Here is a 144,179-nt window from a genome sequence, read left to right as displayed (position 1 = left end):
GGTGTCCACCAGGCAGCCTACGAGGAATAGGCAGGGAGTGCAGGAATCTCCCAAGTCAGTGGCTCTTGCTAACTGGCTTTCAGTTTTGAATATCGGGGAGAGTGATGACTCCTTGGAGGAATCCAGTGAGAATTAAATCCCCAGCACCATGGGAGATCTGACAGCCACATATGGTTAAAGGAAGATTAGAAATGCAGTATTCATAGGGCACTTGATACTGAAAACCATAGACATGTGTTTCTGTAACTGTAAACATGATTTGTGAATTGGATGTTGCCAGTCTGGTGACAGTGAGGGAAGAGATCGTTCAGGTTCAAACGAGGCATATTCCTTTGAAGGGTAAGGTAAAGCATCCAAAGCTAATATGCCCTGGATGAAAAAGAAGAGAAAAGTTAAAATGTAACAAAAAGAGAAGGCTTATTACAAATGTCAGAAGCTAGATTCAATTAATAAGCAGGGAGATTCAGGAAAGTACAGGTTCAAATTGAAGGAGTTATTCTGGGAGGCAGAGATGGGTTATGAGAAAGATTAGCAGACAACTTTAAATTGATCCCTCAACATTTTATAAACATACTTGGCTGAATTTTCAAAGCAGTCTCGGGAACCTGATGCCCAGATGATTTCCAGGACCCAACCCTGCGCCTTAGGATGATACGAAGATTGTCACTTGTTGAGAAAAGTCATTGCACCATCATTACAAATACTGCACTGACTTTCAATGAAGTCAAACTAGAAATCAACATCAGGACTAATAGGCAGTTCTTCAACAGTAGAAGACAAACAGGTAAAACAAAGGTGCTGAAAACCCTTGAACATGAACACTTATTTGCTGATTACTGTGCTCTTATGGCTCACACTAGAATGATATGCAGTGATACTGGGCTTGTACGGAGAACATGTGCTATGAGAGTAAGGGCCCCACAGGCAAGACCCCTGATCAAATACTTCTTGATCTTCTTGTACTTCTTGTACTTCTTTCAATGTGGTGTACTGTATTCGCTGCTCACAATGTGGTCTCCTCTGCACTGGGGAGACCAAACGCAGACTGGGTGGCCACTTTGCCGAACACCCCTGCTTAGTCTGAAAGCATAACCCGGAGCTTCCGTTTACTGGCCATTTCAACACTTCCTCCCTGCCCTCATGCTCTCACATCTCTGTCCTGGGATTGCTGCAGGATTCCAACGAACATCACCGCAAGCTCGAGGAACAGCTTCTCATTTACCGATTAGGCATGCTACAGCCTGTCGGACTAAACACTGAGTTCAATAATTTCAGAGCATGACGGACGCCTCTTCTATTTTTATTTTTAGTTATTTTTTCTTTTTTCTTTATTGTCTTTTTAGCTTGCCTGCACACTGTTTTTGTTTTCATATTAGTGCTTTGCGCGAGCCTGCTTTGTTTTCTGTCCATTAACACCCTCTCTGTACTGACGCTTTGTCTTTCACCTCACCATTAACATACCGTTTGCCTTTGCTCCATGACCTTCTGGTCAGTTATTCTCTGTGGCCTTGTCCTATCAACACCTCTTTTGTTATCTCTTGCCCCACCCCCGCTTTACTTGCATAAACCTTTTACATTTCTAATATCTGCCAGTTCTGATGAAGGGTTACTGACCTGAAACATTATCTCTGCTTCTCTCTCCACAGATGCTGCCAGACCTGCTGAGTATTTCCAGCATTTCTTGTGTGTGTCCCTGATCCAGGGCATTGTTGAACAAGAAGCTCAACAGAAACCCAAGCAGTTATGATGTTCATCTGTTTCCTCTTCCGATGGGAAATGTCACAGCACCTGCCTGGGGCCTCCCCATTGTTCCTAACTGGCCTATTTTTGCCACTAAGAACCCAGTACCTTGCAACCACTGCCCATTTGAAATGTTTACAGCCTGATGGATGTTCCACAGCATTGCTGCACAGGTGTCACTGTATCGCACTGGGTACAGTACTGGTGGGGACAGTCTGTCACTGTATAACACTGGGTACAATATTGGTGGGGAGAGTGGGAGACAAAAGGTGCAGGGACACACAAAGTGGAGGTAGACACAGAGAAGGTGGAAGATACAGAGAGATGGGGAAACACATAAATGGGAAACACAGAGAGGGGGAGACATGGTGGGGGAGAGATAAAGCAAGGGCGGAGACACAGAGTTTGGGGGAGACACAGAGAAGGTGGGGAGACAGAGACGGGGGAGGGCAAAAGAAAGCAAGATCACTCCTGACAGATGAACATCTAGTCAGAATACTCCGCTTCGCTACATCAAGTTTGCGGGCAGACATTGTGCAAGAAAAAGCAATGTCAGATATCTCATTAAATCAGTGTTCAACATAGTGAAGAGAAAGTAAGGTAATAAATTAGTCTTCTTATTTAAAGCTTGCCCACGAAAATGCACATTTTTTGTTGTTTTGAATAATAGTAAGAAATCATTATCATGCCCCCATCTTTCTGAAATTTACTCACTGGCCCCCTATTTAGGACAAAAATTGTGATGTGACCCCTCATGTGAATTGGACACACCTCGTATTGAGGAGGTGTGAATGGGAAAATGTGGAATGATCACAATTAGATGCCATCCAAACACACAAAAAAAATGGGAGCAGGCATTATGACCCATCTCCTTCCAGAAATCAGTCTAATGAAGCTCATTCCACCATGTCTAAGGCAGTATTTCCCTCCTTCGATACTGAGACCAAAACCTATAGACAATACACAAAGCCCTTCCACTTGCAGCAAGACTTCCTTACTCTTGCCCTCCAACTCTTTGCAATAAAGGCTGCCATGTTATTTGCCTTCCTAATTGATTGCTGCATTAGCATGCTAACTATCTGTGTTTCATATACAAAGTCACAAAATACACTCTGAAACCCCACCAACATTTCATAGTTTCTCACCATTTAAAAATATTGTCTGGATTTTCGATACAGAGGTTGGTCAGATTTTGGGTCAGAAAGCTGCCTCCATTGGGAAACTGATTCAGGTTTAGATTTTTAAATGCGTGAGCCCTTATTTGGTATGGTGACAGGTTTCCTGTTCACTTAGAGCCAGTGGGGCCTGGATTGGAGTTGGCTCAGATGAAGTGTGAGACTCATGTAGAGACTCCACTACAGCCATCACTGAGGCTGCTGGTTGTCCTGAGGGAGGCACCTGCCTTCCATTGCACCACAGGGAAATGAGGTGTCACAGGGGAGCTGGAGGTGTGAGACTACAGACCCTCACTTCATCGATGTCCACCTGGATCTAATGCTGGAGACCTTGAGGGAGAGGAAAGAAGTTATCCTCTGGAGGGTGGCAGGAGCAGGCCACATCATTGGGCAGTCGGGGCTCTGTTCAGTGTTGTCACTTGCTGTCCCCTCTTCCTCCTTTTTTCTTACCTCCTACACCTCCCCCAATGAGCTGTCTTCTTCTTGGGCCTCACTGTCCTCAAGGTCCACACCTCTTTGAAGAGCCATGTTATGGAGAGTGCAGCAGACCACCATAATGAAAGAGACCCTTGCAGGAGGGTATTGGAGACCACAACCTGACAGGTCCAGGTACTGGAATCGCTACTTCGGAAACCCGATGGCCTTCCCAATAGTTGTCCTGCTGAGCAGGTGGCTTTGGCTGACTCGCCTCTGTGCCTCTGTCTGGGACTCCAGTGGAGGGGGCAGTAGCCATCGTTTCATGTGATTTCCATTGTCCCCTAGAATCCATCCACGCGTGTTGGGGAATGGTGTGAAGATCTGAGGCAGCGTGGAGTGGCAAGGATGAAGGAGTCATGGCAACCTGAAGAAAAGGAAGATCTTGTGGTCACAGACCAGTTTGATGTTGCGGGAGTGGAAGCCCTTCCTGTAGATGGATCTCACTGGCCATTGGCTGGGTGACTTTATGATCACATGGGGGCAATTCATTAATCCCCTGCAAGTGGGGGAATGCAGCAATGAAGGCAAAACCCAATGCCCTCTGTGCCTGTGCAGGCCCATCAGTGTTGAAGTGGTTGGAGTCCCTGCCCTCCTGAAAATATCATTTGTGACCTGCCTGATGGCGTGATGAGCTGCCAACTGCAAGAAGCCATCTAGGTCCACAGCTGATCCCTGGAGTGACCCAACTGAATAGAATTTCAGGGCAATGGAGAGCTTAACGGCAACTGTTAAGGTCCTGCCATGGGGACCATGAGGCCTCAGGTCATTATGGATCAGAGCACACAGCACGAGTCCATATGCCTGGATAGGTGCAGCCTTGCACAGCAATGGTGCTCTGTCGTTTGCAGGTAGCTGACTCTTGGACAGTAGAATTGATATCTCGGTATCATCTTCTTCCCGTTGCAGCCACCCACTGTGCTTATCTGGCCTTCTGCTGTCCAGAAAATGTCATCTGCTGAAGCTCATCCTGGCTGCTCTGTCTTTTGTCAGAGTAGCCTGTTCCCATAAGAACTCTCTCAGCTGGGCTTTGTACGTTCACCAGGCCTTCCGCTGCTAGCTTCATCTGCCCTGTGATGCTAGGGGGTTCACATCCCTCTCCTGATTCCTACCACTCTCCACTGAGAAAAGCAAGTCTTCCAGCTCTAGCAATGGCTACTCTGTGGCACATTTGGAGCAGCTGAGCTTTATTTTGTGCCTCTGCATCACGATAATCAGCCCTTCCCATGGTCCTTATGGCCTTTTGCATTGTTCACATCTTTGACACCCTGCCATGCTCCAGACATGGTGTTCTCCCACTGCCCTTCCTTTGAAAATCATTAACTGTTCCTTAAAAGCTGGTTAATAAGCTCCTCAATGAGGTGTATAAATGGCAGAGTGTAGGGTTGCAATCCCTCCCTTCCAGTGTCTCTTTAAAACTAGCCACGCATTCTGGAGGCAGTGGGACCCAGTGCCGATCTCCGGGAACACGGTCTTCAAATTGCACGCACCTACTAACACTCCCAATGGGCTTTGAAAATCGAGCCCATTGTTTTTCTATTCTTCTTCCCAAGGTGAATAAACACACACTTCTCCACATTAATACTCCATCTACCAACTTCTTGCCCAATCAGTTACCCTGTCTGTATCCCTTTGCACACTCACTTTCCCACCTGGCTTTATCATCAGCTTTGATACATTACACTCTCTCCCTTTATTTAAGCCATGAATATAGATTGTAAATGGCTGAGGTCCAAGCACTGATCCTTGCAGCACTCCACCAGTAACATCCTGAAAATGACTCATTTACTTCTACTCTCTGTTTGCTGCCCTTTAATGAATCCTCTATTAATGTTTGTTTGTTACCCTCAGCTCTCAGAGCCCATATCTTGTGTAACTGCCTTTCGTGTGGCACCTTATTGAATGCGTTGTGAAAACTCAATGTTCAACATCCACTGGGTCCTCTTTATCTACCCTGCGGGTACGTCATCAAAAATCTCGAACAAATGACTTCCCTTTCATTAAGCCACGTTGACTCGGCGTAATCATATGATGATTTTCTAAATGTCCTAGTTCAGTTCAGTTTAGAGATACAGCACTGAAACAGGCCCTTCAGCCCACCGAGTCTGTGCCGACCATCAACCACCCATTTATACTAATCCTACACTAATTTCATATTCCTACCACATCCCCACCTGTCCCTATATTTCCCTACCACCTATCTAAACTAGAGGCCATTTATAATGGCCAATTTACGTATCAACCTGCAAGTCTTTGGCATGTGGGAGGAAACCGGAGCACCCAGAGGAAACCCACACAGACACAGGGAGAACTTGCAAACTCCACACAGGCAGTACCCAGAATTGAACCCAGGTCGCTGGAGCTGTGAGGCTGCGGTGCTAACCACTGCGCCACTGTTCCCACTTCCTTAAGAATGGACGCCAAAGTTTTCCCAAGGCCGATATCAGACTCTCCTGCAATTCCCTGTTTTCTCTTTCCTTTCTTGAATCACAGTGTTCCATTTTCCACCTTTCAATCCACTGTAACCATTCTAGAATCTGGGGTATTCTGTAAGATCGAAATCTATGCATCCACTATCTCTGCAGCTTTTACAAATCAAGGATGCAGGCCATATGTTCCAGGGAATTTCTTGGCTTTAAGTTCCATAAATTCACTGTTAAATTCTCTGTAGTTTAATGCATTTTGCAGGGTCATTTAAAAAATATTCAGACCTTAAAATGTAAAGAAATCAAAAAAATTGTATAATATAATAGCTGACTTAAATACTTTTACACAGAAAGAAAAATAAAGAAGCTATTTAGTATCCCATGGGTACAGAGATGTGGAGTGCAGCCGATCTGAAGACCTGAGGTTTTTGGTGTGTCAGTGTATCTGTGGGTTTGGAAGGTGTGGGAGAGTGGATATCCAATTTATTTTTCAAAAAACAATGGATAGCAAGAGAAACAAAACAGCTCAGGATCCTGGCCAACCGCATACTCGATATACAAGGCGAATGGCTATCAGCTCATCCAATGATTCAGCAAGTTTCAGCTCAGTTTTTACTGCCGAGTCATCAGACTCTGGCAGATACTGAGTATCTTTGGAGGCTGACCTTGTTTATCAGCTTTGAAGTGATGAACATACAATTTATAATTTTACACCGTCATGCACATTGCACGTATGCAAGTCTGCTACTGCATGATCAGAGCAAATTCAATTATCGATCATGTTCACATTGTGTCAGCTTGGCCCAACTTAAGCACCATGTTTCATCACTTACAAACAACTTTTAACTGCAGACTTTAGTTCAATACTTCAAGTAATTTACTGTGCAAGTTCATTACATGCACAACAAATGCCCAACAGATGTTTGAAGCCAGAGTAAATAATCATTCACTGTCTCACTATTACAGACAACTATTGCGTAGAATCCTCAATATTGTCATCATCCTCTTTCAATTTCTCAATGATCATCTTTGAGCTGAGCTGTTTCACAATCTCATTTGGGAATTACACTTTATTCTTCCCCTTGCAAAAATATATTTTGAATGAAATGGCAGAAATATGAATGTATATTGTCCAAAGTGGGGCAGTTACCAAGACCTCAATATGTAATAACAGACTGTCAGGTTTATTCAACAAAAATGGTTCATTTCTACTTTTTCGCCACAGTAGAGTGAGTAATCCCATTTCCTCAGACATCCTGATTTTCCACTGATACTTCACCGGGCTTTGCACTGAATAAATCAAATAAAATTCATATTGATATTTTATGAAAGTAATGAAAGCTTGAAACTAATTTGATCGTAATAAAATGTGATGATTTTAAATTTTATTTTGAGTTTTTACAGGGAAGTAATTAATTATTCATAAAGTATAAGATTGGCAAGTGTGTAGTTTTAAGCAGAAGAGTGAGTACCTCTGACTGGGGGATAATGCATCCTCAATGGTTGGTGCCCAATCTTTGGTCCTCTCTGCTTATCCGAATCTCAGCAATGGCTCTAAGTAGACACTTGCGGCTGGCAGCATTCACACCCTGGGAAACTGCACCATCTTGTAAACTAAACTAGGTGATAAAGAGACACTGATCTCCGGCATGCATGAGGACTGCTCTGATGAATTAGGCAGACTGGACAGATATACTAACCTGTCTGGCGAAGATGCAAAGTAGATAATCCATGTCTATGGAAAACGGGCAGGAATGTGGAATTGAGGCGAGATGAGATCAGCCATGATCATACTGAATGGCAGAACAGGCTCGAGGGGCTGAATTGCCTACTCCTGCTCCTAGTTCTTAGGTTCCCTTGTGGAAAGCTCAGGTCTTTGGTATGGGTGCATCAGATACTTCCGCCTATCCACTAAAGCCCTCCTTATTTCCAGATGTCTTGACATTGTCTTGCAACAGATTCAGATGTGAGGAAGAAGCGTGAGAGGAGCTGAGTGTGCAAATTCTCTTCACTCAAATAGATCTCTTGGATCAGAGCCATTCATCTCATATTTGTGTTCACTTTCTACAAGCCCTGTGGTGATGGGTGAGGAACAAAACAGCAGGTGAGGTTAACACTGGTAGCTGCAGTTGAAGACCAGTACACGGGTGGTTCAGGACACAGGGATGTTCCTCACTGTGCTAGCAAAAGTGAACTGGCAAAATAGGTTAAGGGATAGGTCAATAGAAATGCAGTGACGGATATTTAAGAGGATATTTCAGAATACACAGAATAGACACATTCCAATGAAAAAGAAAAATTCCAAGGGACGAGCCACCATTCGTGGTTAACTAAAAAAGTTAAACATGGAGTCAAACTTAAAGAAAAAGCATATAATTATGCAATGATGACCGGTAGGTCAGAAAATTGGACAGAATATAAAAAGCAGAAAAGAACAACTAAAAGATTAATAAGGAGGGAAAATTTAGAATATGAGAGAAAGCCGGGGAGAAATATGAAGACAGATAGTAGGAATTTCTATGGATATTTAACAAAGAAAAGTTTACAAAATGAGCGTTGGTCCTACAGAAAGTGAGTCTGGGGAATTAATAACAGAAAATAAGGAGATGGCAGATGAATTGACCAGGTATTTTGTATTGATCTTCACTGTAGAGGATACAAGTAACATCCCAGAAATAGCTGCAAATCAGGAAATAGAAAGAAGGGAGGAACATAAATTACAATCACCAGGGAAGTGGTACTGAACAAATTGTTGGAGCTGCGGGCTGACAAGTTCCCAGGTCCTGATGGACTTCATCCTTGGGTCTTCAAGGAAGTGGCTAGTGAGATAGTTGATGTGTTGGCTTTGATTTTCCAAAATTCCCTAGACTGGGGAAGGTTTCATTAGATCGGAAAATAACCACTGTAGCTCCTTTATTCAAAAAGATAGGGAGACAGAAATCAGGAAACTACAGGCCAGTTAGCTTAACATCCGTCTTAGAGAAAATGTTAGAGCAGGGCATATAGAAAAGTTAAAGGTAATCAGGCAGTATCAACATGGTTTTGTGAAAGGGAAATCATGTTTAACCAATTTATTGGAGCTCTTTGAAGAAGTAACATGTGCTGTGGATAAAGGGGAACTGGTAGATTTCCAAAAAGCATTTGTTAGGTGCCACATCAAAGGTTATTACGGAAAATAAAAGCTTACGGTGTTGGGGTAACATTTTGGCATGGAGATTGGCTAGCTAACATAAAACAGAGAGTAGGCATAAATGGATTATTTTCTGGTTGGCAAGATGTAATGAATGGTGTGCCACAGGGATCAGTGCCTCAACATTTTACAATTTATAAAAATGACTTGGATGAAGGGAGTGAAGGTATGGTTGTTAAATTTGCTGATAACACAAAGATAAGTCGGAAAGTAAGTTGTGAAGAGGACATAAGGGGGCTGCAAAGGGTTATAGATAGGTCAAGTGAGTGGGCAAAGATCTGGCAAATGGAGTATGATGTGGGAAGCATAACTGTGTACAATTCTGGTCGCCACACAATAGGAAGGATGTGATTGCACTGGAGAGGGTGCAGAGGAGATTCACCAGGATGTTATAAAAACAAGAAATGCTGGGACCACTCAGCAGGTCTGGCAGCAGCTGTGAAAAGAGAAGCAGAGGTAACGTTTTGGGTCAGTGACCCTTATTCGGAACTGGATGTTGTCTGGGCTGAAGCATTTCAGCTATGAAGAGAGACTGGACAGGCTAGGGTTTCTTTCCTTAGAGCACAGAAGACTGAGGGGGGAACCTGATTGAGGTAAACAAAATTATGAGGGGCATAGATAGGTTAAATAGGAAGAAACCTTTTCCCTTAGTGGAGGTGTCAATAACTAGGGGACATAGATTTAAGGTAAGTGGCAGGAGGTTTAGAGGTGATTTGAGGAAAGATTTTTTCACCCAGAGGGTGGTTGGAATCTGGAACACACTGCCTGAAGAGGTGGTAGAGGCAGGAACTCTCACAACATTTAAGAACTATTGAGATTAGCACTTGAAATGTCATAGCGCACAAGGCTATGGGCCAAATGCTGGAAAATGGGATTAGAATCGATAGCTGCTTGAAGGCCAACATGGATATGATGGGCTGAAGGGCCTGTTTTTGTGCTGTATAACTCTATGACTCTAAAATGTGAAATTGTCCATTTTGGCAGCAAGAATAAAAAAGAAGCATATTATCTCAATAGTGAGAGATTGCAGAGCTCTGAGATGCAGAGGGATCTGGGTGTCCTAGTGCATGAATTGCAAAAGGTAAGTATGCAGATACAGCAATGGATTAGGATAGCTAATAGAATGCTATCGTTAATTGTGAAGGGAATTGAATACTAACGTAGGGAGGTTATGCAACACTTATACAGGGAGTACTGTGTACCATATTGGTCTCCTTATTTTAGAAAGGATGTAAATGCATTGGAAGCAGTTCAGAGAAAGTTTATGTGACTAATACCTGGAATGGGCAGGTTGTGTCATGAGTAAAGGTTGAACAGGCTTGGCTTGTATCCGCTGGAGTTTAGAAGATTAAGAGGTGACTTGCTTGAACCATATAGGATTCTCAGGGCTCTTGACAGGGTGGATGTGGAAAGGATGTTTCCTCTTGTAGGAGAATCTAGAATTCGGGAGTCACTGTTTAAAAATAAGGGCTGCCCATTTAAGACAGAGATGAGGAGAACATTTTTCTCTCAGTGGGTCTCCTCCTCAAAAGGCAGTGGAAGCAGAGTTTTTGAATATTTGTAAGGCAGAGATGGATGGATTCTTGATAAGCAACAGGATGAAAGGTTATTGAGGGTGTGTTGGAATGTGGAATTGTGGTTCCAATCAGATCATCCATGATCTTAGTTAATGGTGGAACAGGCTCAAGGGACCGAGTGGCCTACTCCTGCTCCAAATTCATATGTTTGTATGTTCGTTTGTTTGTATGTAGCACCCATAAGTGGGAGCAATATGCTCAAGATAAGAAAAAACATCTATCTTACTATGTGACCCATCACATTGTTAATGTTGAATGTAAATGCCAGCTGAGCAAGCTTTACTTGAAAAGCCAAGATTCCCAACCTGGTGCATCTGGGATCCACTGCTCAATCTTCACCCTTAATCACTCCTTCCATTTAAATCTGCCAAGCCACATTCATAGCCATTCTCTCATTCCTGTCATCTCACATGGTCTCTCTACTGCCATTGTGTCCATCACACATAAGACCATCTCTGATCATTTATTTGTATCCCACCCCACTCACAGCTTCCTTCCCCCCACAACCCCCATATTCTTCTGTGTCTTCCCCTGGAAAAGACTCTCCCCTAAGCCTTTTACAACAGCACTTTCAAATTCCCAACTGTCTTTGGTAACTCTATCTTCTCATTTTTCTTGACATGTCTACAGCTTTGACACGGTTGAGCTCACCAACCTCCTCCAATGCATCACGTTTCTACAGCTAATCATCTGCTCAATTGTACTCTCACCTCAACATTTGATGCCCTTGTCCCCATTTAAACTATTCTCTTTCACACTGGCCCTCACTGTTCCCCCAGTACTGCCCTCATATCTGCTCCCTTAAGTTCAAGGGGATCAGATTTGAATATTTATGATGGATAACTGGTTTATCCATTCATTGCCAGAGCTGGCTGGACGACATCCAATACTATCTGGTCCTGCTTTTTCGCATTAAAACTGTGTTCTACTCTAGGATCATCCGAGAATGTAAACTTATCCCTAGGTTAAGAGTAGGCTTCTCTACTCCACTACAAACTGCTTTCTTAAAGTTTGCAAGTTCTCCCTGTGTCTGCATGGGTTGCCTCCGGGTCCTCCGGTTTCCTCCCACAGCCAAAAGACTTGCAGGTTGATAGGTGAATTGGCCATTATAAATTGCCACTAGTATAGGTAGGTGGTAGGGGAATATAGGGACAGGTGAGGATGTGGTAGGAATATGGGATTTGTGTAGGATTAGTATAAATGGGTGGTTAATGGTCGGCACAGACTCGGTGGGCCGAAGGGCCTGTTTCAGTGCTGTATCTCTAAATCTAAATCTAAATTCTAAAGCCTCTCCCCTGTTCTCTCCATTCTCATCTCCAGCAACAATTGTGAGAAGCCCATGGACTTCTTTGTCACTAAGATTGATTTCATCCATTCAGCTGCCTCTGCCACTCTTTCCCTTTCCATATGCACCAAGCCAAACTTCCCTTGAGGATCTCCTCTGCCCTAAATCAGAACTTGCATCTTTCTTTAGTTTTCTTCCTATCTCTGCTCATGTCCTGTCCAAGCTCACCTTGTCAATGAGAGCCACCTCCTCCTCCCATCCATACAAATGATATGCTGGCCTTTATTGCAAGGGAATTGGAATACAGGAATGAAGAAGTCTTGCTACAATTGTACAGGGTTTTGATGAGACCATAACTGGAGCACTGTGTGCAGTTTTGGCCTCCACATTTCAGAAAGGATATACTTGCATTGGAGGCGGTACAGTGAAGGCTCACTAGATTGATCCCTGGGATGCGGGTGTTGTCCTATGATGTGAGGCTATGTAAACTGGGCCTGTATTCTCAGGAGTTTAGAAGAATGAGAGGTGATCTCATTGAAACATATAAGATTCTAAATGGGCTGGATAGGCTAGACACTGAGAGGTTATTTCTGCTGGTTGGAGAATCTAAAACACAGGGACATGGTCTCCAGACAAGGGGCCAATCATTTAGGACTGAAATGAGGAGAAATTACTTCACTCAAATGGTTTTGAATCTTTGAAAATCTCTATCCCAGCGGGTTGCGGATGTTTCGTTGTTTAAGGCTGGGTTAGACAGATTTTTGGTCTCAGGGAGTCAAGGCATATGGGGAGTGGGCAGGCAAGCAGAGTTGAATCCTAAGATCAGCCATGATCATTTGGAATGTTGAGCAGGCTCGATGGGCCATATTGCCTACTCCTGCTCCTATTTCTTGTCTTCTCATGTTCCCTTTTTCCTATTCCCATCAATGTGTTGAGCAACCTACTTGGCTTCCGGCCTATAATGTTAGCTCCCATTGCTAACAGCTCCCTCTCCTCAGGTATTGACCATGTCATCTTTCAATCAGCCATCATCAACCCCTCCTCAAAATAACTACCCTTAACGCCTTTGCTCTTGCAAATTAACACCAAATTTTCAAACTCCTTTTCTCTCCAAAGACCATGAATGTATTGTTCACTCCAAAATCCTTGCCCACTTTTCCCAAATCTACATTTTTTTTTTTATTCATTCACGGGATGTGGGCGTCGCTGGCCAGGCCAGCAGTTATTGAGGCAGCATATTTGAATCCATCCTATCAGGTTTCAGTTCATGATACAGCCTCACAAGTGACGGCTTATGTGACAGTAGCCATGGTAAACTATCACCCCTCATCCTTCTTTACCTGCCACTGCCTTTGACACGGTTGACCATACCATCCTCCTCCAATGCCACTCCTCTGACATTCAGCTGGGTGGGATTGGCCTTGCCTGTTTCCATTCTTACCTATCCAGTCATAGACAGAGAACCATCTGTAATGAAGCCTCTTCCTATTCCTGCACAGTTGCCTACAAAGTTCACCAAGGTTAGAGTCATAGAGTCATAGATTCCTAGATACTGAAAGTCATTACCACATAGATTGAGGCCATTTGGCCCATTGGATCTATGCCGGTTCTCTGTACAGCAATCCAACACTGTCCCACTCTATCCTTGTCGCCCTGCAAGTTTATTTTCCTCAACTGCCCATCCAATTTCCTTTTCAAATCATTCATCGTCTCCATTTCCACACCTTCATTGGCAGCAAGTTCAAGGTCATTATCACTTGCTGCTTAAAAATGTCTTCCTCAAATCCCCCTGCATCTCTTGCCTAAACCCTTAAATCTATGTCCCTGGTCCTTGTACCATTAGCTAATAGGAACAGCTTTTCTTTGTCTACCTTATCTAAACCTGTCATAATCTTGTACAGCTCTATTAAAAGTACCCTCAATCTCTTTTAATCAAAGGAGAACAACTGCAGCTTCTCCAATCTAATCTTTTAGCTAAAGGCACTCATTCTGGTAAATCTCCTCTGCATCCTCTCAAGGGTCCTCACATCCTTCCTAAAGTGCAGTGACCAGAACTGGATGCAATGCTCTAGTTGTGGCCTAACCAGAGTTTTATACAGGTTCAGCATAACTTCCTTGTTTTTGTACTCAATACCTCTATTTATGAAGTCCAAGATCCCATATCCTTTCCCAACTGTTCTCTCAATACTAAAATAAAAACAAGAAATGCTGGAAATACTCAGCAGGTCTGGCAGCATCGTTGGAGCGAGAAGCAGAGTTAACGTTTCAGGTCAGTGACACTTCATCAGAACTGGAAAATGTTAGAAATGCAATAGGTTTTCAGCAAATAAAGCGGGGGTGGGGTAAGAGATAAAAAAAGAGGTGTTGATAGGACAAGGTCACAGAGATAGGACAAGGTCACAGAGAATAACTGACCAGAAGGTCATGGAGCAAAGGTAAACAGTATGTTAATGGTATGCTGAAAGACAAAGCAAAGCATTCATGCAGAGAGGATGTTAACTGACAGGAAAATGAACAGCCTGGCCCAAAGCAAAAACATGAAAAAAATAGTGGGCAGGCACATAGTTAGAGTCATACAGTCATATGAAGGATCGGCTGCTCTTCAAGGGCGGGACATCTGGCAACAGGGTCCTTAATAATGTGGGAGTCCAATTAAGTGCACGGTTGTCACTAGATTCGGCGTGCCTTCCAGAGAAGAGGTGAAACGAGGATCTTGGCTTCGCTTTTTCCAGACGTTGAGATCCCTGCTGCCAGAATAAAATCCTGGCAAAAATTTGGTAACTGGGGTCTGGGGGTGCGGAGCCAGTCAGGTAGGAGCCAGTGAGGGGGAGATGGGATCACTGAGGGCAGGTGGCGGTGTTGCTGCGGGGGTGGCCATTGCGGCCAGGGACCCCTCCATGGGCCAAAAGTTCCCATAATGAGGGGCTGCACTTGGAGCCTGCTGGGAGACCGCCAGAGTTTATCTGGCTATCTCTCCATGCGACAGAAGCCCCCAAGTACAGAGAAAATGCTGGTAGAGGTGGGAAGAGGCCCTTAATTGGCTACTTAAGTGGCTTAATTGAGCTTTGGGTGGGCAGGGTGTCTGCCACCTTCCCCACAGCTGGCAAAATGGCCTAGCAGTGGGAAGATGAAGGCTAGACCACCCGTGGCCTTCCCACACTATTTGGCAGACTTCCCGCCATAATACCCATTCCCAATGGGCCAGTAAAATTCAGTCCATCGTTTGTGAACCCCACCACAAACTCTGTTCTCTAGCCATCAACTCCATCCATCCCCAGCAACTATCTGAAGCCAATTCACAACCTCGGAGCCCTATTTCAAACTGAGCTGAGCTTCGGATCCCATATCATCTGCATCACTAAGATCACTTACTTCTACCTATGTAACATCGCCCATCTCCACCGCTGCCTCAAATCATTTGCTGCTTATCCATTCCTTTGCCTCCTTTAGACTTAACTAATCTAATGCTCCCCTGGCCAGTCTCCCACCTAGTCCCCTCTGTAAACTTGAGCTCATCCAAACCACTGCTGCCCATGTCCTAACTTGCACCAAGTCCTGTTCAGCCACTGCCCTGTGCTTGCTGACCCACATTGATTTCTTGCCCAGCAACACATTGATTTTCAAACTCTCATGTTGGTTTTAACATCCCTGTGGGGCTTTGCCCCTCCCTTAATCTCTAACCTCCTTTAGCACTACCATCCTCCGGGATCTCTGCCTTTCTTTGATTTGGGCTTCTTCCACATCCCAATTTTACTTGTTCCACCATTGGTGGCTTTTAAACGTGCCATGGTCCTAGGCTCTGAAATTCTCCCCTAAAACTTTTCTTCACTTTACCTCTGCATCATCCTGCTACCTCTTTGATCAAGTGTTTGTGCATCTGTCCAAATATCTCCTTATGTGACACAATGTCAATTATTTTTTGCTCACAACCCACTGAAGCATCTTGGGACATTTTACTACCTTAAAGACACTATATAAATGCAAATTGCTGTTGTAGTTATTATTACTTATCCTGAGCAAAAATAGGTCTTATCTGTTAGCAAAGAACTCATTGTAATAGCTGCTACTAGGATTGTCGATTCAATATCGATGAGCGAATGATGATGAGATTGACAGATGGCAGTGGTGGGAAAGACATGTCAGTGGGCTCTGTGTAGAGTGGACTTGATCAATTGAATGGCTTTTTCTTGTCTGTCACTTGCTTTGCTCATTTTATACTCTAAATCCTTCAGAAAGCAGGGAGTTTTCATGTGAAGACATTTGGAAATGGACTTTAAATGTTGATTTATAACATTTGTGAACCTGTTAACAGTGTAGATCTTTCTAAATCGAACTATAATTTTATGAATATATTTGATATGATCTCTTAAGTGTTACATTCACTTAAGAATTCAGTCGAATAAAACCATAATTCAAATTTTGTTTTCAAAACACATAGCTTTTAAAAACATTTTATTTTGATTTGGATGCATCTTTATTTACAAATAGATTTTCAAGGAAATATGATTGGTCAAATTTTCATGGAATTTGCCCTGAAACAATGATGGAAATATGGTGTGATGCTGATTTTCAGTGCAGAAGATTGAAGAAACTCAAGTCCATATGGCCTATGCTCATTTTTGTGCTCCGACTGAGTTTCCTCGATCTTTTACGCCAGAGTCATCCAACATACGGCCCACAGGCCAAAATCCAGCCCGCCAAAGATTTCAATCCAGCCTGCCAATCCTGTGTGACTGACAGTGGGGTACTCTTGGCTTGGCTTTGATTGACGGTGGAATCTCTGGGACTGCCCAATAGCTATTGGATGAGGGGCGTGGCTTGACTTTGATTGATGGTAAGATCTCTGGGACTGGCCAATAGCTATTGGACGAGATGCGTGCCTTGGCTTTGATTGACAGCTCTCCTATTAAAGTGTATGCCAGGTGGGGAGGAGAGGTGGGACCTGCATCTGACGGATGGCAGACACCTGTCTGTGATTGGTCACTGTCTGTGACTGACAGCAGGCTGCCCGGACTGGGTGATTGCTGATTGGCAGTGTGCGGCACCAGTGCGCTGGAATTGGCTGCCTCTGCTGTTTTAGGGTGGTTCAGGTAGTGAGAGAGAAATAGGAATGTCTGCTGCAGAGGAGAGGGAGAGGGAGAGGGAGAGGGAGGCCGTGGGTCAGCACACAGCCAGAGGCGTGGATGGAGCAGCGCTGAAAGAGTAAACAGAGAGAGAGTAACAGGCAGCTCGTTAAACCAGCACCAGCCCAAAGAACAGAGACAGAGAGAGAGCGTGGGGGTGGGGGGTGATATACACAGAAAAGGGGAGACAGAGGGTAGAGAGGAGGGGGCAGAGAATTGGGTGAGAAGGAAAGAGAGGGGTGACTTGGGGGGAGGAGGGGAGTGAAGGACACAGAGGGCGGACAGAGGGTGACAGAGGGAGACCGAGGGTGAGCGGGGGGTGGTGAGAGAGAGAGGGTAACAAGTAGAGGGGGGGGAGAGAGAGGGACACCGAGGGGGAGGGAGAGGGTAACAGGGGGAGACCGAGGGCAAGTGGGGGAGAGAAGGAAACGCGGCAATAGAGAATGGGGAGAGAGAGGAAAACGGGGTAAGAGAGGGACACAGAAATGTGGTTTGTGCTGCTATTTAAAGTTGCTGAAGACAACAGGGAGTGCTGTGGCACATGGTGAAGGCCTTGGATCTGACCTAAGGGCTCTGCTCGGAACAGCTGCTCCCAGACATGCCTGTTGTAGTTTCTATTTCTCTTGGCCTGCAGAAGAATAGGACAGCAAGAAATGCTGGGCGGCACAGTGGCGCAGTGGTTAGCACCAAAGCCTCACAGCTCCAGCGACCCGGGTTCAATTCTGGGTACTGCCTGTGTAGAGTTTGCAAGTTTTCCCTGTGTCTGTGTGGGTTTTCTCCGGGTGCTCCGGTTTCCTCCCACAAGCCAAAAGACTTGCAGGTTGATAGGTAAATTGGCCATTATAAATTGCCCCTAGTATAGGTAGGTGGTAGGGGAATATAGGGACAGGTGAGGATGTGATAGAAATATGGGATTAGTGTAGGATTAGTATAAATGGGTGGTTAATGGTCCGCACAGACTCGGTGGGCCGAAGGGCCTGTTTCAGTGTTGTATCTCTAAATCAAAAATCAAATCACTCAACAGGTCTGGCAGCATCTGTACAAAGAGAAGCAGAGTTAACGTTTCGGGTCAGTGACCCTTCTTTGGAACTATTATTCGGAACTACTATTTTTTTATTACAGATTTCCAGCATCCGCAGTATTTTGCTTTTATTATTATGCAATGTCTGCGCTTGACTAAACTCTGCCAACTGAAGCAGGTGCAGCCTCACAGCAGGGGCAAGGATGGCATTGCCAATGGCTATGAAAATGACCCTGGTCATAAATTGTTAGCCCTTAATATATAGTTAGTGGATCTCCTGGGACATCACATATATGGAATAAAACCAAGTGCAGCATTCAGGACAAGTTAGTTTAGAAGGCAAGAAATTATTGGACCAAGAGAGAGTGAGGAAGAAGGCAGGTTGGAAATGAAGTGGAAAATAATGGAAGGTGGGGAGAATAGAGTATGGCAAGACGGATTCACAAAATGAATAGGTACACAGGACATGAATGGGTTTGGATGGCACTGAGCTAGTGTTGATTTTCATGTCAATGTGAGGCTGGGGTGGGAGGGTGGATTTGGAGGTAATGTTTTGTACTGAGCCAGAGTTCTTTTACTTAGTAGGTTGGGGAGAGGGAGATAGGAAACTGAGCCAAAGAAGAAGATATTAGGCTGGATGACTAAAAGCTTAAGGACAGTCTAAAGAAAGGATAGCGAGATGGAGAGATGGTAGGTTTCGGGAGGGAACCTCGATGGCTCAAGGTATGGCTGCCATTGGTAGGGAGAAGGGAGTCGGGAATGCTGAAGAGGATCAAAAACAACCCTTTGTAATCCAAAAGTATGAAGAGATGTAGTCCTGCCCCCCAATCCTCTTCCATTGAGATAGGAAAATGAACACCACTCCACAGAGATGGAAATGTTCCCTGGCCAAGTGCAGTCTGTCCATGCATCACTCTAACTGTGCAAAAACTGGGTCTCGGGCTCAATGAAAATAAAATCAGTCCTGACCCAGAGCCAACAATTCTTTCCCAGCCTCTTACTACACCCTCTCCTCACCTCCCCTCTGCTTCCTTTTCCCCTTTTCCAGTCTTCCTCCCGATATATGCCCCTGACTTGGTTGGTATGTCATCTTTCTTCTTCTCAAACTTACTATCAAACTTTATCATATTATCATCACTGTTTGCGAGAAGTTCCCTTATTGCCAGACTGTTAATGTATTCTGCCTTGTCACTCATTTCTAAGTCGAGTCTGACTTTTTGGCTTGTCAGTTCTACAACATATTGACCAAGAATTTGTTGGGGAAGTTATGGTGAGCTTGACGCGTATGCTGTTATTAATATGAAAATCATCCAGCTATTTGTGCTGTTGAGGAGATACCCTGTGAGTTGGGGGTGTCTGCAAATTGCTGAATGACTTGCACTGTTCCTCCAGTAGCCTTGTAAAAATGGCAGCTCACCATCAACTTCCCCATGTGTATCAAGAAATTGATGCATTTGCACAATAAGGACTGAATTTTGTAAGCTCCCAGTGGCGGCCCTAGAAGCGGATAAATCGCCACATGTCATGTGTGTGTGGCCGGCTGACCATGAAAACATAATGGAGTTGCAGGGGCATATGCAATTACACAATGAGGGTTGTTCCAAGCCGCTGATTGCGGTATCCGATGACTCCAATGTAGGTGCTGGCACCATTTTTAATGCATTGCCAGCCCTACTTGTATTGCGGCCTTTCTGTAAGGCAGTGAAACTGGAGTGCTGCTGGGCCCCTTTGATTATAGATTGAACTGCTGGACCACCACCCCACCCCCCCCCACCCCCCGCAATGCTCATGTCACTACTGGTTCCTCGGACTGCACCGGGACTGCTGACCTTTGGAACAGAGCCTGATCCAGCTGGGACTATGTCTGAGGTGCCTTGTGTTTGGACAATCCCTCCCCAGAGATTCTTCTCCAGGCTGCAAGGGAAAGATGGGAGGTCGTCTTTCCAAAGGATGGCAAGAAGAGATCCTCCCGCCTAGCCAAACGAGCCTGGACGGACATGGCAGCCATGGGGTTACCCCAGAAATGGATCCAGTGTCGCAAGAGGGTCAATAATCTCCTTTGGTCTGGCAAGGTGAGTCTTCCATACTTCTCTCCTGTTTGGGGCTCGCATGTGGCTATGCGGGAGGCAGGGTGACATGAGGAGGGACTGACCACAAAGGTGGTGGCATGGGGGACCAGCATCACCACATTCTGACAGATAACTGGCTGCTTCTCGCCAATTGGCCATTTTTTTTCACAGATCAGTTCCATTACATTTCCTGAGAGTTGACGTGGGGAGAAGCCACGTAGGAAATCCCATCGGGGGATGAGGGGCTGCCAGTAGCGTAACTTCTGTTGCTCATCCTGCAAAGAGCAACTATGTCCCTCTTTCCACTTGCAGGACAAATGGGCCCAGAACACAAGGGAGACCTCGAGGACTGATGTGTGTTCCCTGATGTCGGCTGAGGAGGAGACTCTGGAGCTAGCTAGAGCCAAGTGCGGCCATTCAATCTCGGATGGTGAGACTGGCATGTCCACACAAGAGAGTGAAAATTCTGTTCATGTGTCCTCCACCACACTTCTGGAGATCTACACAACCTAACCCACAAATGCGTGTGTTCTGTCTTGCAGGTCGTCTGACGCCAGAGGCAAGCGCAGTCACTGCAACATGGCACCTGCCGTCGACCCCTGAGGAGGAAACGGAGCAGTCAGAGGATCATGTCCTTCTCCACCAGCACACGTACCTTCACCTTGGTGGATTTGCACTCGTGATTAGGTTCAGGGTAACAAGCTGGTGACAGCACCACACATGCACCTGAGCAGCTGATGAAGGCTTGGCCAGCCAAGGCCGCTGACAGTCGGAGGATTGTGGGTGGCCACACCCATGTTGAGCCCCAGACTGATGATGGGTCTATGGTATAAACAGAACAGGGCATCCTGGAGTTTCAGGGAGAGGGAAGGGAACATCTGGCGGACCCTCCAGAGGCAATGCATGGCCATGAGCGGACGTTGGAGGGGTCCATCCATGCCATGAGTGGTGTCATGTCTCAGGTGTGTAAGCACATGACTTCCTCAATCAAGAGGTTGGCAACCCTCATGGAGAACCAGGTCCTGCAGATCTGCACACCATAGCCTTGGCCATGAGCTTAATGCAGCTGTGGCAAGGCAAGAGAAGTACAGGGCGCCTGGAGTCTTCTTCACCTCTCTGGTCATCAGGGACATTCAAATTGGTCTTGAAAGAGAGTTGGAGAGGCTGACCTTCACATCTGGGGGCTCCCATTAGGGCACTCTGACCGTGGACAGTGGATCCTCAGCCCCTTCGCCAGTGAGTCCAGCTCCAGTGGCCACAATGACTGAGAAGAGTCCCGCACCCCTACAGTATCCCCTCAGCCAGCCGGGAACCACCAGGTCTCAGGCAGCCAGAGGATGGCTGCCAAAGTCATCCGAGGCCAAGGGGCAGCCTGATCAGCAGACTGCCTCCAGCTCAGCCTCTGGCGCAGGGGTCACACTACTGTATCTTGTTTACACTGTAGATCAGAATTGCCTGTTGGCAATTTAGCTGAACTAGGACAATTACCAATTTTAGAGCTTCCACCAAAAGGATTAAAATTTCGGTCATCCAGTTTGTCCCACTCAATGTTGTACTCCATCTTTGGGATGAAATCATCATCTGGATCAGTCTTCTCATTCAGACTTACAGTTTCCTTTGTCTGCTTTTCCAATTGGTTGCATACTATTTTCTCTGTAGTTACACCTGGCTTTTTAAGCCACAACTGACCTCCAGGTCTTTTCCCCAACTTTTTCGGTGGGGGCTTCTTACTTTCAATATTACCATTGTTGAAATCAATCTCCAACCTCACTGGTTGCACTATGTCAACCTCTTTCATGTTCTGAGATGATTGATCCTGTCCAAGTGGCGGTGTATTCTGTAGTTTTGACCCTCCCATTTGGAATGGGTTGACAGAGTCAATATTGTCAAAATTGGAATCAAGAGAGTCTTTTGGGGGAAGTTGTGAAGTGTGGATTTTTATCTGACTTGTGCAAGGATCAATCTTCTCAAGTCGGTCTTCCTCACAGTTGTATGATGTCACACAAACAAATAAAGAATTGTACCTACACTTGGGAATTCAAACGTGCATTACATTTGCCCTTTATATTGTTTTCTGAAGTTGGTGATATAGAGTTCACATTCATTGTTGTAAAATGCCCATTCTTTCATGCCTGAATTAGGAGATGCTGCAATTAGTTTTGCTCCCTCAATGGGCTGCCAGTGTAGGCACAGGCCATGCTTGGTAAGTGTCTCAGATGTGCCAGAGTGTGTGATGCAGAGGGGTTCTAGGCACGGAATCGAGATAGAAAGGAGGCGAGAGGCAGAATAGAGTGAGGTGAGTCTTTATTGAGCTTTGAAAGGCCCTCGTTCTGGAAGGAAGAGGGTATGCATGAGATTATCTCTTGCCTCCCTTGCACATCTCTCAATGGCCCTGGTCTCTGCTGCAAGGAAATCAACATCCAGTGCTGCCGGCTCATTAGCCTCCTCCACATCCTCCTCATTGGATGATCAAGTCTCCTTCATGCAAGGCCCTCTGCAGTGCTGGATTGTGCAGAGCACAGCAGGCCACCATGATATGTGAGACCCTCAATGGGGCATCGTGCAGGACTCAACCAGATTGATCCAGGTACTGTAAACTCATCTTCAGCAGCTCAATGGCCTGCGTGATGGTCGCTTGGGTAGAACTGTGGCAATTGTTATACCTCTACTCAGTAGCCATGTCTTCAATGGATAGCTCTTGTCCCCGAGATTCCATCCCTGAAGGTGAGCAGGGGGCTGCAAAGGCTGTGGCATGTGGGACTGTCAAAGTATGTAGGCGTCGTGGCTGCTACCTGGGAAGTGGGCAAATGCCTGCAGGAAACACTTTAGGTGGTTGCAGACCATTTAACCTTGATTGAATGGAAGCCCTTTCTGTGATGAATGTGGCTGGCTGGTCCGTCAGAGCCTTGATGGCCACATTCCAGCAGTCAATGACACCTTACATAGAAACAGAAAATAGGAGCAGGAGTAGGCCATTAGGCCCTTCCAATCTGCTCCCCCATTCATTATGATCAAGGCTGATCATCCAACTCAGTAGCCTGTTCCCGCTTTCCCCCCATATCCTTTGATCCCTTTCACTCCAAGAGCTATATCTAACCCCTTCTTGAAAACATACAATGTTTTGGCCTCAACTGCTTTCTGTGGTAGCGAATTCCACAGGCTCACCACTCTCTGGGCGAAGAAAGTTCTCTTCATCTTAGTACTGAAAGGTTTACCCCGTATCCTTAGACTATGACCCCCGGTTCTGGATTCCTCCATCGGGAACATCCTTCCTGCATCTACCCTGTCAAGTCCTGTTAGAATTTTATAGGTTTCTATGAGATCCCCCCTCACTCTTCTGAACTCCAGCGAATATAATCTTAACCGACTCAATCTCTCCTCATATGTCAGTCCCATCATCCTAGGAATCAGTCTGGTAAACCTTCGCTGCACTCCCTCTATAACAAGAACATCCTTCCTCAGATAAGGAGACCAAAACTACACACAATATTCCAGGTGTGGCCTCACCAAGGCCCTGTATAATTGCAGCAGGACATCCCTGCTTCTGCACTCGAATCCTCTCGCTATGAAGGGCGACATACCATTTGCCTTTTTTACCGCCTGTTGCACCTGCATGCTTACCTTCAGCGACTGGTGTACGAGAACACCCGAACACCCAGGTCTCACTGCATATTCCCCTCTCTCAGTTTATAGCCATTCAGATAATAATCTGCCTTCCTGTTTTTGCTACCAAAGTGGATAACGTCACATTTATCCACAAAATACTGCATCTGCCATGCATTAGCCCACTCACTCAACGTGTCCAAATCACACTGAAGCCTGAATTTGGAGATGTTACATTTAGTTCCCTCATCTAAATCATTAATGTATATTGTGAATAACTGGGGTCCTAGCACCGATGCCTGCGGTACCCCACTAGTCACTGCCTGCCATTCGGAAAAAGACCCATTTATCTCTACTCTTTGTTTCCTGTCCATCAACCAATTTTCTATCCATCGCAATACACTACCCCCAATCCCACGCGCTTTAATTTTACACGCTAATCTCTTATATGGGATTTTGTTGAAAGCCTTCTGAAAGTCCAAATAAACCACATCCACTGGCTCCCCCTCATCAACTTTACTAGTTACATCCTCGAAGAATTCTAGTAGATTTATGAAGCATGATTTCCCTTTCGTAAATCCATGCTGACTCTGCCCGATTCTACCACTGTTCTCTAAGCGCTCGGCTATAAAATCTTTGATAATGGACTCCAGAATATTCCCCACTACCGATGTCAGTCTGACTGGTCTATAATTCCCTGCTTTCTCTCTACCTCCCTTTTTAAATAGTGGGGTTACATTAGCTACCCTCCAATCTATAGGAACTATTCCAGAGTCTATAGAATCTTGGAAGATGACCGCCAATGCATCCACTATTTCTGGAGCCACTTCCTTAAGTACTCTGGGATGCATACCATCAGGCCCTGGAAATTTATCCGCCTTCAATCCCATCAATTTCCCCAACGCCATTTCTCTACTAATACTGATTTTCTTCAGTTCCTCCCTCACTAAGCCCAGTGTTCCCCAACAGTTCTGGTATGATATTTGTGTCCTCCTTTGTGAAGACAGAACCATAGTATGCATTTAGTTGGTCAACCATTTCTTTATTCCCCATAATAAATTCCCCTGTTTCTGACTGTAAGGGACCTACATTTGTCTTCAACAATCTTTTTCTCTTCACATACTTATAGAAACCTTTACAGTCAGTTTTGATGTTCCTCGCTAGTTTGCTCTCGTACTCTATTTTCCCTTTCTCAATCAATCCCTTGGTCCTCCTTTGCTGAATTCTAAACTGCTCCCAATCCTCAGGTCTGTTGTTTTTCCTGGCAAATTTATATGCCTCTTCCTTGGATCTAATGCTATCTCTAATTTCCCTTGTAAGCCATGGTTTGGCTACGTTTCCCGTTTTACTTTTGCGCCAGACAGGCGTAAACAATTGTTGCAGTTCATCCATGTGCTCTTTAAATGTTTGCCATTGCCTTTCCACCGTCATCCCTTTAAGTAACGTTTCCCAATCCATCGTGGCCAACTTGCACCTCAGACATTCGTAGTTTCATTTACTAAGATTCAGGACCCTAGCATATACTCCCCCTCGGACATCAGTTCCGGTCCTGCCCAGGTGTAACCCGTCCCGTTTGTACTGGTTCCACCTCCCCCAGAACCGGTCCCAATGTCCCAGGAATCTAAAACCTTCCCCCTCACACCATCTCTTCAGCCACATATTCATCCAATATATCCTTCTATTTCTACTCTGACTAGCATGCGGCACTGGTAGTAATCCTGAGATCACTACCTTTGAGGTCCTGCTTTTCAACTTACTTCCTAGCTCCCTATATGCTGCTTTTAGGACCTTATCCTTTGTTTTACCTTTGTCGTTTGTACCAATGTGTACCATGACCACTGGCTGTTCACCCTCCCCCTTCAGAATGTCCCGTAACAGCTCTGAGACACCCTTGACCCTAGCAGCAGGGAGGCAACATACCATCCTGGAGTCTCTTTTGCAGCCACAGAAGCACCTATCTATTCCCCTTACAATTAAAACCCCTATAACTATTGCATTCTCACACTTTTTACTCCTCCCTGTGCAGCAGAGCCAACCATGGTGCAATGAATTGGGCTGTTGCTGCTTTCCGCTGAGAGGCCATTCCCCCCACCCGTATCCAAAGCAGTATACCTGTTTTGCAGGGGAATAGCCACAGGAGATTCCTGCACTGCCTGCCTCGTCCTCTTGCTCTGCCTGGTTGTCACCCATTCCTCTCCTGCCTGTGGAGTCTGAGACTATGGTGTGACCACCTCTCTATACGTGCTATCCATGATACTTTCCGCCTCGTGGATGCTCCACAGTGTCCCCACCTGCAGCTCCAGCTCCGAAACCCAGGCTTCCAGGAGCTGCAGCTGGATATATTTCCTGCACACATGCTGGTCCAGGGCACTGGAAATGTTCCCGGCTTCCAACATGGAAAACGAGGAGCACACCATAGCTTTGAGCTCTCCTTCCATGACATAACCCTTTAAATTAAATTAAACCTTCTAGAAGATCTTAATGTCTAATAATATCAGTTATTCTAGGGCCCTTTATCCCTGGTCCTCATTACTGCAGAATTCCCTAAAAAAAACACTACATACTATATTTGAAATAAACTTTAAACTTTTCTTACCTGAGATACTTACTCAGCTATTTAGAGTATTCTCTCACAGCAGTGACTCACCAACCAATCACCTTGCAGCTCTCCTGTGACATCACTGTTGTTTTTTTTTTGAAACTCTGGTGCCTTGGAAGAGGTCCGACTGCTCTCCACTCCTGAAGTTAAGTGAAGCACCTGAGCCTCGTGCTGAATTTATCTGCTCCCGGTTCTGGTTGTTTCCACACAGGTCCGACTGCTCTCCACTCCTGAAGTTAAGTGAAGCACCTGAGCCTCGCGCTGAATTTATCTGCTCCCGGTTCTGGTTGTTTCCACACAGGTCCGACTGCTCTCCACTCCTGAAGTTAAGTGAAGCACCTGAGCCTCGCGCTGAATTTATCTGCTCCCGGTTCTGGTTGTTTCCACACAGGTCCGACTGCTCTCCACTCCTGAAGTTAAGTGAAGCAGCTGAGCCTCGCGCTGAATTTATCTGCTCCTGGTTCTGGTTGTTTCCACACAGGTCCGACTGCTCTTGCTCCTGAAGGTAGGTGGGCACATGGGCAAATCCAGCAATGGCCCCGATCCTGATGGCCCTCTCCTCCTGACAGTCTTGGTCTGTCCGGTAGCGCACATAGTCGCCAGCCATCTTGAACAGGGCATTGGTCTTGATGCAGCAGTGGGCTGCTGTCTGGGAGACCCCACTCAAGTCACGGATGAATCCTTGGAAAGAGTCAGAGGCATAGACGTTGGGTGCCACAGTGATCTTCAGGGTCATGGCCATTGGGTGTCTACTGAAGCCCATGGGTGACAGCTCGTCCTGCAGCATGGCTCGTATGTTAATGACAGCCTCCCTGGAGAGCTGCAGTCTGCACTGAAACTGCCGCTTGTACATATGGAGGTCGCTGAGTCGAATCTGGTTCACTCTCTGGTACAGGTAGGCCCTTCATGGCGTGGCTGGCTGCTGCCACTCTCCTATTGGTGCTTTACAGGCAGGCGAAGCTACATCCTTGCCCTTCCTCCCTCTGAGCTGCTGCTTGCCGGCACAGGGGTCAACAAAGTCGGGTGAATGAGACCCATGCCAGCTGATCAGTAGCCCTCCAGACAGCTGTCCCTGCAGAGTCCAACTTGCCTTGGCAGCTTTCACTTTGCTACTCCCCTCAGAATATGCAGTAATGCCCCTCAGTGCCCACCCCTGAAGAGAGCTCAACATCCAAGATATAGACCACTGGGCACTTGCACTTGAGATACAACCTAATGGGGCAGAGAGCCTGATACTATACCCACCCACCACTGACAAAATCTGGGACTAATGTCACGACGTCAGGTTTCCAGGCAAGTGCGTCCATCCTGATTCCTTCTTCACACCCTACCTCCTGTAAGGACTCCATTCCATTCTCCCAGTTTCTCCGTCTCCGACGCATCTGCTCTGATGATGCGACCTTCCATGACGGTGCTTCTGATATGACCTCCTTTTTCCTCAACCGAGGATTTCCCCCCACTGTGGTTGACAGGGCCCTCAACCGTGTCCGACCCATTCCCCGCACCTCTACCCTCACCCCTTCCCCTCCCTCCCAGAACCGTGACAGGGTTCCCCTTGTCCTCACTTTTCATCCCACCAGCCTCCATATCCAAAGGATCATCCTCCGCCATTTTCGCCACCTCCAGCGTGATGCCGCTACCAGTCGCATCTTCCCCTCCCTTCCCCTATCAACATTCCGAAGGGATCGTTCCCTCCGCGACACCCTGGTCCACTCCTCCATTACCCCCACCACCTCGTCCCCGTCCCAGGGCACCTTCCCTTGCAATCGCAGGAGGTGTAATACCTGCCCATTTACCTCCTCTCTCCTCACTATCCCAGGCCCCAAACACTCCTTTCAGGTGAAGCAGCGATTTACTTTTACTTCTTTCAATGTAGTATACTGTATTCGCTGCTCACAGTGTGGTCTCCTCTACATTGGGGAGACCAAGCGCAGACTGGGTGACCGCTTTGCGGAACATCTCCGCTCAGTCCGCAAGCAGGACCCTGAGCTTCCGGTTGCTTGCCATTTCAACACTCCCCCCTGCTCACATGCTCACAGCTCTGTCCTGGGATTGCTGCAGTGTTCCAGTGAACATCAACGCAAGCTCGAGGAACAGCATCTCATCTACCGATTAGGCACACTACAGCCTGCCGGACTGAACATTGAGTTCAATAATTTCAGAGCATGACAGCCCCCCACTTTACTTTCATTTTTAGTCATTTTTAGTTATTTTTTCTTCCTTTTTTTTTACATTCCTTTTTACATTTTTTACAATCTTTTTTTGCATTTATTTCATTTCATCTTAGTTTGTTCAGTTTGCTTACCCACTGTTTTTTTCAGGTTGTTTTTCTTCAGGTTTGCACTTGCTGCTGTTCAATATTCAGTATATTCACACCTAATCTGTACTAATGCTTTGTCTTTCAACACACCATTAACATATTGTTTGCCTTTTCTCCGTGACCTTTTGGTCAGCTATGTGGCCTGGTCCAATCTGCACCTTCTCCTTTGTTATCTCTTGCCCAACCCCCACCTCACTTGTTTAGAATCTGTGACTTTTCTAATATTTGTCAGTTCCGAAGAAGGGTCACTGACCCGAAACATTAACTCTGCTTCTCTTTCCACAGATGCTGCCAGACCTGCTGAGTGAATCCAGCATATCTTGTTTTTGTTCCATCCTGATTGTTCAGCCCTCTCACACCTCCACTCCCACTCCTGCTGGCCACATAAAACTCAGCCCAAAATATGCATTAAAATTGCTGCAGACTCTCTTATTGACAGAATTTATCTTTCAAAAGCTCTCAGCCAAGAGGGGAACAATTGAAACAGTGGGTCACATATCTGCTGATAGCAAAAGCAAAATACTGCAGATGCTGGAAATCTGAAATAAAACAAGAAATGCTGGAAATACTCAGCAGGTCTGGCAGCATCTGTGGAGAGAGAAGCAGAGTTTTTATTTTTTTATTTATTAGAGATACAGCACTGAAACAGGCCCTTCGGCCCACCGAGTCTGTGCCGACCATCAAACAACCATTTATACTAATCCTATACTAATTCCATATTCCTACCACATCCCTACCTGTCCCTATATTTCCCTACCACCTACCTATACTAGGGGCAATTGCTAATGGCCAATTTACCTATCAACCTGCAAGTCTTTGGCATGTGGGAGGAAACCGGAGCACCCGGAGGAAACCCACGCAGACACAGGGAGAACTTGCAAACTCCACACAGGCAGTACCCAGAATTGAACCCAGGTCGCTGGAGCTGTGAGGCTGCGGTGCTAACCACTGCGCCACTGTGCCGCCCAAACGTTAACGTTTCAGGTCAGTGGCCCTTCAGCAGAACTGGCAGAGGCTAGAAATGTAAAAGGTTTTAAGCAAATAAAGCGGGGGTGGGGCAAGAGATAACAAAAGAGAAGGTGGTGATAGGACAAGGTCATCGAGAATAATCAACCAGAAGGTCATGGAGCAAAAGCAAACAGTATGCTAATGGTGTGCTGAAAGAAAAAGCGTTAGTGCAGAGAGGGTGTTCATTGACAGAAAATTGAATGGCCTGGCCCCAAGCACAAACATGAAAAAAACAGTGGGTAGGCATAGTAGAAACAAACTAAACAAACTAAAATAAAATAAAGTCATAAAAAAGAAAATATAACTAAAATAAAAATAAAAAGTGGGACCGTTATGCTCTGAAATTATTGAACTCAATGTTCAGTCCAGCACTCTGTAGTGTGCCTAATCGGTAAATGAGATGCTTTTCCTCGAGCTTGCTTTGATGTTCACTGGAACACTGAAGCAATCCCAGGACAGAGATGTGAGCATGAGAGCAGGGGGAAGTGTTGAATTGGCCAGTAAACGGAAGTTCGGGGTCATGCTTTCGGACTGAGCTGAGGTGTTCCGCAAAGTGGTCACCCAGTCTGTTTTTGGTCTCCCCAATGTAGAGGGGACCACATTGTGAGCAGCAAATACAGTATACTGCATTGAAAGAAGTACAAGTAAATCGCTGCTTCACCTGAAAGGAGTGTTTGGGGCCTTGTATAGTGAGAAGAGAGGAGGTAAATGGGCAGGTATAACAGCTCCTGCGATTGCAGGGGAAGATGCTGTGGGAAGGGGACGAGGTGGTGCGGGTAATGGAGGAGTGGACCAGGGTGTTGCGGAGAGAATGGTAGTAAATTGTCCTGAGAGATTTTTTAACTTGTAAATTTAAAATATTATTGTTCTTAAACATAACCTGTCTGTCTCTTTTTTCTCTCCCTCTTAATCAAATCTTTTTTCCCCTCTCTTTATTTCTCGTTCTCTATCTGATTTGAATCTAATTCGCCAGGTCTCCTTTCCAGCGTTCTTCTTTTTCTATATCCTGAAATCTTAATGGTTACGGAGATAAACTGCTGGTCCCGTCATTTTCCAAAGTCCCAGATTCCCCGTTGACCTCATTATCAACTCATAATTCCAGCAATTTTTTTGTCAATCTTTTTTGAGCTGAAGTCTAACTAACAGGACACACTGTAAGATGCCCATTCCAGCAAATTCTGGGTCAATTTTTCAGAACACTGCCCTACTTAAAAGTCTAGAAATTTATTACCATTACAACTTGAGCTGTTTTGCATCTCCCAATCTATGTGAAAATTAAAATCTCCCATTATAGCCACTTTACCTTTACTACTTGTTTCTCTGATTTCCAGATTTATGTGTCCTGCTGCTACATCATTGTTGTCAGGAGTATGTAGATAATGTTATGGGTTTACCGATCATAGCATTTTTAAAATGGTTGATTTTTCATTGTGGAAGATTCCACCAGGAATGCTATTGAAAGAATAAATTGCTTTTGCTTTGAATATAATTAGTGAAAGCAAATAAACACTACAGTATTTATACCAAATTGCTATATTGATGTTGATATTTAGTTGGTTGAATATATTTCTAAATTAGTCCTTAAATCCTATCTAAAAATAAATTACTTATTACGCCAAGGTCTACAGAGTTGATCAAATGAAGGGCTGAAGTGTGTAATTTGTACCTCAACCATTCTAATCCTTAATTCATTCAATTCTTTCTTCCATTATTCATGTTGCATATGCTTTGAATTATATTTCCCATATTCAAAATTAGTTTTGTCTTTGGTCACTGAAAATATTATGGACAGTCAACTTTCCAGGCAAGGCAAATTTGCATTTCACAATAATTCTAGGGCCTGGGTGGCACATTCAGACTGCACTGCTGCATTCATTTGATAACCTACAGCCCCAGTCTATCTCTTGTTGATCCGATATCTTGCTGTTCACTCACATCCTGAAATATGAAGAAGTAAAGGCAGTTTTGCTGTAGCTGCTGGACAAGAGAAAGGAATGTAACTGGAATTTGTGAAAGATTATGAAGGGGAAAAAAATGTGTAAGTTATTGGCTAGTCATAGAGAGATACAGCACTGAAACAGGCCCTTTGGCCACTGAGACTGTGCTGACCATCAACCACCCATTTATACTAATCCTACATTAATCCCATATTTCTTACCACATCCCCTCCTACATTAATCCCACATCCCCATCATTCTCCTACCACCTACCTACACTAGGGGCAATTTACAATGGCCAATTTACCTATCAACCTGCAAGTCTTTGGTGGTGGGAGGAAACCGGAGCACCTGATGGAAACGCACACAGTCACAGGGAGAACTTGCAAACTCCACACAGGCAGTGTCCAGAACCGAACCTGGGTTGCTGGAGCTGTGAGGCTGCAGTGCTAACCACTGTGCCACTGTGCCACCCCTGTCCAACCATCTTCAGCTGCTTCATCAATGACCTCCCCTCCATCATAAGGAGAGAAGTGTGGATGTTCACTGATGATTGTACGCTGTTCAGTACCATTCGCAACTCCTCAGATAATGAAGCAGTCTGTGTCCATATGCAGCAAGACCTGGACAACGTTCAGGCTTGGACTGATAACTGGCAAATAATCTTCATTCCACACAAGTGCCAGGCAATGACGATCTCCAATAAAAGCAAATCTAACCATCTCCCCTTGACATTCAACAGCATTACCATTGCTGAACCCCCATCAACAACATCCCGGGGGTTACCATTGACCAGAATCTGCACTGCAGCCACCACATAAATACTGTGGCCATAAGAACGGTCAGAGACTGGGAATTTTGTGGTGAGTAACTCACCTCCTGATTCCCCAATGCCTAGCCACCAGCTACAAGTCAGGAGTCTGATGGAATACTCTCCACTTACCTGGATGAGTGCAGCTCCAACAACACTCAAGCAGCCCGATACCATCAATAAAGCATCCCGCTTGATTGACAGCCCATCCACCACCTTCAACATTCACTCCCTCCACCACCAACACACAGCAGCAGTGTGTACCATCAACAAGATGCAGTGCAGCAACTCACCAAGTCTTCTTCAACAGGGCAGCACAGTGGCGCAGTGGTTAGCACCGCAGCCTCACAGCTCCAGCAACCTGGGTTCAATTCTGGGTACTGCCTGTGTGGAGTTTGCAAGTTCTCCCTGTGTCTGTGTGGGTTTTCTCCGGGTGATCCGGTTTCCTCCCACAGCCAAAAGACTTGCAGGTTGGTAGGTAAATTGGCCGTTATAAATTGCCCCTAGTATAGGTAGGTGGTAGGGAAATATAGGGACAGGTGGGGATGTGGTAGGAATATGGGATTAGTGTAGGATTAGTATAAATGGGTGGTTGATGGTCGGCATAGACTCGGTGGGCCGAAGGGCCTGTTTCAGTGCTGTATCTCTAAACTAAACTAAACAGTACCTTCCAAGCGTGTGCTACCTAGAAGGACAAAGACAGCAGACTCATGGGAACACCACCACCTGAAAGTTCCCCTCCAGGTCACATGCCATTCCTTCATTGTCGCTGGATCAAAATCCTGGAAGTCCCATCCCAACAGCACTGGGTGTACCCGCACCAGATGGACTGCAGCAGTTCAAGAAGGTGGCTCATTGCCACTTCCTCAAGGAGAATTAGGGATGGACAAGAAATGCTGGCCTTGCCATGAAAGAATTAAAAACAAAGCTAATTTTCCAGTTTAAATTTTGGCTTCATCATACAAAAGTGACAGGCAAGGAAAGACCAGCTGTTCCGTCTAAAATATCCCTACTCTTGCAGTTTAAATTTGTGTCCCCTGATCCCCTCCAATCTGTCACACTGGAATCATCTTTTGTAAAAACACAAAGTGCTGGAAATGCTCAGCAGGTCAGACAGTATCGGTGGAGAGAGAAACAGAGCGAACTGGTCAGGTTTTCAATTGCCACTGAGAACGGGGACAGCAGCGAGAGCAATGAGAAGATCTGGAATGTGATCCAATTTATAAACTTCAGCCGGCAGGGAAGGAACGGGTCAGGCGCTCGTATCCAATTACCTGCCTGTTTAACTCATTAAAGAGCTCATTAACAAGCTTGTCAGTTTCAGGGAGCTATTTTTAAATGCTGGGAACAGGCGGAAACACGGCAGGGTAGTGAGGACGTGAACATTGTGGAGGGAGATGAGGGAATGGAAATGACTGTTTAATTTTAAGCAGAGGCAGCAAAGGAAGCTTAGCTGCCTCAGATGTGTCTCACTGAGGATGTTGTTGCAGATGTAGGGGTTAAATATCACATTGGAGATTGACATGAAACTGGATAGAGACAGAGCATGCTGGTAACTCTGTGGCAGCTTGGCTTGGCACGGAAAGGCCTGGTGAATGTTCAAGGCCCAGTTGTGGGAGTTCAGATGGGAACAGGAGACTTTGACATTGGACAGAGCAGCCAGGATGAACTGTGCTATATGTATCCTCCTGGACAGCAGGAGTTCAGAGGAGCATAGCGAGCAGCAACGGGAGGAAGACACTAAGTAAGACATCAGGTTCACAGCCCACGAGTCAACTACTGCAAATGGCAAAACAACAGTGTCATAGGAGGCTGTGCCTCTCCAGGCAGTTGGTCTTGGTCCTGCATGTTCTGGCCCACCATGACCTGAGGCCTGACAACCAATATGGCAGTCCCCTATATGCAGCCAACAGGGTCTGCATTTCCCTAAACGTCTACATAACTGGGTCGTTCCAGGGATCAGCTGTGGTCCTAGGTGGCATCTCGCAGTCGGCATCTCATTAGACCATCAGGCAGGTCACCAATGCCACTTCAGGAGGGCAAAGACGATACCCATCTTGCCATAGATGTGTCTGCACTGGCACAGAGGGAATTGGGTTTTGACAGCATCAATGGACTCCTTCAGGTGCAGGGCATCATCGATTATACCCATGTGGCCATCAAAACACCCAGCGACCGACCAGTGTGATCCAACAACAGGAAGGGCTTCTACACCCTCAAAGTCCAAACGGTATGTGACCACAACAAGAAGTTCCTCCATGTGTGTGCTCCCTTTCCTGGCAGCTGCCATGACTCCTTCATCCTCCACTGGTCCAGGATGCCTCAGGTCTTCACTCCATCCCCCAAAGTACGTGGATGGATCCAAGGGGACAAGGGATATCCTCTGAAGAGATGGCAATGCACCCCTCTACAGGAGCCCCAGACCGAGGCACGGAGATGATAAAACCAATGCCACTTGCTCAACAGGTGAACCATTGAGCAGGCCATTGGGTGTGTGAAGTTGAAATGCTGGTGCTTGATTGGTTGGGTGGTGCCCTCCAATATCCTCCTGCAAGGGTCTCTGTCATTGTGGTGATAGAACGACATAGAACATAGAACAGTACAGCACAGTACAGGCCCTTCAGCCCACAATGTTGTGCCGAACCTTTAACCTATTCTAAGATCAAACTAACTACCTACCCTTCATTCTACTATCATCCATGTACCTATCCAAGAGTCGCTTAAATGCCCCTAATGTATCTGCTTCTACTACCACCGCTGGCAGCGCATTCCACGCACCCACCACTCTCTGTGTAAAGAACCTACCTCTGACATCTCCCCGAAACCTTCCTCCAATCACCTTAAAATTATGCCCCCTGGTGATAGCCCTTTCCACCCTGGGAAAAAGTCTCTGACTATCCACTCTATCTATGCCTCTCATCATCTTGTACCCCTCTATCAAGTCACCTCTCATCCTTCTTAGCTCCAATGAGAAAAGCCCTAGCTCCCTCAATCTTTCTTCATAGGACATGCCCTCCAGTCCAGGCAGCATCCTGGTAAATCTCCTCTGCACCCTCTCTAAAGCTTCCACATCCTTCCTATAATGAGGCGACCAGAACTGAACACAATATTCCAAGTGTGGTCGAACCAGGGCCTTATAGAGCTGCAGCATAACCTCGCGGCTCTTAAACTCAATCCCCCTGTTAATGAAAGCCAACACACCATACGCCTTCTTAACAACCTGCTGCACTCTCCATAACATGGCCCTCCAGAGAGGTGCAGACCTTGAGGACTGTGAAATTGTGGAAGGAGACAGCTCATCAGGGGAGAAACAAGAGGTAAGAGAGGAGGAGGAAGAGGAGGTGGAGGGGATAACACTGCACAGAGAAGTGCCCTGCTGCACAACGAGGTGGTCTCCTCATGTCAAGCTCTGGGAAGATAACCTCCCTCCACTCCCTCACAGCCTCCAGCATTAGATCCAGCTCAGCATCAATGAAGCGAGGATCGTCCCAGCCCTTAGTGCCAAGCCTCCAGCTCCCCTGTGACATCTCACTTCTCTCTGGTGCCGTGGAAAGCAGACCCCCAGGAAACCCAGCAGCCTCAGCAATGACTGCCGTGAAAGTCTACTTGAACTCCAGCCTTGATCTGACCCATTGCCATTTTCAATCCCACTGGCTCTGAGCAGACAGGAAACCCGTCTCCATACCAACTAAGGCTTTTCCACTTGAAAATTACAATCTGAATCAGCTTCTCAGAGATGGCAGGTTTCAGACCAAAAACCAAACCAGGCTTCCCACCTCCATTTTGAAAATCCAGACCAAACTTTCAGGTTATTGATCTTTCATCAGAATTGACAAAGGTTAGAAATGTAATAGGTTTTAAGAAAACAGAGGCAGGGAAAGTGGGAAGAGGCCAAAGGACATGTGAAAGAGTGCACGGCAGGAGAGTTTAAATAACAAAGGGGATGATGCGGCAATGCAAAAGAAAATGGTAATGGGATGTGAAAAAAAACAAAACATGGATCTGGAGGAGGTGTAAATAGCAGCAACAGAATCGTTACCAGAAGCTGGTGTTCGTAAAAATGGGAAGACTGATTATGATCAGAAATTGTTGAACTCAATGTTGAGTTCAGAAGGCTATAAGGTACCTAATTGACAGATGAGGTGCTGTTCCTCAAACTTCCATTAAACACCATTAGAACAGTGTAGGAGGCCAAAGACAGAAAGGTCAGAGTGGGAGTGGGAGTGGGACAGAGAATTAAAATGGCAGGTGACTGGAAGGTCATGATAATGCTTGTGGACTGAATGGAGATATTTATCAAAGTGGTCAACCAATCTGTGTTTGGGCTCCTCGATGTAGAGGAGACTGCATCATGAGTAAATTGAAAGAGGTTCAAGTAAATCACTATTCCACTTGGAACAACTGTTTAGGGCCCTAAACTGTGGGAAGGGAGGAAGTAAAAGTGCAGGTGAAACATTTGTCCCACCTGTGCAGAAAGGTGCTGGGGGGAAGTGGAGTGGAGGATTTGTTGGAGGTGATTGAGGAGCAGATCAGGGTGTTGTGGAGGGAACAGTCCCTTAAGAATGCTAAAAAGAGAGGAGAGGGGAAGATGTGTTTGGGAGTGGCATCATGCTGGAAATGGTGGAGGATGACACATTGTATATGGAATTGCTGGGGTCAAAGGTGAGGACATTCTGGCAGAGATTGGAAGGGGTGAAAGCAGAATAGCAGGAAATGGGAAGGATATGGTCAAGGGCCCATGGTGGAGGAGAATCCTCAGTTGCAGGAAAAGGGATTCATCCTGAAACATTGGTATGTAAAGTGTCATTGTCAGAACAGATGTGACGGAGGCAGAGAATCTAGAAGAATGGAATAGACTCCGTAGTGGAAGCCTAAGGGAGAGGATGGGGGATGAAGTGTTATTGAAGTAGCTGTGGGAACCAATGGGTTTATAGTAGATATTGGTTGACATCCGAACCCCAGAAATGGAGATAGAGAAATTGAGGAAGGGAAGAGTGGGAGGTGAACCATGCAAAGGGCTGGTAATTGGAAACAAACTTAATGACATTTTCCAGTTAGTAACGAGAGCAGGAAACAACCCTGCCACGGTCATCGATATACCTATACTGCCTACCTGCCAACCTTGTTACAAAGGTTGTTGTTTTTGTAATGACACTTGGAATTCTGTGTGTTTAAAAAAAAACTGGAAAAGGATTTTTCAGTGGACATTGGCACTTGCAAAGAGTTGCAATTTTTGGATGTTTTGAAAGGAAGCTGAACTTAAGCACAAGGACGGCACAGTGGCGCAGTAGTTAGCACCGCAGCCTCACAGCTCCAGTAACCTGGGTTTGGTTCTGGGTACTGCCTGTGCGGAGTTTGCAAGTTCTCCCTGTGATCACGTGGGTTTCCGCTGGGTGCTCTAGTTTCCTCCCACTGCCAAAGACTTGCAGGTTGATAGGTAAATTGGCCATTGTAAATTGTCCCCAGTGTAGATAGGTGGTAGGAGAATGGTGGGGAATGTGGGATTAATGAAGGAGGGGATGTGGTAGGGAATATGGGATTAATGTAGGATTAGTATAAATGGGTGGTTGATGGTCAGCACAGACTCAGTGGGCCAAAAGGCCTGTTTCAGTGCTGTATCTCTCTATGACAGGAAAACTGGTAATTTCAAGGAAACCAGCAACGGGTTTGTCCTCCTCAGAGCTTTTTTGAATGACAAGGGAGAATCAAGGGATGCCAGTATCACACAGCGGTGACTGCTGGGTGGTTTGGTCCTCCTGTACCATACATTGCCATAGTGGATCTGCTGGAAAGGAGCATAGAAGCCACAAATGGATGAGCATTAACCCTTTGGATTAAAGAGACAGAGAATGGGGGTTGAAGATTACATCACTGCGATGCTTCACAGGGACACCAGAGTGACAGTGTAGAAGTTCAATCAATGAACTGACACTGGCACGATGCCAAGGCGACAGTTCCTGAAACAACAGAGTTTGGAAGATCATGACTGGAGCATCTACAATTTCCTTCATCTACTTTTCTTAATACCTTGGAGTGAAAACCATCAAGCCCTGGAAAATTGTCTATCGTTACTCTCAATTATTTTCTCCATTTTTTAGTAAGTGTAGTAAGTTCCTTCCCATGATTCATTATTGGCCCAGATTTTGCTGTGAGTGGCGAAGGAATGATTTTCGCTATTCAGCACATGTCACATTTCCCATTGACATTGAACAGGTTTGTCAGCAGAGCTGCTTGAGAGTGAAGGAGTCATTGCTGAGGAATCTGATCATTATGTAAATGCATCAGGTGGCAGGACTGTATCTCCAACACAGAAGTCCTTGAAGCGGCCAACATCCCCAGCTTGTACACACTACTGAGTCAGCGGCGCTTGAGATGGCTTGGCCATGTGAGCCGCATGGAAGATGGCAGGATCCCCAAAGACACATTGTGCAGCGAGCTCGCCACTGATATCAGACCCACCGGCCGTCCACGTATCCACTTTAAAGACGTCTGCAAACGCGACATGAAATCCTGTGACATTGATCACAAGTCATGGGAGTCAGTTGCTAGCGTTCGCCAGAGCTGGCGGGCAGCCATAAAGACAGGGCTAAAATGTGGCAAGTCGAACAGACTTAGTAGTTGGCAGGAAAAAAGACAGAGGCGCAAAGGGAGAGCCAACTGTGCAACAGCCCCGACAAACAAATTTCTCTGCAGCACCTGTGGAAGAGCCTGTCACTCTAGAATTGGCCTTTATAGCCACTCCAGGCGCTGCTTCACAAACCACTGACCACCTCCAGGCGCTTACCCATTGCCTCTCGAGATAAGGAGGCCCAAAAGAATATCACCTTGTACGTTTCACCCAGCTGGAGGTTTAAAGAGGATGTTTGAAATACATTGGTAGACTTTTTGTGACACTTTGTTAAAGCTTCAATTATCATCTATCAACACTTATTCCAGTAATTATCTGAGGACATCGCCTAAGAAGAGTGAGTGCTGTGCTACTATACCCGGTTGAACACCTTATAGGAGTTACCAGGCAATAGGGAGTGCTTGGTTATCAGCATTTTGTTAGGGGTTTCCCTTGGTCTGCAGGAGGAATGGGAGGAGGTTAGAAGGTCAGGCAGAGCAGCACCAGCTGCTGCAGGAGGAAATGGAAAGAGGGTGAAGTGGACTCATTCCCCACTGCGGGTTCAGGACATCAATCCTCCACTAGACCACTTCCACCAGGACATTCAATGCCACATCCAACAACCTGTGTTCCCTTTTACTTGGTGCTGTCCTGAAACAGTGAGTTAATCAGCTCACTCCAAACCCTCAGTGGCAGTGGGTGAGTGGAGACGACACATACTGCTCCATGAAAATTGGGTCCAATCAGCGTTTGAGTGCTCGACCTGCAGGTGTCTGGTTTAGCACCTCCAGGCAAGTTCAAATTATAAAATTCAGCAAAATAGCCGAAGAAGGGTCACTGACCCGAAACGTTAACTCTGCTTCTCTTTCCACAGATGCTGCCAGACCTGCTGAGTGATTCCAGCATTTCTTGTTTTTGTTTCAGATTTCCAGCATCCGCAGTATTTTGCTTTTATTATTATGTTGTATAAAATTCAGCAGTTGGGCCCAAAATTGCACACGAATGCTAAACTTTCAAACAAGCAAGGCTTAGTAGCACTGCACCTATTTAGTGCCCATTTTCAACCATCCACCAAAATAATCCTAACATTTTCTCTGATACAATAACTAACTCTTCTTTCTTTCACACTAAACCCTGTCATCAGGTTTCATGGAGGCACCCAAGATCGCGTCATTGGCACCAGCTAGACCTCATTGTCACAAGGCGAGCCGTCTTAAACAGTGTTCAAATCACACGCAGCTTCCACAGTGCGGACTGCGACACCGACTACTCCCTGGTGTGCAGCAAGGTTAGACTCAGACCAAAGAAGTTGCATCATTCCAAGCAGAAGGGCCACCCACGCATCAACACGAGCAGAATTTCTCATCCACAGCTGTTACAAAAATTTCTAAATTCACTTGTAACAGCCCTTCAAAACACTCCCACAGGGGATGCTGAGACCAAGTGGGCCCACATCAGATTCGCCATCTATGAGTCAGCTTTGACCACCTACGGCAAAAGTGCGAAGAGAAATGCAGACTGGTTTCAATCTCATAATGAAGAGCTGGAACCTGTCATAGCCGCTAAGCGCATTGCACTGTTGAACTACAAGAAAGCCCCCAGCGAGTTAACATCCACAGCACTTAAAGCAGCCAGAAGCACTGCACAAAGAACAGCCAGGCACTGCGCAAATGACTACTGGCAACACCTATGCAGTCATATTCAGCTGGCCTCAGACACTGGAAACATTCGAGGAATGTATGATGGCATGAAGAGAGCTCTTGGGCGAACCATCAAGAAGATCGCCCCCCTCAAATCTAAATCAGGGGACATAATCACTGACCAACACAAACAAATGGACCGCTGGGTTGAGCACTACCTCGAACTGTACTCCAGGGAGAATGTTGTCACTGAGACTGCCCTCAATGCAGCCCAGCCTCTACCAGTCATGGATGAGCTGGACATACAGCCAACCAAATCGGAACTCAGTGATGCCATTGATTCTCTCGCCAGCGGAAAAGCCCCTGGGAAAGACAGCATTACCCCTGAAATAATCAAGAGTGCCAAGCCTGCTATACTCTCAGCAATACATGAACTGCTATGCCTGTGCTGGGATGAGTGAGCAGTACCCAGGACATGCGCGATGCCAATATCATCACCCTCTATAAAAACAAAGGTGACCGCGGTGACTGCAACAACTACCGTGGAATCTCCCTGCTCAGCATAGTGGGGAAAGTCTTTGCTCGAGTCGCTCTGAACAGGCTCCAGAAGCTGGCCGAGTGCGTCTACCCTGAGGCACAGTGTGGCTTTCGTGCAGAGAGATCGACCGTTGACATGCTGTTCTCCCTTCGTCAGATACAGGAGAAATGCCATGAACAACAGATGCCCCTCTACATTGCTTTCATTGATCTCACCAAAGCCTTTGACCTCGTCAGCAGACGTGGTCTTTTCAGACTACTAGAAAAGATTGGATGCCCACCAAAGCTACTAAGTATCATCACCTCATTCCATGACAATATGAAAGGCACAATTCAACATGGTGGCTCCTCATCAGAGCCCTTTCCTATCCTGAGTGGCGTGAAACAGGGCTGTGTTCTCGCACCCACACTTTTTGGGATTTTCTTCTCCCTGCTGCTTTCACATGCGTTCAAGTCCTCTGAAGAAGGAATTTTCCTCCACACAAGATCAGGGGGCAGGTTGTTCAACCTTGCCTGTCTAAGAGCGAAGTCCAAAGTACAGAAAGTCCTCATCAGGGAACTCCTCTTTGCTGACGATGCTGCTTTAACATCTCACACTGAAGAGTGCCTGCAGAGTCTCATCGACAGGTTTGCGGCTGCCTGCAATGAATTTGGCCTAACCATCAGCCTCAAGAAAACGAACATCATGGGGCAGGACGTCAGAAATGCTCCATCCATCAATAATGGCGACCACGCTCTGGAAGTGGTTCAAGAGTTCACCTACCTAGGCTCAACTATCACCAGTAACCTGTCTCTAGATGCAGAATTAAACAAGCGCATGGGAAAGGCTTCCACTGCTATGTCCAGACTGGCCAAGAGAGTGTGGGAAAATGGCGCACTGACACGGAACACAAAAGTCCGAGTGTATCAGGCCTGTGTCCTCAGTACCTTGTTCTATGGCAGCGAGGCCTGGACAACGTATGTCAGCCAAGAGCGACATCTCAATTCATTCCATCTTTGCTGCCTCCGGAGAATACTTGGCATCAGGTGGCAGGACCGTATCTCCAACACAGAAGTCCTCGAGGCGGCCAACATCCCCAGCTTGTACACACTACTGAGTCAGCGGCAATTGAGATGGCTTGGCCATGTGAGCCGCATGGAAGATGGCAGGATCCCAAAAGACACATTGTACAGCGAGCTCACCACTGGTATCAGACCCACCGGCCGTCCATGTCTCCGCTTTAAAGACGTCTGCAAACGCGACATGAAATCCTGTGACATTAGAATTAGAATTAGAATTAGAACATTACAGCGCAGTACAGGCCCTTCGGCCCTCAATGTTGCGCCGACCTGTGAAGCCATTTGACCTACACTATTCCATTTTCATCCATATGTCTATCCAATGACCACTTAAATGCCCTTAAAGTTGGCGAGTCTACGATTGTTGCAGGCAGGGCGTTCCACGCCCCTACTCCTCTCTGAGTAAAGAAACTACCTCTAACATCTGTCCTATATCTATCACCCCTCAACTTAAAGCTATGTCCCCTCGTGTTTGCCATCACCATCCGAGGAAAAAGACTCTCACTATCCACCCTATCTAACCCACATTGATCACAAGTCGTGAGAGTCAGTTGCCAGCGTTCGCCAGAGCTGGCGGGCAGCCAGAAAGACAGGGCTAAAATGTGGCGAGTCGAACAGACTTAGTAGTTGGCAGGAAAAAAGACAGAGGCGCAAGGGGAGAGCCAACTGTGCAACAGCCCCGACAAACAAATTTCTCTGCAGAACCTGTGGAAGAGCCTGTCACTCTAGAATTGGCCTTTATAGCCACTCCAGGCGCTGCGCCACACACCACTGACCACCTCCAGGCGCGTATCCATTGTCTCTCAAGATAAGGAGGCCAAAGAAGAATAACTAACTCTTGTAGTGCATTCCACAGCCTCACAATCCTATGTGTAAAAATAATTCTCCTGCTCTCTTTCCTGGATTTCTTGTATTTAATCTTTTGTTTAATGTTTTCTTCTTCTCGACCCCAGAATCACTGGTAACAGTTTCTTTCGATCACTTCTGTTCTATTACATCATAATTTAAACACCTCTATCAAATCAGCCCTTAAACTTCTCTGTTTGAATGAAAACAGCCCAATTTTTCCAACCATTTCTTTGTATTTGTAATTCTTGCTCCCAGGTATTGCATCATCCGAATGATTCTGCCTCAATATCCTTCCTATAGTATAGAGTCCACAGGTATACACAGTATACCAACTGTCATCTTCCTAAGGCTCGATGCCAACTCACCATTATATCTCAACTTTTATATTCTATAACCTGCCATGAAAAAAGAGAATGGAAAACTGAGTTTAAAGTTTTTATGCTGCTTTAAATGTCTTATGAAACTTAGTGCCCAAACCATGCTGCTCTTTTGCATCACCCAGCTTCTCTCCTGTCAAAGTACGCATATTGGGCTGGATTTTAATCAACCCTCAACGTCGAGATTCGTGGCGGGAGGGCGGTGTGGGGGGTGGGGTGCCTGAAGACGGCCCTGGATGAGGACTGCCACGGACCTTGACACTGGCAGAACCCAGCACTATCCTCCCGGCGGCGGGGGGACACCGTGGTGGCCCTCTCTCCACTTGACGACAGGACCACAAACGCCACATGCAAATGTATAAAATTAACAGATTTGCATGGACCTATCCTTAATCTTGATGTCCCGCTGCGATCTTCATCCGGCTGCCGGCAATTCCGTGCCTTCGGATCCCCGTCTAAGGAAATGAGGCACTGCACTGGTGGCAAGGGGGGGAGGAGATAAGTTAATCAGTTTGGGAAGTGGGGGGCGATGGGGTCAAATAAACATCACGAGTGTAGGGGATGGTGGGAAGGGTTGTACTTTAAACGTCATGCAGTTTGTGGGGGGAAGGTCAGTTGTTACAGGTAACTCTTTTGTGAGGGGCAGGACAATTCTTAATATAACTGTTATTGGGGGGTGGGAGAGGAGCAAATGAAAGGTATTTATTTAATTTTATTCAATCTGTCTTCAAATATTTAAATATGCCAGTAGGGCTGACAGCCCTTTAAAAATGGCATCCGTGCCTACGCACAGGCAGCTGATGCCATTACTGGGGTTGGAAAGCACCCCCCACCCACCCCCCCATGTGACTGGGGGGGTCAGCCTGCCCCAGCTATTTAAATGAGCCACCGTGTTTGAGATTGCGGCGGCTCTGCTCGCTGCCAAGATTGGCGGCAGGCTCACAGACTCCAGCCCATTACTTTTTCTTTTAAACCATATGTCCCACCTCACACTTACACATATTGGGCTGAAGCTTCCGTGCCCACCGCTGAGGTCAGCGGGGGAGGGGTGTACAAATCGGTGGCCTGCAAACGTGGAGAAGCGGCAATCTTTGACCCCACTGCCCCCCTCGCACTGATAAACATACCTTCTCCCCCTTCTCCACCAGTATGGCATCTCGTTTCCCTGGACAGGGATCCGAAGGCGAGGGGTGCCAGCCAACGGGCCAAAGATTGCAGCGGGGCATCAGGTGTTGGCATAAGTATTCACTCATTTTAATTTATTTAAATATTCAAATGGAGGTCCCATCGTCGACTGGTGGGGCGGCCGCTACAAGGTCTCACCTCCGCAATATCGGGCCGGGCGCTCCTTGCGCGGGTTGCCTGGCGGCCCTCTCATTGAATCAGAGAATCATAGAAAGTTTAAGGCACAGAAAGAGGCCACATGGCCCATCATGTCTGTGCCAGCCAAAAATGATCCACCTATTCTAATCCCACCTTCCAGTATTTGGTCTGTATCTCTGCAGATTATGTCTCTTGAGGTGCATATTCATACTCCTTTTGAATGAGTTGAGGGTTTCTGCCTCAACTACCCTTTCAGGCACCCTTCCAGACCCTCACCACCCTCTGGATGAAAAAACTTTTCCTCATCTCCCCTCTAATATTTCTACCAATCACTTTAAAACTATGACCCCTCATCACTGACCTCTCTGCAAAGGTAGACAGGCCCTTCACCGCCATTCTATCCAGGCCACTCAACATTTTGTACATTTCAATCAGCCGTCTCTGTTTCAAGGAGAACAATCCCAGCCTATCCAATATTTCCTCATAGCTGCATTTTTCCAGTCCTGGCAACATCCTCTCTATCCTCTCTCATGCAATTACATCCTTTCTATAATGAGGTGACCAGAACTGCACACAGTACTCAAGCTGTGGCCTAACCAATGAGTTATACAGTTCCAGGATAACCTCCCTGCTCTTTTATTCTATACCTCGGAAAATAAAGGAAAGGATTCCATATGCCTTCTTAACCACCTTATTGACCTGTCCTGCTACCTTCAGGGATCTGTGGACATTCACTCCAATGTCTCTATTTCCTCCACACTTCTCAGTATTTTCCCATTAGTCATCTATTCCTTTGTCTTGTTTGACCCTCCCCGCCCCAAAATGCATCACCTCACACTTCTCCAGATTGAATTCCATTTGCCACTTTTCTGTCCATCTGACCAGACCATCAATATCTTCCTGCAGCCTACAGCTATCCTCCTCACTATCTACCACATGGCCAATCTTTGAGTCAGAGGTTTGCAAAATTCTTGATCATGCCCCCTACATTTACGTCCAAATTGTTAATACAAAAAGCAGGGGACCCAGTACTGAGCTCTGCGGAACGCCACCGGAAACAGCTCTCCAGTCGTGAAAACACATGTCAACAATTACCCTTTGTTTCCTGCCACTGAGCCAATTTGGTATCCATTTTGCTGCATTTCCCTGGATCCCATGGGATTTTATTTTTTTTAACCAGTCTGCCATGTGGGACCTTGTCAAAAGCCTTGTTAAAATCCACGTAGACCACATCAACTGCACTACCCTCATCTATCTTCCTTGTCACTTCTTCAAAAAAATTTGATCAAGTTGGTCAAGCAAGATCTTCCCTTAACAAATCCATGCTGACTATTCTTGATTAACCTATGCCTTTCTAAGTGACAGTTTATTCTGGCTCTCAGAATAGATTCCAATAATTTGTCCACTACTAAGGTTGGACTGACTGGCCTGTAATTATTCAGTCTATCCCCCGCTCCCTTTTTAAACAGAGCTACAACGTTAGCAGTTTTCTAATCCTCTGACACTACACCTGCATCCAGTGAGGACTCTCTTGCTTTCCTGTCTTGCTTCTTTCATCCGGCCCTGGTAATTTATCAACTTTCAAGGATGCTAATTCCATTAATACTTCCTCTCTCCCTATGTTTATCACATCCAATACTTCACACTCCGCCTTAACTACAATATTTGCATTGTCCACCACTTTTGTGAAGGCAGACGCAAAACATTCATTTAGAACCATACCAACGGTTACCTTTTTGGACTTTTATGGCCCCTACTCTTTCCTTAGTTATCCTCTTACTCTTAATGTAATGATAAAACATCTTTGGGTTCACCTTGATTTTGCTTGCCACTGTTCTTTCATGTCCTCTCTTTGCTTTCCTAATTTCCTTTTTGATTTCACCACTCCACTTTCTATACTCCTCTCGGCTTTCTGTAACATTGAGTTCTTGGCGTCGGACATAAGCTTTCCTTTTCTGCCTTATCTTCCCCTGTAAGCTCCTTGACATCCATGGGGCTCCAGATTTGGTTGTCTCACTCTTTTTCTTTGTGGGAACATGTTTTCTCTGAACCCCTAGAATCTCCCCTTTGAATACCTCCCACTGCTCTGACGCCGATTTACCTTCAAGTAGCTGTTTCCAGTCCACTTTCGCTAAATCACTCCTCAGTTTTGCAAAATTGGCCTTGCCCCACTGAGAACTCCTGTTCTATCTCTGCCCTTTTCCATAATTATGTTAAAACTGACTGAATCATGATCACTACCACCAAAATTCTTTCCTACTGCCACCCCTTCCACTTGCCCAGCTTCATTTCCTCAAACTAAGTCTAAAACTGTGCCTTGTCTTGTTGGACTTGCTACATATTGGGCAAAACGGTTCTCCTGAACACATCTCTAGAATTCTGCTCCCTCAATTCATTTCACACCAAAACTATCCTAGTTAATATTGGGACAGTTAAAATTCCCTACTATTACTGCCCTATTCTCAGAGATTTGCCTACATATCTGCTCTTCTAGCTCCCTCTGACTGGGGGTCCATAGTACACTCCCAGAAGTGTGATTGCTCCTTTTTTGTTCCTTAGCTCAATCCATATAGCCTCATTTGATGAACCTTCCAACATATCATCCCTCCTCACAGCTGTAATTGTTTCCTTGACCAAAATTGCCACTCCCCCTCCTTTCTTATCCCCCTCCCCATTGCATCTGAAAACCCTGTAACCAGGAACATTGAGCTGCTATTCCTGTCCCTCCTTAAGCCATGTTTCTGAAATAGCTATGATATCATACTGCCACGTGTCTATCTGTGCCCTCAGCTCATCTGCTTTATTTGCTATACTCCTTGCCTTGAAATACATACCCTTGAGCACTGCAAACTCTTTTTTTTAATTTTCTAACCTTTGTTTCCTCTGTCTTCCACACTCATCCATTAATTTTCTGCCTTCCATTTTCATTTCTGATTTTGACCTAACTGAGTCTACCCTCAGTTCCCCATCCCCCTGCCTCTCCCAGAGGCACATTCAGGCGCACCCCTCCCCCCACTCCCGCCACAGTCCCCGATGCCTGGGGGTGAGCAAAATCAAGCCCATTGAATTCCATCTGCCATTTTGTTGCTTATTCCATCATTTTACCAATGTCCACCTGCAGCTTCCTTTGGTCATCAGAATTATTTGCTCTGCCTTCTATTTTAGTATCATCTGCACATTTGGACATTACTCCCTTGAGCCCTGTATCCAAATTATTGATACATGCAATGAACAGAGGTTGTCCCAGAGCAGAACCCTGTAGGATTCTAGTATCTACTTCAAACTACTCGAGAAACTGCTATTCCACTGCATTTCCCTCATCAACCAGACCTGTTATCTCCTCAAAGCTCTACCTGGTTACTTAAACATGTTCTTTCTTTCTGATATCCATGTTAGCTGCTTCTAATTCTTTCCCCTTCATCACGATATTTAATAATATCATCTTTAAATGGTTCCAACATTTCAAATGTTAAACTAACTGGCCTGCCATTACCCAGGCTTGTTTTGTTCTCCTTTTAAAAATGAATATTGCACTGAACAGTCACCAAACATCCACTCTCAGACCCTGAAATAATCTGGGGCTCTGCAATTTCATTGCCTATTTCCCTCAGCATCCTTAGATATATCTCATCATGTCTGGCGTGTTGTCCTCTTTTTGAAAAACTAACTTGTCTAATACTTTTCATCTAGTGATTACCTACGTTTGGTATGATTGAGAGGATAGATTGTGAGAAGCAATTATATAAATTGGGCATGTACTCACTGGAAAAACAAAGATTGAGTGGTGATATAACTGCTGATTTTAGGACTCTACAGGGACGATAGCAGAGAGGTCAATAACCGGGGGCATAAATTCAAAGTAATTGGTAGAAGAATTAGAGGGGAGTTCAGGAGTTTTTTGTTTATTCAGAAAGTGGTGAGGGTCTGGAACTCACTGCCTGAAAGGGTGGTAGAGGCAGAAACCCTCATTGCATTTAAAAAGTACTTGGATCTGCACTTGAGCTGTTATAACCTACACGGCTGCAGACCAAGAGCTGGAAGCTGGAATTAGACTGGATAGCACTTCTTAGGTCACCATAGATATGATGGGCCAAATGGCCTCTTTTTGTGCCACAAATCTTTCTATGTTTCCATATTAGATAATCTGGACTATGACAATCTATTTCAGCTTTTGCAGAAACAGAAGACAAGGCCTAAACTTGAAGGGGAGTCAATTCAAAACAAACGTGCAGAAATTATTTCAGTCAGTCTTTGGAACTCTCTTCCTCAAAAGGCAATGGAAGCAGAGTCTTTAGATATTTTCAAGGCAGAGATAAATAGATTCTTGACAGGTAAGGGGGTGGAAGGTTACCAGGGGTCGGCAGGAATGTGGAGTTGAGGTTACAATCAGATCAGCCATGATCTTCTTGAAAGGCGGAGCAAGCACAAGGGATTGAGTGGCCTACTCCTGCTCACAATTCATATGTTCGAATATAGAGTGAGTATCAATTGATGGAAGAGGCTTCCTAGGGTGATGGTGAAAACAGTATTGATTCAGTCAAATGTAAAATTAGACAGATTTCTTTCAGAAAATAATATTTTAGGACACAGTATGTGAGTAATTTAAGATGTAACGTGGTAATTGTAGCATGTTTGAGAGCAAAAAGGTGATTTTCGACTTTTGGTTCCCAAAGCTTTCCATCACTGGGGTTTTCCTCTCCTCATGTCTGGGTGCATTGTGGACTAATTGGTAGAGATTGATTGCTGTAGTTCATCAATAACTCCATTATTATTGTATCATGCAACTTCCGGGATGGTAGAAGGCAAACTAGAATGACCTTAGTCTTTTCTCATCAAGGAATTCCTATGTTCTCATTTCACTTGTAACCAATTCAGGATTTACCTCCTCCCAAATATCCTTCCATTTTGTTAACACTAATGAGGAATTGTTAAGCATCCCAGCTAATTTCCAATTATCCTCTGGTAACTCAGTCTCGTCTCCTCTCAAGGATCCCACTCAATATGTAATAATTCTCTTCTTAGTGATCATTTATAGAATATTTTAATATTCGGTAATATATTAAGATACTTTCTTCATAATTAGTTAGAGATAAAGCATTACACATAATGTTAACATCAAACCATTCAATGCTGTATTGTCAGGTGAGAGTGACCCTCCTTGACATCAAGGCAGCATTTGACCAAGTATGGAATCAAGGAGCCTGAGCAAAACCAAGATCATGGGAATCAGGGGGAAAAATTTCTGCTGATTGGAGTCATACCTAGCGCAAAGGAAGATGGTTGTGGTTGTTGGAGGTCAATCATCTGAGCTCCAGGACATCACTGCAGGAGTTTCTCAGGGTAGTGTCCTGGGCCCAACCATCTTCAGCTGCTTCATCAATGACCTTCCTTCATTCCTAAGGTCAGAAGTGGGGATATTCGCTGAAGATTGCACAATGTTCAGCACCATTCGTGACTCCTCAAATACTGAAGCAGTCTGTGTAGAAATGCAGCAAGACCTGGACAATATCCAGGCTTGGGCTGATAAGTGGCAAGTAACATTTGTGCCACACAAGTGACAGGCATTGACCATCTCCAACAAGAGAGAATGTAACCATCTCCTCTTGACATTCAATGGCATTACCATTGCTGAATCCCCCTCTATCAACATCCTAGGGGCTACCATTGACCAGGAACTGAACTGGAGTAGCCATATAAATACCGTGGCTACAAGAGCAGGTCAGAGGCAAGGAATCCTGTGGTGAGTAACTCACCTCCTGACTCCCCAAAGCCTGTCCACCATCTACAAAGCACAGTCAGGAGTTTGATGGAATGCTCTCCACTTGCCTGGATGGGTGCAAACTCCAACAACACTCAAGAAGCTCAACACCATCCAAGACAAAACAGCCCGCTTGATTGGCACCTCAGCCACAAGCATTCACTCTGTCCATCACCGACGCACAGTATGTACCATCTACAAGATGCACTGCAGCAACGCACCAAGGCTCCTTAGACAGCACCTTCCAAACCAATGACCTTTCCCAACTAGAAGGACAAGGGCAGCAAATGCCTGGAAACATCACCACCTGCAAGTTCCCCTCCAAGTCACACACCACCCTGACTTGGAACTATATCGCCGTTCCTTCACTGTTGCTGGATCAAAATCCTGGAACTTCCTTCCTCACAGCATTGTGGGTGTACCTCTCTCCCATGGACTGTAGTGGTTTAAGAAGGCAGCTCACCACCACCTTGTCAAGTGCAAGTGTGGATGGGCAATGAATGCTGGCCTAGCCAGCGATGCCCGCATCCTATGAATGAATAAAAAAAATGAAACTCCCCTCGATAATTTAGTATCTTCTAATATTGTGACTGAACCCTATCCAGAAAGAGAGGATGCATCAACTGGAGTAAAAGAGACAAAATGTGGCATTTAATATTCGGTGTCAATGGACATTAAAATTAAACACAGCAAGCAAAATTTATATTTTCGGCCAGAGTAATGATATATATATGTGTAGAATTCTGTGGTCTGTTGTGTTTTAATCAATAAGTGACATTTGCCACCAAATAGTCATGTTTCTGACAAGTAACCCTTTCGCAAGGAGGTACCCCTAAAAGAATTGGCTCAGGACAAAGTGAAAATGCAAGCAGGTAAAGAATATTCTTCTATTTTGTCAGTCAGTAAAAGCCAATATGTCCAGTGGTGCTCACCACTCTGTGCTTCTGAGAGCAAACAAAACGTTTCATATTCTCTGATTTCAAATCAAAATGATCAATATGTTTTACAATACATAAATTAGCCAGTTATAAAGTATTTATTAACAAGATAATCTAAAGCATTGCAACAGTGTTTCAAATAAAATGTGCAGAAGGTGGAGTTTGGCAACATTTCTCAAAGAGGATATCTTTGCTGACAGTTGTAAGTGAAACAGATGATTGGCTTTTAACTCGCGGTTGCCTGTTATCATTGTATTTGCATTAAATCCAATAGATTTTGAATAGAGACCAGCAACCAATCGGACAAATGAGGACAGAAGGGCGGGACTAGGAGAAATGTAATAAAAACAGGTGAAAAGCAACCAGAGACATCTCGAGTGTGTTGACAAGACTGAGAGTGACAAGAGCCGCAACCATGCCAACCTCTGAATACTCAGCAGCTGAAAAAGCCGAGCTGGCCGCTCTCTCCACGGTGCTGGGGCAGAATGCAGAAGCTTTCGGTGCGGAAGCTTTGGCCAGGTAATTTAATTCGGTTTATAATCTCTGCAAAGTACTTTTTGCAAGAATCTGAGATGATAAATATTTGATTTCATTGTCCTGGAATCTTGAGACAACTAAAATGCAATGAAATTCTCTACACAGAAACAAATACTTGCTAAAGCTGCGATTGGTGGTCTCAGAATAAACAAATGTAATCCTTCATGAGATTCTAATGTGTCCGTATGTTAGCTCATCAATTAATATCTAGTTACTTTGTATTTCAGAGTAAACTTTAAATATTGAAATCTGAATAATGACTTTGGGTTGGGTAGGTATTGGTACTTTAAAAGATGGAATCATGATTTTTTATTTTGTGTTCCTAAAGGATGTTTGCAGTTTATGCTGCAACCAAGTCTTACTTCAAGGACTACAAAGACTTCAGTGCTGCCGCTCCAAGTATCAAAATCCATGGTGACAAGGTAGTTACAGCTCTGGCACATGCGTGTGACCACTTGGACAACCTGCAGGAACACCTGTTGAAACTTGCCAAGTTCCATGGTTTACAACTTAAGGTGGATCCTGCCAACTTTCCGGTAAGTAACTGGTTCATAACTTCTTCCTCCTCTCCATTTCACCAAACTTTGAGCTGATGATCAGAACAGTAAGTGGACATTTAGATTGATTTATTTGAAATGACATTAAATGTCAGTCAGAAAATGTTTGCCTTTAACAGGGAATATTTTGGTCTTGTACACAATTTGAGGCGGTAGTAAAAGTTCAAAAAGTTCGTCATTCATTTCGCGTTTAAAATGTATTGAGAACATCTTCCGAGAAATATTCCGTCGGAAAAACACAAAGGGACCGCGCACTTCCAAAAGAAAATTCACTGGCGGACCCCAAAAATATTGGAGGGAACGTTGTTTCCGATTAATATTTCTATTGTTTTTTTTACAGTATCTTTCCTACTGCCTCGAGGTAGTCCTGGCCGTCCACCTGACAGAATTCTCTCCTGAAACCCATTGTGCACTTGACAAATTCCTGACCAATGTTTGCCAAGAACTCAGCTCTCGATACCGTTAAAATGCAGCCAAAAACTTGCGGTGGAAAGCAGCGGATTCTCATCCTTCAAACCTCCGTGTGTACTTTCCCTCAAACTGCCTGGCAACAAATCCTTATTCTTAGAAACACAATTGTTTTTGCTGTAGCTCGCATTGTTTAATCCAGTTTCTATATTTCATCATTGATTCATTTTACTTTTCTCATTGTTAAAATGCACCAATCGAAATTATTACTGAGGAAAAATAAACTTTTGCTTTCATGAATGTTACATGGTTTGTTGTGGCTGACTTACATAAACACACTTCATTTAATAAAAACGGGCAAACATGTAGAAATCACCATACATTCAAAAATTACCCAGCATTAAGAAAAGGGAATACAGTAGCACACCCATCTAATTACACTTTTATACAATAAATGGGAAGCACAAACTGACACATAAAGACATTTTAGCAATTATAAAGCCCTCTTTTGTTGTGCATGTTGTGCATCACAAGCCATGTGAAGAGAAAAAGATTAGTCAAGACAAATCTGGGTCCCTTACAGTCAGGAATGGGGGAATTTATAACAGGGAACAAAGAAATGGCAGACCAATTAAATACGTACCTTGGTGATGTCTCCACAAAGGAAGACACAAATATCATACAAGAAATGCTGGGGAACGTAGTGTCTCGTGAGAAGCAGGAACTGTATGAAATCAGTATTAGTAGGGAAATAGTGTCAGGGAAATTGATGGAATTGAAGGCTGATAAATACCCACGGTCTGATAATCTACATCCCAGAGAAGTTAAGGATGTGGCCCAAGAAATAGTAGATGGTTATTTTTCAAAATTCTATAGACTCTGGAACAGTTCCAACGATTGGAGGATAGCTAATGTAACCACACCATTTAAAAAAGGTGGTGGAGAGAAAACTGGGAATTATAGGCTGGTTAACCTGACATCAGTGGGGAAAATGCTGGAGTCCATTATAAAAGATGTTATAGCAGAGCACTTGGAAAACAGTGACAGGATCGGACAAGGTCAACATGGATTTACAAAAGGAAAATCATGCTTGACAAAACTACTGGAGTTTTTTGAGGATGTAACTGGTAGAATAGATAAGGAAGAACCAGTGGATGTGGTGTATTTGGACATTCAGAAGTTTTTCAATAAGGTCCCATATACGGGATTGGCATGCAGAATTAAAGCACATGGGATTGGGGGTACTGACTTGGATAGGAAACAAAGAGTAGGAATGAATGGGTCTTTTTCCACGTGGCAGGCAGTGACTAGTGGGGTACCACAGGGATCAATTCTTGGACCCCAACTATTCACAATATATATTAATGATATAGATGAGGGAATTAAATATAATATATCCAAGTTTGCAGACAACTCAAAGCTGGATGGGAGTGTAAACTGTGAGGAGGATGCAGAGAAGCTCCAGTATGATTTGGACAGGTTGAGTGAGAGGGCAAATACATGGCAGATGCAGTATAATGTGGATAAATGTGAGGTTATCCACTTTGGTGGCAAAAACAAGAAGGCAAATTATTATCTGAACGGGGATAGATTGGGAAAGGGGGAGGTGCAGCGAGACCTGTGTGTCCTTGTGCACCAGTCACTGAAAGTGAACAGGCAGTTAAGAAGGCAAATGGTATGTTGGCCTTCATAGTGAGAGGATTCGAGTACAGGAGCAAGGATGTCTTGCTGCAATTATACAGGGCCTTGGTGAGACCACACCTTGAGTATTGTGTGGAGTTTTGATCTCCTTATCTGAGGAAGGATGTTCTTGCTATAGAGGGAGTACAGCAAAGGATCACCAGACTGATTCCTGGGATGGCAGGACTGACGTACAAAGAGAGATTGGGTCAATTAGGCTTGTATTTGCTAGAGTTTAGAAGAATGAGAGGAGATCTCATAGAAACCTACAAAATTCTAACAGGAATGGACAGACTAGATGTAGGAAGGATGTTCCTGATGGTGGGGGAGTCCAGGACCAGGGGTCAGTCTAAGGATAAGGGGTAAGCCATTTGGGACTGATATGAGGAGAGATTTCTTCACCCAGAGCGTGGTGAACCTGTGGAATTCTCTCCCACAGAAAGCAGTTGAGGCCAAAACATTAAATATATTCAAGAGCTATATATAGTTCTTCTGGCTAAAGGGATCAAGGGATATGGGGAGAAAGCAGGAACGGCGTATTTAATTTGGATGATCAGCCATGATTGTATTGAATGGCGGAGCAGGCTCGAAGGGCCGAATGGCCTACTCCTGCTCCTATTTTTCTACGTTTCTATCAGGACAACTAAAGGTGGGTGTTTGTGAACAGTGAGATTATCCTGGATGACCACATGTGTGGAAAATCTCTATGTTTTGAGACACGCAGTCTCAGACACATTGAGCTGAAATGGGGATTAGAGACAATTCAACAAATACAGCAGTTGGTGGGAATATCTGGATAATTTATTCCAAAACAAAGTCACACCATATAGAGATACATGAAGAAGTCTATATAACTGGCACTCAGAAGGGTCGGGGGTATTGAAAAGGCAAAGGAGGAAGTGCAGAAACTGGTCTTGCCCAATAGGTACAAAATACTTGCCATCTGTAGGGATACAAAGAAGGCTGGGGGAAGACGACCAAAAGACTAACCGATGCAGCATGGAGAAGGAGGAAGTCCAGGGACGAAACAGCAGAGTAGAAAGGTTTTAATTATAGGGAATTCAGGTGAGGGCAGTGGAGGTTATCCTGTCAATTCACAATTGAGATTCCAGGAGCATGTGTTGTCCACCTTGTTCCAAGGAATACTAAGAATGTACTAAAAAGGAACTTTGAACGGAATGGGGAAGAATTAGTTTTTGTGATCTATGCTGGAAGCAACAAGACAGGAAAGAACATGGAGGCAATATAATGGAAGTGTGAAGAGTAAGGCACCAATTAAAAAGTGAAACATCCAGGGTGGTAATCTCTAGAATACTACCTGATCCAAGTACTATTTGGCATCACGATAAACAGACCAGGAAAATAAATGTGTAGCTCAAGGATTTATGTGGAAAGAAGTGTTGCAAGAAAATTCCATCTTTTCCCATGGTACCTGCTTCCACCACACTATCAGGCAGGCCCTTCCAGATCCTAACCACTCACTGTGTAAAAATGCATTTCCTCATGTTGTCATTGGTTCATTCACTAATCACATTAAGTCTAGGCCCTCTGGCTCTCAACCCTTCGCCATTGGGGACAATTTCTTTTTATCTACTTTGTCTAGAACTCTCATGTTTTTGGTCACCTCTGTCAAATCTCTGTCAACCTTCTCTGGTCTGATTAGATTAGATTAGCGATACAGCACTGAAACAGGCCCTTCGGCCCACCAAGTCTGTGCCGACCATCAACCACCCATTTATACTAATCCTATACTAATCCTACACTAATCCCATATTCCTACCAAACATCCCCACCTGTCCCTATATTTCCCTACCACCTACCTATACTAGTGACAATTTATAATGGCCAATTTACCTACCAACCTGCAAGTCTTTTGGCTTGTGGGAGGAAACCGGAGCACCCGGAGAAAACCCACGCAGACACAGGGAGAACTTGCAAACTCCACACAGGCAGTACCCAGAATCGAACCCGGGTCCCTGCTCCTGTGAGGCTGCAGTGCTAACCACTGCGCCACCGTGCCGCCCTGGTCTATGAAGAACAGCCCCAGGTTCTCTAATCGATCCCTGTAACTGAAAACCCTCATCCCAGGAACCATCCTATTCAATCATTTCTGCACCCTCTCAAAGGCCTTCACTTCTTTCCTAAAGTGCAGTGTCCAGAGTTGGCCACATTACTCCATTTGTGGACGAACCAGTGTTTTCTAAAGATTCATCATAACTTCTTTCCTTTTGTAACCTATGCTTCTATTTATAAACCCAGGACCCTGTATGCCTTTTTAACTACTTTCTCAACCTGACCTGCCACCTTCAATGATTTGTGCACATATACCGCCAGGTCCCTCTGCTCCTGCACCAGCTTTAGAATTGTACCCTTTAATTTATATTGCCTCTCCTCATTCTTACTACCAAAATGTATCACTTCACACTTCTCTGCATTAAATTTCATCTGCCACATGTCCACCCATTCCACCAGCCTGTCTATATCCTCTTGAAGTCTATCACTTTCCTCCTCACAGTTCATGCCACTTCCACACTTAGTGCCATCTGCAATATTTGAAATTGTGCTCTGTGTCCCCAAGTCCAAGTAATTGGTATATATCACGCAAAGCATTGGTCCTAGCAGTACTGTCCCCTGGGGAACCCCAAAGTATACCTTCCTCCAGTCCCGAAATTACTATTCACCATTACTCTCTGCTTCCTGCCTCTTAGCCAACTTTGTATCCATGCTGCCACTGTCCCTTTTATTCCATGGGCTTTAACTTTGCCGACAAGTCTATGGTGTGACACTTTATCAAATGCCTTTTGAAAGTCTATATACACCATTGCATCCACATTATCCTTATGAACCCTCCCTGCTACCTCATCAAAAAAATCAAGCAATTGAATTAAACATGATTTACTTTTAACAAATTTGTGCTGGCTTTCTTTAATTCATCCACACTTGTCCAAGTGACTGTTAATTTTGTCCAGAGTTATTGTTTCCAAAAGCTTTCCCACCACCAAGGTCAAACTGACCGACCTGCAGTCGCTGGGTTCAACCTTACACTTTATTTTATAACAAAGTTTAACATTTGCCATTCTCCTGTCTTCTGGCACTACCCCTGTGTCTAAGGAGGATTGGAAGATTGTGGCCTGTGCCTCCACAATTTTCGTCCTTACTTCCCTCGGTAACCTTGGACGCATCCATCTCATCCTGTTGACTTATCAACATTAAGTACAGCCAGCCTTTCTTTATCAATTTTCAGCTCAATCCAGTGTCACAACTACCTTCTTTTTCACTGTGACTTTTGGCAGCATCTTCTTCCTTTATAAAGACATTCATTTAGTACATCAGCTATGCCCCATGCCTCCATGCATAGATCCCCTTTTTGGTCCTTATTTGGCCCCACCTCTCCTCCGCCTGCCCATCTACTATTTACATGCCTATGGAAGACTTTTGAAGTCCCTTTTATGTTATTTCCTAGTCCATTTTTATGCCCTCTCTTTGTTACACTTGTTCCTTTTGAACTTTATAGATTCAGCCTGGTACTCCCTTACATTATCAACCAGACATATGTAATACAAAGCCTTTTTCTGCTTCACCTTACTCTATCTTTTTCTTTATCAAGGAACTCTGGCTTTGTTTGCCCTACCTTCCTCCTTATCGGATTGTACTTGGCCTGTACTGTTGGTATTATTGCCTTTAAGAGAAATATCCCTTTAAGATCTTGGTATGCTAATGAACCAAGTACCAGGATGCAGTCATGTGACTCAGAGCCAGAGTCACTGTGCAACTGTAACACCCAGAGTAAGGTTCTGTAATTAGTTAGCTCTGTACTATGTAATAGTTTAGCTGTAATAAACCTGTTTTGAGATCTTCAGCAAAACTGTACTCCATGCATGTCATTTATGTTGCACCAGACAACATAAAAGAACTCATTATATAGTGGCAGCTGTGAAAAAAAAAGTCTAAGTTGAGGACCAAGAGTAAAACAGCTCTGAAAATTACTTTTCCTACAGCCAGAAGAGAGAAAGTTCAAGAAAAATTCTGGCTCAAACAGTAAAAAAAAACTTACCTCAAGTTGTAGAAGACAGAGCTCAGAACGACAGGCTGCAAGTAAATCGAGTGAGTCATTGTTCCGATGGGCAAGGGATACTGCTTTACAAAAAAGCTTTGAAGTCCTTCAAAAGATCGATTTTCTTCAAAAGCTCCATGTTAAAAAAAAGGGAAGACCCGACTCCCCTCCCAGGCTGATCGGGCTCGGCACCATTACAGGAGGCATCCGTTAGAAAATATGCAGGAAAACTCTGGTCTCTGCAGAACCTCTTCCTTAGAAAATACCAGGAAAACGTGGTCTCTGCAGAACCCACGGCCAAAGTTTTCAAAAAAACATTAAACTACTGACAAGTGTGAATGAGAGCTTTCATTTAAGAAGCCAGGCAAAAAAACTATTAAATTGTCCAGTGAACAGCTGCGTAAACAGAGAGATTTAAGTGGTATAAAAAAAGCTCTTAAAAAAAGCACTTGAACTGCCTATTGAACAGCTGTGTAAACAGAACAGGCTTAAGTGCTGGAAGCAAGATAAACATATAGCCCAAGCAAACACCTACTTCTGTCAATCAAATCAGCTAGCCTAAATAACACAGTTTCTTTAAGAAGGATCAGTGCAGAGTCACAGAACCAAGTCTTAAAGCAAAAGAACAGCACGAATAAGGATACCAAATTTCCCAACATGAACTGGAAGGCCTTGGATAGCCTATCTGAGTTCCAACTGCTCAAACAAAGAATAAGTTTATGCTTTACAGACTAAGTGATTGCAGAACCAGAAAAAAAGGCTGTCAAAATACTAATAGCAATAGGAAATGAGGGATTACACAGAATCAATACTTCAGGCTTATCTAAAGAGGACCAGAAAGATCCTGCAAAGAAAGGGGGCTGGATTTTACCTTAGGCAGATGGGAATTTGCCACCAATATAAAAGTCGGTGGTGAACCCGCATCTGCCTAGCCCGGGGATCCGTTCTGCATTTTACGGGTCCCAGGGCTTTAATTGTCCCAACACGGGAACTCCACCCACTTGAGGGAGGAGGTCCCACCTCAGCGAGCTGCCGGCCAATCAGCGGGCCAGCAGTTCTTAGTCCCAGCAGTGCCACCTGGAGTATTGGCCACTGCTGGGAATGCAGCCCAGCCCTGGAGAAGAGGTAAGTTGGACTTGCCTCACCAGGGGGATTGGTCCTTCCCTGGTGAGGCTGAGTGGTCATTTGGGGGTTGGGGGGCATCTTGGGGCCCGGGGTGGGTTGGGAAGTGGGGGCAGCCCTCAATTGGGCACCCTGCCATGACCCCACCTGCCCCCCCCCCCACCGCCCTGGGGCATGGAAAGGCCAGCAGATATCGCTGGGCAGCCTTTCACGACCCCGGCATGCTCACTTGCCACGGGTAAAATACCCATGGCAGTAGGTGAGGGCCCTTAAGTGGCCGTTAAGTGGCGCCTTAAGGGTCTTTATTGGCCTTGGGCGGGCAGGCCGCTTCCCCACTGCCCGACCGCCGTAAAGTTCACTGGAGGCGGGTCCGGGGCGGGTTGGCCTCTTGGTGCCTCCCTCTCAATTTTATGCTGCTCCCACGTCACCATCCAATCCACTGGAGCGGCGTAAAATTCAACCCATGGAAAGTGCTAGATGATCAACTTCGATTAAGATTAAATTTTAAAATTCGCCACCTGGAATTGACGTCCTACAGGCAACTGCCACAGGAATCAATCGGCCAGTCTGCCAGTAGATGCCTTAGCAAGGGCAATGAATGCAATTTCTCAGAAACTGAGATGTCAGTGCGACTAATAGAACTGGTGATTATATCAACACCCATTGAAGCATTCCAGAAAGACAGCTTAGGAGAAAGAAAGGTCAGAGAATTGATGCACGACTGGAAAATGGCAGGAAATACAAAGTCATTGTATCTGGACAGCAGCATTTGAAAGAACTTGGGGCAGCCAAAAGTATTGACACGATAACCAGGTTGAAAAGAGCAAGCAAGTGGTACGGTAAGTGTGGTTTGTCCCACTCACCGAGAAGCTGTCCTGCATTTCAAGACCTGTGCAAGGTGTGCATGCAAAAGGACCCCGGGCCCGCCTATGTTGTAAATCTGGCTCCAAAGACACAGCCAAAAGTCAGGGTAGAACACAAGCAAACAGAAAACAAGGCAACAGCAGCAGGGAAAGTACCAGAACCCTGCGTAAACGCAGGCCGATATGCAAAGTCATCAGTCAAACAGACCTGAGACAAGAATCAGAGAGAAACAATTCTCAGTCAAAAGATGAACGGGTGTTTCACATTGTGAACCTGACACATCATGTTGATGAAATCAAACAGCTGGAAGCTTTTGCTACTATTAACATCACGTGCCCAAAGAAAGCTGACAAACACACACTCAGGGTTAAGATTGACATCTGCGCTAGTGCAAATACCTTAACAGTCTGAATCCTCAAATATATGCACTAGAGTCATTAGAAATTAATGATACAACCAAGAACTGCCACGTTATCAGCATACAACGGGTCATCATCCCTTGTAAGGACACACTAACAATGAAATGTAGCAATGGCAAGTTGGCATGGAAACCACAAAAATTCTACCTACTAAACAGGAGCGGACCAGCAATGGCAGGAATACCAGCGTGCAAGTACCTCAACATTGTGACTATCCACAAGGTCACCAAGGTACCCATTAGAGCAGAAAATGCCAAGGGTAGCTGCATTGGTTCAGTCCACGAACTACAACGAATGTACCCGGACATGTTCGATGCCATGGGAAATTACAAAGGTGATGCCATACTGCACCTCAGAGGGGATGCAATTCCATCAATCGACCCTCCCAGAAAGTGCAGCATACAAGAAAAGCTTAAGCGCGAGTTGGATGACATGGAACGCAATGGCATCATCTATCATATGCACCATCATACAGATTGGTGCAGCTCAATCATGTGCAAACTGAAGAAGGATGGAGCAATCAGGGTGTGTCTAGATCCGAAGCATCCAAACCTCTCCCTAAAAAGATGCCTCCAAGATTCCGACATTACAGGAATTGAATCCCAAGTTCACAGGAGTCAAATTGTTCTCTGTTACGACCGACATGGGAGCAATGCAGTGTCAATTCAGTCCCATCACTCCACAGGTCGTAGTATACTGTTAAAGTTTTTGCACCCAACTGGAAAACAGCCAAATAAAACACTCTAGTAACCCTCAGAATAAAACAGACTAAACGTTTCGGTATCTTTAGACAATAACAAATTAACTATTTATTAAAACCACATCTTAAACATTATTATGTTAAACCTGAGTCTAAAGAGCTTATAACTTCTTATTTTAACCTAACTGCGCCATTCACACACACATACACTCAAAAATCAACGATTAACTGGTTTTAAAAAATTATGTTTTAAAAATTAACTGTTTCTTAAGGGTTACGTACCTGATGGGTGAGGTATCCTAGTGTAAAATCAATTAGATGCCACTCGAAGTCTCCACACAGCTTTGATGAAACAGTCCTTCAATAGATAGACATTCAAAACACTTCGGCTGCAGCAGGCGTCAAACAGTTCTTTGAGTATAGCAATAAATCCACATGGATTTTAAAACCGACAGTCTCTCAGTCAAAACTTTATTACAAATTCCAGAAAACATAATCAGTTAAGAGAGTTTCAATCTTGAAGTAAAGACTTCTTGGATTGGAAGTAAAGAAAATGAATTTTGCTACCTCCAGCAATACAAATGGTCTCTTTGTTGGAGAAAATCCAGATTATGCCCAATTGTTGAACAAATTCTCCGGACTCAGACGTTGAGAATCAAACACTTTATTGCATGATATCATGGGGTGGCCCACCTTTCCTAAAGGCGGTCCAGTGCTACTCCAAAGCGCTACAGATCGCCGTGGACTTATATAGTATAAAAGAGGCAGAGCTAACAGTTTCACAATTAGATAAGCACCCATAAGATGGTCACAAGACTGCCTACGTGACGGTGCACCATGTAGAGTCCGTTATGTGTAAAGCGTTAGTTTCAACAATAACAAACTATAATTCCTTATTTCAATGCCCACTCCAGACATCAATCTGGCCGTAACGTCTGATTGTGGTTAGCTGCTCTGTCTACATTTTATGACAGTTGATTGTGGTTAGAATAGCTACAAGCTGTGTCCTGTTTTTCTGCTTCTACAAAGTTAAGTAATAATTAGCAAAGAACAGCAAAATTCTCCAACACTCTTCAAAGATTTTTCTTTCCTCCTTAGTCAATTAACACAGCCTGTAGCTCATTGTAGAATTTCTGTTGAGAGAAATAGACAGCTCTTTTCTTCAGTAAGCATGTTTTGCTGGCATCTCGCTAGTTCAAAACTGGTTTTAACTGTTTTTTCCATACAGTTAAATTGAAACATTACACCATGTGACCTCTCACTCTTGCTGTTGCCTAGGTAATAGGTGCAGCTATGCCACTTAGTTTTTAAAGGCACACTGTTGTTAAACAGAGTCTTAAAGTCACACTGTTTTAATTGAGAAGAAAATAAATATAGTTCCGTGACAATGCTAAACATTGATATTGGTCAGTACACCTAACTAAAGAATCTCAAGATAATAAAAACAAGAAATGCTGGAAATACTCAGCAGGTCTGGCAGCATGTGAAGAGAGAAGCAGAGTTAACGTTTCAGGTCAGTGACCCTTCTTCAGAACTGGCAAATATTCGAAATGTAAAAGGTTATAAGCAAGTAAAGCGAGGGTGGAGCAAGAGATAACGCAGGAGAAGGTTTTTTAGTTTAGAGATACAGCACTGAAACAGGCCCTTTGGCCCACTGAGTCTGTGCCGACCATCAACTACCCATTTATACTAATCCTACACTAATTCCATATTCCTACCACCTCTCCACCTGTCCCTATATTTCCCTACCACCTACCTATACTAGGGGCAATTTATAATGGCCAATTAACCTATCAACCAGCAAGTCTTTGGCATGTGGGAGGAAACTGGAGCACCTGGAGGAAACTCACGCAGACACAGGGAGAACCTGCAAACTCCACACAGGCAGTACCCAGAATTGAACCCGGGTCGCTGGAGCTGTGAGGCTGTGGTGCTAACCACTGTGCCACTGTGCCGCCCCAATGTAGATAGGACAAGGTTCCAGAATAGCTGACCAGAAGCAAAGTCAAACAATATGTTAATGGTGTGTTGAAAGATAAAGCATTAGTACAGATAGGGTGTTAATGGACTGAAATTGAACAGCCGCAAGTACAAACATGAAAGAAAAAACAGTGGGTAAGCAAACTGAACAAACTATAATGAAATAAAATAAAATAAACACAAAAAAAGGAAAAAATAACTAAAAATAAAAGTAAAATGGGGGGCCCGTCACGCTCTGAAATTATTGAACTCAATGTTCAGTCCGGCAGGCTGTAGTGTGCCTAATTGGTAAATGAGATTCTGCTCCTCGAGCTTGCATTGATGTTCACTGCAACACTGCAGCAATCCCAGGACAGAGATGTGAGTATCTCAAAGAATCTCAAGAAGTCACCATCTTCAGAACACCATTTGGAAGATATAGTTTCCAGAGACTACCTTTCAGCTTATCTGTCAATCAAGGTCTGCTTCAGCAACATCTGGACAGAATTATAGAAAACGTGCCTGGCTGCATATGCATTGCTGATGACATTGCGATAATGGGAAAAACCAAAGACGAATGTGAACGAAATCTCCATTCACTGATGGCAATAGTTCATCGCGAAGGGCTCAATTTAACAGCAAGAAGTGCCAGGTGAATGTAAGTCTGATCAATTTCTTTGGTTGCATCTATTCCAGTTGCAGAATCTATCTTGATCCAGGCAAATTTGAAGATGTAAGGCATACTCCACCAGACCTCCAAAGATGTCTTGGATTTTTCAACTTTGGCATCATGCATTCCAAATTTTTCTGATAAAGCATCATCTCTGAGACAGCTCTTAAAAAAAGACCATTTGTATGGCAGGAGGACCATCAGCATATGTTTGAGTCTCTTAAACAAGCATTGTCAGTAGAAACCTGGACCCTACAGTATTATGATCCAAGGAAGAAGACAATCCTGGGAGTTGACACCTCACAGAAAGGGCTAGGAACATGCATCCTGCAGGATGGCAAACCAATTGCATTTGGGTCCAAATGTTTATCCGCAGCACAATCCAATTATTCAAACATAGAGCGTGAAACACTTGCTCTGGTGTTTGAGATCATAAAATTTCACACCTACCTGCTCGGTAAGCAGTTCACTGTGGAAACTGACCACTAACCACTGGAGATCATCTGGCGCAAACCATTGGCAAGTACACCACCTCGACTACAGCCGCTCATGGTGAAAGAACAAAGGTATGACTTCGACATCGGCTACAAACCAGTTACCAAAACGGTCGCCTCGGATACGCTGAGCAGATTGCCAAACCCGAGCAAGAATGAAGAAGTCCCACTGGATCTACAAGTAGACAGCATGGACATTGAGGTGGAAGATGTGCTCATAATCAATTTATTGCATTTTGGTCAGCACAAATGTGACCAACTAAAATCAGAAACCACCAATGACCCACAACTGAAGGCATTGTGGAGAGTCATCATGGAAGGCTGGCCTGACACAGTCAAACAGGTGCTAGAAACTCTCAGATGCTTTTGGTCTTACAGATATGAACTCGATATCTCGAGAGGTGTCACCTTCAAAGGAAAACAAGTAATTGTGCCCAAAGCTCTCCGACAGGACATCTTGTCAAACTTCACCAAAGCCGTATGGGCATAGAGCGAACGAGACGACTGGTACGAGACACTGTTTATGCGCCAGGGATAAATAGCGACATTGAAAGGATGGTGAGGATGTGCAAGGCATGCCAGAGCCACCAGCCACAACAATGTAAAGAACATCTACACCCACACAAGATTCCATCAGTCCCTTGGTCCAAAATTGCCACTGACCTCTTTGCTGTTCATGGAGAAGACTTTAGTCACTGATTATTTCTCCAAATTTCCAATTATCAGACAGGTAAAAGGTTCAGGCTCGGTTGTTGCAGACACATTGAGTGCTATTTTCAGTCTATTTGGTAGACCTGAAGAAATCATTTCTGACAATGGGCCACAGTATAGAACCATAGAAAGATTACAGTACAGAAGGAGGCCATTCAGCCCATTGTGTCCGTGCCGGCCGAGAAGAAAAAACATAGAAACTAGCCGCCCAATCTAGTCCCACCTTCCAGCACTTGGTCCATAGCCTTGCAGCACTTCAGGTGCATGTCCAGGTACCTTTTAAAAGAATTGAGGGTTTCTGCCTTCACCACTGTTCCTGGCAGTGAATTCCAGACACCCACCACCCTCTGGATGAAAAGGTTTTTCCTCATGTCCCCTCTAATCCTTCTACCAATCACCTTAAATCTGTGCCCCCTGGTAATTGACCTCTCCACTAAGGGAAACAGGTCCTTCCTGTCTACTCTATTTAGGCCCCTCATAATTTTGTACACTTCAGTTAAGTCACCCCTCAGCCTCCTCTGTTCTAAGGAAAACAACCCTAGCCTGTCCAAATTTTCTTCATAGCTGCAACTTTCAAGCCCTGACAACATTCTTGTAAACATGTTTTCTGTAAATCTAATCAGTCTGAAGCTTCCCCAATTGAATTATGGTGAAGATAGTTCATCCTTTTTCTGATCACTCAGATTGGATATTTTCTTCAGCAACAGCACATGTTCTTCAAATTCCTCTATGGATCTAACTCCACAATTGTGCTTAGTTTGCCAATTCCAGAACAGCAGATGTTGCATCCTGAGGAGCACCTCAAACTGCAGCATTCGTCAGACACTGGAGATCTGATTCAGCATTTTCTTTTTTTTTTGAGGGCGAGAAAAGCAATTTTTTTAAAAATACAGACAAACCTTTCAGGGATATGTGTGCCAAAAGGCGCGTAAACCATGTGACGTCATCACCCATTACCCTAGGTCTAATGGTCTTGCCGAGTGAATGGTCCGCACAGTTAAATCATTTATCCTGAAGTATAGGCAATGAGACACAATTTTTGTATTGCCATGCTACACCTCAGAGCTACACCTATGGTCATGTTTGGCAGACAAGTGCTAATGATTCTGCCAAGTCATCATCAGTCCAAATTCTCCGAGATGCAGGAAACACTTCTTGAAAAACAGAGGAGAATGAAGATAATGCATGACCAACATGCAGGGCGGAACTACCTTAGCTACATGTAGGATAAAAAGTCATACACCCCACAATGAAAACATGGCTACCCGCAGAGGTATCCAAAATTTTTAGTAAGCCCAGATCCCACAAGATTACAACACCTTGCGGAGGAGTGTTGAGAAGCAATTGTCACCAACTAAGAGAAGTGTGCAATACTCCAATTGCACACAGCAGGCCTGAAAGAACACATTCCAATGATGAGGGTGTGACGGAACAACAGGACAACAACCAACACGTTGACAACACGTCTGCAAACCAAAAACAGCCATGGATGACATCTCCAGAAGATTATACCATAACTAGATCTGGAAGAGTTATTAAATCACTGAAACAATATATGGACTCTTAAGCCTCTATATTTGCAAATTGTGCAATCTATATACATTTGTAAGTAATTTTGATGTTATCTAATTTTGTGTATATTTACTTTCAGCATATGAGACTTATCTTTGGAAAGAAAGGAGGTGTTGTATGATTGCCTTTAAGAGCAATGTTCTTTTCAGATCTTAGTATGCTAATGAACCAAGTACCAGAATGCAATCATGTGACTCAGAGTCACTCTGCAACAGTAACATCCAGAGTAAGGTTCTGTAAATAGTTTGCTGTGTACTGTATAATAGTTTAGCGGTAATAAATCTGTTTGGGATCTTCGGCATAAGAAGAACTCATTACATGTATCCGAACCATCTCCTCTTTAAAGTCAGCCCATTGTCCCATTGCAGTTTTGCTTGCCAATCTTTGATCCCGGGCCAGATCCATTCTCAGACTTGCAAAAATTGGCTCTCCTCCAATTGAGTACTTTTCGACTAGATTACTCCTCATCCGTTTCCATTGCCAATCTGAACCTTATGATACTATGATCACTGTTCCATGAATGTTCTCCTACTGACACACCTCATTCCCCAGAACCAGATCCAGCAATGTCTCCAATTGGCATTGGGCCAGAAACATAGTTATCAAAAAAATTCTCAAAACACAATTCAGAAACTCTTCCCCCTCTGTCCTTTACACTATTACTATCCTGCTTTATGTGAGGATAATTGAAGTCCTCCATTATTACAATATTTCTTGCACCTCTATATTCCTTCCCATTAGTTAGTGATCGATAGAATACACCCAGTAGCATAATAGTACCTCTATTGTTTCTTAACTTTAACCAAACAGATTCTGTCCTTGACTCCTCCCTGACATCCTCTCTATCCAGCACTGCAATATTCTCCGTAATCAATATTACAATCACATCATCCTTCCCTCTCCTTTCCTTCCTTATCTTTCATCTTGTATCCAGGAAAATCTAGTTCCTACCCTTTTTGGAGCTAGATCTCAGTTACTCCATTATCACCACAACATCTGGCTGAATTTTACTAGCCCTCTGGCGCGGGGACCATCATGGGGAGGCCCAGAAAATTCTTCCGGGAAAGGCCCACCATGACCCCTAATGCTGATAAGGCCCGGCCGCATTTTACCGGCGGTGGCGAGGCCTCAGTGTGGCCTTCATTTCAATATGTTAATAAAGGTGAATACATGCAAATGAATTTACCTGGTCCCGATGGCCGTCCCATGCCGATATTCTGGCCACTGGCTGGAACTCCCATGCCTTTGGATGTGAACATGGAAGTGGGCTGAGCAGTGAAAACTGATTCAATTGGCTGAAGGGATGGTGGGAAGGAGTTGAAGAGCAAAGAGTGCAAAGTTTGGGGTTGAAAGGCTAGGACCGGCAAAAATGTTTTTTCAGGGTGACAGGGAAATAAATACATTGTTTTATCAATGTGGGGTTGGAAGAGGGGCTTTGATGTGTAAAGAACTGATTTTATTGAAATAAAAGGTGATGATGGCTTTAGAAATGCAAATAATCTTTCAGGGCTTGAAGCCCTTTAAAAATGATGCCAGCGCCTCTGTGGTGGTGCCCGATGCCGTTGCCAGGGAAGGAGCGGCTTCCCCTTTTACGTTATCGGGTGCGGCCGCTCTGCCCCCTCCAGTTAAAGGAGCCGCAGCATGAAATATCGCTGGGGTTCAGCGATGGCGGATCTGCACTAGCAGACCACCAACTTCAAAGCCTGTCGTCGCAATTTGTGGCGAGCTCATAAAATTCAGGCCATCATATTACCATGTGGCTATTTGAGCCTGCAACTTGCCAACCTTATTTGCCATGCTTCATGTGTTTACAAGCATGCATTGCTTAGACCTCCTTTTGTTCTGTCTTAGTCTGATGCCATATAATACTGTAGTATTACTTACTCTGGTATCTATCTATCCCAGTCCTTTGTGTGCCTTGTTTCACCTTTCTAATGCTTTGCCATGCCCCGATTCTAGAATCTTTCTGGGTCCCACATTCTGCTTCTGCTTGTGTTCTGTGGTGATGGTTTGTTAGGCCATTTCAAAGTGTATAAAAAGCCAATCATATATTGTGGGCCTGAAGTCATATGTTGGTCTGACTGAGTAGAGGTGGTAGGTTCCTTCCTTTAATGGCATTAGTGAACTATTTGAATTTTTGCAAAAGTTCAGCCACTACCATGGTACTGGTCTCCATATCGCCTGGAATTTTTTTTATTCATTCATGGGATGTGGGCGTCACTGGCCAGGCCAGCATTTATTGCCTATCCCTAATTGCCCTTGAGAAGGTGGTGGTGAGCTGCCTTCTTGAACCGCTGCAGTCCATGTGGGGTAGGTAGATCTACAGTGCTATTAGGAAGGGAGTTCCAGGATTTTGACCCAGCGACAGTGAAGGAACAGCGACATAGTTCCAAGTCAGGATGGTGTGTGACTTGGAGGGGAACTTGCAGGTGGTGGTGTTCCCATGCATTTGCTGCCCTTGTTCTTCTAGTTGGTAGAGGTCGCGGGTTTGGAAGTTGCTGTCTAAGAAGCCTTTGTGCGTTGCTGTAAAGCATCTTGTGGATGGTACACACTGCTGCCACTGTGCGTCGGTGGTGGAGGGATGAATGTTTATAGATGGGGTGCCAATCAAACGGGCTGCTTTGTCCTGGATGGTGTCGAGCTTCTTGAGTGTTGTTGGAGCTGCACCCATCCAGGCAAGTGGAGAGTATTCCATCACACTCCTGACTTGCACCTTGCAGATGGTAGACAGGCTTTGGGGAGTCAGGAGGTGAGTTCCTCACTGCAGGATTCCTAGCCTCTGACCTGTTCTTGTGGTCATGATAATTATATGGCTACTCCAGTTCAGTTTCTGTCAATGGTAACCCCCAGGATGTTGATAGTGGGGGACTTTTCACATAACTCTGGCAGAAGGGTGAGGTTGGCCATTATTTCATGAGGAAATTCCTGCATAACTGATTTACATCAGTTTTACATTGAAGTATTAAATATTGCTATGCAAATTTCTTCACTTTCCACTTCCGAGATGCATCTGCTGTAGCTTTCTACTGCTCATCTACATAGTTCCAGCATCCCATGCAAATGATATTCATACGAGTTTCTTGAATTTACACAAATAATGGGCTGATGTAGATTTAAGTTTAGATATTTGGTTGTAGCATGTCCATAGATACCTGATATCAGTGTTAGTGAGATTTTTAAGAGTTTGAAATAATTTATGCATTTTTCTTGCTGAGGTCTGTATTATACTTAGCCACATTTTGGCAGTCTCAGTGGACCTGAAATTTTTCCAACCTCCATTCCCTCCTGTGCCCCCTCTATATGTTCAGCAGGACAAAGCTACTGGAATTACCTTCCCCCTAATCCTAGATCTGTTCTGTATAATGATAGAAGAGGAAAAAGAGCAACAGAGGCAAAAAGCTTTGATAATGAGGTGGCACCGCTAAATATCCTGGGAGAGTAAAATCAACAGTACACAATATCTATCAAAAGCAAAACCACATCTGGTAGATGCCAAAGGCTAGATGCAGGAAGGATGTTCCCGATGGTGGGGGAGTCCAGAATCAGGGGTCATAGTCTAAGGATATGGGGTAAACCTTTCAGGACTGAGATGAGAAATTTCTTCACCCAGAGAGTGGTGAGCCTGTGGAATTCGCAACAACAGAAAGCAGTTGAGACCAAAACTTTGTATGTTTTCAAGAAGGAGTTCGATACAGCTCTTGGGTTTAAAGGGATCAAGGGGTATGGGGCGAAAATGGGAACAGGTTACTGAGTTGGATGATCAGCCATGATCATAATGAATGGCAGAGCAGGCTCGAAGGGCCAAATGGCCTACTCCTGCTCCTATTTTCTATGTTTCTATGTTTCTATGGTAGGGATGGTAATTTCAAGGGTAATTCTCAATAATTTGGATTTTAACAATTTTTTTGTCATTATTGTTGATGCTTCCAAAATTGGCACCATGGTGAAAACATGGAAATTATCTTTGTTACTGGCAATAGCAATGGAACCACCTGTAGAAATAAAAACAAAAACTTCTGGAAATACTAAGCAGGTCTGGCAGCATCTATGGAGAGAGAAGCAGAGTTAACATTTCAGGTCTGTGAGTTTTCATCAAAACTGGCAAAGGCTAGACAAGAATTAGGTTTTAAGCAAGTGAAGGGGAGGGGGGTGGCGGAGACAACAAAGGGGAAGGTGTTTGATCGGGCAGAGGGCAGGAGAGATTAAATATCAAAGCTGTCCTGGAACAAAGCATTAGTCCAGAGAGAGTGTTAATCACAGAATAATGAGCAGTTCTGACTACATAAAAAGCAGGCACATAGTTAAAAAATAAAATATTAAAAAAAGGCCAGTCATGCTCTGAAGTTATTGAACTCAATGTTCAGTCCGCAAGGCTGGAGAGTGCCTAATTGAAAGATCAGGTGCTGCTCCTCGAGCTTGCGTTGATGTTCACTGGAACACTGGAACAGGCTAAAGACGGAATTGTTGGCATGAGAGCAGGGAGGAGTGTTGAAATGGCAAGCAGCGAAAGCTCAGGGTCATTCTTTCGGACTGAGCAGAGGTATTCCGCATAGCGATCACCCAATCTGTGTTTGGGCTCCCCAATGTAGAGGAGACCACACTGTGAGCAGCGAATACAGTATACTAAATTGAAAGAAGTACAAGTAAATCGCTGCTTCACCTGAAAGAGTATTTGGGGCCTTGAATATTGAGGAGAGAGGAGGCAAAATGGCAGGTATTACACCTCCTGCGATTAGATGGGAGGGTGCTGTGAGAAGGGGACGAGGTGTCGGGGATAATCGAGGAGTGGACCAGGGTGTTGTGGAGGGAACGGTCCCTTTGGAATGCTGACAGAGAAAAGGGGAGGGGAGGGGAAGATGCATTTGGTGGTGGCATCACGTTGGAGGTGACAGAAATGGCAGAGGATGATTCCACCTATGGAAATGATGTTCACAACCAGAAATCAGCTCTTCTCCAGGAGACCTGATGCTAAAATGAGGATGTTGACTGGACAGAGTAGAGGTCAACCTCAGATTTAATTGAGATTCACACTGCTTTTCCCTCATTATGCAAGTTTTGGTGGTTGCTGCCAGGCCACATAGTAATACTAACACCACTGCTGGGAGTTCCGAGTGCTCTGTTTCACACTCCACAAATGCAGGTTTACTGAGTTTACAAAACAATGTCCACTATCAAGCAATGCAGCCACATCAGCCCATTAAGTATGGGGAGGCAGGGAGAGAGCTGGGGAGCTCATTAGCAGTTGGGAAATTCCAGGGTGTGGAAGTCCTGTTGAATGTGGGATTGACTGGCCGGCACCTGGGCAGGAAATCCAGTGGTAGAAGGTTGCAGCCGGGGATTACTGGGGACAGTACCCAGCAATCAGGAAAGATTACAGGACAGAAGGTTTTTATGAGGGAATGAGGGGTGGTCAGATGAGCAAATGGGAGTGAGAGAGGGAGGGAATGTTTTGTCAGCTAGAAGAGAGGGTGTCAAACAAGCAAGCAGCTGGGAGGCAAAGGTCAAAAGGCAGAAGGGAGGGTGTAGTTGAAGGCAAAGAGGAGGGCAAGGTTGCAGGACAGATGTTGGTGAGCAGAGGTGGCAGCCAGCCAATCAGGACAGAGCTAAAGATCTTGGGGCAGAAAGCTTGGGATCATGGGTTTGTGGTTTTTTTGTTCAATGCCAATAAACAATTAACACTATATCATCATGAAAATGCCTGAAGCTGAATTGCGTGGAGTAATTGCATATGGAAATTAAATTTCAATTATAGAAATATAAACATCGATTAACCAATATTTTTTGTCTAATGTCAGTTATAGTGTGTATGCAAAGAAAATACTATCAAAAATAAACTAAATCAGCAGGGGAATGGGAACCTAAATTGTAGTTCCAGTGTACAGGCTGTTGAGAGTAGTGAGGTAGGGGATAAGGTTACAGGGACGCAAGAGGGCACTGGCAAGCAAGAACTTGGTTTAAAGTGTGTCTACTTCAACGCCAGGAGCATCCGGAATAAGGTGGGTGAGCTTGCAGCACGGGTTGGTACCTGGGATCCTGATGTTGTGGCCATTTCGGAGACATGGGTAGAGCAGGGGCAGGAATGGATGTTGCAGGTTCTGGGATTTAGATGTTTCAGTAAGAACAGAGAAGAGGGTAAAAGAGGGGGGGGTGTGGCATTGTTAATCAAGGAAAGTATTACAGCGGCAGAAAGGACGTTTGAGGACTCGTCTACTGAGGTAGTATGGGCCGAGGTTAGAAACAGGAGAGGAGAGGTCACCCTGTTGGGAGTTTTCTATAGACCTCCGAATAGTTCCAGAGATGTAGAGGAAAGGATAGCGAAGATGATTCTCGACAGGAGCGAGAGTAACAGGGTAGTTGTTATGGGGGACTTTAACTTTCCAAATATTGACTGGAAATACTATAGTTCGAGTACTTTAGATGGGTCTGTTTTTGTCCAGTGTGTGCAGGAGGGTTTTCTGACACAGTATGTTGACAGGCCAACCAGGGGCGATGCCACATTGGATTTGGTACTGGGAAATGAACCCGGCCAGGTGTTCAATTTAGATGTCGGTGAGCAATTTGGCGATAGTGATCACAATTCGGTGAGGTTTACCTTAGCGATGGGCAGGGACAGGTATATACCGCAGGGCAAGAATTATAACTGGGGGAAAGGAAATTATGACGCGATTAGGCAAGATTTAGGATGCGTAGGATGGGGAAGGAAACTGCAGGGGATGGGCACAATCGAAATGTGGAGCTTATTCAAGGAGCAGCTAATGCGTGTCCTTGATAAGTATGAGCGAGGGAGCCGTGGTTTACTAAAGAAGTTGAAGGGCTTGTCAAGAGGAAGAAGGCGGCTTATGTTAGGATGAGACGTGAAGGCTCAGTCAGGGCACTTGAGAGTTACAAGCTAGCCAGGAAGGATCTAAAGGGAGGGCTAAGAAGAGCAAGGAGAGGACACGAGAAGTCATTGGCGGATAGGATCAAAGAAAACCCTAAGGCTTTCTATAGGTATATCAGGAATAAAAGAATGACTAGAGTTAGATTAGGGCCAATCAAGGATAGTAGTGGGAAGTTGTGTGTGGAATCAGAGAAGATAGGGGAAGCGTTAAATTAATATTTTTCGTCAGTATTTCCAGTAGAGAAAGAAAATGTTGTCGAGGAGATTACTGAGATACAGCCTACTAGGCTAGATGGGATTGAGATTCACAAGGAGGAGGAGTTAGCAATGTTGGAAAGTGTGAAAATAGATAAGTCCCCTGGGCCAGATGGGATTTATCCTAGGATTCTCTGGGAAGCCAGGGAGGAGATTGCAGAGCCGTTGTTGTTGATCTTTATGTCGTCATTGTCGACAGGAGTAGTGCCGGAAGACTGGAGGATAGCAAATGTTGTCCCCTTGTTCAAGAAGGGGAGTAGAGACAGCCCTGGTAATTATAGACCTGTGAGCCTTACTTCAGTTGTGGGTAAAATGTTGGAAAAGGTTATAAGAGATAGGATTTATAATCATCTTGAAAAGAATAAGTTCATTTGCGATAGTCAGCACGGTTTTGTGAAAGGTAGGTCGTGCCTCACAAACCTTATTGAGTTTTTCGAGAAGGTGACCAAACAGGTAGATGAGGGTAAAGCCGTGGATGTGGTGTATATGGATTTCAGTAAGGCGTTTGATAAGGTTCCCCACGGTCGGCTATTGCAGAAAATACGGAAGTATGGGGTAGAAGGTGATTTAGAGCTTTGGATCAGAAATTGGCTAGCTGAAAGAAGACAGAGGGTGGTGGTTGATGGCAAATGTTCATCCTGGAGTTTAGTTACTAGTGGTGTACCGCAAGGTTCTGTTTTGGGGCCACTGCTGTTTGTCATTTTTATAAATGACCTGGATGAGTGTGTAGAAGGGTGGGTTAGTAAATTTGCGGATGACACGAAGGTCGGTGGAGTTGTGGATAGTGTCGAAGGGTGTTGTAGGGTACAGAGGGACATAGATAGGCTGCAGTGCTGGGCTGAGAGATGGCAAATGGAGTTAAATGCGGAGAAGTGTGAGGTGATTCACTTTGGAAGGAGTAACAGCAATGCAGAGTACTGGGCTAATGGGAAGATTCTTGGTAGTGTAGATGAGCAGAGAGATCTTGGTGTCCAGGTACATAAATCCCTGAAAGTTGCTACCCAGGTTAATAGGGCTGTTAAGAAGGCATATGGTGTGTTAGCTTTTATTAGTAGGGGGATCGAGTTTCGGAGCCACGAGGTCATGCTGCAGCTGTACAAAACTCTGGTGAGGCCGCACCTTGAATATTGCGTGCAGTTCTGGTCACCGCATTATAGGAAGGATGTGGAAGCTTTGGAAAGGGTGCAGAGGAGATTTACTAGGATGTTGCCTGGTATGGAGGGAAGGTCTTACGAGGAAAGGCTGAGGGACTTGGGGTTGTTTTCGTCAGAGAGAAGGAGGAGGAGAGGTGACTTAATAGAGACATACAAGATAATCAGAGGGTTAGATAGGGTGGATAGTGAGAGTCTATTTACTCAGATGATGATGGCAAACACGAGGGGACATAGCTTTAAGTTGAGGGGTGAAAGATATCGGACAGATGTCAGAGGTAGTTTCTTTACGCAGAGAGTAGTAGGGGTGTGGAACGCCCTGCCTGCAACAGTAGTCGACTCGCCAACTTTAAGGGCATTTAAGTGTCATTGGATAGACATATGGATGAAAATGGAATAGTGTAGGTCAGATGGTTTCACAGGTCGGCGCAACATCGAGGGCCGAAGGGCCTGTACTGCGCTGTAATGTTCTAATTCTAATTCTAATAATCCACACAAAAATTGAAAAAGAAAATGTATTTGAGCTTCAACCTAAATATTTGTATTCAGAATTAAAGAATATTAAACATGAGAGATAAAGTAAGTCGTAGACAATCCTAAAATTCTAAATTATTCAGATATTCCAGTCGTTTGGGTACAAATGTTTATCAGCATAATTCTAGATCTTTGAGTTAGAATGGCATTCACGTTATATTTCTGAATGCATTGGCATTTTGTTTGAACAATAGAATTGCCTAACTTTCCGTCATTTGGCAAATATATGCTATTTAGTGAAAAACTTAAACAACAACAAGGAATTGTAAGAATTAGAGTTAACTTCAATTAACCAGGAAAAGATTTCAGCAGTTTGGAACTGAAAGTGTTAAAATATTATTCAGCAAAATATACAACTATTCTTTGAGAAGGGCAGATAGAATGTTTAACATGTGTTTATCTTAACGCTCAAACACAGAAGAGTACCACCCAGTGATAGAGAAGTGGGTCCCACCTACCAATCATTCAGTCTATTATATTGGGATTTTGCTTTGGGATGTGCCCCATTCCAGACTATATAAATCAGACAGAAACTGCAGATTAACACAGTTTTCTTGTACAAGAAGCAGCAGTGAGATCGAAACCGGCAAAATGGTGCATTGGTCTAAAGATGAGACAGATGAAATCACCAGCACATGGAAGAGTATCGACAGATATTTACTTGGTGCCAAAGCCCTTGCAAGGTTAGTGTAAATGCATTCTTATTTTAAATATGATTCATGCTTTATATTTCCAAGCAAGATTGCTATGAATGATGTTTATTTTTCAATGGTTCACTAAACATTGTTACAGGTTCACGGAATTAATATTAAAGTTTTTACTAAAGTTCCAGTCAAACTCATGTAAAGCTTAACTTTTTACTTGGTTCAAATTGATTCAATGATTAGTTTTGCGATTTAAATTCAATCTAGAACTTGGCATAAAGTTGAATTATTTTGCTTTCTCCCTCCAGGATGTTCAAAGTCTATCCCTGGACTACGAGATACTTTCAAAAGCTGACAGAATTTACAGCGAGTAGCCACGGTGTTCGAGAACACGCAAAGAAAGTGATGGATGCTCTGGATTGTGCTGTCTTGCACTTGGATGATGTCAAGTCCCATTTTACGGATCTCAGCAAGAAGCACGCTGATCAGTTACATGTGGATGTTCACAGCTTCCGTGTAGGAAACTAATATTTTTAAATATTTGTTCCATTTTCACTAAAGTTATATTGTAAATGCCACCTAATCCCAGAGTTAGAGCATGACATGACAGCCAAATAAAGTAAATTGAGACTCCCCGAAAAAGGGAAAATGTTGCCATGGGGGATATCTAGTTTCCACTGAAATAGGGAGTCTCACTCCACTTTTGCTGCAAAGTCATGTGGGACTATAACTCTGGAATTGGAGTACACAGGTTTGGAAAACTTGTATGCTTCAACTGGTGCCAACTTGTCAAGGGCACCCTCTATTGCCTTGTACAATGGCTTTCTCAGGATCACAAGCTGATCTTAAAAAATACTTCTTTTCACTGTTACACGAATGCAGAGATGTTTCTTGTAATGATAACTTTTCCATAGAATATTTTCTGACCTAAATCATTGGGTGCTTTAAGTTTAAAATTTATCCCATTGGGGCAAGCTTTGTTTCAAATTGTATAATGGGAGTTTTCTTCTTTTGTTTTTATAGCTGCTGGCAAAATGCTTTGTCATCGAACTGGCCATAGTCCGGAAGGAGAAGTTCCCACCTCAAATACAAGCAATTTGGGAGAAATATTTTGCTGTGGTGGTCGATGCTATATCCAGGCAATACCATTAAATCTACAACTACATCAAACTTTCATCCTCGAACAAGAGTTGCAATCCATGAAAATATGCATTATCAACATCTGTACAAATCTGTGCTCATCTTAAGAAATTGTTTAAAAAGTTCAAATCATGCTGAAATAAAACTGGTGCATTCTTGAAAACAATGCTCCTTTTGCATGCTAATTCCTACTCAAATTTCTGAAACTATCTCTATGTATTCCTTCAGTTGCTTTGAGCTACAATAAAAGAATCAATATTAATCTTATAATTGTCATATGTGAATGCTTCATTTAACTTTAGATAAGGGTCATAGAGAGATACAGCACCAAAACAGACCCTTCAGCTCACTGAGTCTGTGCTGACCATCAACCACCCATTTATACTAATCCTATATTAATCCCATTTTTCCCTCTTATAGCCCCACAATTCTCTGACTGACACTTAGGACAATATTTACAATGGCCAATTTACCTATCAACACACAAATCTTCAGTATGTGGGAGAAAACCCATATGCAGTGCCTAGAACTGAACCCTGGTTACTAGAGTTGTGAAGCTATAGTGCTAGCCACTGCACCACTGTACTGCCCCTAAGTATTAAATAAAAGTGAGAGAACCCAGTGAGATAAAAATTCAGACTTTAAAGGATTAATTTCACAATCAGTCTTGAGGTCTCCACCAGTAATTTATCAAATAAAACTATCAAGTTTAATCAACACTCTGTTAATTGATTTTCATTTTGAATATCGGGGAGATTGATGGCTCTTTCAAGGAATCCAGTAAGAATCAAACCCCTGGCACTGTGGAAGATCTGGCTGCACACTGGATGAAAGAAAGAGTAGAAATGCAGTATTCATCGGGAATTCAATAGTGAGGGACATAGACAGATGTTTCTGTAACTGAAAGTTTGATTCCCGAATGGTATGTTGCCTTCCTGGTACCAGGATAAAGGATATCACCGAGCAGGTACAGGGCATTCTGCGAGAGGAAGGGGAACAGCCAGAAGTTGTGGTGCATGTTGGAACTAATGACATTGGTAGAAAAAGGGTTTAAGTCTTTCAGGCAGAGTTTCAGGAGCGAGGAGAAAAATTATTAAACAGGACCTGAAAGGAGGTAATCTCAGGATTACTCCCTGTGTCACATGTTACTGAGTATAGAAACAGGAAGATAGTGCAGGTCAATGTGTGGCTAGAGCAGTTTAGGAAGAGGGAGGGTTTCAGATTTATGGAGCATTGGGACTGGTTCTGGGAGAAGGGACATCTGTACAAGATGGGCGGGTTACACCTGAACAGAGCCGGGACCAATGTTCTTGCTGAGAGGTTAACTAGTGCTGTTGGGGAGGGTTTAAACTCATCTGACAGGGAGAGGAGCAGAAATGAGATAGAGGACAGAGAGATATAAACAGCAGTAAAATTAGACATATCCCAAAAATTGCAAGTAAGAAAGGCTTGCATTTATATAGCGCCTTGCACAACTTCAGGATGTCCCAAACTGCTTTACAACCAATTACGTATTTTTGTATTGTAGTCACTTGTAATTTAGGAAATGCAACATATAAGTTGCACACAGCAAGCTTTTACAACAGCAATGTGATAATGACCAGAGAATCTGTTTTTGTGATGTTGATTAAGGGATAAATATTAGCCACAACACCAGGAATAAATCTCCTAATATTTGCAGTAGTGCTATGGATCTTTTTCATCCATCTCAGAGGACAGACAGGGCCTCGGTTTAATATCTCCTCCAGAAGACAGCACCTCTGACAGTGCGCACTCCCTCATTGCTGCACTGGAGTGGCAGCTTAGAGTTTTGTGCTCCAGCCTCTGGAATGAGACTTAAACCCACAACTTTCCGACTCTAAGGCAAGTGTGTTACCAACTGAGCCATGGCTGTAACAGAAGGGATCAGACTGAGAAAATAGCAAAAATGGCAATGGAATATCAAATTGTATGCATGTCAATATCTGTAGTGTAACTAACTAAGTTGGTGAGCTGCAGGCACAAATTGCTACATAGCATTGTGACGTGGTTGCATTAACAGAGAAATGGCTCAAACAAGGCCAGGAATCGGTTCTTAATATTCCTCGTTACCAAGTAGTTGTGATACAGCAATAGGTTGTGGTATACGTCAGTACCAACAACATGGAGATGGCAGTTATTGAGGTCCTATGGTCAGTCTTTCAGCAGCTGGGGAGGAAGTTACAAAGTAGGATCATGAAGGTAGTAATCTCTGGATTACTCCCAGCATCAGATGCTAGCAAGTGTTCTACTCCAGTAAGCCAGTTGATGAAGGAAGATATTGGAGCCAATCTTTACTCAGTTTTACATTTATTTACAGAATGAAATATAATAAGCATATACCTCCTAACTCCACCATTGACTGTTTCAGTGAGTGTCTCTTTGTATGCGTTCAAGCAAACGCCCAATTAATGCCCTCCACCTGCATATAATTAAACACAATTGATCTACAATTAACAGATTCTGTTCTCCCTTTAAATAAAAATTAGAATCAATATGCACAATGAAAATTTCAAATCAAATTAAATCATAAAGCTCACTGCGAGACACCCTCCTTTAGGACTCCAACAATTTTTTTGTGCTTGCATTTCTTTTCATAAAACAATCAGCTGACTTGCATCCACCCATTTAACTTTAGAGATTTCCTTTCTCTCCAGTATTTGCTTCAAGCCAGCAAGTATAAGCTATAATCTTTTCTTATTATTTCTTTTCATAGAGTGTGCCTTATCCCATAATGAACAATTATCGACAGAACATTCACTAGGCATATTATCTTCAGTCCCCACTTTGTACAGAATCTCACTTACAGTATTTGACAAATAGAATTCCATATCCACTGTCTCCACAAGGGCCAGAATTTCAGCAGCCAAAGTACTTTTAACAACACTTTTTATTTTCTTAGCTTCCCAAACTATAGGACAACATTTCCCATTTTCCCCCATTAGAAATATTATGAAACCAGCTGTATTTAAATACCCATCAAGAAGATTAGCATGTGATGGATCACTAAAAATGACCAGATTCATGTTCTTTGGGTCACCTAAGGATGGGACTTTAGGTACACATTTATCCAGATTGATTTTTTTAATGTGTTGTTTGCCTTTAAAATATTCTTTACTTTAGGGTGTCTCATCATACTGCTTAATTCCATTACATCAAAACTGGCATCTGGCCTAATTTGAGTGCTCAACCACTTCAACTGACCAATCAAGCTTTGCAATTTCTCTGTTCTTCCTTAGATAGAACATATTGGCTGAATTTTTTCACCCACCTCCAGCAGCAGGCTGGGAGGTATGAAAGAGGGCATAAAATTGAGTGGGATAGTGGGGGGGGGGTGCTGTGCCGTTGCCTACCCATTCTCGTTAATATCTTATCGGTGGCGGTGGAAGTGGCAGGTGACTTGCCCGCCTTTAGGCCAACTAATGCCCTTAAGTGACCAATTAATGGACACTTAAGGTCCTCTTCCTGCCGCCGTTGTTATTTTACCAGCAGCGGGCAGATGGTCACTTTGGCACCTAAGGAAGCTGCCCAGTAATACCTGGTCCTCTTCCCTATGGAGGTACCCCAGCAGCATGGGCCAGCCCTAATGGAAGACACATCACACCCTATAGTTCAGCCACCCCCACCCTCGTCAGGGTCTGGATGATTGTCCCCAGCGAGGCCCAACCCCAGTTGCGTGTGCCAAGGCTGGTGTCCATCATGGCTCTTCCCACTGTGTGCAGTCCCAGGAGTGGCCACTGCTCCCAGTGGTACTGCTGGGACAGAAGAGTTGCCGGCCTTTTGATTGGCCAGCAGCTCTTGGAGGCGGGTCATCCTGCCTCAGAAGGGCGGAAACCACAACCTCAGGCAATAAATTAACTGAGCCACACAAATTGTGGTTGTGGCTTCCAGGGCAGACGGACGCAGGCACACCCCAAGTTTTCCAGCCATTGGGCGGGGCCACCGCCTCCACGCACAATTCCGTCCCATCTTTCTGTGAAAACCTAGTCTGACTAACTGGGATGAGAATAACACTCTCTAAATAGGATTGTTAATTTAAAGTTATTCTAGATCTACTGTACTTAATATCGAAAACCCCCATGATGAATATGAAGACCCCCATCTGTCCAGAATGAGGCATATTAATTTTGTCACATGAACATTAATTTTAAACTGTTGCTGGACTGGAGAGATGACTTGTTTAAAGAGATCAGAAGTAGCTGGAAAAAATTTGCATTCTCAGAGACAGTCGGCTAGGAAAAGACAATGGGAATTGCTCACTGATTCAATTAACAGAAATTGGTCTGGGCAATGGTTCTACGTCTTGTTTGTAAGAGATAGCATGATAGCCCCCCACTGAGAGATTTGAAATCTACAAACGCAGGAGTTTGTTAAAATGGTGAGTCGCATGACTAATCTGCTGGCCAGGTCTGGTTTTGAACTGCTTACAGGACTGCTTGGGTCGGATGGCAGATTGCAATTGAACTTGGAAGAAGAGAGCCTCTCTCTCTCTCTCTCTCTCTCTCACTAATCTCCGAATCCACTGAAATCACTTAAACCTCAAGAGAGAAAAGACTCCTATATCAAAATAAGTTTTAACTCATGCACTGGGCCCCAAAGAAATGGCAAAACTTAAAGGCAACCAAAGACTCTACATCAAACTCAAAGGACCGTAAATAAAACCCAGCTATTGGCTCAAATTTTCCCGCTTTATTTTTTCTACTTTTTTTGTCTCTATCTGCGTGTGTATTTATCGCGTATGCATGCTAGCATGGTCGCATCACATATTCATAGTCATTAACTGAATTAGAGTTTAAGATTAATAAACATCTACCTTTCTTGTTTACATCCAAGAAAACCTATCTGATTGATTTATTTGCCTTACAATTGGAAAACAGTGAACAAGGATTCACTGAAGGGGAGCTAAAAACACGACGGTTTTTAAATTAAACCCTTACAGTTAAACCAGGCAAAAGCTGAGAGGGAACCCCTAGACTCCTTTTTCACCTGGTCACAACAATATTGATAAACCCCACAAGCCTGACTCTCAACATTAAACTCTACTCTAATTTTAATAACACATTTCTCAAATTCTACAGTACCACCCCATAAAAATCATCAACATGCATCATGAAGATGCCTGAATTTTTTCCTGTGTGATACCAACAAAACATTGTGGGATCTGCTTTCAGTGAACACATTTGACTTTCAGCAAAACAGAGCTCACTGAAAAATACCACACTATGGGAAGCATCATTCATGTTTGGATGCATTTGTTTCGTTTCCATAATTTTCCCTCTGCATCTGCTGCTTCATTGAACAGATTCAGAAACATTTCTGTTTGAAAAGTATCACCCTACAGAAACACGGTTTTATGTTGATTGATTTACACTCCCATGAATATGTGACATAAAGAGCTAAAAAGAATTTTAATATTGTCTTTCCAGGTGTGAAGCAGTCCTTTCTAACATCTGTATAACTCAGTCACTTTCCAAAGCCCATAGTAACATGCCTTGCTGTAGCCTTATAAGACCCATTTGCAAGGATTATTTCACTACAAATTCATCTTTGTGACAAAGCCGGTTGACCCTTATCTTGCCCAACAGAATAAACTTCAAATTCTCTCCAACTGTGTAATTCCCTTTTTTAAAAATTGTTCCTGGGATATGGACATTGCTGGATAGGCAAGCATTTATTGCCCATCCCTAATTCCCCTTGAGAAGGTTATGGTAAGCCGGCTTCTTGTACTGCTGCAGTCCATGTGGTGTTAGGGTGGGAGTTCCAGGACTTTGAACCAGTGACAGTGAAGGAATGGCACTATAGCGCCAGGTCAGAATGGTGAGTGACTTGGAGGGGACCTTCAGGTGGTGGTGTGCTCATGCATCTGGTGCCCTTGTCTTTCTAGGTGGTAGAGATTGGGGGATTGGAAGATTCTGTCAAAGGAGGCTTGGTGAGTTGCTGCAGTGCACCTTGTGGATGCCACTGCTGCCACTGTACGTTGGTTGTGGAGAGAGTGAATGTTTAAGGTGGTAGATGGGTTGCCCATCAAGTGGGCTGCTTTGTCCTGGATGGTGTCGAGCTTCCTAAGTGTTATTGGAGCTGCACTCATCCAGGCAAGTGGAGAGTATTTCATGTCATTCCTGACTTGTGCCTTGTAAATGGGGACAGGCTTTGGAGAGTCAGGAGGTGAGTTACTTGCTGCAGAATTCCCAGCCTCTGACCTGCGCTTGTAGCCACAGTATTTATATAGCTGCTCCAGTTAAGTTTCTGATTAATGATAATCCCCAAGGATAGTGAGGGATTCAGTGATGGTAATGCTGTTGAATGTCAAGGAAAGATGATTAGATTCTCTGTTGTTGGGTATGGTCATTGACTGGCACTTGTGTGGTGAAAATGTTACTGCCACTTTCAGCCCAAGCCTGGATGTTTTTTAGGTCTTTCTGTTTGCAGGCACAGTCAGCTTCAGTATCTGAGCAGTTGCGAATGGTACTGAACACTGCAATCATCAGCAAACATCCCCACTTTTGACTGTCAATGACACCTTCCATCACTTTGCTGACGATTGAGAGTAGACTGAGAGTAATTGGCCGTATTGGATTAATCCTGCTTTTTGTTTTGCCTGTCTTATCAGTTTATCCTCAAATTTATTGGCATTTTTGTTCAGATACTGTTCTGTAGCCTTGATTTTACTGTGTAATCCATTCAAGCTATGGCCTCTGCTTGCATTTTTCTGTCTGTCAGGATTAGTACTGCGAACTATTGGAGGGCATTTCTCCAGTACGTAATTGTTTTCTGAGATGAGAGTCACTTCCGCATCCTTGCGCTTGGCTGTTCCAACACACTTCTAGCTGGTCTCCCACACTGTACCCTCTGTAAACTTGAGGTCATCCAAAACTCCGCTGCCTGTGTCTTAACTCACACAAAATACTGTTCAGCTATCATCCCTGAGCTCACTAACTTACATTGGCTCCCAGTCAAACAATGCCTTGATTTTAAAATTCTCAACATTGTTTCCAACTCCCTCCATGGCCTCTGAGATATCTGGACTCTTCTACTTCCAGCCACTTGATGCATCCCCAATTTTAATCACTCCAGGCTCCAATCTCTGAAATACCCTCCCTACATCTTCCCGTCTCTCTACCTCGCTTTCCTCCTTTAAGAAACTTCTTTAAACCTATTACTTTGATCAAGTCTTTGGTCATCTGACCTAATATCTCCTTATGTGGCTCAGTGTCATTCTCTGTTTTATAATGCAGCTGTGACATGCCTGGGGATATTTTATTGGGTAGAGGTGCTAAATAAATATAAGTTGTTGTTGTTATTGCACTGTACATTCTTGCTGTCCACTCTTTCACTCCATTGTGCCAGTCCATGGATCTCACTTCTTGGCCATCATCCTGAACATTCAACCAATATTCAAACTTGCCAGTAGCTTTTCCTGCACGTCCCACAATTGTCACATCCCTCCATTCACTAAGCCCCTCTGCAATATATGTCACCCACTCTGGACAATTGGCCTTTGGATGTGATAGCTCTGCCTTGTGGATCACAGTCACTCTCATTGCCACTATCCAGCCCTTGATCTATCATATTCTGTACCTCAGGACCATCAGCACAAAACACATGAGTATTTGAGGTACAAGCTGTGTCACTTACTTCTATCAGCTGCTCACACTCTGAGGTTTTGTAAATTATTCAGATTAATCATGACGAATAAATCTGAACAGTTTGATTGCCATGTTTGACAATTACTGTCTTACTATCATGACCTACTACCTTACCAGGGTCTTTTGATTTCCTATGACCCTCTGTTTTATAATATGCCAAATCTCATGAATTAAATTCTGCCTCAGCTGGTCTTAGATGCAGGATGGATCAAATTGCAGTATCTTCTACAGCAGACTCAGTGCCCTCTGAATTTTCTCTGAGACCTCAACCTTGATGAAAGCCTGTCAGCCTGCATATAAAGCATTCAAATGTGCAGAAAAAATGGATCAAATTGCAGTACCTTGTACAGCAGGATGGGTATTCCACAGTACAGAAGGCAATTTGGGATTTTGCCCATGGATTAATTGGTAAGGACTATATGCTCCAACCATCTGGAGTGATTTATTTGCATGAACTTCTCATGCCAGAGCAATTGTCAACTTTCAGTCTAGTTGATCAGCTAAAATTTTATGCAACATTTCATCGATCAACACATGATTCCTTTCCAACAGGGCATCTGTCCCCTGCCTTCCCTGCCAGCCGCTGTGACTCTCCATGCGCCACCCACCCCCACCCCCGCCTCCGATATCTAGGTGGGGGGAGATGTGACCCATAAAATCCCAGCCTTCCATTTCATTATTCCAGTAGTCATATGGTTTGAACTCAAAAGACATCGGAGGGTAATCAGACACCAACAATATACACTTGCTTTCTACCATTTCCCACAATGGGTTTTGGAATTGTAGTTTTCAGTCTGATTTCTTTTCATTAGGCAATCATCCTCTGCTACAATGCTCTATTCCCTAAAGCCAGTTGGTGGAGGATAGAACTGGAGTCAATTTTTAGACACTTTTATTTTTATTTACAGAGCTACACATGACAAGCATACATCTCCTAACCCAACAATCACAGTCTCAGTCTGTCTATGTACAGGGATTCAAGTGAATTACCAGTTAATGCTCACACCACCTGCATACAAGTAAACACAATAAATATACAATTAACAGGCAGTCAGTCCAGAGCATAGGGGTCCCAGATTCTGCCTTTGTGCCTCCTCCTCTTCCTCTCTCTGCAGCTTCTGCTCCATTTTGACATCGTGTTGTAGATCCAGAGGTACTACAATTGCAGATCTATACCTATTGCAGCCTCTAGGAAGACAAATCACCAAATCCACTCCCTTCCCTGTCAGAATGCAGCAACATTCCCTGTCAAAAATAAACTAATTCAGCAGGGGAATGGGAACCTAAATTGTAGTGCCAGTGTACAGGATGTTGAGAGTAGTGAGGTCAGGGATATGGTTACAAGGACGCAAGAGGGCACTGGCAAGCAAGAACCTGGTTTAAAGTGTGTCTATTTCAACGCCAGGAGCATCCGGAATAAGGTGGGTGAGCTTGCAGCATGGGTTGGTACATGGGATCTCGATGTAGTGGCCATTTCGGAGACATGGGTAGAGCAGGGGCAGGAATGGATGTTGCAGATTCCGGGATTTAGATGTTTCAGTAAGAACAGAGAAGATGGTAAAAGAGGGGAGGGTGTGGCATTGTTAATCAAGGAGAGTATTACAGCGACAGAAAGGACGTTTGAGGACTCGTCTACTGAGGTAGTATGGGCCGAGGTTAGAAACAGGAGAGGTGAGGTTACCCTGTTGAGAGTCTTTTATAGACCTCCGAATAGTTCCAGAGATGAAGAGGAAAGGATAGCGAAGATGATTCTCGACAGGGGCGAGAGTAACAGGGTAGTTGTTATGGGGGACTTTAACTTTCCAAATATTGACTGGAAATACTATAGTTCGAGTACTTTAGATGGGTCAGTTTTTGTCCAGTGTGTGCAGGAGGGTTTTCTGACACAGTATGTAGACAGGCCAACCAGGGGCGATGCCACATTGGATTTGGTACTGGGAAATGAACCCGGCCAGGTGTTAGATTTAGATGTAGGTGAGCACTTTGGTGATAGTGATCACAATTCGGTTAGGTTTACCTTAGCGATGGGCAGGGACAGGTATATACCGCAGGGCAAGAATTATAACTGGGGGAAAGGAAATTATGATGCAATTAGGCAAGATTTAGGATGCGTAGGATGGGGAAGGAAACTGCAGGGGATGGGAACAATCGAAATGTGGAGCTTATTCAAGGAGCAGCTACTGTGTGTCCTTGATAAGTATGTACCTGTGAGGCAGGGAGGAAGTTGTCGTGCGAGGGAGCCGTGGTTTACTAAAGAAGTTGAAGCGCTTGTCAAGAGGAAGAAGAATGCTTATGTTAGGATGAGACGTGAAGGCTCAGTTAGGGCGCTTGAGAGCTACAAGCTAGCCAGGAAGGATCTAAAGGGAGAGCTAAGAAGAGCAAGGAGAGGACACAAGAAGTCATTGGTGGATCGGATCAGGGAAAACCCTAAGGCTTTCTATAGGTATATCAGGAATAAAAGAATGACTAGAGTTAGATTAGGGCCAATCAAGGATAGTAGTGGGAAGTTGTGTGTGGAATCAGAGGAGATAGGGGAAGTGTTAAATGAATATTTTGCGTCAGTATTTACAGTAGAGAAAGAAAATGTTGTTGAGAATACTGAGATTCAGACTACGAGGCTAGATGGGATTGAGGTTCACAAGGAGGAGGTGTTAGCAATTTTGGAAAGTGTGAAAATAGATAAGTCCCCTGGGCCAGATGGGATTTATCCTAGGATTCTCTGGGAAGCTAGGGAGGAGATTGCAGAGCCTTTGTCCTTGATCTTTATGTCGTCATTGTCGACAGGAATAGTGCCGGAAGACTGGAGGATAGCAAATGTTGTCCCCTTGTTCAAGAAGGGGAGTAGAGACAGCCCTGGTTTTTATAGACCTGTGAGCCTTACTTCGGTTGTGGGGAAAATGTTGGAAAAGGTTACAAGAGACAGGATTTATAATCATCTTGAAAAGAATAAGTTCATTAGAGATAGTCAGCACGGTTTTATGACGGGTAGGTCGTGCCTCACAAACCTTATTGAGTTTTTCGAGAAGGTGACCAAACAGGTGGATGAGGGTAAAGCCGTGGATGTGGTGTATATCGATTTCAGTAAGGCGTTTGATAAGGTTCCCCACGGTAGGCTATTGCAGAAAATACGGAAGTATGGGGTTGAAGGTGATTTAGAGCTTTGGATCAGAAATTGGCTAGCTGAAAGAAGACAGAGGGTGGTGGTTGATGGCAAATGTTCATCCTGGAGTTTAGTTACTAGTGGTGTACCGCAAGGATCTGTTTTGGGGCCACTGCTGTTTGTCATTTTTATAAATGACCTGGAAGAGGGTGTAGAAGGGTGGGTTAGTAAATTTGCAGATGACACTAAGGTCGGTGGAGTTGTGGATAGTGCCGAAGGATGTTGTAGGGTACAGAGGGACATAGATAGGCTGCAGAGCTGGGCTGAGAGATGGCAAATGGAGTTTAATGCGGAAAAGTGTGAGGTGATTCACTTTGGAAGGAGTAACAGGAATGCAGAGTACTGGGCTAATGGGAAGATTCTTGGTAGTGTAGATGAACAGAGAGATCTTGGTGTCCAGGTACATAAATCCCTGAAGGTTGCTAACCAGGTTAATAGGGCTGTTAAGAAGGCATATGGTGTGTTAGCTTTTATTAGTAGGGGGGTCGAGTTTCGGAGCCACGAGGTCATGCTGCAGCTGTACAAAACTCTGGTGAGACCGCACCTGGAGTATTGCGTGCAGTTCTGGTCACCGCATTATAGGAAGGATGTGGAAGCTATGGAAAGGGTGCAGAGGAGATTTACTAGGATGTTGCCTGGTATGGAGGGAAGGTCTTACGAGGAAAGGCTGAGGGACTTGAGGTTGTTTTCGTTGGAGAGAAGGAGGAGGAGAGGTGACTTAATAGAGACATATAAGATAATCAGAGGGTTAGATAGGGTGGATAGTGAGCGTCTTTTTCCTCGGATGGTGATGGCAAACACGAGGGGACATAGCTTCAAGTTGAGGGGTGATAGATATAGGTCAGATGTGAGAGGTAGTTTCTTTACTCAGAGAGTAGTAAGGGCCCTGCCTGCAGCAGTAGTAGATTCGCCAACTTTAAGGGCATTTAAGTGGTCATTGGATAGACATATGGATGAAAATGGAATAGTGTAGGTCAGATGGTTTCACAGGTCGGCGCAACATCGAGGGCCGAAGGGCCTGTACTGTGCTGTAATGTTCTAAAAAAAAAACTCACCACAACACTTCCAAAAACACTCCGTGGTACTTTGCACAAACTTTGCAATATGAGAAGTCACTCAGGATTACCTCACCTAAAAGTTGGATGTGTAACTCTTTAAATCATGCCACTGGAGGCGGGGGGATGGGGGTGGGGGGGGTCGGCCTCCCTCTTGCAGCTGAACACATGTTCAGCTGTGAGTGACAAGTGAATGCGTTCAGTGGATCTACGTGGATCAAGTTTGGAATATAGGCAACAAATCAGCTGTAAAGGCTGTTTTATGTCATAATCTGGCCAGTTGGGAGGCTTTCAGTTCATGCATGGCATGCCTGCTTGAGTGTCCTTCCCAGCGTAGGCTGCCACGTGAGCCATGCTAGAAGCAGCCAGAAGGCTGCATACACCACACAGATGGCCTCTGGAGCCAGTTCTATGGAGGCAAATGTCTAGGCCAGAGTATTTCCACTTGTGGCAAAGAGCAAAACCAGAGACCATCAATATCAGATAGTCACCAAGAAATCAAATAGGGAATTCAGAAAAAAACTTCTTTACCCAGAGAGTGTTGAGAATGTGAAACTTGGCAGTAGTTGAGGCAATGAGGGAGGAGGGAATAGAGGGTAATGTTCATAAAGTTAGATCAAATAGGATGGGAAAATGTTCAATGGAGCAAAACACCAGAATGGACTACTGGGCCTGTTTCTGTGTTGTGCATTCTATGTAATTCTATCTACCAGAAAGATCGAAACAGATTTCTTCTGGATTGAGATTTTAAAAAAGGGATCAATCCTGTTAATAGGCACATTGCAGAGATCACCTGACATTGTAATGGGGGCAGAGAAAGAAACATGCATGAAAATCAATGAAATGAGTAAAAGTTGTAGAATAATAATCATGGGAGATTTTAACTACCCACAAATAAACTGGCATGAAGAGGTAGATAAAAGGGAAAAGGAAATGGAATTTCTACAATGTGTACAGGACTCCTTTCTTACTCAGTATGTGAGAAGCACAAAAAGCAAAGAACCACTGATGGATCAAATAATTAGAAACGAGGCAGAGCAGATAAGAAAAATAAACACATAAGAATATCTAGGCAATAGCAATCACAACAGAATAAGGTTTACGGTAAAGATCGAGAAGGATGTAAGACAAAGACCAAATCAATAGATTGCAATAAGCTTAACTTTGCAAGAATGTGTAATGGATCTAGGGAAAATAATGTGGAAAAATATCACTGGCAAACGAAGAGGTAGAACAGCAGTAAGAAATATTTAAAATGGTGCTCAACAGAGTCCAGGAGAATTATATTCCACCAAAAAAAAGCAGACTAGCCATGGTTGAACAAAGACAAAGTATAAAATTTAAACAAAAGAAAAAGGCATATGATATAGACAGCTTAAAGGATAATAAAAGGAATATGAAAGGGTTAGGAAAGAAGTCAAAGAAAGATTAATGAAGGCAAAGAGGAACTAGGAACTTAAATTATCAAAAAGAATTGTATTCTACAGATGCATAAATTTAAAAAAAGAAAACTAGGATAGGGACAGGGCCAATAAGGGATACAAATGATAAACTCACAAATAATGCTAAAAAATGACAGAAGTATTGACAAATTACTTTGCCTCAAGATTAACCAGAGAGACAAACAAAGCAAACATGACAATAAAAGAAGTGATCATAAAGAAAGACATTGAAGTCAGAAACAGGGGAGATAATTGATAAACCATTCAAACTAAGAGAGGATTAAACCCCTGGTCCAGGTGGATTGCAATCAAGCATTTTAAATAAGCTATGAAAGAGTTTGCAGAGGCACAATTAGGAATAGTGTCAGAAGACTCACAGACAGGTAATATTATATTTTTATTTGAAATGGGAGATAGAACAATTCTATAAACCCATTAGTTTATCATCAGTGGGTCAAAAGATAATGGTATGTTTACTGAAAGATACTATATAAAAACATCTGAAAACTTAGAGTCAGCACAGATTTCAAAAGGAGACATCATACCTGACCATCCTTATTAAATCCTTTGAAAAAATAACAGAAAGACTATAAAAAGGCAATATCATAGATATTGACTTTTCAAAGCCTTCGACAATATACCACACAATAGACTCATGACTCAGGTCAGATCATGTGGAATCGGGGACAAGTACTGGACTCATAGCAAACTAGCTACAGAACAGAAAACAGAGAGTCGGAGCTGAGGGTAGTTGCTCGGAGGGTGGAAGATGAGAAGCAGTGTTCCACAAGGATTGATGCTGGGATCACTGTTGTTCACAATTTACATAAATGATTTGGAATTGAGAATCAGAAGTGCAGTTTCAAAACCTGTGGATGAAATCAAATTGTGGGTGTAGGTAAACACTGAAGAAGACTGCTACAAAATAGATGTTAATAATTGACAATCGTGTAATTGGCAAATGAATCTCAATATAGATAAGTGTAAAGTGTTACGCTTTGGTAGGAAGAATAAAGAGGCCACATACACATTGGAAAATAAAGTGGTGTGTGGTGCAGGAGCACACTGGAAAATTGGAGATTTTAAACTCTGCAGTGTCTGACTTTTGGCCCTAACAGGTTTCTGCCTGGAATTTAGCCTGATTGACAGGCTTGACTTCTAGTTGGACAGAGAGCACTCCAGAGGAGGCCGCAGGAAAGGCAGGCCCAATCCCCAATCCCGGGAGGTCCAATGCCCAATCCTGGGGGGGTTCAATCCTTGATCCTGGGGGGAGCTTGATCCCCAATCCCAGTGGGATCTGATCCTGAATTCCAGTGGGGAATGGGATTCAATCCCAGGGAGTTGGGGGGAGATTTTGCCTGGGGTGTTTGACAGATGGTGGGGGAGCTTGGGGGGGAAGCACTCCAGAACAAGCAGTGCTGTAAAGACACTTGCCTTTTCACTCAGGCTGTCCTCAGCTTGCTGCAGCTGTCCGTTTTCCTGAAGTCTGGGGAACCAGGAAGGTCACAAATAAACCCAGTAAACACATTAAATCCAAGGCTTCCAGCCTCATTAACATATATGAAATGCCAATCCACCTCCTGGCAGTAGGTTGACTACCTGCCCCTTGTTGTGCCTCAGTAAAACCCAGAAATCAGTGAGTGGGAGCTGGGTTCCCGATAGATTTTGATTTAGAGATACAGCACTGAAACAGGCCCTTCAGCCCACCAAGTCTGTGCCGACCATTAACCACCCATTTATACTAATCCTGCACTAATCCCATATTCCTACCACATCCTCACCTGTTCCTATAGTCCCCTACCACCTACCTATACTAGGGGCAATTTATAATGGCCAATTTACCGATCAACCTGCAAGTCTTTTTGGCTGTGGGAGGAAACCGGAGCACCCGGAGGAAACCCACGCAGACACAGGGAGAACTTGCAAACTCCACACAGGCAGTGCCCAGAATTGAACCCGGGTCGCTGGAGCTGTGAGACTGCCGTGCTAACCACTGCACTTGGAATTTCTGCATTTAACCCCTGCCACATCCAACCATCTCCCACTCACCCATTTTAAAATTCCCCTTCAGGGTGTAAATGGGGTTGAGGAGCATAGGAATCTTGAGGTACAAATACACAAAGCCATAACACTGGTTTGGAGTGGTGCAGTGGTTAGCACAGCAGCCTCACAGCTCCAGTGACCTGGGTTCAGTTCTGGGGACTGCAGAGTTTGCAAGTTCTCCCTGTGACTGTGTGGGTTTCTGCCGGGCGCTCTGGTTTCCTCCCACAGCCAAAGACTTGCAGGTTGATAGATAAATTGGCCATTGTAAATTGTCCCTCGTAGTGGTAGGAGAATGGTGGGGATATGGTAGGGAATATGGGATAAATGTCGGATTAGTATAAATGGGTGGTTGTTGGTCAGCACAGACTTGGTGGGCTGAAGGGCCTGTTTCAGTGCTGTATCTCTCTGTATCTGTAATAAGGTCATAAAAAAAGCAAACAAAGCACTGGGTTCATTTATGGATAAATAGAATTATAAAGCAGAGAAGTTATGATAAATTTAATGAACCTTGTTAGACCATACTTCACTGTGCACAGTACTGGTCTGCACATTATAAAAAGGATATAGAGGTGGTGGATAAGGTACAACAAAGATTCACATGGATGGCTTTTCTTGAAAAATTAAAAGCTAAGGAGTGGCTCAATAGTGGTCTTTAAAATGATAAAAGGATTCAAAAAAGTAGAGATAACGTTTGCCTTTGTGGGAGAAATCAAAACTTGGGACCATAATTATGATAGTCACCATTCCGCCAGGGCCACTCGGCTCCTGACCTCATTACAGCCTTGGTTCAAACATGGACAAAAGACATGAACACAAGAGGTGAGGTGAGAGTGACTGCCCTTGACATCAAGACAGCATTTGACTGAGTTTTTGATCAAGGAGCCCTAGACAAATTGAAGACAATGAGAATCAGGTGAAAACTGTCCACTGGTTGGAGTCATATCTAACACAAAGGAGGATAGTTGTGGTTGTTGGAGGCCAATCATTTCAGCCCCAGGACATTGTTGCAGGAGTTCCTCAGGGTAGTGTCCTAGCACCAACCATCTTCAGCTGCTTCATCGGTGACCTTACCTCCGTCATAAAGTCAGAAGTCGGCATGTTTGCTGATGATTGTATGGTGTTCCGTACCATTCACAACTCCTCAGATTCTGAAGTAGTCAGTGTCCATATGCATCAAGGCCTGGAGAACATTTAGGCTTGGCTGACTAGTGACAAGTAACATTTGTACTACACAAGTGCCAGGCAATGATCATCTCCAACAACAGAGAATCCAACCATCTCCCCTTGACATTTAACAGCATTACAATCGCTGAACTCCCCACCATCACATACTGGGGTTTACTATTAAGCAGAAAGTGAACTGAAGCAGCCACATAAATACTGTGGCTACAAGAGCACGTCAGAGGCTGGGAATTCTGTGGCAAGTGACTCACTTCCTGACTTCCAAAAGCCTGTCCACCAAGTCAGGAGAGAGATGGCGTACTCCACAATTGTCAGGACGAGTGCAGCTCCAACAACATTCAGGAAGCTCAACACCATCCAGGACAAAGCAGCTCAATTGATCGGCAGCCCAGCTAAACACCTTAAATATTCATTCCTTTAACCACTGATGCATAGTGGTAGCAGTGGCAACAAGATGCACTGCAGCATCTCACCATGCCTCCTTCAACAGCACCTTCCAAACCCGCGACCTCTTCCACTTAGAAGGACAAGGGCAGCAGGTGAGTGGGAACACCACCACCTGCAAGTTCCCCTCCAAATCACATACCATCCTGACTTGGAACTATATCACCCTTCCTTCACTGTCGCTGGGTCAAAATCCTGGAACTCACTCCCTAACAGCACTGTGCATGCACCTGCACTAGATGAACTGCAGCGGTTCAAGGAGGCAGCTCACTGCCATGTTTCAAGGGCAATTAGGGATGGGCAATAAATGCTGACCTATCCAGAGACGCACACATCCCATGAAACGAGTAAAAAAAATCCAAAATTGAATTCAAGAAAAACTTATTTACCCAGATGGTGGTTAGAGCGTGGAACACGTTAGCTCATGGAGTTTTTGAGGTGAATAGCACAGATGTATGTAACGGGAAGCTAGTTAAACATATGATGGAAAAGGGAACAGAGGATTAGGTTGATGGAGTTCGACGAGGAAGGATTGAAGGAGGCTTGTGTGGAGCATAAATGCTCGCGTGGACCAGTTGGCCAAATGGCCTGTTTCTGTGCTGTATGTTCTATGTAATGTATTTTTACGTAAAGTTTGCTTTTATTTTCCCAGTCCCCTTTTCATCTTTAAGGAATAGTTGTGAATTCTCTAAGGTTATACTTCCTTTGATTTCGCTTAATATTGTGGACTATTAACCTTTAGCTTTTCAGAATATAGTTTGGGATTTTATGGGAAGAAGTGGATGATTTTGGAGGTGGGTGGGGGGGGGGGTGGGGGGCCATAAAATCATGTGGGATGGCGTCGAGTCGGGTCCCCCCGTCATCATGCCAGGACGCAATTTCACGAGTGATGGATGGCAAGTCACTTTGGAGCTCTGCTCGCATTTCAAAAGTGAGCAATTAAAAGGTAATTTAGATAGAATCTTAGAAATCATTGAAGGTTTAAGGCATAGAAAGAGGCCACTTGGTCCATGGTGTCTGTGCCGGCCAAAAATCGATCCACCTATTCGAATCCCACCCGCCAGCATTTGGTCCCTAGCCCTGCAGCTTATGGCACTTGAGGTGCATATCCAAACTCCTTTTGAATATGTTGAGGGTCTCTGCCTCAACTACTCTTTCAGGCAGTTTTTCCTCATCTTCCCTCTAATTTTTCTACCAATCACTTTAAATCTACGCCCCCTCATCACTGACCTCTCGGCTAAGGTGAATAGACCCATCACCTCCACTCTATCCAGGCCCCTTAAAATTTTGTACATTTCAATCAGATCTCCCCTCGGCCTTTTCTGTTCCAAGGAGAACAACCCCAGCCTATCCAATCCTTCCTCCTTGCTGCATTTTTCCAGTCCTAGCAACATCCTCATAAATCTCCTCTGTACCCTCTCTAGTGCAATTACATCTTTTCTGTAATTGAAGTGATTGATGACTTTAACCCCTGATATAAACTAAATCAAATCAGGAGGACTTCCCTATGAATCTCCTTTAATCAAGTTCAAACCAGATAAATTCTCATAGACACTTATTTGGGTCCAAAGAATTGTATTAGCTTTCCCTCAAAGAAAGAAAACTAACAGAGAATATTACCATCTTTCGGATAGCCTATTTTTAATAAATATGGCTAAGTCATAAATATCCAAGCTATTATAAGGGTCTGGGAACTCTCTTCAATACATATCTCTCCACTTAAAGAGACACAGAGAGGGGGTTCTTTGTAGTTGTATACAGAATGCTACATGAGATGATTTATTAACTTTTATAGATTTATTAAAGAATTTAACATGCAATACACTTCTAAGTGGATAAGTATATCACAATATCAAATATTACTAAAAGTTGCAACACATAATCTTAATTTCTAACATACAATCCAAAGGTTGCCAATGTTACAGCAAAAATATCTTAGAATATCCATCAAAATTTAAAGTAATTTTTTTACCTTAAATTCCCCCTTATTGAGAAGCATTGTTGAGGATTCAACACTTCTAATCTTTGCTTCCACACCTCTCATGTTTATATTGTTTCTGAAGTGTCATCTGATTTTTAGCATATAGATGTTACTTTCCTGTGTGTGTTTATCCTGCTTTTAAAATCCATATCTTTAATTACCATCTCCACTTAATGTTTTACTGGAATTCTGTTGCTCTTGAAGTTGTGAGCATTTATCTGATCAAAATATTTATAATTGTGTTTAGTTGACCTCCTGTTCCTGTATCCCCATTCCATTTCTTGTTTAATTATCTATATTTGCCCTTTCCATGGCACCCCAAAGCAACCTCTGGAGCTGATCTGTCTGCATGAACAGCCCCACAAACCAATTAAGTATGTTGCTGCCTCTTACTGATGCCACACAGGATATTTTAATGTGTGTGTTTATCTTCCAAGCCCCTGACAACAGAGACACAAATGGATTTCTGAACTTATTTCTGGTTCATAAAAGGGACCTTGAAATGTTTTAACTCTACCTTCTCAAAGGGGAATGTTAGTGAGTCTTGAAAACCTGACCATTTATTCAATCTATAATTCTAAAAAAGGGATAACATTTTAACTATTTCTAAATTCTACCTAACTAAGGCTATTATACCTATATTCCATCGCATAATGAGGTGATAAGAACTGCACACAGTACTCATGTTGTGGCCTGACCAGTGAGTTATACAGTTCCAGCATAATCTCTCTGCTCTTATATTCTATACCTCATGATTAAGGAGGCAATTGAAACTGATCTTTATGGGCCCCTCTAATTTTCTGAGTAGCACACGGGTGTTACAGGGAGTCAGAGACTCTGCAGCTTTTAAAGGGCGGCAACGGAGCAGCAGCTTTGGTGTTGCTGCACTCGGCAGCCATGCATTGGGGCATTTGACATTCATTGTAAGGAAGGAGTAGGGCAACCATTTATTTGGGGTCAAGGCCCTCTTGAGGAGTTAATTCTCCTGGTGGAGGCTCACTGGAGAGGGGCCTGAGAGGGGGATGGGCTCAGTAGTGTTTCAGCACCCATAGGAAGGGTGCCCACATTGTAGCAGCAGGGTGCAGCTGGCATGGGCATCGTGAAGGCTGATGGGGTTCCTTGGCTAGAGGCTGAAAGGGTCTGGTTGCTGGTTGAAGAGGGTGGTCTCGGGCTGAAGAGGTCTGGTTGCTGGTTGAAGAGGGTGGTCTCGGGCTGAAGGGGCCTGGTTGCTGGTTGAAGAGGGTGGTATCGGACTGAAGGGGTCTGGTTGCTGGTTGAAGAGGGTGGTCTCGGTTTGAAGGGGGTCTGGTTGCTGGAAGTGGGTGGTCTCAGGCTGAAGGGGGTCTGGTTGCGGATAAAGAGGGTGGTCTCGGGCTGAAGGGGGTCTGGTTGCTGGTTGAAGAGGGTGGTCTCAGACTGAAGGGGTCTGGTTGCTGGTTGAAGAGGGTGGTCTCGGGCTGAAGGGGGTCTGGTTGCTGGTTGAAGAGGGTGGTCTCGGACTGAAGGGGTCTGGTTGCTGGTTGAAGAGGGTGGTCTTGGGCTGAAGGGGGTCTGGTTGCTGGATGAAGAGGGTGGTCTCGGGCTGAAGAGGGTCTGGATGCTGGATGAAGAGGGTGGCCTCGGGCTGAAGGGGGTCTGGTTGCTGGATGAAGAGGGTGGTCTCAGGCTGAAGGGGATCTGGTTGCTGGATAAAGAGCGTGGTCGGGCTGAAGGGGGTCTGGTTGCTGGATGAAGAGGGTGGTCTCAGGCTGAAGGGGGTCTGGTTGCTGGATGAAGAGGGTGGTCTCTGGCTGAAGGGGGTCTGGTTGCTGGTTGAAGAGGGTGGTCTCGGGCTGAAGGGGCCTGGTTGCAGGTTGAAGAGGGTGGTCTCTGGTTGAAGGGGGTCTGGTTGCTGGATAAAGAGCGTGGTCTCGGGCTGAAGGGGGTCTGGTTGCTGGATAAAGAGCGTGGTCTCGGGCTGAAGGGGGTCTGGTTGCTGGATGAAGAGGGTGGTCTCAGGCTGAAGGGGGTCTGGTTGCTGGTTGAAGAGGGTGGTCTCTGGCTGAAGGGGGTCTGGTTGCTGGTTGAAGAGGGTGGTCTCGGGCTGAAGGGGCCTGGTTGCAGGTTGAAGAGGGTGGTCTCTGGCTGAAGGGGGTCTGGTTGCTTGTTGAAGAGGGTGGTCTCGGACTGAAGGGGTCTGGTTGCTGGTTGAAGAGGGTGGTCTCAGGCTGAAGGGGGTCTGGTTGCTGGATGAAGAGGGTGGTCTCTGGCTGAAGGGGGTCTGGTTGCTGGTTGAAGAGGGTGGTCTCGGGCTGAAGGGGCCTGGTTGCAGGTTGAAGAGGGTGGTCTCTGGTTGAAGGGGGTCTGGTTGCTGGATAAAGAGCGTGGTCTCGGGCTGAAGGGGGTCTGGTTGCTGGATAAAGAGCGTGGTCTCGGGCTGAAGGGGGTCTGGTTGCTGGATGAAGAGGGTGGTCTCAGGCTGAAGGGGCCTGGTTGCTGGTTGAAGAGGGTGGTCTCTGGCTGAAGGGGGTCTGGTTGCTGGTTGAAGAGGGTGGTCTCGGGCTGAAGGGGCCTGGTTGCAGGTTGAAGAGGGTGGTCTCTGGCTGAAGGGGGTCTGGTTGCTTGTTGAAGAGGGTGGTCTCGGACTGAAGGGGTCTGGTTGCTGGTTGAAGAGGGTGGTCTCAGGCTGAAGGGGGTCTGGTTGCTGGATGAAGAGGGTGGTCTCGGGCTGAAGGGGGTCTGGTTGCTGGATGAAGAGGGTGGTCTCAGGCTGAAGGGGTTTGGTTGCTGGATGAAGAGGGTGGTCTCAGGCTGAAGGGGGTTTGGTTGCTGGTTGAAGAGGGTGGTTTCGGACTGAAGAGGTCTGGTTGCTGGTTGAAGAGGGTGGTCTCGGACTGAAGGGGATTTGGTTACTGGATGAAGAGGATGGTCTCGGGCTGAAGGGGTCTGGTTGCTGGTTGAAGAGGGTGGTCTCGGGCTGAAGGGGTCTGGTTGCTGAATGAAGAGGGTGATCGCTGGTCGCAGTCTTCCTGTTGGCCGCTGTTTGATACAGAGCTCGTGTGCTGGCGGCCTTTAAACAGCTGCCAGCAATTCTATCCACATCAGCTGACGACGCAGCCGCCATCTCAAGGCCCGCTTGCCAGCTGTTAATTAGCTGGCCTGTGCAAGATTCCAATGGGAATAGGAGTTGGAGCGGGAAGGCTTTTGCTGCACATTTCCAGTTCCGCCTTCCCTTTCCCATGAAATTCCAGCCATAGTAACACAAGAACAGGAACAGAATTATCCACCATTCAATTAGATCATGGTTAGTTTGTATCTTAACTTCATCAACTCCATTTTGCATGTGACATAAGGATGTATTAGTCCATTTAGATGCAGTTGCTGAACTGTTGAATTAAAACTGACTGTAAAGCAATGGTCAGTTTAGTACCTAATTAAAAGACACCCAGTGCAGATTGATTTGTTTTTTAGAGAAACATGTGATTGCTATGGAATGGTGGACTTGTAATTTACAAAATCATCTTGGAGATTAGAACAAGAGTGAAGTTACTGCTAACAGAACACAATAGGGGATTTGTGTTCACTTATGGAAAAATAAATTGTTAAAACTAAAGTTATTGACAAACGTATTAAAATTCACTGTATACGGAGTTGTACATTATGTCACAGAAACATGTTAATTGTCATGTGGAAAAATTTTTTAAATGCTATTAAAATTGAGTACTAAACAGAAACCATGGCCGAAATCTTACCTCCTGGAAGTGGCCATCCTCGGAGGCGGGGGAGCGTAAATTGGCGGGTGATGACATCGGATCGGGCCCCTGGTGTCATGACACTGAACGCTATCTTTCGCACAGCAGGCAACAAGTGAAATGGGAATTCTGCTCAATATCCCATGAAAGCAATTAATGTCCAATTAAAGCAATTGAAGAATCAATACACTTCAATTTTACGGGACATGCACAGGGTCAGCGCCTCAGCAGGTTTAAACAAGTGGCAATGGTTCTGTAGATGAAGGGGCCTGAGGGACTTGGCTTTGTGAGTTTGAAGCTTTCAGCTGAAGGGGAGTTAAAGTTCAGGGATGGAATTGCTGGCTTACTGGGGCCCACTTGAGCAAGTGCTGCTCCTGGCAGGGCCATATCTGAGGAGATTTCTAAGAGGGGGCTGGGATTGCTTTTCCTCTCAGTAATCACTACAAAACTCCCCACATTAGATATTAGGCGTACCACTACCATCGGCAATGTCTGTTCCAGAGGAGGCTCCTCCTGCGAGGAAGAGATCTGGTGAAGGACGGAGAGGTACACAGGTGACGAAAGACAATAGCGACAGGCTGGCCACCCACAGGTGCAGCCTGGTGATTGGGGAGGGGCAGAAGGCCACAGAATGGACTGGGTGCTAAGATCTGCGAGGTGACGAGGCTACCCAGAGGGCAGGGTATACTGGCAGCAGTCGTCCTTCCTTGTGATGTCAGAGAGCCAGTGTCTTTGCAGACTGCGCCTGTCCTGAAAGACTGTGACAGCTCTGTGTGAGATGTTGGCAGCGGAGGTCAGCTCTAATTGTGTGGGTGGCCACCCGATGCCAGTGACTCTCAAGATCACAGTCGCCCTGAATTTCCACACCTCAGTTTTATTCCAGGCTGTCACTGGAGACACATGTGACATCTCCCAATTAGGATCATCACTGCATCAAGGTTGTGACCTATGTGGACGGTCAGGCCGAGTAAGCCAGAGGCTTCAGTGCTGTCACTTCATTCCCCATGATCCAAGAAGTCATGCACGCATGTGGCCATCAGGGCTCCCTCAGGCCAACCAGGGGTCTTCATAAACCAGAAGGGATTTCAGTCCCTCAATGTCCAACTCGTCTGTGAGCACCGCAAGAAGTATATTTCCAGTGTATGATTGTTATCCTGGGAGCAGTCACAACGCGTGCATTCGCCATCACTCTCACATGCCATCAATTTTTAACCCCCTGTGTGCCTTTAAGGATGGATACTTGGCAAAAAGGGTTATCCACTGAAGGGATGGCTGATGACAACAGTGAGGAACGCACGGACCGAGCAGAAGAATGTTACAACTCAAGCCACATGACAACCGATGGTCTGGTTAAGATGAGATTTAAATGCTGGGACCGCTCGGGTGGCACCCTTCAATATCCACCAGGAAGGATATCTCACATTGTGGTTGTTTGCTGTGCCTTTCACAACCTGGCTCTGCAGAGTGGGGGTGGGGAGGCCCTGGCTGCTGAAAACATGGTGGAGTGCCAGGCATCTTCAGACGAGGAGGGTGAGGAGGTTGCTGAAGAGGAGTCGTAGCAACCTCACCAGCCTGGGGAACCACTTGGAGGGTCTCAAGTGTTAGGGACGGGAGGCTCAGGAAGTCCAAATACTCAGACATTTCATCTGAACTGCAGGACGTCAGCATCTACTCCACCAAAGATCCACATTCCAGTCTGTCTGTAGGCAATCCTATCTGCTGGAACCCCAGAACCACTAACCAATCAGAGCATAGCACTTCAGCGATGCTCCATCTGACCAGCTCACACACCACAGTCCATCTCACCAGCTAACACACTACAGTCCATTTGACCAACTCACACACCACGGTCCATCTGACCAGCTCACACACCACGGCCCATCTGACCAACTCACACACCACGGTCCATCTGACCAGCTCACACACCACGGCCCATCTGACCAACTCACACACTACAGTCCATCTGACCAACTCACACGCTACAGTCCATCTGACCAACTCACACACCACGGTCCATCTGACCAGCTCACACACCACGGTCCATCTGACCAACTCACACACTACAGTCCATCTGACCAACTCACACACCACAGTCCATCTGACCAACTCACACACCACGGTCCATCTGACCAACTCACACACCACGGTCCATCTGACCAGCACACACCACGGTCCATCTGACCAGCTACACACCACGGTCCATCTGACCAACTCACACATCACGGTCCATCTGACCAACTCACACACCACAGACCAGCTGATCAGCTATACACTATGCTCCATCGCTACAACCACCTGTGTCACTACCTCACACACATACATATCACAGTGCCCACCATCACTGAATTGAGACATCCATAAGCAAAGAGAGACATTTAGTAAAGTTTCTGCACATTAATCAGGAATTCACATAAATTAAGTTCACACCCATGAAGCCCAGAAGCTTAAATCTTTTTCGAGTGCTCCTACATGTCACTCCCCCTTCGCTGGAAGCTGTGGTGCTGGCAGACTGCTGACCAAGCTGCCCTGTGGCCTGGGATGACCTTGGCAGCTACCCTCTGGCTGCCTGAGGCTGTGAGGGCCCGATATAATGAGGTGCTCCTGAAGGGTCCCTCCTGGAAAATTACAGCCCTGCTGTCAATGGCAGAGGAGCCGTGGAGCCACTGTCTGTTCCAGGAGCACCCTGAGAGGAGCCCCCAGTTCCAGACTGTGCTCCATCGCTGTCGAGAGGCACAATTGGACCCCCTGCTGAACTGAGAAGGACGAGAACCTGCTGGGGACTCCAGGTGCCTCGTCCCCCTCTCACATTTCCACTGCTGCAGAGCTCACGGACACTGTGATTGTGTGCAGGTCTGTGCACATCTCCGGCAGCCACTGGTTGGTCTGTTGGATCTGGCTCTCCATGAGGGTCACCAATTTCTCAATGGAGGAAGCCAGATTTGCAGGCGAGAGGGAAATGGCAGCACGCATGGCCTGGAAGGACTCCTCCACTCTCCGTGCCAGGGTATGTATACCCTCCGGTATCTCTGCCAGATCTTCACCCACCTCCCGCATCTTCCACCTCATGGACAACTCCAGAGGCTTGTCATCAGCTTGGAGCTCAGCATCGGCCTGGTCTCCCACAGTCCTCCGAGTATCAGAGGCCTCGGCTGAAATACCGACAGCTGGTCCAGCACTTGTGCAGTGCTACAATCAGAGGGTGACCCTGAAACTCTACGTGTGGTTTTCCCTACCAAGGTGATTGTATCTGAGCTGGTGATAGGTTTGGGGCAAGGATGTGTCGCTGCACCCTCCAAGGTCCCCTCCTGCTCATCAGAAGTGATTGGATGATCCTTGGAAATGTCACCTGGTCATTGTTGGGATTCACCTTTGGGAGAAAACAGAAAGATCATATCTGTCCGACACTCCAGACTGAAGGACATTTCTTTGGCTGCAGCTTGGCAACATGTCTGTGAATTTGAACACATGACCAACCTTCATAACCTGAGGAATTCACCCTCCTGAACAGGTGCTCCGGCCTCACCATCCACGATGGATAAGCCTCCTTGGTCACCAGCCAGTAGCAGTGCCTCTTTCTCCGTTGATGTCAGTATGGCAAAAAGGGGTTTGCTGTCACCCGGTCTGTGCCCTGTCTCAGGCATTCTGGGCCCTCCTCTCCTGTGGAGACTCATTTAAATTATTTAAATTATTAAACTCATTTAAATCAGCCACTTGGCACTCTTGCTGTCTGTTGCCTCTGGGGCCATTGTCATGCAAGTGTTAGACTGGCACACGGCTGAGCCCGTGTGCAGGCCAGATGTGACAGGCATATGACCCATGACAGAACTGCAGCCATTCCCTCCATCTGGAGGGCTTCCACATTCCAACATCCACACCCACACACCCATCCATCTGATTACAAACCAATGGAGACTGAGGTTTGCCACTCACCCAGGCAGAGCGGAGAAGGTTGCTGATCCATCTGTGGCACTGGATCCAGGTTCTCCGAACAGCCCTGCGGCTGCTCACCTCCTCTGCAACCTCCATCCAGGCTTTCCTGGTGGGCTGGGAAGGCCTCCTCCTCCTGCCTCAAGGGAAAAGGATCCCCCGCCTTGCTTCAGCAGCCTGAAGGAGGACATGCAGGGAGCTTTCGCTGAAATGTGGGGCCACCCGGGCGCTGGTCTCTGCCAGGGCCACAAGCAGGTTAAAGTCTACAAAAGGTTTAGCAGTGGAATGCCTTAGGGTCCGGTGAGGCGCCCGTGTGGTCAGTGGTAAATAAAGGGGTGCTCCGAGTGGTCTTAAGGCTCATTTTCACTGCTTTCTGGTGCTCTGAGATGTTTAGTTTAGTTTAGTTTAGAGTTTAGAGATACAGCACTGAAACAGGCCCTTCGGCCCACCGAGTCTGTGCCGACCATCAACCACCCATTTATACTAATCCTACACTAATTCCATATTCCTACCACATCCCCACCTGTCCCTATATTTCCCTACCACCTATCTATACTCGGGGCAATTACTAATGGCCAATTTACCTATCAACCTGCAAGTCTTTTGGCATGTGGGAGGAAACCGGAGTACCCGGAGGAAACCCACGCAGACACAGGGAGAACTTGCAAACTCCACACAGGCAGTACCCAGAATTGAACCCAGGTCACTGGAGCTGTGAGGCTGCGGTGCTAACCACTGCGAAAGAGATGTATCTCTTTCATGTGCAGAACCTAAAGTCTTTGAAATGATGGTCTTTGAGCCACAGAAGGTTCTGACAGTCCTTTAAACTGACTGTCAGCACCTTTTTCCAGCTCATGTCCAGCCCCTGCTGACACTGACCCTCCCACCCACAGGGGCCTTTTTTTCCGAAAGTCCACTGGCCGGCCGCTAATTGGACAGCTGGTGTGCAATGTCATTGGAAGCTGAAGTCGGAACGGGAGGGCCTTTTCCACACAATCTGCTTCCGGGCCGGCGACCCCACTGGATCACATAAAATTCAGCACATAACAGTGGCAAACTGATTATATTACTGCGCTAATAATCAATCAGCCTGAATTTCCGCCCCTGCGACATGAGTTCAAATCTCACCATAGCAGCTGGAATTTAACTTGATTAAATAAATCTGGATAAAAAAGTTAATATCCATAATGATAACCACAAAACTAAAAGATTGCCATAAAAACCCATCTGATCCACTAATGTCCTTTAGGCAAGGAAACCTGCCATTTTTTACCCAGTCTGGCCTATATGTGACCCACAGTCATGTGGTCAACTCTTAACTTCTCTCCAAAATATATGAACAAGTCACTCAGCTGTATTACACCACTCCGAAAAAGTTAAAGAAAAAATTGGAAGAACCCAGCCGGCATTGGCCTGGACACCCGATACAACTGTCGCACACCCAGCCAAGTTTACCCTCCAAAGTCCTCATCACTGATAGAAACATAGAAAGGTTACGGCCCAGAAGGAGGCCATTCAGTCTGTTGCACCTGTACTGGCTCTCTGTAAGAGCAACACAGCTAGTCACACTCCCCCACACTTTCCCTGAAGCCCTGCAAAATGTTTCTCTCCAGGTGTTTATCCAATTCCTTTTTGAAAGCTATGATTGAATCTGTCTCCACCACACTGTCATTTCAGTGTATTACAGATCCTAACCACTCTCTGTGTAAAAATGTTTTTCCTCATGTCGCCGTTAGTTCTTTTGCCAATCACCTTAAATGAATGTCCTCTGGTTCTCAACATGTCCACCACTGGGACTAGTTTCTCCCTATCTACACTGTCTAGACCCCTCATTATTTTGAAAACTTTCATCAAATCTCCTCTCAACCTTCTTTTTTCTAAGGAGAACAATCTGAACATCTCCAATTAATCCACATAACTGAAGTTCCTCGTCCCTGGGACCATTCTCGTAAATCCTTTCTGAACTCTCTCTAAAGTCTTCACACCTTTCCGAAAGTGCAGTGCCCAGAATTGGACCCAATGCTCCAGCTGAGGCCAAACCAGAGCTTTATAAAGGATCATCATAATTTCCTTGCTTTTGTACTGTATGCCTCTATTTATAAAGCCCTGGATCACATTTACTTTTTTAACCACTTTCCCAACCTGCCCTGCCACCTTCAACAACTTTCGCACTTATACCATAAGTTCACAATACTTCCAAATTTGTCATCTGCAAATTTTGAAATTGTGCCCGGCATACCCAAGTCTAGGTCATTAATATATATCAAGTAAAACCGTGGTCCTAATGCCAATCCCTGGGGAACCCACTATATACCTTCCTCCAGTCTGAGAAACAACTGTTCATCACTACTCTCTGTTTCTGTCACTCTGCCAACTTCATATTCACGCTGTCACTGTCCCCTTTATTCCATGGCTTCAACTTTGCTGGCAAGTATATTTTGTGACACTTTATCAAATACCTTTCTGGAAGTCTGTGTACATCACAGCAAAATCATTACCCTCATTAACCCTCTGTTACCTCATCAAATAACTTAATCAAGTTAGTTAAACATGATTTGCCCTTAGCAAATTCATGCTGGCTTTTCTTAATTAATCCACATTTGTCCAAGTGACCGTTAATTTTGTTACGAATAATTGTTTCTAAAAGCTTTCCCACCACCGAGGGAAACTGACTGGCCTGTAGTTGCTGAGTTTAGCATTATGTCTTTTTTTGAACAAGGGCGTAACATTTGCAACTCTCCACTCCTCTGCTACCACCCCCGTATCTAAAGAGGATTGGAAGATAATGCCAATGCCTCCACAATTTCCACCTTTACTTTTCTCAGGATGCTTTGAGACATCCAATCCAGGCCTGGTGACTTGTCAACTTTAAGTACAGTCAGCCTTTCTCATACCTCCTCTTTATCAATTTTTAGCCCATCCAGTATTTCAGCTACCTCCTTTTATGTTATGACTTTGGCAGCATCTTGTTCCGTGGTAAAGTTGGAAAGTACTCATTTAATACCTCAGTCATAAACTCTGCCTCCTTGCGTAGGTTCCCTTCTTGGTCCTTAATTGGTCCCACCCCTCATCTTACAACCCTTTTACTATTTATATGCTTATAGCAAACATTTGAATTTGTTCTTCTGTTAACTGCCAGTTTCTTCTCATACTCTCTCTTTGTTTCCCTGATTTCCTTTTACACCTCTCCTCTGAACTTTTTATATTCAACCTGGTTCTCACTTGTGTTAACAATCTGACATCCATCATATGCACACTTTTTCTGTTTCGTCTTACTGTCTATCTCTTACATCATCCAGGGTACTCTGGCTTTGGTTGCCCTATTTGTTCTCCTTGTGGTAATGTACCTTGACTGCACCAAAACCATCACTTCTTGAAAGGTCGCCCATTTTTCTGGTACCGTTTTGCCTGCCAATCTTTGATTCCAATTTACCTGAGCCAGATCCATTCTCATCCCACTGAAATTGGCCTTCCTCCAATTTAATATGTTTACTTTAGACGGCTCATTGTCCTTTTCTATAGCTAACCTAAAACTTATACTATGATAGAATTCTTCACTAAGATGGAGAGTGAGAGAGTTGATTCTAAGACAAGGGTCCTGAATCTAAATAAAGGAAACTATGAGGGTATGAGGCACGAGTTGGCTATGATAGATTGGGGAACGTTACTTAAAGGGTTGACAGTGGATAGGCAATGTTTAGCATTTAAAGAGCGCATGGATGAATTACAACAATTGTTCATTCCTGTCTGGCACAAAAATAAAACAGGAAGGGTGGCTCAACCGTGGCTTACAAAAGAAATTAGGGATAGTATTAGATCCAAGGAGGAGAAATATAAAATGGACAGAACAAGCAGCAATCCAGAGGATTGGGAGCAGTTTAGAATTCAGCAAAGGAGGACAAAGGGATTGATTAAGAAGGGGAAAATAGAGTATGAGAGTAAGCTTGCAGAGAACATAAAAACTGACTGTAAAAACTTCTATAGATATGTGAAGAGAAAAAGATTACAGTCAGAAATGGGGGAATTTATAACGGGGAACAAAGAAATGGCAGACCAATTAAATACATACTTTGGTTCTGTCTTCACAAAAGAGGACACAAATTACCTCCCAGAAATGTTGGGGAACACAGGGTCTAGTGAGAAGGAGGAACTGTATGAAATCAGTATTAGTAGGGAAATGGTGTTAGGGAAATTGATGGGATTGAAGGCCCAAAAAATCCCCAGGGCCTGATAATCTACATCCCAGATTACTTAAGGAAGTGGCCCTAGAAATAGTCGATGCATTGTTGGTCATTTTTCAAAATTCTATAGACTCTGGAACAGTTCCAATAGATTGGACGGTAGCTAATGTAACCCCACTATTTAAAAAAGGAGGTAGAGGAAAAACATGGAATTATAGACCAGTCAGCCTGACATCAGTAGTGGGGAAAATGCTAGAGTCCATTATAAAAGATGTAATAGCAGAGCACTTGGAAAACAATGACAGGATTGGACAAAGTCAACATGGATTTACAAAAGGGAAATCATGCTTGACAAATCTACTGGAATTTTTTGAGGATGTAACTAGTAGAATAGATAAGGAAGAACCAGTGGATGTGGTGTATTTGGACTTTCAGAAGGCTTTCGATAAGGTTCCACATAAGAGATTAGCGTGCAAAATTAAAGCACATGGGATTGGGGATAAAGTACTGACATGGATAGAGAACTGGTTGGCAGACAGGAAAGAAACAGTAGGAATAAATTGGTCTTTTCCATGTGGCTGGCAGTGACTAGTGGGGTACCACAGGGATCGGTGCTAGGAGCCCAGCTATTCACAATATATATTAATGATACAGATGAGAGAATTAAATGTAATATATCCAACTTTGCAGATGACACAAAGCTGGGTGAGAGTGTGAGCTGTGAGAAGGATGCAGAGAAGTTCCAGTGTGATTTGGACAGTTTGAGTGAGTGGGCAAATACAGATGCAGTATAATGTGGATAAATGTGAGATTATCCACTTTGGTGGCAAAAACAGAAAGGCAGATTATTATCTGAACGAGGATAGATTGGGAAAGGGGGAGGTGCAGCAAGACCTGGGTATCCTTGTGCACCAGTCGCTGAAAGTAAGCATGCAGGCACAGCAGGCAGTTAAGAAGGCAAATGGTATGTTGGCCTTCATAGCAAGACGATTTGAGTACACGAGCAAGGATGTCTTGTTGCAATTATACAAGGCCTTGGTGAGACCACATCTGGAGTACTGTGTGCAGTTTTGGTCTCCTTATCTGAGGAAGGATGTTCTTGCTATGGAGGGAGTGCAGCGAAGGTTCACCAGACTGACTCCTGGGATGGCGAGACTGACGTATGAAGAGAGATTGATTCGGTTAGGCTTGTATTCGCTAGAGTTTAGAAGAATGAGAGGGGATCTCATAGAAACCAACAAAATTCTAGCAGGACTTGACAGACTAGATGCAGGAAGGATGTTCCCGATGGCAGGGGAGTCCAGGACCAGGGGTCACAGTCTAAAGATAAGGGGTAAGCTATTTAGGACTGAGATGAGGAGAGATTCCTTCACCCAGAGAGTGGTGAACCTGTGGAAATCTCCACCATGGAAAGCAGTTGAGGCCAAATCATTAAATATATTCAAGAAAGTGTTTGATATAGTTGTTGGAGCAAATGGGACCAAGGGATACGGGGAGAAAGCGAGAACAGGTTACTGAGTTTGAATGATCAGCCATGATCGTATTGAATGGTGGAGCAGGCTCGAAGGGCCGAATGGCCTATTCCTGCTCCTATTTTTCTATGTTTCTATCACTATCCCCTAATAGATCCCCTACTGACTTGATCCACTTGACCCACTTCATGCCCCAGAATCAAATCGAACAATGTCTCCTTCCTCAGGGGAACAGAACATTATGCTGAAGAAAATTCTCCTGAACACACGTCAGAAATTCACACTGCTCTCTGCCCTTCACGCTATTACTATTCCAGTCTTTTAGCATTGAAAGGGAGGAAGTATTAGCTGTTTTAGCAGGCTTAAAAGTGGATAAATCCTCAGGCCCAGATGAGACGTATCCCAGGCTGCTATGTGAGGCAAGGGAGGAGATAGCAGGGGCTTTGACATAAATTTTCAAATCCTCTCTGGCCACAAGAGAGGTACCAGAGGACTGGAAGACAGCAATTGTGGTGCCATTATTCAAGAAGGGTAGTAGGGATAAACAAGGTAATTATAGGCTGGTGAGTCTAACATCAGCGGTTGGGAAAATATTGGAAAAAATTCTGAGGGACAGGATTAATCTCCACTTGGAGAGGCAGGGATTAATCAGGGATAGTCAGCATGGCTTTGTCGGGGGAGATTGTGTCTAACTAACTTGACTGAATTTTTTGAGGAGGTGACTAGATGTGTCAATGAGGGTAAAGCAGTAGATGTAGTATACATGGATTTCAGTAAAGCTTTTGATAAGGTCCTGCATGGGAGATCGGTGAAGAAGGTAAGAGCCCATGGGATCCAGGGCAATTTGGCAAATTGGATCCAAAATTGGCAGGAGGCAGAGGGTAAGGGTTGAGGGCTGTTTTTGTGATTGGAAGCCTGTGACCAGTGGTGTACCACAGGGATCGGTGCTGGGACCCTTGCTGTTTGTAGTGTACATTAATGATCTAGACGTGAATTTAGGAGATATGATCAGTAAGTTCGCAGATGACACCGAAATTGGTGGTGTTGTAAATAGTGAGGAGGAAATCCTTAGATTACAGGGAGATATAGATGGGCTGGTAAGATGGGCGGAGCAGTGACAAATGGAATTTAATCCTGAGAAGTGTGAGGTAATGCATTTTGGAGGACCAACAAGACAAAGGAATATACAATGGATGGTAGGACCCTAGGAAGTACAGAAAGTCAGAAGGACCTTGGGATATTTGTCCATTGATCACTGAAGGCAGCAGCACAGGTAGATAAGGTGGTTCGGAAGGCATATGGGATAATTGACTTTATTAGCTGAGGCATAGACGATAAGAGCAGGGAGGTTATGATGGAGCTGTATAAAATGCTAGTTAGGCCACAACTGGAGTACTGTGTACAGTTCTGGTCACCACACTATAGGAAGGATGTGATTGCACTGGAGAGGGTGCAGAGAAGATTCACCAGGGTGTTGCTTGGGCTGGAGCATTTCAGCAATGAAGAGAGACTGGATAAGCTAGGGTTGTTTTCCTTGGAGCAGAGAAGGCTGAGGGGAGACATGATTGAGGTGTACAAGAATATGAGGGGAATTGATAGGTTAGATAGGAGGAAACTTTTTCCCTTAGTGGAGGGGTCAAGAACCAGGGGGCATAGAGTTAGGGTAAGGGGCAGGAGGTTTAGGAGAGATTTGAGGAAACATGTTTTCACCCAGAGGGTGGTTGGAATCTGGAACGCACTGCCTAAAGAGGTGTTGGAGGCAGGAACCCTCACAACATTTAATAAGTATTTAGATGAGCACATGAAATGCCATAGCATACAAGGCTATGGGCCAAGTGCTGGAATATGGGATTAGAATAGTTGGGTGCTGTATGGCCAGCACATACACGATGGGCTGTATAACTCTATGCCTCTATATTAAGAGAATTGAAGTCCCCATTATAGCTACTCTATAATTTTTGCACCTCTCTGTAATTTCCCTGCAAATGTGCTTCTCTATCTTTCCCATTAGTTGGAGGCCTATAGAATAAACCCAGTTGTGTAATGGTACTGCTATTATTTCTTAACGCTAACCAAATAGATTCTGTCCCTCTTCCCTCCAGGACATACACTCTCTCCAGCACTGTAATATTCTTCTTAATCATTAAAGCTGCCACTCCTCCTTTCTTTCATTCCCTATCTTTCCTGAACACCTAACATCTGGGAATTTGAGGAAAAACTGGGACAGCTGTCCAACGACGAGTCGAGCAACAGTCTGACATATTCATATATGCAGAATCATACCATCTAGCCAATGTTCCAGATTTCTCCATCAACATCCCAGTATCTGTTCTGACCCTCAACGTTGACTCCGGACCCCATGACGTCCGATGGCATCAGGTCAAACATCCTGCTGATTACCATCGACTGCCATTCCTCAACAGATTAGCCAGTGCTTCTCAATGATGAATACCACTTGGAGAAAGAACTGAGGGTAGCAAGGGCACAGAATGTACTCTGGGTGGGGGAATTCAATGCTCATCATCAAGAGGGGTTCAGTAGCACCACTGCTGACTGGACTGACCGAGGCCTCTGAAGTCCTGCTACATCCAGTTATGAGTGGTGGATAATTAAACAACTAACCAGAGGAAGAGGCTCCACAAACATCCCCATCAACAAGAATGGAGGATCCCAGCATGTCAGTGCAAAAGGCTGCAACATTTATATCCATCTTCAGCTGCTACAAAGTTGATAAGAAATGAAACTGGACGGACCACCCAGCATCGACTTAGGCACTGGAAACGACAACGGCAAACCCAGCCCTGTCAACCCTGCAAAGTCCTCCTTACTAACATCTGGGGGCTTGTGCCAAAATTGGGAGAGTTGTCCCACAGTTTAGTCAAGCAACAGTCTGATATAATAATACTCACAGAATCATACCTCCCAGACACTGTCATCACCCTCCCCAGGTATGTCTTGTCCCACCAGCAGGACAGACCCACCAGAGGTGGTGGCACAATGGTATACAGTCCGGAGGGAGTTGCCCTGGGAGTCTTCAACATCGCCTCCAGACCCCAGGAAGACTCATTATTAAGACTAGGTCAAACGTGGAAAGGAAACCTCCTGCTGATTACCACCTACTGCCCTCCCTCAGCTAATGAATCAGTATTCCACCATGTTAAACACCACTTAGAGGAACCACTGAGGGTGGCAATGGCACAGAATGTACCCAGGGTGAAGGACTTCAATGTCCATCACCAAGAGTGGCTCGGTAGCACCACTACCACTGACCGAGCCGGTCGAGTCCTAAAGGACATAGCTGCTAGACTGGGTATGCGGCAGGTGGTGAGGGAACAAACAAGAGGAAAAAAACATAATTGGCCTCATCCTCACAAATCTGCCTGCCACAGATGCACCTGTCCATGACAGTATTGATAGGAGTGACCACCGCACAGTCCTTGTGGAGACTAAGTCCCACCTTCACATTGAGGATACCCTCCATTGTATTGTGTATCACTACCACCGAGCTAAATGGGATAGATTTAGAACAGATCTAGCAATGCAAAACTGAGCACCCATGACGCGCTGTGGACCATCAGCAGCTGCAAAATTGTACTGAAACACAACCTGTAATCTCATGGCCCGGCATATCCCCCACTCTACCATTACGATCAAGCTGGGGTATTAACCATGGTTCAATGAAGAGTGCAGGAGGGTATGCCAGGAGCAGCACCAGGCATACATAAAAATGAGGTGTCAACCTGGTGAAGTTACAACCCAGGACTACTTGCATGCCAAACAGCATAAACAGCATGCAATAGACAGAGCTAAGTGATCCCACAACCAACAAATCAGATCTAAGCTCTGCAGTCCTGCCACAACCAGTCGTGAATGGTGGTGGGCAATTAAACAATTAACAGGAAGAGGAGGCTCCACAAATATCTCCACCCTCAACGATGGGGGAGCCCAGCACATCAGTGCAAAAGTTAAGGCTGAAGCATTTGCAACAATCTTCAGCCTGAAATGCTGATCCATCTCGGCCTCCTCCCAAAGTCCCAAACATCACAGATGCCAGACTTCAGCCAATTTGATTCACTCCGCGTGATATCAAGAAATGACTGAAGGCACTGGATACTGCAAAAGCCCTGACAACATTCCAGCAATTGTATTGAAGACATGTGCTCCAGAACTTGCCACACCCCGAGCCAAGCAGTTCCAGTACAGCCACAACACTGGCATCTACCCAGCAATGTGGAAACTTGGCCAGGTATGTCCGGCACACAAAAAGCAGGACAAATCCAACCTGGCCAATTACCGCTCCATCAGTCTAATCTCGATCATCAGTAAAGTGATGGAAGGTGTTATCAACAGTGCTATCAAGCAGCACCTGCTTAGCAATAACTTGCTCAGCGACACTCAATTTAGGTTCTGCCAGGGCCACTCAGCTCATGACCTCATTACAGCCATGGTTCAAATATGGACAAGAGTGCTGAACTCAAGAGGTGAGATGAGAGTGACTGCCCTTGACATCAAGGCAGCACTTGACCGAGTGCGGCATGAAGGAGCCCTAGCAAAACTGGAGTCAATAGGAATCAGGTGGAAAACACTCCACTGGTTGGAGTCATACCTAGCGCAAAGGAAGATGGCTGTGGTTGTTGGAGGTCAATCATCTCAGCTCCAGGACATCAATGAAGGAGTTCCTCAGGGTAGTGTCCAAGGCCCAACCATCTTCAACTGCTTCATCATCCTTCCCTCAATCATAAAGTCAGAAATGGGGAGGTTCACTGCTGATTGCACAATGTTCAGCACCATTCACAACTCCTCAGATACTGAAGCAGTCCGTGTAGAAATGCAGCAAGACCTGGACAATATGCAGGCTTGGGCTGATAAGTGGCAAGTAACATTTGTGCCACACAAGTGTCAGGCAATGACCATCTCCATCAAGAGAGAATGTAATCATCTCCCCTTGACATTCAATGGCGTTACAATTGCTGAATCACCCACTATCAACATCCTGGAAGTCACCATTGACCAGAAACGGAACTGGAGTAGCCTATAAATACCGTGGCTACAACAGCAGGTCAGAGGCCAGGAATCCTGCAGCAAGTAACTCACCTCCTGACTCCCCAAAGCCTGTCAACCATCTACAAGGCACAAGTCAGGAGTTTGATGGAATACTCTCCACTTGCCTGGATGGGTGCAGCTCCAGCAACACTCAAGAAGCTCAACACCATCCTTGACAAAACAGCCCGCTTGATTGGCACCCATCCACAAACATTCACGTACAGTGGCAGCAGTGTATACCATCTACAAGATGCACTGCAGCAACGCACCAAGGTTACTTAGACAGCACCTTCCAAACTTGCAACCTCTACCAACTAGAAGGACAAAGGCAGCAAATGCATGGGAACACCACCACCTACAAGTTCCCCTCCAAGCCACCCACCGACCTGACTTGGAACTATATCACTGTTCCTTCACTGTTGCAGTGTCAAAATTTTGGAACTCCTTTCCTAACAGCACTGTGGGTGTACCTACCCCACATGGACTGCAGCGGTTCAAGAAGGCAACTCACCACCACTTTCTCAAGGGCAATTAGGGATGAGCAACAAATGCTACCCTGGCCATCAACACCCACATCCCCATAAATGAGTGAAATAAAAAAGTCCTGAGTCGATGATTCACATTAACCTCATCCTGAGGTTTCCAGCATCAATTCCATTCCCTCCACTTAATATCAAGAAATGGCTTGAAGAGACTGGATACAGCAAAGGCTATGGGCCCTGACAACATCCTGGCTGTAGTACTGAAGACTTGTGTTCCAGAACCAGCTGCACCTCTAACCAAGCTGTTCTAGTTTAGCTACAACACGAGTATCTACCCAACAATGTGGAAAATGGCCCAGATATGTCCTGTCCACCAAAAGCAGGACAATCCAATCTGGCCAATTACCGTCCCATGAGTCTGCTCTCAATTATCAGCAAAATGATGGAAGATGTCATTGACATTGCGATCAAGTGGCACTCTCTCAGCAATGACCTGCTCGCTGATGCTCAGTTTGGGTTCTGCCAGGATCACCCAGCTCCAGATCTCATTATAGCCTTGGTCTGAGCATGGACAAAATAACTGAATTCAAGAGGTGAGGTGAGACTGACTGCTCTTGACATCAAGGCAGCATTTGTCTGAGTGTGGCATCAAGGATTCTTAGTGAAATTGAAGTAATTGGGAATCAGGGGCAAACTCTCTACTGGCTGGAGACATACTCAACTCAAAGGAAAATGGTTGTGGTTGTTGGAGGTCAATCATCTCAGCCCCGGGACGTTGCTGCAGGAGGTCCTCAGGGTAGTTTCCGAGGCCCAATCATCTTTATCTGCTTCAACAATGGCCTCCCCACCATGTCAGGAGCAGGGATGTTTGCTGATGATTGCACAGTGTTCAGTTCCATTCACAACTGCTCAGATAAAGAAGCAGTCCTTTCCCATATGCAGCAAGACCTGGATACCATTCTGGCCTAGGCTGATAAGTGACAAGTGAAATTTGCGCCATGCAAATGCCAGGCAGAGTCCATTCCCAACAAGAGAGAATCTAAACTACCTCCCCTTCATTTTCAATGACATTACCATCACTGAATCCCCCACCATCAACATCCCGGGATCACCATTGACCAGAAACGTAACTGGACCAGTCACATAAATACTGAGAATGCAGGTCAGAGGCTTGGTATTCTGAGGGGAGTAACCCACCTCCTGACTTCCCAAAGCCTGCCCACCATCCACAAGACACAAGTGAGGAGTGTGATGGAAAAACCACTTGCCTGGATGAATGCAGCTCCAGCAACACTCAAGAAGCTCGACACCATCCAGGACAAAGCAGTCCACTTGATCAACACTCCATTCATTACCCAAATCATTCACGCCCTCCACCACCAATGCATAGTGGCAGCAGTGTGCACCATTTACAAGATGCACTGCAGCAACTCACCAAGGCTCTTTTGACAACACTTTCCAAACCCGCGACCTCTACCACCTAGAAGAACAAGGGCACCAGATGCATGGAAACACCACCACCTGCAAGTTCCCCTCCTAGCCACACACCATCCTGACTTGGAACTATATCGCCGTTCCTTCACTGTCGCTGGGTCAAAAACCTGGAGCTCCCTACTACACCACATGGCCTGCAGCAGTTCAAGAAAGTGGCTCACCACTTCACACAGGCAATTAAGAATTGGCAATAAATGTTGGCCTTGCCCAGTGGTGGCCATGTCCCATGAACAAATCAAAAAAATAGACTGAGTATTTTTAAAGGCCTAAGCGACTGGGCAATGCACTGTATCACGGTTGAGTCCTCTAACTAAATCCACAAAATGTTGTCATCAGTACTGTTTTTCAAGCGTATGTTTAAATTACTGTTTCCTTAATAAAATTGTGACATCAGACGCAAAACTTGATAAGGATCAAAAACAGGTTTGGGGATCGTGATACATGATTAACCCATACCTCTATATTGCTTCTGCTCATTCTCCCTGTCATGCTGCAGCCCAAGAGGTTTGGAAACTACAGAACCATGACTGGGAGCAAGTGGTCCAAGCAGGACCCTTGAAGTGAGAAACATTGCCTTCATCATCCACTTCCTGTAGACTTCACCAACTTTAAACTCCAAATCCATCTACTAACTCAGCAACAGCCATCAGAAATCAATCAGCAACTCGTAGCTGATGGTCGCTTTAAATAGGCATTGAGCATCGAGCCATTTATGGCACAGAAGGAGGTTATTCGGCCCATCGAGTCCATGCTTGCGCTCCACGGAGCTATGCACTCCTCAGCTCGATACCCATAGCCCTGCAAGTCTAAATCTCTCATGTGGCCATCCAACCTCCTCTTGAAGTCATTGATTGTCTCCGCTTCCACTACCCTTGTGGGCAGCGAGTTCCAGGTCATTACCGCCTGTTACACAAAAAAGTGCTTCGTCATATTCACTGTGTGTTTTTTGCTCAAAACTTTCAATCTGTGTCCCCTAGTCCGAGTACTATTTGTTAATGGGAACAGTTTTTCCTTACCTCGTTTATCTAAGCTTGTCATAATCTTGTACACTTCTATCAAATCTCCCCTCAATCTCCTTTGTTATAAGGAGAACAAACCCAACTTTTCCAACCTAACCTTGGAGCTAAAACCCTCCATCCCTGGAAGCATTCTGGCAAATCTCCTCTTCACCTTCACAAGGGCCCTCACATCCTTCGTGGAGTGTGGTGACCAGAATTGGATACAAAACACTAGTTGTGGGCAAACCAGAGCTTGAAAATGGTCAGCACAGCTTCTCTGCTTTTGGGCTCCATGTCTCTATTTATGAAGCCCACGATCCCATATGCTTTACTAACCACTCTCTCAATATGTCCTGCCACCTTCAGAGATCTATGCACATGCACCCCCAGGCCCCTCTGTTCCTGCACACTCTTTAGAACTATGCCATTAAGTCTATATTGCCTCTCCCTATACCTTCTGCCAAAATGCATCACCTCACGCTTGTCATTATTAAGTTCTATCTGTCACTTCTCTGCCCATTCTGTTAGCCTATTTATGTCTTGTTGCGGGTGGTTCATATCATCCTCACTGTTTGCTGCACCTCCAAGGATGGTGATGTCAACAAATTTTGAGATTCTACTCTGTATCCCAAGATCCAAGTCATTGATATATAGCAATAAAATCAGTGGTCCTAGCATTGACCCTTGGAGAACACCATTGTCTACCATCCTCCAGTCTGAAAAGCAGCCATTTACTACAACTCACTGTTGTCTGTCCTTAAGCCAAATTTTTATCCAATTGGACACTGACCCTCCTATTCCATGAGCTTCAGTTTTCTTAAGCGGCCTTTAATGTGGTACCTTATGAAATGCTTTCTTAAAATTTATATAAACAACATACACCACATTGCCTTCATCAAACTTCTCTGTTACTTCATCAAAAAATTCAATTCGATTAGTCAAGCATGATCTGCCCTTTACAAATCCATGCTGGATATTCTAAATTAACTCAAACTTCTCCAGGTGTCCATTGATATTTTCCCTGATTAATATTTATAAAACTTTACCCGCCATTGATGTCAAACTAATTGGCCTGTAGTTGCTAGGACTGTCCTTACACCCTTTCTTGAATAAGGGTGCCACATTTGACACACTCCAATCTTCTGGCACCTCCCCCATATCAAGGGAAGATTGGAAGATTATGGCAAGCCCTTCCACTATCTCCATCCCCACTTCCTTTAGGAAGCACCGCAGCCTTATAGCTCCAGTGACCTGGGTTCAGTTCTAGGTACTGCCTGTGCAGAGTTTGCAAGTTCTCCCTATGACTGTGTGGGTTTCTACCAGGTGCTCCAGTTTCCTCCCACAGCCAAAGGTTTGCAGGTTGATAGGTAAATTGCCCCTAGTATAGGTAAGTGGTGGGGATGTGGTAGTTAGTGTAGGATTAGTATAAATGGGTGGTTGTTGGTCAGCACAGACTCAGTGGACCAAAGGGCCTGTTTCAGTGCTGTATCCCTCTATGACAAGCCATATGGATGAGGTGACTTACATACCCAAACATAGCAGGCTTTCTAGTACCTCCCTTCCCCCCTCAAATTTTTATCCTATCCATTGCCTGTACTTTCTCTGCTTCTACTGATATTTTGTCAGCCTCCATTTCCTTAGTGAGCACTGATACAAAGCACTCATTAAGTATATTAGTCTTGCATTGTGCCTCTGATCATATATTACCTCTATATCCTGAATGGGCCCCATTCCTCCTCTTGCTACTCACTTACTATTTACATGCTGGTGGAAGATCTTTGGGTTCCTTTTTAATTTGACTGCTATTCTATTTTCAGATACTCTTTGCCAGTCTTATATTCCTCTTCACCTCTCATCTCAACGGACTGTATATGGTCTGGTTCTGACCTGATGAGTTCACTTGACACGCATCATGCGCTCTCTTCTTTTGTTTCATCATCACCTCTATCTCCCTCACCAACCAAGGAGCTCTGTTTTTGGTTCCCCTACTTTTCACCCTTGTTGGAATGTTCCTAGCCTGTACCAGAAGCATCTTTTCTGTAAAGAAAACCAATTGTTCTGATACAACTCTTCCTGCCAGCCTTTGGTTCAATTCTACCCTGGCTAGATCCCTTCTCATTGTATTGAAATTAGCCCTCTTTCAACCTAGACATTCTACCTTATTTTGTTCATTGATTTTTCTGCATTACTACTCTAAACCTTATGATATGATGATCACTCTTACCGAAGTGCTCCCTGACAGGCACTTGGTCCACTTGGCTCACCTCATTTCCCAACACCGGATCCAGCAATGCCTCCTTCCTATAATAAAAGCAAAATACTGCGGATGCTGGAAATCTGAAACAAAAACAAGAAATGCTGGATTCACTCAGCAGGTCTGGCAGCATCTGTGGAAAGAGAAGCAGAGTTAACGTTTCGGGTCAGTGACCCTTCTTCGGAACTGACAAATATTAGAAAAGTCACAGATTATAAACAAGTGAGGTGGGAGTTGGGCAAGAGATAACAAAGGAGAAGGTGCAGATTGGACCAGGCCACATAGCTGACCAAAAGGTCACGGAGCAAAGGCAAACAATATGTTAATGGTGTGTTGAAAGACAAAGCATTAGTACAGAATAGGTGTGAATAGACTGAATATTGAACATCAGCAAGTGCAAACCTGAAGAAAAACAACCTGAAAAAAACAGTGGGTAAGCAAACTGAACAAACTAAGATGAAATGAAATAAATGCAAAAAAAGATTGTAAAAAATGTAAAAAGGAATGCAAAAAAAAGGGAAGAAAAAATAACTAAAAATGACTAAAAATGAAAGTAAAGTGGGGGGCTGTCATGCTCTGAAATTATTGAACTCAATGTTCAGTCCGGCAGGCTGTAGTGTGCCTAATCGGTAGATGAGATGCTGTTCCTCGAGCTTGCGTTGATGTTCACTGGAACACTGCAGCAATCCCAGGACAGAGATGTGAGCATGAGAGCAGGGGGGAGTGTTGAAATGGCAAGCAACCGGAAGCTCAGGGTCCTGCTTGCGGACTGAGCGGAGATGTTCCGCAAAGCGGTCACCCAGTCTGCGCTTGGTCTCCCCAATGTAGAGGAGACCACACTGTGAGCAGCGAATACAGTATACTACATTGAAAGAAGTACAAGTAAATCGCTGCTTCACCTGAAAGGAGTGTTTGGGGCCTGGGATAGTGAGGAGAGAGGAGGTAAATGGGCAGGTATTACACCTCCTGCGATTGCAAGGGAAGGTGCCCTGGGACGGGGACGAGGTGGTGGGGGTAATGGAGGAGTGGACCAGGGTGTCGCGGAGGGAACGATCCCTTCGGAATGCTGACAGGGGAAGGGAGGGGAAGATGCGACTGGTAGTGGCATCACGCTGGAGGTGGCGAAAATGGCGGAGGATGATCCTTTGGATATGGAGGCTGGTGGGATGAAAAGTGAGGACAAGGGGAACCCTGTCACGGTTCTGGGAGGGAGGGGAAGGGGTGAGGGTAGAGGTGCGGGGAATGGGTCGGACACGGTTGAGGGCCCTGTCAACCACAGTGGGGGGAAATCCTCGGTTGAGGAAAAAGGAGGTCATATCAGAAGCACCGTCATGGAAGGTAGCATCATCAGAGCAGATGCGTCGGAGACGGAGAAACTGGGAGAATGGAATGGAGTCCTTACAGGAGGTAGGGTGTGAAGAAGTGTAGTCGAGGTAGCTGTGGGAGTCAGTGGGCTTATAATGGATATTGGTAGACAACCTATCCCCAGAGATGGAGACAGAGAAGTCGAGGAAGGGAAGGGAAGTGTCAGAGATGGACCATGTAAAGGTGAGAGAAGGGTGGAAATTGGAAGCAAAGTTGATAAAGTTTTCTAGTTCGGGGCGGGAGCAGGAAACGGCACCGATACAGTCATCAATGTACCGGAAAAAGAGTTGGGGGAGGGGGCCTGAGTAGGACTGGAACAAAGAATGCTCGACATATCCCACAAAAAGACAGGCATAACTAGGACCCATGCGGGTACCCATAGCGACACCTTTTACTTGAAGGAAATGCATGGAGTTGAAGGAGAAGTTGTTCAATGTGAGAACAAGTTCAGCCAGGCGGAGGAGGGTGTTGGTGGATGGGGACTGGTTGGGCCTCTGTTCCAGGAAGAAGCGGAGAGCCCTCAAACCATCCTGGTGGGGGATGGAGGTGTAGAGCGATTGGACGTCCATAGTGAAGAGGAGGCGGTTGGAACCAGGAAACTGGAAATTGTCAAAATGACGTAGGGCGTCAGAAGAGTCACGGATGTAGGTGGGAAGAGACTGGACCAGCGGAGAAAAGATAGAGTCTAGATAGGAAGAAATAAGTTCAGTTGGGCAGGAGCCGGCTGACACAATGGGTCTGCCAGGACAGTCCCGTTTGTGGATTTTGGGAAGGAGGTAGAAGCGGGCTGTCCGGGGTTGCGGGACTATGAGGTTGGAAGCTGTAGAGGGAAGATCTCCAGAGGAGATGAGGTCAGTGACAGTCCTTTGGACGGTGGCTTGATGTTCGGTGGTGGGGTCATGGTCCAGAGGGAGGTAGGAAGAGGTGTCTGTGAGTTGGCGTTGAGCTTCTGCAAGGTAGAGGTCGGTACGCCATACAACAACAGCACCACCCTTGTCTGCAGGTTTGATGACCATGTCGGGGTTAGACCTGAGAGAACGGAGTGCCTCAAGTTCAGAGGGGGACAGGTTAGAGTGAGTGAGGGGGGCAGAGAAATTGAGACGACCAATGTCTCGCCGACAGTTTTCAATGAAGAGATCAAGAGCGGGTAAGAGGCCAGAGTGAGGGGTCCAGGTAGAGGGAGAATGCTGGAGGCGGGTGAATGGGTCTGCTGGTCGGGGGGAGGTCTCCTGGTCGAAGAAGTGAGCCCGGAGGCGGAGGCGACGGAAGAAGAGCTCAACGTCATGCCGAGCGCGAAATTCATTGAGGTGGGGGCGTAAGGGGATAAAACTGAGACCTTTGCTGAGTACAGAATGCTCAGCATCAGAGAGGGGGAGGTCAGAGGGTATAGTGAATACACGGCAAGGGGTCAGATCAGAAGGGGTGGGGTCAGAGGGAAGTGAAGCGGGAGGAGGATCTGGAGGGGCATTAGTCCCCATCAGCTGCTGGAGCTTGCGTTCCTTAACACCTGAAAGGAAGAAAAAAAGTTTTTTGTTAATGCGTCGGATGAGACGTAAGATGAGATGAAACTGCGGAGTAGAACAGATTTGAGATAAGGTGAGACGGTGCTGCTGGAGAGAGAGGTCCAGTGTGTGCATATGGCGGCGCATAGCACTGAGTGTGGATCTCAGGATGCGGCGAGAGTAGCAGTCCGAGGAACGTTGTATTTCTCGGAGATACCTGTGATTCTGGGTGGTTTCAAAGCATGATGGGTGAAACTGCAGTTGGAATCCACGTGGAATCAGTCGGAGCCGGAGACAGTCACTGAGGAAGGAGATGTGGCTGTGAAAACGAGTTTTGGTAGATACCTTATCAAACACCAGGAGGGAAATAGAAAGCAATGAAGGTGAACAAGGTAAAAGAGACAAACGAAAATCCCGTCGGAGAGAAGAGCAGAACTTCTTCAAGGTAGGCATTCCTGGAAGAGAAGTGGCAGTGAATTAAACACTAAAATAAAAGCAAAATACTGCGGATGCTGGAAATCTGAAACAAAAACAAGAAATGCTGGATTCACTCAGCAGGTCTGGCAGCATCTGTGGAAAGAGAAGCAGAGTTAACGTTTCGGGTCAGTGACCCTTCTTCGGAACTGACAAATATTAGAAAAGTCACAGATTATAAACAAGTGAGGTGGGGGTTGGGCAAGAGATAACAAAGGAGAAGGTGCAGATTGGACCAGGCCACATAGCTGACCAAAAGGTCACGGAGCAAAGGCAAACAATATGTTAATGGTGTGTTGAAAGACAAAGCATTAGTACAGATTAGGTGTGAATATACCGAATATTGAACATCAGTAAGTGCAAACCTGAAGAAAAACAACCTGAAAAAAACAGTGGGTAAGCAAACTGAACAAACTAAGATGAAATGAAATAAATGCAAAAAAAGATTGTAAAAAATGTAAAAAGGAATGCAAAAAAAAAGGGAAGAAAAAATAACTTAAAATGACTAAAAATGAAAGTAAAGTGGGGGGCTGTCATGCTCCTGAGAAGCTGGGAAAAAGTCCTGTGATTCAAGTGTGTGCTAGAGGTTGTGGTCCGTGTTGGTACGAACGATATAGGCAGGAAGAGAGATGAGGTCCTGAAAAGTGAATATAGGGAGTTAGGCAGAAGGTTAAAAAGCAGGACCTCTATAGTTGTAATCTCAGGATTACTCCCTGTGCCACGTGCTAGTGAGAGTAGGAATAGGAGGATTAGGCGGCACAGTGGCGCAGTGGTTAGCACTGCAGCCTCTCAGCTCCAGCGACTCGGGTTCAATTCTGGGTACTGTCTGTGTGGAGTTTGTAAGTTCTCCCTGTGACCACGTGGGTTTCTGCTGGGTGCTCCGGTTTCCTCCCACAGCCAAAGACTTGCAGGCTGATAGGTAAATTGGCCATTGTAAATTGTCCCTAGTGTAGGTAGGTGGTAGGAGAATGGTGGGGATGTGGTAGGGAATACGGGTTAATGTAGGATTAGTATAAATGGGTGGTTGATGGTCCGCACAGACTCGGTGGGCCGAAGGGCCTGTTTCAGTGCTGTATCTCTAAATAAAATAAAATAAGAATGTGTGGCTGAAGAGCTGGTGTAGGCGGGAGGGCTTCAGCTACTTGGATCATTGGGATCGCTTCTGGTGCAGAGGTGACCTGTACAAGAAGGACGGGTTGCATCTATACTGGAGGGGGACCAATATCCTTGTGGGGAGGTTTGCTAGTAATACTCGGGAGGGTTTAAACTAGTCTAGCAGGGGAGTGGGAGCCAAAGTAGTAGCCTCTCCGATGACATAGTTGAGGCAAATGTGGAGGTTAAAGCAAGCAAGTCCAGCAGACAGGCCAGGCAGGGGCAGGACAGGGAGTGTGAAAGGTCTGGTAAGCTAAACTGCATTTACTTGAATGCAAGAAGCCTTACAGATAAGGCAGATGAGCTCAGAGCATGGATCGGTACATGGGATTGTGATATTATAGCTATTATGGAAACGCGGTTGAGGGATGGGCAGGACTGGCAGCTCAATGTTCCGGGGTACCAATCCTTCCAGCGTGACAGAGGTGGAGGTAAGAGAGGAGGGGAAGTTGTACTATTGATCAGGGAGGACATTACGGCAGTACTTCGAGAGGATATCCCGGGGGGAATGTCCAGCGAGGCCATATGGGTTGAATTTAGAAATAAGAAAGGGGTGATCACTTTGATGGAATTATACTATAGGCCCCCCCAATAGTCAGAGGGAAGTGGAGGAGCATATATGTAGGGAAATCACAGATAGGTGTAGGAATTATAGGGTTGTAATAGTAGGTGATTTGAACTTCCATAATATTGACTGGGACTGCCTTAGTGCTAAGGGATCAGATGGAGAAGAATTTGTTAATTGTGTCCAGGATAGTTTTCTGATGCAGTATGTGGATGGCCCGACTAGAGAAGGGGCTACACTCGACCTCCTCTTGGAAAATGAGGTTGGGCAGGTGGTTGATGTGTCAGTGGGGGAGCACTTTGGGACCAGTGACCATAACTCTATTAGCTTCAAGATAGTTATGGAAAAGGATAGGACTGGTCCTCAGGTTGAAGTCCTAAATTGGGGGAAGGCTAATTTTGATGGCATCAGACAGGAGCTCTCAAAAGTTGAATGGGAGAGGCTGTTTACAGGTAAAGGGACGTCTGGCAAGTGGGAGGCTTTTAAAAGTGAGATGGGAAGAGTTCAGGGCCGGCATGTTCCTGTTAGATGGAAGGGCAAGGCTGGCAAGTTTAGGGAACCTTGGTTGACGAGGGATATTGAGGGTCTGGTCAGGACAAAGAAGGAGGCATATTTGGGATCAAGCATGTCCCTCGAGGATTATAGGGGATGTAGGACTACACTTAAGAAGGAAATTAGGAGGGCGAAAAGGGGCCATAAGATTTCCCAAGCAGTCTTCTTACTTTAACAACTCTCGTTAGATCATTACAATTTTTACAGCATTGGAGCCTGCAGCAGGATTGCCAAAGCAATATTAGTGAATCCTGGTGCACTCTCATGACCGAACTTCAGCTATTATCTCTGTTCACAGCTATACCATGCGCAGCCTCATTTTATACAACACTAACTGATGGATTAGGCAGAAATGTGATGCCATCTTCTATGGTTTCAACCCCAAAGGGCTGCTCCAACATTGGTGAGCACCTTCTCTTCCATAGGGATAAGGACATGCAGTCATGCCTCTCCCTGCCAGTTAGGTGCTGCTGCCTGTGGTTCTACACTACCTTCTCCTGCAAGAGAGAGGGAAATGTGCCAGCAAGTGTTGTGCAATGTGTTTGAGTAATGAAGCTGTCATGGTTTAATATCTGGTATTGTGAGTAAGCTGTCAGATGTGGGTGTGAGGCTTGCCATGTTAAGAATGTGAGCGTGAGATGAAGCTGTGAATGTGAGGCATGAGTCGTGCTTGATCGGGATTGTTAGTAGGTGAATGAAGGTGGTGTGGTACATTGAGCAGTCTCTGAGGCTAGAGGTTCAGTTCTAAGGATGTTGCATGTGAAGATACATTCACTGATTTTGACCACTCGTGTGAGGTCATTTAATTTCTTGTGGCGCTGCATCCTGTAATATTACTTGTTCCTTTAATGTGCAAACTAATATAAGACTCACAGGACTGCGAGTAAAATCCACAGAAAATGTGGGGTTTTATTATAAGTTAACAATAACACACACATACAAACAGTTGTTGCATGAGCCAAATCTAAATACATCTCACTCTGGGCTCCACCCACAACTCTCTGGTCATGTGTGATGCGACATCGCTTCCTCTGGTCGCCTTCACTTATTGCTTCTTAAGGTGGTCCACTCTTAAGGTCAGCCTCAGGGCGGCACTGTTGGCCTTGAGTCCCGTGGCTATCTGTTCCCATTCCCTTCTAATTGTTTGTGTGGAGGGCCTTCTGACTCACTGTGGGAAGTGGGTCTCTTTCTCTCCCCCGTCCATCTCCTGTACCAGGGCCTTGAGTACTGCATCAGAAAATCTAGGAGCCATTGTCTGCCATGTTGCACCTTTTTCATTCTTCCTGTAGGTCAGACACTGTTTTCCAATAATTTCCAGTTTCTGCTGCAGCCAGAATTTGCCTCAATGTTATGAGATACAGGTTTGCTTTAAGTGGTGCTAACTTTGCAAGAACTTGGGCCCTCTGCTGCATCCACAATCATTTTAATTATCATGCAGCATAAGATTTGCATGCTGCCTGCATTATTTTAAATGGGTGCTGATAAATTGACCATCGCAATCCCCCAAATTAGAGCAAAATACTGTGGACTACCTCAAGAAGCAGTATTTTGCTCTTATTTGGGGTATTGCGGTGTTCTCTGAAATGAGAACAGAAAGTGCTGGAAATACTTAGCAGTCTGGCAGCACTTGTGTAGAGAGAAACAGAGTTAACGTTTCAGGTCTGTGACCTTTGTGTTCTGATGTGTCACAGATCGAATTTTTATCCCATTATCTGGTAATTTATCTTATTTGTGAGTTTGATGCACACAAAAGTAACTGCTGTGTTTTATCGTAACCACAGTAATGACATTTTAAAAATAATTGTGAAGAGCTTTAGGACATGGTGAGGACATTGAGGATATGAAAGACACTATATAACTATATGTTTGTTGTCTTCTTTGTTTCAAGTAAGGAAAACAAATGTCTTCCAGTTGCAAAAGTGGGAATACTACAGCAGCCAGTAAAACATAGCATCCAAAGTATACTCCGAATCAGGATTTCAGAAAGGGAACATAGACCCTAGAGGAACAGAGAACCCGTGATAAATTTGGGAAATTGTCAGTAGATCCCAGGTTTCACTGTCCAGATTAGAGAAGCAAAATTCACCAAAAAGAACTCTCCATTGAGTAAAATGTTGAAAAGGCAGTTTATAATTCTTCAGAGGGATTAAAAAAGAATATGAATATGTTATTCTGGGGGAAAATAGAAAGGGTGAACTGAGGGATAGTAAAATTGTTTCTTAAATATTAGTGTGTTATGAATTTTGGTTCTGCCCTAGATAACAAATCCCTGAGGGCAGCTTTCAACGGCTGCCTACTGGATAACATTGATAACATGAACACTAGGACCAACAACAACAACACGTATTTATATAGTGCCTTTAATGTAATAAAACATTCCAAGGCACTTCACAGGAGTGTTATAAAACAAAATTTTTACAGTGGGCCATAAAAGGAGATATTAGTGGAGATCACAAAATGTGTGGTCAAAGAGGTAGGTTTTAAGGAATTTCTTAAAGGATGAAAGTGAGGTGGAGAGGCGGAGAAGTGTAGCGAGGGAATTCCAGGGCTTTGGGCCTAGGCAGCTGGCGACTAATGGTGGAGAAATTAAAATCATAATGTTCAATAGTCTGGAATTAGTGGAGCGCAGATATTTTGGAAATTACAAAGATAGGGAGGGGCGAGGCTATGTTGGAATTTAGGAACAAGATGAGAATTTTAAAATCAAGGTGTTGCTTAACTGGAAGCCAGTGTAGTTCAGCGAGCACAGGGGTGATGGGTGAACGGGACTTGGTGCGAATAAGGACATGGGCAGCAGAGTTTTTGTTGACCTCGAGTTTATGGAGGGTAGAATGTGAGAGGCCAGCCAGGAAAGCATTGGAATGGTCATGTCTAGAGGTAAAAAAGGCATGATTGAGGGTTTCAGCAGCAGATTAACTGAGGTGGAGGCAGAATGAGGCAATGAGCCGGATTTAAGGGCGCAGGTCATGGTGACGGCACCAGACGTGGGTGCCGTTTCCAGTTGTTCATTAGATGGCCAGCCGGACATGATCTCACAGCAGCTGGCCAACTAAGGAACATGAAGCATGGGGGCCATCCAGTTAATGCGCGTAAGGTGCGGGTTTTGTCCTATCCCGGGCCCAAGGCGGCAACACGGCGGCGAGGTAGACTTCAGCTGATTCTCCAGCAGGTGCTGGTGCCGTATTTAAAGGGCTGCCAGCCCTGCATTTGTTGCTGCCTGAACAAAGGACTTCTTCCTGTTCCTGCTGCCTTGAGTTCTCCTACTCCTCTGCTGCTCCCTTCACTGAAGACTCAAAGCAACCAAAGAGTTGACCGGAAGGCGACCCAGTGGTTTGCAGCAGAGTCCTGGAAGGATCCAGATGCAAAACGTTGAGGATGCTGGTGACTTTAACAGGCACTGATAACACTGTGGTCACTGATGGCCTGACAGCTGTGGCCACACTTATTTTTACCAATATTAGAAGTCTTTAGAAGGTGCCTCCGTCTTGAAACGCCCTTGCCGTTCCCCACCCCTCCTAGTGCCAGTGCTGGCTGCCCACAGCCTCAGGTGCTCTGATTGGTCCTCACACCTGCATCAGGAATGTCTCGTGCGAGTTTTACCCCATCTGCTACGCCCATCTCTGCACCTGCCCTTTCTCTTGTTGTTCAGCTACAGGAATTTGAAGTGCAGGTTGCTCCTGCTGCTGATCACATTGATCCTTGGCTGAGGTCCCACGTAACGTATCCGTGGCACCAGCCATCCACATATAATTGGAAAATATCTCCAGAGTGTAGAAAGCAAACTCTCAGCAAAAGCACAGTGAACAAACACTTTCCCACGAGCAGTCAGAAAGCAGCTGTACAGAGTACTGAATAGTTATTGCAGTATGTCCGTGAGATTGATTGAGCCCCCTCAATTGCCACTCTGTTCTCACCTTGTCTTTCCTGGCAACTTTCAGGAAGTCCAGGAAACCCCTGGATGCACTGTGAAGTTTTAAAGTGTGTTGGTAATATCACTCTAATTCAGTGAGTAACATATGTTAATAGGCAACCTGACTCTCTCAAGGGGGTGATGCACAAGCTGCCTAAATACAGGAGTCAAAGGGTTCGAGCTGGTTTCCCAACACACTCACATTTTTGCCATTTAACTCCCACTCCCCGCACCCCATCCCCACCCTAACGTCCACATGCAAACCTCCTCCAAGTTAAATTCCTCTTTATGAGTCCCGGCGCATTCCTTCCCAATTTTTACTCCATTGATTTCATGGAAATAAAAATCAGGAGAGATGTGAAACAGGAGGTCAGTTTTATTACCTGTTGACTGGGAATTTCCTCAGAACTACTGCTATGTGCCGTTGTAACTCCATGTACATAAATCGGACTTCGGCTGCACTTTCAGCACAGTAGCTCCAAGGAAATTGCCAATCATTACCAGTTTCGTTAATTGAAACACACTTATTTGTGACAAAGAACAACAGTTCAGTTGATGGAGCAATTTAAAAATAATGACATCTGCTCTTGAATTTGGGCAGTTTTACATTGTAACATATAGAAGACATGTAAAGGGATATGGTTTATGCCTCTTAATAGAAAGTTGCTTATCTATTCTGTTCTCTCACATTTTCAAAAATGTTCTTGAAGAAAATGACAAAAGGACAATTTTATTTATGTCCCACTTCAAAAAATGAGACATAAAAAGGAAAGAAACAAGGTGAAAAGTTGTTTAACAGACCACAAGAATGTTTAATGGAACACACACCCCACCCTTTAACACAAGATATCTTTGCAACACACATTTACAGATTATGCACTGGTAAATTAAGATGTTGACTTAAAAAACTCCACACTGCAACGGATTGTATATATCAGTACAATCCAAATGACTTGGGTCATACCGAGATGGTGGGCTGAATTTTCCTGCGGGTGTTGAGAACCAAATGTCAGGTCCATTTACAATTAAAAGTTCACCTCTGCGTTTGCCATCCAATTAAGGACGGCAGGTGGAACAGTGATGTGGGAGGCCCAATCAGAGGGCCCTCAGCACTGGACAGCTAGCAGCCCCACAGGGAAAGGTGGGCACTACTGATGCAGAATGGGGAGTGAAAGGGCACCTCAAAATGGAGGCACTCTTGGATGCCTGCAGAGAACTTAGAAATAATGAAGGCCTACAGCTGCTAGGACTATCAGTTTGGAGAGGAAGACCCTGCCCAGGATTGATTGTGGCCACAGCTGTGGTCTTGTCAACCTTGTGGCTCCTTCAGTGTGTCAGTGAGAGGAGGCTCTGATGGGTCACCCGGCCGGACCCCTTCAAGTAGCTGCCGGGCTCTGGACTCAGCAAGAGGCTGGTCTGAGGATGTGAAAATACTGGCAGGTTTGGAAAATGGCTTCTAAGTGGGGACTTAGTAATTCAGCATGCAGCAAACTAAGGCCACCAACACACTACACCAATTTACTTTTAATATTATTATTTAAGCTAATGTTAAAAAGGAACGAGGCAGATGGGAAGAAAAAGAACTATACATTCTTTGACCTTGTTCTTCATAGTTTTTTTTTAATTTCCTTCCTTCATTGTATGTAGATCTTTAAATAATGCAAGCAAAATGCTTTATTCTTCATTTTCAAGGAGTTATTTATTCTTTCATGGCTTGCAGGCTTTGCTGGCAGGGCCAGCATTTGTTGCCCATCCCCAATTGCCTTTCACAACTGAGTGGTTTACTCAGCCATTTCAGAGGCAGTTAAGGGTCAACCACATTGCTGTGGGTCTGGAGTCTCATGTAGGCCAGATCGGGTAATGATAGCAGATTTCCTTTCCTAAAGGACATTACTAAACCTTTTTATGACAATGATAGTTTCATGGCACCATTATTGAGAATAGCTTTCAATTCAGATTTTTATTAATTGAATTTAAATTTCACCAGCTGCTGTGGTGGGATTTGAACCCATGTCCCCATGACATTAGCCTGGGCCTCCAGATTACTAGTTCAGTGATATTACCACTCTGCCATTGGCTCCCCAGTGTGTTTTGTATTATCAACTGAAATGACTGTCACATGGAAAGAACTGAACAAACATGTACCACTTATTGCATAAAATGATTTCTCTGCTATTTAAATGGAAATGCTAAAAGAGCAAGGAGAGAAATTTGATATAAGTATATTCATACGATAACACCGCCAACAGTAACTTCCACTTCTGCCTTTCATAACCTCACTGTCTTTGAGGGTTCAGTCCAATTGTTGTAACACTTGCTTGTGTTTTGCACCAGCGTTTGAATTCCCATTTGTTTAACTTGGTTAATCCTTTAAATGCTTACTGAATTTTGGGACCTGCTTTATAGCAGGATAATACTGAGAGAAGAGCTGGATTAAGAATGGCTGGAGCCCTGAACACCAAGAACATGCAGGACTCTCCCTGCACAATCCCCTTCCCAATCCAGTTAAACTTACACCAAGCGAGAAGGCTGGGCAGCTTTATCTCATCACCACTTCTCTCAACTCTTCCACTGTTGCTAAATTATCAAACAGCTAATCCAACATCCAGTACTGGATAAGCAGAAATTTCCTCCAATTAAATATTGGGAAGACTTGAAGCCATTGTTTTCGATCCCCACGCTAAACTTCTTTCTCTAGCTACCGACCCCATTCCACTCCCTGGTAACAGTCTGACATTAAGCCAGTCTGTTCACAACCTTGGTGAAACATTTGACCCCAAAATGAGCTTTCATATTCATGCCATCACTATTTCCACCTCTGTTACATCACCCAACTTTGCCCCATCTGAGCTCATCTGCTGCTGAAACCCTTATTCATGCCTTCATTACCTCGAGATTTGACTATTCCAATGCATCCCTGGTTGGTTGCCTACATTCTATTGTCCGTAAACTTGAGGTCATCCAAAACTCTGCTACCCTTGTCTTAACTCGCACCAAGTCCCATTCCTCTATCACCCCTGTGCCAATTGACCTACACTGGCTCCTGGTCAAGCAACATCTGATTTTAAAGTTCTCCTTCTTGTTTTCAAATCCCTCCACAGCCCTGCCCCTCTCTATCTCTGTAATTTCCTCCAACACCACGAACCTCCAAGATATTGGCACTTCTCTAATTTCGGACTTTTGTGCATTCCCGATTTTAATCACTCCACCATTGGTGGCCGTGCCTTCAGTTGCGTAGGCCTTAGGCTCTGGAGTACCCTCCCTACACCTCTCTGCCTCGCTTTCCTCCTTTAAGTCACTCCATAAAATCTACCTCTTTGACCAAGCTTTTGGTCATCTGACCTAATATCTCCATTTGTGGATTGGTGCCATACTTTCTTTTACAATGCTCCAGTAAAGTGCCTTGGGACATTTATTACATTAAAGGCATTATATAAATATAAGTTGTTGCTGTTGTGGCTCACCGGCACTGAGACTCACAGACTTTGATGGTGACTTCCTGTTCCAGTGGGATTGGGGGGCGGAGAGGCTGTGCTCCTTGGATTCTAGGAGATTGAACAGTTCGTCACCTGTAGCGGGGATCCAGATTTGACTGGAACCCTGGGCATGGGTCGTAAAGGGCAATATTTTGAGTTGGGCTTCCACAGTCTGCTGGAAAGAAAGCTGTGGGATGGGATGCACAATTTCCTAATTTGCACTCTGGCATGTGACACAAACATACTTTTATGGGATTGGTGACCTAGACAGTTTTCAACGAACACAAATTGCCATAAACAAAGAAAAACTGCCTCAGAAATATTTTTCATGTTGTTTCCATGCTTTTATGCAGTTTCCATGTTATTATATGAAAAGTTCCATAAGCCTCAAAATGGTTCAAAAAGGAGATTATTTATCAGAATTTATATAACAACAACTGCCTCCTTACTAACATCTCGGGGCTTGTGCCAAAATTGAAAGAGATGCCCCACAGACTAGTCAAGCAACAGCCTGACATACTCGTGGAATCATACCTTGCAGGCAATATGCTGTCACAACCATCACCATCCCTGGGTATGTCCTGTCCCACTGGCAGGACAGACCCACCAGAGGTGGCGGCAGAGTGGTATACAGTTGGGAGGGAGTTGTTCTAGGAGTCCTCAACATTAACTCCAGAATCCATGAAGTCTCATGGCATCAGGTCAAACACAGGCAAGTAAACTTCCTGCTGATTACCACCTACCACGTCCGCCCACCCCCACCCCCAACCCCACCTCAGCTGATAAATCAGTGCTTCTCCATGTTGAACACCACTTGGAAGAAGCACTGAGGGTCACAAGGGCACAGAGTGTACTCTGGGGGGCAGACTTCAATGCCCATCACCAAGAGTAGCTCAGTGTCACCACTATTGACGGAGCTGGCCGAGTCCTAAAGGACATAGCTGCTAGACAGGGTCTGCAGCAGGTGGTGAGGGAACCAACAAGAGGGAAAAACGTACTTGACCTCATGCTCACCAATCTGCCTGTTGTAGCTGCATCTATTCATGACAGTGTCAATAGGAGTGACCACTGCACAGTCCTTGTGGAGACAAAGTCCCGTCTTCACATTGAGTATACCCTCCATCATGTTGTGTGGCACTATCACCGTGCTAAATGGGATAGATTTCGATCAGATCTGACAATTCAAAAATGGGCATCCATGAGGCGCTGTGGGCCATCAGCAGCAGCAGAATTGTATTCAACCACAATCTGTAGTCTTATGGCCTGCCATATTCCCTGGTCTACCATTACCATCAAGCTGGGAGGCCAACCCTGGTTCAATGAAGAGTGCTGTACTGCATGCCAGGAGCAGCACCAGCATACTTAAGAATGAGGTGTCAGCCTTGTGAAGCTACAACACAGGTCTACTTGCATGCTAAACAGTGGAAGCGACATGCAATAGGCAGAGCTCAGCAATCCCACAACCAATGGATCAGATCAAAGCTCTGCAGTCCTGCCACATCTAGTCTGTGGCCTTGTAGGTTACTGAAGTAGGGAATCATGGGATAATTAGCAAGAAGAACAACAGTTACGGCACTTCAAGTGCATATCCAAGTACTTTTTAAACGTTATGAGGGTTTCTGCCTCCACCATCCTTTCAGGCACTGAATTCCAGATCCCCACCACCCTCTGGGTGAAAAAATGCCCTTTGAATCCCCTCTGAACAAAGAACAAAGAAGAAAGAACAGTACAGCACAGGAACAGGCCATTCGGCCCTCCAAGCCTGCGCCGATCTTGATGCCTGTATAAACTAAAATATTCTGCACTTCCGGGGTCCGTATCCCTCTATTCCCATCCTATTCATATATTTGTCAAGATGCCTCTTAAATGTCGCTATCGTACCTGCTTCCACCACCTCCCCCGGCAGCAGGTTCCAGGCACTTACCACCCTCTGTGTAAAGAACTTGCCTCGCACATCCCCTCTAAACTTTGCCCCTCGCACCTTAAACCTATGTCCCCTAGTAACTGATTCTTCCACCCTGGGAAAAAACTTCTGACTATCCACTCTGTCCATGCCAATCATAACTTTGTAAACCTCTATCATGTCGCCCCTCCACCTCCATCATTCCAGTGAAAACAATCCGAGTTTATCGAACCTCTCCTCATAGCTAATGCCCTCCAGACCAGGCGACATCCTGGTAAACCTCTTCTGTACCCTCTCCAAAGTCTCCACGTCCTTCTGGTAGTGTGGCGACCAGAATTGCACGCAATATTCCAAGTGTGGCCTAACTAAGGTTCTGTACAGCTGCAGCATGACTTGCCAATTTTTATACTCTATGCCCCGACTGATGAAGGCAAGCACCCTTCCACTGCTACCCTCTGTCTTCTATGACTGAGCCAGTTCTGTATCCATCTTGCCAGCTCACCTCTGATCCCGTGTGACTTCACCTTTTGTACCAGTCTGCCATGAGGGACCTTGTCAAAGGCTTTACTGAAGTCCATATAGATAACATCCACTGCCCTTCCTTCATCAATCATCTTTGTCACTTCCTCAAAAAACTCAATCAAATTTAGTGAGACACACGACCTCCCCTTCACAAAACCATGCTGCCTCTCGCTAATAAGTTCATTTGTTTCCAAATGGGAGTAAATCCTGTCCCGAAGAATCCTCTCTAATAATTTCCCTACCACTGACGCAAGGCTCACCGGCCTATAATTTCCTAGATTATCCTTACTACCCTTCTTAAACAAAGGAACAACATTGGCTATTCTCCAGTCCTCTGGGACCTCACCTGTAGCCAATGAGGATGCAAAGATTTCTGTCAAGGCCCCAGCAATCTCTTCCCTTGCCTCCCTCAGTATTCTGGGGTAGATCCCATCAGGCCCTGGGGACTTATCTACCTTAATGCTTTGCAAGACACCCAACACCACCTCCTTTTTGATAATGAGATGACTGAGACTATCTACACTCCCTTCCCTAGGCTCATCATCCACCAAGTCCTTCTCTTTGGTGAATACCTCCTATCTTTTACCCTAAATCTATGCCTCCTGGTTATGGACCCTCAACCAAGGGAAAAAGTCTTTCCTATCCACGCTAGCTAAACTGCTCATAGTTTTAACCACTTCAATTAGGTCTCCCCTCAGTCTCCGCTGTTCCAAAGAAAACAACCCTAGCCGATCCAATCTGCCCTCATAACTAAAATGTTCCAGTCCAGGCCATATACTCATAAATCTCCTCTTTACCCTCTCTTATGCAATCACATCTTTCCTATAGTGCGGAGACCAGAACTGCACGCAATACTTCAACTGTGGCCTAACCATTGTTTTGTACAGTTCCAGCATCACCTCTCAGCTCTTATATTTGAAACCTCAGCTAATAAAGGCAAGTATTCCGTATGCTTCTTGACCACTTTATCAACCTGTTCGACCAGCTTCAGGGATCTGTGGACATGCACACTAAGATCCCTCTGTTCGTCTACACTTCTCAATATCCTACCTATTATTGTGTATTGCCTTGCCATGTTAGCCTTCCCCAAATGCATTACTTCAGACTCCATTTGCCTCTGTTCCACCACCTGACAAGTCCATTGATATCATCCTGCAGTCTACAGCTTTCTTCTTCATTATTAACCACATGGGCAATTTTTGTATCATCTGCAAACTTCTTAATCATACCCCCTATATTCAACCCCAAATTACTTAATTATACCACAAAAAGCAAGGGATGTAGTACTGAGCCCTGCAGAACCCCATTGGAAACTTCCTTCTATTCACAGAAACACCCATCAACCATTACCCTTTGTTTCCTCCCTCTGAGCCAATTTTGGATCCAACTTGCCACTTTGCCTTGGATCCCATGAGCTTTTACTTTTGTGACCAGTCTGCCATGTGGGACCTCATCAAAAGCCTTGCTCAAATACATTTAGTCCATATCAAATTAACTACCCTCATTGACCCTCCTTGTTCCCTCCTCAAAAAATTCAATCATGTTAGTCCTACACAGCCTTCCCTTAACAAATCCATGCTGACTGTCTTTGATTAATCAGAATCTTTCTAAATGAAAGTTTATCCTTTCCCTCAGAATTTTTCCCAGTAATTTTCCCACCACTGCGGTTAGGCTGAGTGGCCTGTAATTACTCGGTCTATCCCTTTCTCCTTTTTTAAACAACAGTACAATGTTAACAGTCTTCCAATTACATCAGTCTTACTGCTGTTGGGTTGCAAGAAGTGCTGGCTGATCCATAATTTGATCTTGGACAGAGAGTCTGATTCCGCAAGTCAATTATGAATCAATAATGGAATTGGAGAGATAAGAACGTATATCATCAGCTTACATATGAAAATTGACCTAAACCTCACTAAGGGGTGATATGTAGATGCAAAATCGGGTTGGGGGCATGTGGAAAGGATATTGGGGAACAGCGGAGGTGACTAATCGGTATGGGAGGGGATACCATTATAGGAAATGTATATTAACTTTGGGACAGATGGGAATGCAACCAGCCCGACAGAGGTGGATCAGAAAGGAGAGGCAGTCGAGGAAGTTGGCATCATTGGCACATGAAAATACACAGTGAGATTGAGACAGGAAGAGATAATTCACAGAGGGTCATTCATGACTTTGATCAGTGTGGTCTCAGTGCAACAGGTATGATTAAAGCCAGACTGAAAGAATGTGAATTGAATGGTAAGAGTCAGATACAGAGTTGGATGACAATGATGCATTCCAAAACTTTAGTTGAGAAAATGATAATGTCAAAGGAAGGTTTTTAAAAGCACTACATGAGCTTTGGAAATGGGGCAGGAGATCAATACCAGAGGAGAGTGAGCAGTTGATAATCTGCTTGGTCTCACATGGTGGCCTCCTCCGGCCACCCTCCAGGTAAAGGGCTTCCCTCCTCTCCTCATGGCCTCCAACATGAGATTCATGTCAACATCAGTGAAGTGAGGCACAGCCCTGCCCCGGGTGCTAGTCCTCCAGCTTTCTTGAGTCATCTCACCATCCCTTGGATCAGTGGAGGGCTTTGGCACAATGCACAGTTCTCTTCTTCAGGACAGCCAGCAGCCTCAGTGATGGCTGCCACGGGGAGTCGAAATGAGTTCCACACTTGATCTGACTCCTCCATTCCTGTCCCCATTGCCTCTAACTGGGCAGGAAACTTGTCTCCATTCCTATTAAGGGCTTCCCCATGTGAAAACCAGAATTTTAATTAGTTTCCCACCGGAAGCAAGTTCCTGACCCAAAAACAAACACAACTCTCGTTTCCCTCCTCCATGGTGAAAATTCAGCTCCAAGTATCATTCATTCAATAACTCTGTGCTTGCTGATCTATAATGGCTCCCAGTCTGGCAATGCCTCAATTTTAAAATCCTCATCCTTGTTTTCAAATCCCTGCATAGCCTTACCCCTCCCTATCTCTTAGCCTCCTCCAACCCTACAAGCCTTCCTGATTTCTGCGTGATTCCAATTCTGGCTTCTTGTGCATCCTGATTTTAATCACTCCACCATTGGTGGCCATTCCTTCAGCAACCTCAGCCCTCAGCTCTGGAGCTCACTCCCTGAACCTCTCTACCTCCTCCTCCTTCTTTAAGATGCTCCTTAAAATCTACCTCTTTGATCAAGTTTTCAGACATCCGTCCTAACAATCCCATATACAGCTCAGTGTCAAACTACTGTCTGGAGATCACTCCTATGAACCGAGTTAGGACCAATGTTCCCTCTAACTTCTCTTTGCCTGCTTGTTGCACTGCATGGTCCATGCATGAACGCATCTTAAAGGCAACGCTGGTTGTTTGTGGCCTGTTGGTTTCCTGCATGGTACGTTCCACACATCTAAGAGGGAATACAGCTTGGAGCCTCTTGCATTGTTAAAGGCACTGTATAAATGCAAGTTGTTGTTGTTCACCCAAGGCAATTATCAATGTCTAGTCAGACTGCACCTCGAGTACTCTGTTCAGTCTGCTTGCCAGGATGCTAGATCCAAGCTCTAGATATAGTGCAGAGAAGAGACATTGGCCCAGAAACTCAGACAAGCATCTTTATTGGCTGTAAAGGGGACACAGTCTTCATTCCTTGCACTTGAATGGTGAGACACCATATAGTGGGTCTTGACACTCATTATAAAGAAGCTGGGCTGGCAGCAGAAGCCTGTCGGTGAAGTGCTATGCAATATTGCATTGTTCCTAGCATCACAGGGCCCTTCAGGGGTCAGGTTAGGTCTGAGATTGAGCTGGAGATCAGTGCCGGAGACCAAAGCCAGTACTAGAGGGTTTGGATCCAGGGATAACAGACCTGGGGATTTCTCAGGCTGACTGGGGTGGTGAGTCAGGAGTGACAGCAATCAGAGGGTGCCTGAGGGCAACAGTAATTCGGGAAGGAGGTTCAAAGTGGGGTCCATATTCAGGTAAGTGAAAGGCTGGATGCTTGCTTCTTGTTTGGGTAAGGAATATCTATTTTTCCTTTTGCAATATGGTATGTGGTGCACTTCCTGCTGGATATGTGCTCACTTCCAGCTTGCCATATTGGGGTCTTTAGTAGCCATAGGTGAGGGTGTCAGGAATCTCAGGAATGCAGAAAGCCTGGAGATACTTGAATTCTTCATCCAGGAAAAGAGACATCTGAACAATAATCTTATAGAGATATATAAGACATATTATTATGGAAATAATAGATCTAGAATATTACTTTGAAGTAAATTTTGATAGTATGATAAATGTTCAAACTAATACACTAATATCAGGAAATTCTTCACACAAAGAATGATCACCACATACAATAGACTTCTGGATAGAGTAGTGATGATTTGAATTCAGGAATTGGAGTTTGAAATTTGCAGATAATACTAAATTGTGAGGTATATCTAATAGAGTCATAGAGAGATACAGCACCAAAACAGGCCCTTTGGCCCACCAAGTCCACGCTGACCATCAACCACCCATTTATACTAACCCTACATTAATCCCATTTTTCCCTCTCATATCCCCACCTTCCCTCAATTCTCCTACCACCTACCTACACGAGGGGCAATTTTTTTTTTTACAATGGCCAATTGACCTTTCAACCCACAAGTCTTTGGCATGTGGGAGGAAACCAGAGCACCCCCACACAGTCACAGGGAGAACTTACAAACTCCGCACAGGCAGTACCCAGAACCAAACCCAGGTTGCTAGAGCTGTGAGGCTGTGGTGCTAACCGCTGCACCGCTGTGCCACCCTTGAATAATGTGGAAAGTATCTGTGTAGCACAGAAATGTTTTTGGAATGTCTGAGGATAATTATTTGGACCAAAATAAAATATTAATGTTGGTGCAATGAAGGTTGGGGAAATATTGCTATGTTGATATTGGGCTGTGTACTAAGAGAGAGCTACCAAACTGAGCATGGATAAGTGAAGGGCTGCTTTTAACTAAAAATCATGCCATGACTCCTTGTTGTGCCAGTCTGGCCATCTATCCATCAGCCTCATCCTTCCTCCTCTTCATCTTCTTCCTCCTCTCTGCAGCCAAAGCCTCACTGGGTTCCTCTCTATTAATGACTTATTTGTGCAGCACACAACAGATACAGATACTTACTCAGGGCTGTAAAGTAGGACAGTGGCTACCTGTCCAGATATTGCTTTAACTTCGCAATCCTATGTTTCACCGGAATCTGCCTGGAACTTTGGGCCCATTGTTTCTTTGCTTTGCCTCTGTATGGGAGTTCCTGATTGGTGTTTCTAGCCACAGCAGCAAGGGTTCACCCTAGTTCCCAAACAGCCGCCTGACACTTTGTTCGCTCAAACATTTGCGGCACTGTGGGCTGCTGCAGATGAAAGCATCATGATTGCTGCTGAGGTACCTTGCAATTGCCTGCATTTATCTTGTGGTAGACACAGTGGCGCAGTGATTAACACCACAGCCTCACAGCTCCAGTGACCCGGGTTCAATTCTAGGTACTGCCTGTGTGGAGTTTGCAAGTTCTCCCTGTGTCTGTGTGGGTTTTCGCCGGGTGCTCCGGTTTCCTCCCACAGCCAAAGACATGCAGGTTGATAAATTGCCCCTAGTATAGGTAGGTGGTAGGAGAATATAGGAAAGGTGGGGATGTGGTAGGAATGTAGGATTAGTAGAAATGGGTGGTTGATGGTCGGCACAGATTCGGTGGGCTGAAGGGCCTGTTTCAGTGCTGTATCTCTAAATAAATAAAACATTGATGGAATGGAAACTTTCAGAATTTATATATCCATTGTTGTTAGGCACTAATAAGTATGTGGAAACCATCTATGAGGTGCTGAATATTTGGGAATCTAGCCATTTTGGTAAGAGTCCTGGGCCCTCTTGAATTGTTTCATTCTTTCCATTGGGAAAGTGACATTCGTGTTGCCTCTGACAACCAAGAATTCAGTGGCCTGTTTGATAGATCAGCATATACATGTCTGATTAAACTGACAAATGTCACTATTGCTGAATTGAAATAATCTGATGGTGAAAGATTCAATGCAGTGGTTAACTGCAAAGAGATGAAATTTACCAGTTATTTTTTATATTTGTTCATGGGATATGAGCATCTCTGGAAAGACCAGCATTTATTGCCCATCTCTACTTGCCGTTGAAAAGGTGGTGAATAGCTGCTTTCTTGAACCACTGCAGTCCACAGTGCTCTTAGGGAGGGTGTTCCAAGATTTTGACCCAGTGACAGTGAAGGAATGGCGATATATTTCCAAGTCAGAATAGAGTGTAACTTGGAAGGGAACTTGCCTGTGATGGTGTTCCATTGTGCCTACTGCCCTTGATCTTCTAGGTGGTAGAGGTCGCAGGTTTGGAATGTGCTGTTGGAGGAGACTTGGCAAGTCTTTGACACATGCAATGGAATGAAGACCACAGTAAATTGTTTGGTGATAAATTTGCATTCATTGAAATGGTTTGTAATGAGGCCAGCACATGCACATAGCCTGACCTTAAAATTTGGAGTTCAGGTTTCCCATTTTTGGGAGCACCCTCCAGGGAGAAGCACTGCTCTTTAATTATGACATTGTGGGAGATATTTTTAAAATATTTCTTTTTGAATATTTTAACAATATTTCTGGAAGTTGCTTTAAGAATTGTCAGGGGGATGGGAACCTGAGATGGAGCTCAGATTGCAAGGAAGCAAAACTGGTAACCAGTCAGGGGGTGTGGGAACCAGGAGCAAGAGGAATACCAAGGTGCACAGAATACTGGGGGAGATAGATAACACGCGAGTAGGGAATAGTACATTATTAGGTGGGGTCAGAGTAAGGCAGAAAGTAAGAAAGTCTGAATCAGGGTTAATGTGCATGTATGTGAATGCACGGAATGTGGTTAATAAGACTGGTGAGGTACAGGCGCAGATTGCCATGTGGAAGGGTAGGATTGGGTGTTAAATATTCCTGGATACAAGGTTTTCAGGAAAGATAGGAAAGGTTAAAAAGGGGAGGAGTGGCAGTATTGATTAAGAAGAGCATTGCAGTGCTGAAGAAAAAGGATGTCCCAGAGGGGTCGAGGACAGAATCAATTTGGCTAGAGCTAAGGAACAAAAAAGGTACAGTTACATTGCTCGGCGTTGTCAATAAGCCACCAGCTAGTGGGAGGGACATGGAGGAACAAATTTGCAAGGAAATTACAGAGAGGTGCAAAAATTATAGGGTAGTTTTAATGGGGGACTTTAATTATCCAAAGATAGACTGGGATAATAGTACTGCAAAAGCCAGTGAAGGGCAGGAGTTTCTAGAGTGTGTTCAGGAAAATTTTCTAAAACAGTATGTTGCTAGTCCAACGAGAAAGGAGGCATTGCTAGACATGGTTTTTGGGAATGAGGTTGGCCAAGTGGATCAGGTATCAGTAGGAGAGCATTTAGGGGACAGTGATCATTGTATCATAAGGTTCAGGCTGACTATGGAAAGGGACAAAGAGCAATCCAGGGTAAGAATAATTAACTGGGGGAAGGCCAACTTCAATGGGGTAAAAATGGAGCTGAGGCGAATAAATTGGAGCCAAAAACTGGCAGGAAAATCGGTGTATGAACAATGGGCTACCTTCAGAGAAGAGATAGTTCAGGCACAGTCAAGGTATGATCACTCGAAGGGGAAAAGTGGAGCAAACAAATCCAGAGCTCCCTGGATGACAGAAGAGGTAGAGACGAAGATAAAGAAAAAAAAGTGTGCTTACGGCAGATGTCAGGTAGAACATACTATTGAAAACCAGCCTGAATGTAGAAGGTCCAGAGGGGAAGTGAAAAAGCAAATAAAAGAAGCAAAGAGAGAGCATGAGAGGAGACTGGCAGCTAGCATTAAAGGAAATCCCAAAGTTTTCTATAGGCATATAAATAGTAAAAGGGTGGGAAAAGGAGGAGTGGGGCCGATTAGAGACCAGAAAGGGGATTTACACACGGAGGGTGAGGGCATAGCTGAGGTATTAAATGAATAATTTGCACCTGTCTTTTACCAAGGAAGAAGATGCAACCTAGGGAATGTTGAAAGAAGAAGTAAATCAGACACTAGAGGAGTTTAAAATTGATAAAGAGGAAGTATGAGATAGGCTGTCTGTACTTAAAGTGGATAAAGAAACAGGGCCAGATGAGGTGCATCCAAAGATATTTTGGGAAGTGAGGGTGGAAATCACAGAGACACTGGCCATAATTTTTCAGTCTTCCTTAGACTTAGAGGTGGTGCCAGAGGACTGGAGAATTGTTCAAAAAAGGTGTAAAGATAAGCCCAGCAACTAGAGACGAGTCAGTTTAACTTCGTTGGTGTGAAAACTTCTAGAAAAAATAATTTGGGACAAAATCAATAGTCACAAGGACAAATGTGAGTTAATTAAGGAAAGCCAGCATGGATTCCTTAAGGGAAAACCATGTTTAACT

General features: G+C 44.9%; 3 protein-coding genes across 3 annotated transcripts; 2 read left to right on the top strand and 1 right to left on the bottom strand.

The window, feature by feature from the left end:
- Positions 1 to 51,806: 51,806 nt before the first annotated feature.
- Positions 51,807 to 53,253, top strand: LOC137383634 (hemoglobin subunit alpha-like). Its single transcript, XM_068056789.1, has 3 exons — positions 51,807 to 51,965; positions 52,312 to 52,519; positions 52,881 to 53,253. Exons 1-3 carry the CDS (start codon positions 51,862 to 51,864, stop codon positions 53,004 to 53,006), a joined length of 438 nt encoding a protein of 145 aa, XP_067912890.1. The 5' UTR covers positions 51,807 to 51,861; the 3' UTR covers positions 53,007 to 53,253.
- A 23,283-nt stretch (positions 53,254 to 76,536) lies between these two features.
- LOC137383207 (hemoglobin subunit beta-like) lies at positions 76,537 to 78,067 on the top strand. Its single transcript, XM_068055690.1, has 3 exons — positions 76,537 to 76,696; positions 76,966 to 77,173; positions 77,681 to 78,067. The coding sequence occupies exons 1-3, from the start codon at positions 76,605 to 76,607 to the stop codon at positions 77,807 to 77,809; spliced, it is 429 nt and encodes a 142-aa protein (XP_067911791.1). The 5' UTR covers positions 76,537 to 76,604; the 3' UTR covers positions 77,810 to 78,067.
- A 19,697-nt stretch (positions 78,068 to 97,764) lies between these two features.
- Positions 97,765 to 100,090, bottom strand: LOC137383590 (uncharacterized). Its single transcript, XM_068056747.1, has 3 exons — positions 99,661 to 100,090; positions 98,186 to 99,534; positions 97,765 to 98,112 (listed from the first exon to the last, which is right to left on the bottom strand). The coding sequence occupies exons 1-3, from the start codon at positions 100,088 to 100,090 to the stop codon at positions 97,765 to 97,767; spliced, it is 2,127 nt and encodes a 708-aa protein (XP_067912848.1).
- Positions 100,091 to 144,179: the final 44,089 nt, after the last annotated feature.

Source organism: Heterodontus francisci, chromosome 24, assembly GCF_036365525.1.
Source record: "Heterodontus francisci isolate sHetFra1 chromosome 24, sHetFra1.hap1, whole genome shotgun sequence".
In the NCBI taxonomy this organism is placed as follows: domain Eukaryota; kingdom Metazoa; phylum Chordata; class Chondrichthyes; order Heterodontiformes; family Heterodontidae; genus Heterodontus; species Heterodontus francisci.
This window is presented reverse-complemented; position numbering and strand designations above follow the sequence as displayed.

Coding starts and splice junctions, on each gene's coding strand:
- LOC137383590 (XM_068056747.1), bottom strand. CDS start 100,090: ATGCAAAATGGAGTTGATGAAGTTAAGATACAAACTAACCATGATCTA. Junction 99,535..99,660: donor GAGACCATCCTCTTCATCCA/GTAACCAAATCC, acceptor CTCTTCATCCAG/CAACCAAACCCCTTCAGCCT. Junction 98,113..98,185: donor CCAGCAACCAGACCCCTTCA/GTCTGAGACCAC, acceptor ATCCGCAACCAG/ACCCCCTTCAGCCTGAGACC.
- LOC137383634 (XM_068056789.1), top strand. CDS start 51,862: ATGCCAACCTCTGAATACTCAGCAGCTGAAAAAGCCGAGCTGGCCGCT. Junction 51,966..52,311: donor GGTGCGGAAGCTTTGGCCAG/GTAATTTAATTC, acceptor GTGTTCCTAAAG/GATGTTTGCAGTTTATGCTG. Junction 52,520..52,880: donor TGGATCCTGCCAACTTTCCG/GTAAGTAACTGG, acceptor TTTTTTTTACAG/TATCTTTCCTACTGCCTCGA.
- LOC137383207 (XM_068055690.1), top strand. CDS start 76,605: ATGGTGCATTGGTCTAAAGATGAGACAGATGAAATCACCAGCACATGG. Junction 76,697..76,965: donor GGTGCCAAAGCCCTTGCAAG/GTTAGTGTAAAT, acceptor TTCTCCCTCCAG/GATGTTCAAAGTCTATCCCT. Junction 77,174..77,680: donor TGGATGTTCACAGCTTCCGT/GTAGGAAACTAA, acceptor TTGTTTTTATAG/CTGCTGGCAAAATGCTTTGT.